This window comes from Cygnus atratus, chromosome 1 (assembly GCF_013377495.2).
Source record: "Cygnus atratus isolate AKBS03 ecotype Queensland, Australia chromosome 1, CAtr_DNAZoo_HiC_assembly, whole genome shotgun sequence".
In the NCBI taxonomy this organism is placed as follows: Eukaryota; Metazoa; Chordata; class Aves; order Anseriformes; family Anatidae; genus Cygnus; species Cygnus atratus.
In genome coordinates, this window is record NC_066362.1 from 39,092,034 (window position 1) to 39,215,112 (window position 123,079).

Genomic DNA, 123,079 nt, shown 5'->3' on the forward strand with positions numbered 1-123,079 from the left:
AGTAAAAGTATAGTAGAAGACCCCACTTCATCTACAGTGAAATAGTGTCCCAGTGACACTTCAACTTTTTCCTTAAGTGAGCATTGCAGGTTAACCTCAGTAGGGAGCTAAGCCCCACACAGCTGCTTGCTCACTTCCCTCCAGTGGGATGGGGCTGAATCTGAAGGGTAAAAGAAAACTCTTAGGTCAAGGTAAAGGCAGTTTATTAGGTAAAGCAACAGCTGTGTGCACAAAGCAAATAAGGAATTCATTCACTACTTTGCATTGGCAGGCTATTTCCAGGAAAGTAGGGCTTCGTTGTGCATAAGTACTTAGGAAGACAAATGCCATAACTCTGTATGTCTCACCTTTCTCCTCTTTTCCCTTGTTTTTATTTCTGAGCATGACTTTGTATTGTACAGGACATTCCTTTGGTCAATTGGGGTCAGCTGTCCTGGCTGTGTCTCCTCCCAGCTTCTTGTGCACTCCAGCCTACTCTCTGTTGGGGTAGCATGAGCAGAAAGGACCTTGATGCTGTGTAAGCATCCTTCAGCAACAGCTAAAACATTGGCGTGTTATCAGCACTGTTTTGGTTACAACTCCAAAACACAGCACCATATGAGTGACTATGAAGAAAATTAACTCTATCTGAGATAAAGCCAGTACTGGAAGGAGAAGGTTGTCTTTCTGCACTGGGTTTCATCCCTTTGGAAGTTGTAATAACTCTGAATTTATGGAAGTTCTTTAAAAAAAAATAATCTGAAATTGTCAATTTCTGCTTTCTTCTCTGACCCTTCTTCTGCTGAAGATCATGAATTCATTTTATGTTCACTGTCACACAGTCCACATTCTGCATAATATTTTCAACCAGTTTCTCTCTGTTAGCTCAAATCAAATCTATGAGAGCCTTCTATTTCATTGTTTTCTTCTAAAACCTGCATCAAAATTTACCACCTGTACTTCCAGACCTTCCTAGTCAGTCTATCACTTGGTAGATATCTTTTCCCAAAAGCTGTTTTTGATTAAAATCTCCTTAGTGCTATTAGAAGCTCTAAACTAAATTTGTAGTTTAGCAGTATTCCCAGAGCCATATACTGTTTGTTGTACTGCGGCTAGGAAAAAAAAGAAATAAACATTTTCTGTCCATAAATATGTGTCCTTCATTCTGGCATTGATATGGAAAAGTCCACCTACAAAACAGAAGTTACAAAAGAATAATTTCCTCTCTGGGGATAGGCAATCTGTTTGTGGGACTCACGGGCAGGCAGCATTGTTAAAAGAGTTGAATCATTCAGTAGTCCCTGCCTGTTATATAGTTCATGCTGACATAAAGTAGCTTTGTTTGGTTTGCATTCATGAGTCATCCTGAAGAGGTTACGAGAGACAGAAAATCTTTGCCAGCCTCTAGTCACCAAACAGAGCTGTGATAGATAGCAAGGCTACTGGGTAGTGGGGTCATCCCTGATTTGTGTGGTGTCCCAGCTGCACAACTAGCATCTAGCAGCAGATAAAATCATGCTCTGTCATGATGATAGGAGAAAAGCCTAGAGTAGAGCTTGTTTTTGTCACTGGAGCATTTGGGGAGTGCTAAGCAATCCTGCTCACGTAAACTGTTCAACTGCGGGAACTGTGTCCAGGTATCTCATGCATAGCGGACAGGAATATCAAAGTCTAAAGACTCTGACTTGCTTTCCCTTTATTAAAAATACTGAATAAACATGACAGAGAATATCTCTTGGTAACTTTGGATATAAGGCTGAACTAACACATGTAGACATGCTTTCCCCAGCTGGGAAAGCAAAGTAAAACTTCGTGGGTTAGCATAATGAAAATGATTGGTTTGCATTACAGAAGCAAGTAGGGGAACCAAATATAATTACAAGCTTATCGTCAAGCAGAAGAAAGGACCATTATTACATTTTACACATGGGAAACTCTGGAAAAGTGAGGCTAAATGTGCTTGCTTCAGACCTTATATGAATACTGAGGCAGCTGCGGACCCATCCCAGCCCCGAACACCAGGCATGACCTTCCCTTTTAAGAAAGGGGTCACCTTTCTGACAAGGGCCAGTTTGGACTTGAAGCTTTTGCTGGTTTCTGTTAATTGTAGTAAATGATAAGATTCCATGGTACTCCACAGTCTCAAATCTTTTGTTGTGCTTCCATGCTGGTATCTTTTTTTACAAGCAAAATGAATTCCTCAATAAGGCAGATACGTAAACATTAGGTATAAGATGCTGAGGCTAAAGCCAGAGATGTAGACTTTGTAAAGTGAGGCAAGCCACAGCTGAGTATTAGATGTGACGTGAAACTTAGCACCATGAGTACTAAAGCTTTCTGCTTCTTTACTTGTGTAACTTCCTGTTCAGCATTTCAGCTTCAGTGGCTCTGATTTTAACTTTTTCCTCTCGATCTATGTGATCTTTATATATAGCAGTTAAGGCCGCATGGTGCTAGCTGTCGCATTCAGCTAGGCTGCCCCTGCTTGGGGATGCTGCAGGGAAAAGCACCGCTGGAGACTTGCGGAGGGACACAGCAGCCATTTCCCCTGACCGGTGCTTTAGAACAGAGAAAACTGTATGTATTTGAACAAACCTTAACGAAATAGTGCTCCTGATCCAGTTGTGGTGTTCAGTTCTACATTGTGTACGATGGCTAATAGAAAAGTTCTGGAAAACAGGAGAAGTGAGGAAGAAAATACTAGGAAGAGAAAGTGACAAGAGTAAGTGACGAGTATTTGACTTCAGTATGTTAGTATAAGAGAAATAAAGAATCCTAACACTATTTCCCATGTAGACTTGAGAGACGAAGACATTACCTTAACAATGCAGTGAAATTATTGTTTGAGCAATTACTTTCTGCTCATTTACAATTTCTGAGCTTAAACGAGTCTGAAATTAAGTGGGAAACAAATTCTTTAGAAAAAATCTTTACCCTTGAGACATGAGTAATTTAGAGACAAGTGAAGTTGTCTAATATATAAGCAGACCTCCAGGAGCCATACAGGATTGTTTTTACCTTCATAGATGATTAATTGCCTTATTGATGTTGTGGTTAGAAGAGAGTCGTATGAAGAGTCTGGCCCTTACGTAGCTCAGGTAGAAACCACAGCCATTGCTGCCTTGATTAAAAAGCTTTCTCCAATTAAGCATTCTCTTTCAGTGGAAATACTCTTTGCAAGTCATCAATCATCCTTTAATGTAGAAGGTTTGTTAAGTCTTTCATTATATCTCCTATCCCTTAATGCTTCCTCTCTGAGCCAGCCTACTTTTTTATAAAACGGGGAGAGATGAGTTCCTACATCAAAGAATTCCTCACATCAAAGTCAATGTGAAAATATTTCCATACAACTTTTTGTTGCAGAAACTCAGCCGCTACTTTTTCTTGGCACGCACTGGGCGAGGCCTGCTGTCCCTGGGTCCCCCCAGGGCCACCCACAGGGACCCTGGTGGCTCTGGCTTGTAGCCAACACCTATTGGCACCCACAGCTGCAGTTTGGGCTCCAGACACACATTTTTAGGTTCTCCAGTTGTGTTTGGAGCAGCATTCCCTTGCCCAAACTGTTAGCCATGGGTTCGTGCCCGGTGCACCCCGCCATTAAGCACACGGAGTCGGAATCCACATGAAGGTGTTTTAATTAAACAATTAATGATCCAGCATGCCCCTCTGGGCCAGGTGACCTCCTGCTGCCTCATTCGGTGCCCCAGCCCCTCGCGCTGAGGAGTGAAGAACCGAACCCGCTGCCTGGGGCCGGCCCTGGGGAGCCTCCCCACAGCGGCGCCCTACGGGGTTTCGGCCGCCTGCGGCTCCTGAGGGGGTCCCGAGGGGGCTCGGGCTGGGCTCTGCCCCGGGGGCTGCTGTCAGCGGAGGCCGTGAGCGCCCCCCTGCCACCGGCGCCGGGTCGCCCCATGTCGGGTTTCCGCCGGTGTCGGCGGGGGCGGATAAAAGGAGGCGCCGCGGGCGAGGCTCAGAGCGCGGCGCTGCCCCCGCCCGGCCGGCCCCATGCAGCCCGCCATGATGATGTTCTCCAGCAAGTACTGGGCGCGGAGGGGCTTCTCGCTCGACTCGGCCCTGCCGGAGGAGCGCCCCGCCGGCCTCACCGTAAGTGCCGGGGCTGGGAGCCGAGGCGCCGAAGGGAAGCCCGGTTCGGCTCGGTCCCGGCTCGGGAGGGAGGGAGGGAGGGGAGCCGTGCTGCCCGGGCACCCGGGTGCTCCCGGGGGTCGGCGCTGTGCGGGCAGGCAGCCACTTTGCGCTTTAACCAGCTGCTGCTTTGGAAGTGGCTTCGAGCCACAGCAAAAGTTTTGCCGGAGCCGCAAGCCTCACCGCTCCGCTGCAGTGACAGCAAAGCGCTGGGGTTTGAAAGCCCGGCGGTGCTCCCGGTGTCTGTGTGCTGTACCGGTAGCATCCACCTTGTCAAAGCACGTGTAAGCCTCCTAGCGTGGTTTTTAAAACACTTTTATAGTAGCAAGTCGTATGAGCGTACGCCTGGTGCTGACACCTCCATTGCTGAGCAGCTTTGATGGAACTGGGAGCTTCCAGGCATCCACCCCCGGCCCACAGGGGTAGTGGGACGTCCTGCAGCCTTGTGTGGGGCAGGTGTGGGCATTTCCCCGCTGAGGTGGTGTCAGGAGGCAGGAGCAGCCCTCTGTGAGGTGACCGTACGGGTGCGACAGGTGCCTGGGTGATCCCGAGCACGGGACACACTTCTGTGTGCTTACAGGTAAAGGGATTTGAGCAGGTTTGCTTTATTAATAATAAAGAATGTTAACGGATGCTATAATGTAATCTGCTATGAATATGTTAAATATTTAAGGTTATCAGTGCCTAACTCCTATAAAACTATATGCCAAATCCACAGTGTGTGGAGGCTCTGGTAGTTTGAATAGATCCAACAGAATACGCCAGTTTGTACCAGTTGTGAACCAGTCTTTATAGTAAAACATGAAATGCCCTTTCTCTTTCCTGTACGTGCTTTATTTCTGTTGGCAATATTGAATGAACTGCGATAAACTCATTTCACAGTTTTCATATTTGAGTTACTTCACTGTGTTCTGCTGTAGGTTGCTCTTTCATTCTTGAGTATTTGCGCTTGCTCTAGAGAATTTGTTTTCATTAGGAAAGTTGATCTGCTAGTCATTATTTAATTATCAAGTGTATTAATATGCGTGGCTGATAAGATTTGAGTTCTTGCAGTATCACAGCCCCCTACTAGACTCATCTCAATTAGTTTTCGTATACTTGAGAGAGGCTTTCAGTCATCACTTCAGGTAAAGCTCACTTGGAAGTGTTGGTGAACCTGGGACAGTCTTGGAAGGTGCCGAGTGCTCTTGTTTTCTGGAGGGATCAATGGTACCGAGATTCTCAGGCACTCAGCTGACCGCATGATCCTCTGTACGTAGCTTCCAGAAAGCAGCACACAGTGGAAAAGCACGGATGCTATCTAAATAGTATCTTTGCCACTTTGTGTGGAGGTTGTGTTCTTGGTACGTGTGAAAATTCCTCAGCCAAATCCCAAGTACTAGTTAAGTTAATCCCAACTATATTGAAGTTAAAGCCAAAGTGATCTTCTCCTAAGCAACCCTCCTACCAAGCAGAATTGTATAAGCTCAATTACTGCAAAGTAAATGTTTAAAACCCTACGTATGCCATTTTACAAGCAGAATTACTTTTCCAGTTTGTGTGATCTAATAAAGGATGAGAAGAGACCACAAACTCTTCAGCATGCCCTGAAAGGAGTGTGGGTTGTTTAACTTGTACTGTTTTAAAGAGTAGCTTTTGGTAAGAAGATGCATTTCAACTACCCCTCCTCTTAATTCAGCACATTCTTGTGCTTTTTTTTTCCTTTTTTTTTTTTTTTTTAAAAAAAGCCTCAATATCGAGTGAGAGCTGACTTGAGAGCTGTGGTCTCATTCAGCAGTGGGAGGATATATTCCAGTTTGACGTGAACCGTGTGGATGCATTGAGGTGGATGTGATGCAAATACCTCCTCTGCCAGCAATATCTATTTCTAAGAAAACTATCTTAAATAATCCAATTTGAAGAGGAATTAGACTAAAGCTTACTGACTTTTTTCCTGCGTCGTGGAGCATTTGATGAAATCTTCTAAAGTCTTTTAGAAGCACAGGGAGACTTGTCTGAAGCCCATCGTCACAGGTCCTCAGACATTATACAGGTGGGATAACCTGCCTTGACAGCCCTACATGAAAGGCAATAAAACAAGAATAGATTTATCTTGGCTTTAATCAGCTGTTGAGACCTGTTTAAAAACTCCATTTATTTGGGTGCTATTTTCCTTTTATTGCTGTTTTACAATTTACCAAACAGTTATGGAATACCTGTATATGAATCTTAATTTCTATGATCACATGTTTTCTTTTAGCGTTCGTATTACAGGTGATGCTGTTATTCAAAAACCAGTTACCTTCTCGCTGGGCATGTCATTTTTCCAGGAGCCACAACCTGGGCATTGGAAAATGCAGACTGTTTTTTTGAAAACTATGGTCAGCGTTATCAAAATTGTCTATAAAGCCTGACTCACTGTACCGTTGGCATCTCGACAAAATATATGTTGATAATTTTTTTTTGGAAGCTACTGGATGAAATATGGCTTAAAGCAGAATCTTTACCCTGTAAATTAAGAGAAGGTTGTAAGAGTGGCCAAGGATGGTGTGATTTCCTTTATTTTTTCAGGAGTTCCTCAGCCAGCCCACTTCTTGTGGGAGGTGCAGTCTCAGCTTGTGTTTCTGTCCTCATATGTATAACCACCAGGGGTTTTATTTCCTTGGGGAAGAATGACCTTACATAGCAACATTAACTGTGCTATGACAGATAACATAAGCGTTATGCTGTGAATGTAATGACTGTGACTGACCACTAAACCCCTACCTACGAGGGAGGAAGGCTCAGTGGAGGTGGGCAGGAGGACGTGCCAGTGAAGCTCAGGGAATCGTGCGGGGTGTGACTGGCCACAGCAGCTGCAAAGAAGCTGATTTCCTCCCAACACAGAGGGGAGTTTAGGTGAACAGCTGTCAGCAGTGAAATGGATCAGCTGGTGGTGTAAATGTTTCTCCCTGAGTTCATTAGAAGGGTGTGAATATCTCCCTGAGTCCCAGAGCTGTAGGAGGGGAGTGAATGCACGGCTCAGCCCAACTTGGGGTATAGAAACTAAGCAACGAACAGGAGGATTTCAGAGATCGGTGGGCTTGAGCTGGCTGCAACCCTCATATCCCTTCCTGGGGATTCTGGTTGTGTGGTAGTGTGACAGTGAGCGTAGCATAGGGACCAGTAATGCAAATCGCATCGGTCCTGTGACTGAACTGTGGGTTGTCTCTGCTGTGTTTTGCTAAGTGTAGCTTACCTTTGTATTGCGTCTTCAGTACGTTGCGTATCACTCTGGGGTAACATCAGATATCTTCAAAGAAGTAAATTTGATATTAAACATTACACTTGCCACGTGTGGAATATCTGAAAGCAGCTGGACAGAGCGTATTGGACTCTGACAACGGATAGTACAAAAATACAGACCAGTGTAAATCAGCATAAATTGACTCCTACAAATTACAGTAGCATCACCGCAATTAGTGGTTTTGCACTAATTCTGAAAATCTCTGTTCACTTTGTTTATTACCAACAATAGCATTGCCCTAATAGTATCGTTATACTTGTATCTTATGCCTTCATATGCTTTTCCTTTCTTTTTTAAAGAACTGAACTTTTACACAATCATCTCTAACAGATGCTTTTGAATTGTGATTCTAGTTTCAAGTGAATGAATTAACCTTTAATTTAAGTCTGGATGGGTTCCATTCAGTTATTTTTCTAACAAGTATTTCTCTTCATGTACACAGACTTAATTTTGGGAAATGCCCTTTTGCATCTGAAATGATGTTCTTTATCCATTTGTAGCTAAACAGGTCGACTTCTGGGAAAAACGAGGAAAAGAAAGGGAATAAGGGAAATGGGAAAGGTGAATCGGCTTCTGAAGGTGGAAAGACAGCTGTGGTGTTTTCCTTGAAGAATGAAGTTGGTGGGTTGGTGAAAGCTCTCCGGCTCTTCCAGGTAAAGTCATTCTGTGGACCAGACTGAGGAAGGTCAGGTTGTTTGTTGGTGTAAATTAATGCACCGGGGAGTGCAGTTACTTTTATTGAATTCTGCAGAGTGTAACTTCAAATTTTATGGATCATTCAACAAAGCATTTTGGACTCACAAAGAGTTTTCTGGAACAAAGTTTAACAGTGATGTTGATGTTCACACTATTCGCTTTAGATTGCCAAAGTGTGATTCTCAATACCGTAAATTAGGTTTGAAGTTCTCTGTACAGACTATGATGAAAGAAAGCACTTTCAGAGAGCAGTTCAGCACCTAAGTTATATGCCTGGAGTCAGATGGTGATGGCAGCCTTGCTGCAGGACAATGTTTGGTCATAAATTTAAATGCACCTTTAAGTGCTTGCAGGGTCAGGGCTTTGTGTCTAACTTGAATGTAAATTGTGAAGTATTGGTTCCTGTATAGAATGGGGGTTTTCAGTCAGGCTGCTGGTACTCGATGTAGTCTGCTTACCTCATTAATAAACTGGAGAAGACTTTGAGGCATGTCTGAGGATAATTAAAGCAGAGCAGTGTGATGCAAGTCTTAGGCTGTAAGTCTTCTCTTCTCAACCCAGGGTATATCAAAACCACTCTTCCTACTTCTGAAGAGAATGTCTAAAACTGTTAGCACTGTGCCAGCTGGAAACATGCAGGGGAGTCCTATGGCCTGTGTTACTCAGGAACAGATCATCAAAATGATCCCACTTGGCTTTATAGCTAGTCTACAAATAGCAGATTCAAACCTCTCAGCAGATGGAGGCTTTTCCTTCTGTGAATGTTAGATAAACGAGTTAGCTAAGGAGATGCATTATATACATTCCTTACAGAGCGTGCCAGTGAAAGGATTATCTACTATGCAAGTCCAGAGGTGGAAAAGCAGAAACTGCTAGTTGGCTGTACCAGAGGGGGACCTTCATCTAAAACTTGAAAAAGCTTTCCTAAAGAACATGTCATCAATATTACCATTCTAACTGATATGGCTATACTTAATCCATTATTTCATCTTTCCACAGGAGAAACATGTCAGCATGGTTCATATTGAATCACGAAAATCAAAGAGAAGGAACTCAGAGGTGGAAATTTTTGTGGACTGTGACTGCAGTAAAAAAGAATTTAATGAACTAATCCAGTTGCTCAAGTTTCAAACTAATATCGTGTCTCTCAATCCACCAGAGAACATCTGGACTGATGAGGAAGGCAAGGCTCCTTTCATGTCACTCGCTTTAGACACTGACAAACTTTTTGGACATGTATCTCAATCTCATACTCAATACATTCAACTTGCATTCTGTCTTCTGCAGATCTTGACTGTGTCCCTTGGTTCCCCAGGAAGATATCTGAATTAGACAAATGCTCACAGAGAGTTTTGATGTATGGATCTGAGCTCGATGCAGATCACCCTGTAAGTGTAACAAAAATTGTGTTGTAGATAATTTCTTCAAGTTGTTTGCCAGTCAAATAAAAAGCCTGCTGACTGCTGATTTTGAGTACTTTTCTGAATTCTCAGAAGGTGGGGATTTAGTTCTCTTCAGCGTTCTCAGTGAATCAATTCTCCTTTTCTGTAGTTGGACATGCAAGAAGGAAGTCACCCAGAAAACTTATTCACTCTTGAACAACTTTGTTCCCTTTTGTCCTGCCTTCACTTATTTATTTTTTAATTAGCTGGTTGATAGAAGCTTTCAGACAAACTGAGGAGTTTAGATCAATGTGACCTTAGGTTCTGTCACAAGTGGCTCTTAGATCAGAACTGATATTAACCTAGGTGTCAGAGAAGAAAGAATTATGGAGAAAGACATCCTGGGCACTCAGAAGGTAATTACAAAATAGAACAGAGCCACATGTTCCTTTCTCTGCATGGATGCAGCAGGTGGTAAGGTGCTTCACATTGTTTCCTGTCTTTAGTGACAGGAGACAAAAGCTTGCGTTTCACATAAGCAATATCTGCAGTAGTACCAAATGTTCAATGCAAGAGGCAAATAAAAAGATTTCTTTTTTCTGCTTATATCCATAAATGCTTAACCTCTGAGTTTTTAAATGCCAGATGATTTCAAGCATTTGTGTTGGAAGTTTTTTCACTTGTTTCAAATCAGTTTCTGCCTTTGGACACCTTGGCTGAGCATTACTGGTGTCAACTAATTGTACTTGTTCCTACTCCAAAGTGTTTTTTTTAACCATTTGAAAAAAAAGAGGGGTTCAACTGATATTGTAGGAAACTTCAACTTCCAGATGAAGGGAAGTAATGAACTAAACTATCTGACCATAAGACTGTCTTGTTCCAGATTCAGATTAAAAACTAGTTGTAGGCTATAGTCTCCTTTGCTTTTTGTCACACATCTTTTCATTGGCGGTGTGCAGGATAGTTTTTAAATGCATTCACATAGATCAGTTCAGTGTAGGGGACTCCAAAGGTGCATTTGTGCCATACCATGGTGTTACAGTGCCTGTCTGGGCTCTTCCCTAGTGGCTGCCTTGGCTAAGGAGAGGAAGGCACTCCTGGTGGCCAAGTGCTTAGGGCTCTGTGCAGCGCACAAGTGGCAGTCAGACCGCTGCCTCCTGCCCTGGCTGCTCCATAGCTCCTACAGCCACGGTGTTGTGGCAGGGTCTTGGGTGCAGATATACATGAGCAAACTGGCATCATCACCATGTCCCCTGGCACTCTCATTTCCCTGTCCCTGGTGTCAGTTGCCTATCAGCCATGATAAGCATCAGCACCTTGCTTGGTTTCCAGCCACCTCTGCAGAGCATGAGCCCTTCCTGCTCTGTGGGCACACAGTTAGAGACGTTCCTGGGTCCTGATTTCTGCCACATACTTCTTGATGACAAGCTAGGATTTACCTACTCTTTTTTCAGAATAGAAAAATCTGTTGATTACCTTCAGCCATTAACAGTAATTTGGTTCAAACAGAGGCCTTAATGGCAACTCATTCTAGGCTTGAGTTGATGATTGTGACGGGCCATTTGATAGTGTTTTATGTTCTGAGCGGGTGCCTTCATTAAATTCTTGAGTGCTTTGCTGAAAATCTGCATTCACTTTTACAGACAATGAAAAAAGACATTTGCATTATATGAATATATATTTTACACTTGGGGGAACTCTTATAAACATAATTTACACACCATTTGTTAGCCTATGCAGCACACTAGGTATTAGAGGTGGAGGAAGAATTCTTAAAATCTGTGACTGGCCTTTCAGATGCTGGTTCTGGTGCCTGCTCTGTTCCTTCGTGCTGGTATGTAGATGCCAGAGGACCAAAGAGAATTACCCCATTATGGAACCAGAATAGCACACTTTAGATACTAACCACCTCCAAACTGGCTAATAGTTTCAGTCTAGATTTCACTGTACATGATGGACCTTTAAGTTACCTGTGCTGTTGTCCATCCCATTTTGTCATAGAATCATAGAATATCCCGAGTTGGAAGGGACCCATAAGGATCATCAAGTCCAACTCCTGGCACTGCACAGGTCTACACAAAATTTTAGACCATGTGACTAAGTGCACAGTCCAATCACTTCTTAAATTCATACAGGCTTGGTGCAGTGACTGCTTCACTGGGGAGCCTTTTCCAGTTTGCGACCACCCTCTCGGTGAAGAACCTCTTCCTGATGTCCAGCCTAAACAGCCTTGTCTGTTGAATGGTCTATAGCTGAGTAACATAATGCTAATGTCAAAAGGTATTAAGCAGACAAGGATATTCCCCAAAATTTCAGCAAATTTTTGTCTATCAAAAAGCTTTTCTGTGTAGGCAGTGTCATTATAATGTGTCATTCTGTACTCTTCAGTTGCATTTTGCAGGGGAAGCGCTATGCTCTGTTGAAAGCAGGCCACACAAACACAGGTTCAGAGAGGACAGATATGTGCTTGAGTTTATGAAGTAACTGATCTCACGATAGGTACGTACAGCAAGTCAATAACCAAATGAATGCCAAGGAAGAAAACAGATTGTATAATGCCTTTGCTACCTTGTGTGAGAGCGGAGGCTTGGAGGTTTTCTGTAGGCCTCTGACATTCTCCAGTACTCTGCCCTAGCAGTACAGCTTTGGTTATAGGGCAGTAAAATACCTTCCAAGTTTTATCGTATAAACTCATACAAACATTTCAAATCAAGACATTGTCTTTTAATTCCTTTTGTTGAGTTGTGTTTGTGTACATGAGCTGTAAGGAAAAAAAATGGCATTTTCTTTTTCAGCTGTGCCTAGGTGATGGGAGCAGCCCGTTTAGGTCATGACACTCGAGGAAATTTAAATGCATTTTCTGGGCTACTAACTGTGGAGCTTAGATAGCTGTTTACTCTCTTTCATCTTCAAGAGGTTACAATTCCTGCTTTGAAAGTAGATAACGTTTGTAGTCTAAAACCTGAAGTGTCCAAATCTTTTATAGGTACAGAAGAAATGATGGTTTAGTTTTGAATAGCTTGAAGGGCTGTAACTGACTGGTGTGCATGTTTTATACAGCTCTTTAGTGCTAAATATGTGAAAGGTAAGAGCCTGCTGTAGTCTACGATGTGAAGTGTTTCCTCTGTAACTCAAATTGAAGCAATGTATGTATTTGTTGTTGGAGGCTGATGGTTCAGTCCCTGATGTGTTGGTTAAGATGGCAACTGCTGAAGCAGCGTCTTCAAAATGAGTTACTTATGAACCCTGAGCACTTCAGTCTTCTAGTGATGACAGATGCATTAAGAAAAGGTCAGTTATTCTGCTTGATGCCTGCCTGTAGATCTCCATTCAGATTAAGGAAAACCTGCATGAGATGAAATGACAAGGAAAAAGTTTCCCTTTTTCGCTGTCTTGGCTGAATGACAACTATGCACAAACCTGTCTTGAAAATACTCCTGTGGGACTTTGGTGGGGGAAAAAGAAAATCCTTGTCTTCTCTTACAGTCCAGTAGATGGTGTTAATCAAAATACAGTATAATTTTTTATTAAATAAACACTTCAGTGATTTATTTTATAATTCTTACAGCTAATTTTCTATCTTTATTATAAATTACTCTCTTCTTCCTCACTAAAGGGATTTAAAGACAATGTCTATCGACAGAGAAGAAAGTACTTCGTGGATGTTGCCATGAGCTATAAATAGTAAGTACTGGTATAATTCTTCCCTGTGCTGCTGACTAGTTAGAATTCATGCTCTACTTAATTCTGTAGGATGAAGTTTTGCAGCAGACAACGTCGTCCTTTAAACTTTTGCTAGTGTAGCCTATAAATCACAAACCTGATGCTTGGAATCCTCTTACATTTTCAATACAGATACAGGCAAGTAAAGCACTCGAAATGTGAGCTCTATCTTTTCCGCATTTTATTCATAGCTGGTTAAACTTAAGGAACTCTTTTATTAATGAAAAAGTGATGTACTACTGAATCACACATAGCCAGTGTCCCTGCATGGTCACTGGATGCCAAATCATTACTCACTATTTTGACCAAAGAAAACGGTGCTTGTTGTGAAGAGAATTGCTACACATACCTGGAGTGGCACCCAGAGGAAAACGTTGTACATAGTAGGAGTGCTGTACACTTCCCCTGCTTCATACAAGTGTTGCGTTTGTCACAACAGTTTGATTCCTACCATTGGTATAGGATGAACTCTCAAAACTAGTCAGTAACAATTATTAAATAACTCGTATCACTACCTGCAGAAGCGCTGCCAGAACATAAGAGTCGGGTCCCGAGGGTGTTCAGAACCCCCCAAAACTACATATTGACTTAAGGGTGAGCTTCTTGAGGTAGGAGCAGGAATATGTTGTTGCATGGGATACTCCATATGTGACAAACATGACACAGAGAGGAGAAAGAAAAGAAAAAGAGAAGGGAGCTGGAAGGAAAACTTGAGTCTGTACAGGCTATCCAATATAGGAAGCAATGTTTGAATCCCTGACAAAGAATTACTGCTCCTTACTCTTACTGCTAGAATGATTTTTGATTACTAAAGAGAGTTGGTGCCCAATACAGTCCTGACCTTGATGCAGACAGGGGCTAAAGCAATTTCTTCAGTATTTGGATGTGATGTGCACTCTGAAAGAGTCTATGAACCCTGGATGCTGTTTATCTGTGTTGTTTTGTGAAAAATCCTTGACATAATATCACAGTACAGTTGTGGTTTAAAGAGTTTTATTTTGAAGAGCCCAGCAGAATTAGGTGTCCCCCTTGATTCCCCCCCCATACATCAGTAGTTTCCATAGAGCCAGGAAGATATCAGGGCCTCAACTTGCTGAAGCCTGAAATTTTTATTTGATTTTTCACTGAAAAAGGAGTTACGATTCTTTTCATGCACTTAATATGTTGGATGCTGCAAAATGCTTTTTATGAATTTTGCCACCACAGCTGTAAACTCAGAATTCATTCAGTGGGTTTCCCTGTAGTTAATGGACCTGGTGCCCGCACACAAGTACACTCCATGTGGTTCCTCCTTTTGATCTTTTTTCCATGTCAAGTCAGTATTTTCAATTTGCTGACATCCCTGGAAGTTAGGAAACTTTCTGTGCTACCTACAAATACCTACTGCGTTGCAGTTTTCTTGTCACATAAGCATTCAACTAATTCTAATCATACTGTTTTGTTTGTCCTCATTATCAACGGGGAGAACATACTAATTTCATGTTCTTTTCCATTTTTCCATTTTACTTTTTCAGATTTTTAATTTTTCTCCACTGAGGTTTCTATGTATCTTGTTTAAAGGATACAAAGTGCAACAGTTTTTGCTGCCTTCACAGAAGGCACATCCTGTCAGGAAGCAATTCAGAAAAGGATTTTTGAAGGGATTTTGGTTCTACTTTTTGTTTTTGATGTAAGGCTAATCCACAGGCTGCAGAAGGCTAGGGGTGGAGACAGGAAGGTTAACTCTGCTTTGTGACCATATAATCCCGATTATGTTTCTTGTTTGCTTTTGTCCCATTCCTGTTGTTATGCCATAACCAATCTAACAAATGTCCAAGTGCCAGTGTTTGGTTCCCCTTTCTTCAGCCCACGGTGGCATTTGTTTAGCTGGGTGCTCGTGGCACTCATCCAGCACACTGGACTTCTGCCTGCTGGGGCAGGGTGCTGCTTGGTGGAGAAGCTTCCTTGCTCCCTTTGACTGGGTAAGTCCTAAGTTAGCCAGTTTTCAAATATAAGTCGAGACAGGGTTTTTGTTTGTTTGCAACTGATCAATTTTTTTTCCCAGTCTAATTCTTGCTGTAGAGTTAGTTATTCTTGCCTAGCATTTGTGTGAAGTGTCAAGCAGGTACCTGTGGATGAGGGCAGACTGTGTGCACTTGTAGAGCTCTCTCAGTAAACTTGGACAGTTCTCCATTTATCCATGGTGGTTGCAGTAGTGCCCTGCATTTCACAGTTGCTAAGCTGCTGGAAATATCTTCCTCCCTTCTTCCCCTCTTAGCTGCCTAAGTGCTGAAAAGGTTCTGCTGGTTCACTGAGCAGTGGTTGGTCTTCTGCTACAAGGATTTTTTTTCCCTCTGAAACTAGTGAGAAACGTCTTCTGGGAACATGAAAGATTTTTCTAAGAAAACAAAAAACAAACAGATAAAGGAAATGAGAATTCTTTTCCTTCCTTAGATTTTGAAGGCTCAATGAGCATTTCTGCAGGCAAATTACAATAAACAAACAACCCCAAAGAGAAGTTATTTGAAGGCCAGATGTTGCACTTCAGCAAAGCTGCTCAGAAATACTCCCTCATCCCGATGGTATTTTCAAACATCTAAAAAGTTTTCAAGCTCTTCCTGGTATTATCAGCAGCAGGAAAACAAGATGCTTTAAGTGTTTTTATCCAGGAACAACACCAAAATAAAAATGTCTGAGATGCCAGTAATTAGAGCAGTTACCTAAGACGTGGTTAAAAACCCATGCATACTCCTCAGGTCTGCTGAAGCAGCTATCTTCACCCCACTGAAGTGCCATTTCCACTGGGCTGTGCGGTCAGTCTCTCTTCCCAGATGTCTGCCCTGCAGAGGCAGCCTGAGATGGGGTAAATCAGCTCTGTGAGGACCCTGTGCTGCTACAGCCAAGCTATTTCTGTTACCCATGCTGGTGCATTCAAAACTAATTTAGGTGTCTTGACACTGCATTGCAATCTCGTAACACCCTCTCCGGCAGTCTGATGACTATTTACTTACTTATACAAAAAGAACAGCTTTGGCAGGAAATGTTGGGAGAACTTCTTGGTAATGTAGATGACAGTTCTGGTATAAGGAGTGCTTCCCTTTGAGACAAATTTAGAGCATTGTCTTGAACCTCTCAGATTTAAGAAAGAAAAAAAAAAAAGATTTGGCTACAAAGAATTGGCTGTAAGTAACTGGCTCTGTCAAAAACTGTTGAGTTGAAAATCCCTGATTGGCATTTCTTTTATGAGTTGCTATTGTTCTGTAGCAGGAGATATTCTGCTTTGGTGGAACATAAAGAGCCCTCAGTAGTGGAAAGGGAGAAAAAAAACACTAAGAATCAAACCTGGAGGAACAGCTACTTGCTGTTGCTAGGTGTTAAAGCCAAAGACATGTTGATAGAGCACATCAATGAAGATCAGCTGTATGAAATAAATGGACCAAAAAGTAAATATTCCTCCCTCCTTCAGTTAGCTTCTATCCTAGAGATAGTGAAAATGTGTTAATCTTGCTAATTAGCCCTTTGAGACTTGGCTTGCAATTAGGGATTGAAAAAGTGTTGAGAAAATTAAATCTGGAGGAAAAATATGAGGTTTATAGAGGGAATTCATAATGGGAGTTGATAGCTCATGACCATGGCAAAATGGAAAGACCCTGTTTTAATAAGAGGAGATAAAAAATCAGGTAAGGTTAGCCTGTAGAGTTGTCTTCCTCAGCCACAAGAAAACTGTTTTTGCAGGCTTGCCACTCATATGATTTATTGGGTGATGAGTTGCAAGGTGGGGCTTGCTTGCTGAAGTAAGAGGGTGAGAAAACTGAGCTTTGCAGGGCTGAGTGAAAATGGCGTAGTCCTCCCTCAAGTCTGGCTACTGTGATCTCTGTAAACCAGCATCACCATCATCTGGAAATAAGACCAGCCCTCCTAGGCATAAATTCTAATAAGGAATTAATGTTCAGTGAACCTTATTTCAGTACTAATGAATTAATTGAAACAGTAACAAAGTTACAAACCTCGTAGTGAACAATGAACAAGGTTCAGGTCCTTGATCTTCTTTATACCTCTCTAGTGACAGGCTAAATAGAAACTTGATTTTTTTTTTCATTGGTGCCCAGATTTCTTCAGCTTTGCTGACCTGTACGGGCAGAATGTTGATGATGTTGTTGTAGATGTTGGGTCTAAGGAAAAGGGAAAATACCTGGTGTGCATAGTACAATTTGGAATAGCTCTGTTATGCTTTCCATCAGCTGGCAAGCAGTGTAAGGTTGGTGGAGTGTACTGGTGAGGACAGATGGTAGATGTGGAGGGCTGACTCCCGCTGTATAATGGACGTGGAGCTAACGCAGCTTCTGCTGGTGAGAAATGCTCCACTAAACGCATTGCAATTCTTGTCAGGTCTGCAAAAGCATGGCTGAAAGGGAGCTAGCAGATTTAACACATTGTATGTTCAGAGAGTCTTTGACAAGTGTGAGTGCCTCACACAAAGTAGCCTTTAACTGACAGGTACTGCTATGGATCAAAATACCTTGATGTAGTGAAAGGCACAGGGATTAAATAGTAAGTTTTCAGTAAAGGACAGCCACAAACAAATGTAGGGCAGATGCTCTTCTCTAGTGCGTATAGGGACTGCATAGCAGCAATTGCATGTGACACGAGGGCTCGTTCTTTGTTACCTGGCATGGTGGAGATGGGATTATGAACCAGGTGAGAGCCAGGAAGGAGACAGCCTGCTGGCAAATGCACAGTGCTGCAGCTCTCCTGCTGCAGTGAGACTTCCCCATGCCTGGTGCACCCCTTTGGTGGGCCAGCCACCCAGGTCTGCTGTCTGGGACACTGAATGACACTGCAGCACTGAGCTGGGGGTGCCTTCTGTGGCACGGGAGTGGGAGATAGGGACTAAGGGGACTGGAAGGGGATTCTGTGAATCCCTTTGCTCATCTGTGCTTGGTAATGGCCTGGGAAAAGAGAAGGATAGCTTGGAACGTAGCAGATTTCATGATTACATACAATAGATTGTGAACATTAAATCCAGAGAAAGATTGTAAAGTTTCCAGAGGGAATTCATAATGTGAGTTGAAGACCGTGCTGTGGGAAGTTCCTTAAAGCTAAATACAAGGCAGTGCAAATTGGAGGGAGCCCTTCACACTCAATGCTGTCAGTCAGCTTTGAATTAGCTGTAACAACTAAGGCAAATCTTGGATGTCAGAAACAGATTAGCAGGCACCCTGGGAGGCTCCTGCTTTGCAATTTCTATGCATCTGAGTAAGGGAGAGGAGGCAGAGGAATTGTGCAGAAGAAAAATATTGAGATGTATTTAGAGGCTTAGTTTCCCTCAGGCTAGGCTGTTGGCTCTGAGTTGAGCTTCCTCGTCATGCAGTCCTGAATTTGGGGTTCCAAACACACCTACACATTTAAACATCAATACAAACAATAAATGTATGTATTTTGATTGGATCCTAGTATTTCTAAACATCTACATAATTGCCTAATCTTCACTTTGTAAAATTTTAGGCAATGATGCTCTGTGAATATAATGCATGTTACAGAATGGATAGAGCGTGAAGTCTACTGATGGTCTTACTGAGTATACACATTAGACTGAATTAAGATCTTCAGCTAATGATTGCAAAGGCATCAGCAGCAGAAAACAGAGCTATTAGTTTGGTATACAAACACATTATGTAAGAAATCCATCTTTCTAATATGATATATACAAAGATTAAGAAATAATCTCATTGCTTAATAAGAAATGCAGTTCTTATGAAATAAATGGGATATAGAGGGAAGAAACTCCAAGAAAGAAGCATCTAGTTGTTATTTCAAAATATTTTTTTAAATAAGCTCTATGTAGTTTTGTTTAATTAATACTTCTAACAGAAATTTTGTTATCCAGAATCTATTTAGAATCTGTTTCCATTCCTTTTTTTTTTAATTTTATTTTCCAGTGGTCAACCCATTCCCAGAGTGGAGTACACAGCTGAAGAAATTAAGACATGGGGGGTGGTATTTAGGGAACTCAGTAAACTGTATCCCACCCATGCTTGTCGTGAATATTTAAAAAACTTTCCTCTGCTGACTAAGTACTGTGGATATAGAGAGGATAATGTGCCTCAGCTAGAAGATGTTTCTATTTTCCTTAAAGGTAAGATTCATATTTGATTTATCAATAGATAGTGTTTCATAAAAACACTTTTTTTCTGTTAGTGTGTAATACAAAGCACATTGAATGAAAAGGCTCCCAGTACTGTCAGCCAACTTTGGTTTAGGCTGGAGTATCATTCTGTGTTTGATGTTCTCCATGGGAGAGAATTTGCTGAGTGAAGACAGTTGTATGTATTTGCAGGTATGAAGCTGAGATGAATTAAACAACTAATCATGTATCACGTTGATGCTATCTTGCACAGGGAGAAAAGCCCTTCAGTATGATGAAAAGAAAGCTGAGTTAGTTCTGCTGTTCTGATTACCACAGGGTAGGTGTCCTGATGACCACAGCATGCATCCCCCAAACATACAGGCAGTTTAAAATAAATAAATAAATAAAATAATTGTCAAGATAACTGAATTCAAAGAGGAGAGCAGGTTTGGCATGTTGATGTACAGCCTGAGGAATATGAGGCTTTTCTGAAAGCCCAAAACCTCATGAAGCTGGTCACTACATTTGGATGTTGAAAAAACTCAGTGGGACTCCATGGGTGATATGCTACTTCTTTCATGTTATTTTTAAGGGATCAGAGCATTACACAGTAGAGTTTGAAAATACTCTGCTATCTTATCTGTAATGGAAATGTATCCTGTGTGGAAGGAGAAGTGGTAGACTGTTACTTTTAACTCTAGAGGAAAAGCCGCCAAAGAATCCAGTTAAGATTTTCTCTTCTCCCCAGGGATTCCTCCAGACACATATACTTATTCCTTAATCCTCTTGCTCAGGAATTAAAATATCACAAAGATATATGTTCAGAAAAAATATTATGTGCTGTTAAGGGCTATGGAGGGGGAAGGAAGAAAAAAAAAACACCACCTATTTTGTCCCAAATGTGCATAGCAAACTTTTAACTAAGAGAAATGTAACATTTATAATAGAAGGCTTACTTTCCCTCATCCCTGTTTCATCCTTAACTCTTGTTTGTGAACACCTGCATTTACTAATAATGTACTTACTGGTCTTTGGATTTTGTTGTGTCCTTCTGGATCTGTCATGGACTGCGCTATGATTTCTAAGGAACGATGCTAAAGTCTAGAGGTTCTTTTTCCATAACTGGAAACTCAAAAACTCGCACTTCTTTCAGAAATGTTTTCAGACTAAATAGAACAACAGTAATGTCTGCTGAAGAAAAACTTGAAACAGTTTTTCTCCTGTAAATGCTTGGAAAGAATAAAGAATGAATTTGGGAGAGAAATGTCCTTTGCAAAGTTACAGAGTCTGAAATAATTCCCTACTGGGACTTACCTGATGAAGGAACACTTTCTTAAATATTCAAATGAGGACCTCAACTTTGAAAGGCAGTATTTTATCTGTAAAAATAAGGACAGGTTTGGTTTAATCCTGTTTTGCATTGTTAGTTTTTAATACATTTACAGAAGTCATCCTCTGTTCTGGATACTTCTCTCCTGTTTTGCTACCAGATGTAAAAATCAGATGCTTTGTGATTTGAGAACGTCCCTTATGGTACCTTACCTTCTTTTCTATACAAAGTTATTTAAACAAGCTTTGAAGTACCTCATGCTGTTTTCGTAAAACATATGCTAGTAATGCAAAATAGTTCTTGTACTTAATAGGTGAAAATTATATACGGTGATCTTCAGCCAATATTCTCCATGTCATGCTTCTGGTAATTAACTGCAGGCCATTACTTGTCTTCAGAAATTGATGTAGTGATATATAATATGGTCTTTTATTATCTCCTTCATTTCAGAAAGGTCTGGCTTCACAGTGAGACCAGTTGCTGGATACCTCTCTCCCCGAGATTTTTTAGCTGGCTTAGCATACAGAGTCTTTCACTGTACTCAGTATATACGACATGGCTCAGATCCTCTCTACACACCAGAACCGTAAGTCGCTACATTTGCTTTAGCGATTGGAAAAAAAATGCTCACAGAATTTTTAAAAGACCCAATTGAAGTTGCCAAGGTTGAAAAGAGGAATCTTGCTGCAAATGTAGAAATGTAATTACACTGTCAATGACAAAACACTTCACTTAGGGGAATCAGAATTTAATTAGGAATTTTTTCTTGGACTTTTTACAAGGGTCTTAAATAGCTGTGTTATTTAGCTGCTGGGTCAAAAATATCTGCCTGAATTATTTTGCAGTGGAAAATATAAGTTTTCAACTAAATATTTTGAAAAAAAAGGTCTTCAATTTTCTGGTGGACAATTAAGGAAGGAAGTTTGAAAGAAAAGCACCAAATCCCTTGAAAACAATCACTTTCAGAATTATAATTTGATCTTCTTGTATCCCCATTGATCTCTTTTGGGCCAGACTCCACAGCCAAACTTCATCTCTTGCCTGTGATACACCACCAGCAAGTCGCGAGGCACAGTTCTCTCACCCAGTAAGGATATTAGATATGAAGCCTTTTACAGAGAACATAATAGAAATAAGAGAGCCTTTAATTATGACTTTCATGGGACAGCATAGTGGCTTTTTGAAAACAGAGTACTGTGAGTTTGGAGGAAGTATTTTGGCATTTGATCTCTTGGTGGAAAATGGAGGGGGGAAAACAGATCAAAGGGATTATAGTTCTTGTCTTGTATTATATATGTTGTGCTCTGTGCAGTAATAACAGAACAATTCATGTCAGGTAATATGGAGGTAGTTTCAACAAAGGCAGCTGCTGATCTTGTAAACCACAGGAATGGCATTTATGCAGTGAATCAGTTATCAGACAGCTACCACGAAACTACATCATTGTTTACTCAGCTTGTACTATTTTGGTGTATTTTATTTTTGCCAAAATTTACACAAAAGGTTCATGTATATGTATTCAGCTTCAGTTCTGTAAACATTTGGACCCATGCCTAACTTTGATTTCATGAATAGACTGCTGAAACCATGGAATAATATTTTTGGATATAAAAGGATTAATGGAACTGCACATTAACCTGGATTTATAAATGCTCTAACATTATTCTGACCGGAGTCAGCAGGTGGTGCTGTTATACTCGCATCTACCTACTCTTTTCCTCAGCATGTGAACAGGGCAAAGCATTTGCTAAAATGCTGTGAGGCTAGTTTTGTGTCTGTTTTCCATTGAGAAGGAGGTGGTAGTCACTGAAGGAATGCACTTGCTACCGTAATCTCTGCAATTAGAACTTTAATCTCTGCAAGTTTTAGGGAAGTTACTACAATGTTAAGTCCTGAAAGAAAGGCTTGGATGTATGGTGCTGGATCTCTTCTGGTCTGAGAATATCTGTAGATATTTTAAAAAATAAAAATATATACTTAGGAAATACCAGGCTTTGCACCAATTATTTTCTCTCCTGTGGGAAGCCAATGTCTCAGTTTGCAACACCTGCTGATACATAGCAGGTGAACGACGACATTATTAACTTAAAACTAGGAGTATGTTTTTGTCTGTTGGTAGGGGATTTAAATACATAACTCCAACAGGAACCAAGGAAGGAACATCTTTCAGAAAGCAATTAAGTGTGCCTGTATTTTTACTGATGTTCTCTGGTTCATTGATTTGTATATTTGTGTCCTCTGTAGTCTCCAGGATGCTGCTTATGTTCAGAATTATGCAGCGTATCATGGCTGATCCTTAGTAGTAACTGCAGCTACTTTCTGTAACCTTTCTGATCATGGTGTCTGGGAAGTCACTGTCTGGTAATACTAGTTCAATTAGAATTAATATTTTTGTTTTCTATTCGGACTAAGCTTAAAAATTCAGATTTTGATCTTAACAACTCTAACTATGACTAACAGAGGAATGCAGTTGTCATGCCCTAATTATGCTGCTTTCTTCCTGCAGGTCTGCTTGTTCAGAAACCACATAAATGAAATAATGTGCACTGACTATGAGGAACTCTACTGTAAAATTTTGAAAATCCCTTTAAAATTGTATGTGATTTTTTCATAAAATAGAGCATAGAGTAGGTGTTACCAGAAATGTAGGAGTTGAATCCTGGCTTTGTTGAAATCAATGGCAAAACTAAACGGACTTGAGCAGGGACAGCTCTTCATCTTCCACAGCAGCTGCAATGGCCTGAGATCTGCTAGCTGATATATGGGGCCATAATGAGGTTTGCTGCAGGTCCATGGCTTGGTGAATGTTGCATTTCAGTGATATAAACCTGGTAAAAAGACTGCTTTTGACTTCAGTGGGCTTTCCATCAGATTTAACACCCAGGCTATAGAGCTAGATACAAATTAGAGAGTTCATTTGGTTTGATCTGTATCACTACTATATGCATTTTAAAACATTTCTTTCTGAGTTTCATTATGTTCCTACTACATTCACAGAGCTATATAGATTTCCTCTGCTCAGCTAACTAATTTAGTCCAAGAAAAATCTTTTGCTGTGAAAAGTGCATTACGAAAATCTTATTTTCTCTGAGCAATGTGTGTGAATAAATTAAAGGAACTTAATTATTTTCTGAATAAAACAAAACAAAAGAATCAAGACTTGGTAGTTAAGCAAAGAGTTATATTGTTTAGACTATCTATAAAGGACCAGACCGGCACAGAAATCGAAGGGACTCCAATGCCAATCCCAAATGCCGGTTCATGGTTCTGCCTGGAAGCTGTGGTGTATTTTATTTTATTTTATTTTATTTTATTTTATTTTTGTGGTTGCTGTTCATACACTTTATGTTTCAAGGTCACTTCTTTATAATTACCTATTCAAAATACTTTGCACAGTTTTAAAGGAAAAATCTACAAGCTAAAGGCATAAGAGAAATATTTTCTGCCTTCTCATCCTCTTTTCCTTTCCAGGAGAGCTGAGTTAGTAGGGCTGGCCTTTGTTCTCATTTTGTGTGCAAGGATGGAAGTGACACAAAGAGCCTGTGCCCCAGTGCTGATCGGGAATAACACATCTTTGCTTACTTGTTTCTGGGAGCTGCAACTTCAGCACAGGAAAACAGGGATGTAGGCACTCACTCAGGAGCCAGTAGTAGTGATGCAGCTGTGGAAGGCTGCCTGGAGCCAAGGGCACTTACCTGAAGCCAGGAGCTTGAAGCCAGTCCCACTCTATCTTCTTTGCTTTTATTTGATCTACTGATATGAAGTCACCTTAAATATGTCTGGACCGGTGAAGTATTTAGCAATCAGTGTAGATTTCACTGAAGATGGGAGGTGGAGGTAGGGCTCTGGACTTGCGGAGAATGGGCTTTGTGGCCCTTTTCAGTATTGAAGGTGATGGTTAGAGGAATCGGGTTCCTCCAGAGAATTGCTTGGTGCTGGGAGTTCTCTGGGTGCATCCATCAGACTGCAAACTCTATTTCCCTGCAGTCCTTTGTGTTGTAGTGAGCTCAGTCTTGCAGGAGATGACAAGAAATTGTTGTGACTAGAACTGAATTAATAAAGAAGGGTCATTAACCTTTGATGATTATCCACTCAAGTGATGCAAACCATCTCCTGAACAGAGAGATGATACCATGCAGAGCAAGCCAATTTTTCATATCTGAGCTCCAATGAGGAAAGCTGGGTTATCTAAGCTACAGCTCCTATGGTAGGAAATGTTGATCTTGTAAGTCTCAGAGCATCGCCAATCGAAGGGGTGAGGAGATGATTAAAACAACAACAAAAAAAAGCCTTCTTGCCAGCTGGTTTTGAATAAATACAAATAAGGAGAAGTTGTGAATTTCCCAGGCTCTTGAAGGACATGCAGTGATGTAGGAACAAGGAAGGAAGATCTTAAAGGAAGGGCAAGCTTTCCCAGGCAGTGGATGGGGTGGGGGAAGCAATTTTCCTTATGCAAGTTTGATGCTGTTCCTGGCCGCCTGTACGTATCAGAACTTCACAGAACACAGCATAACTATATTGGCACACAATAAATTTGAGCACTCAGTCTATATTGCTGCAACTGAATCTCCAGGTAACATCTGTGGAACGTATTTGTTGCATTGTGTGTCATGAGCATCCTCTTACCTCCACCCTTCTTTGGGAAATACGTATGTCTAGGAAAGAAGATAAGTGAGATTTGGAAATTCTTCTAGATGGTTGAGTGAATTACCTGAATGCGAGCTTGGCTCCAACTTGTCATGCGCAACTTCTGAGCTGTGCCTGTCTCACCAAAAAGTAGGAAGGTAGCATAAAGAAATGTTGGCAAGCATCTCTCAGTGAGGCCAGCTGGGCTGAGAAGAGGGACTTTCAAGTAACCTTATGATACTGGAACCATATTTGATCAGCTTTTGGTGAGGCAAACTAGGAGTGCCAAAATGCTAATGTTCATTTGCATGCATTCAGAAACCATTACCTACCTAGGCACAGTTGGCACAGGCTTCATGGTAAAGAGTAGTGAGTAAGAATAGGAGGCTTTAAATTATATAGAGGGTTGTTTTTCTGTTTATGATTTATCTGAAGTGTCAGGTTCTATGTCTTTTAGAACAAAAATAGTTTATAAAAGACAAATTGGATGATTTTGGATAGAAGGCAGAAAGCTTGATGTTTTCTCCCTGCCTTTAAAACATTTGTTTACAGCTTAAAAAAAAAAAAGAGAAGTGTCTTTGAAGAGACAAAAGCAAAGGAAATGTCAGATCCGATTTTTAAAGTGAACTTTATTACCAACTCCATTATTTTCTGTGAACAAATGCACCAAAACTTTCAGAATTGTTTGAGAGCTTTTGTAGATGATGCATGTGCACTTCTGTTTGTTTGGTTAGGTTTTTTTTTAGACTTATATTCGTACTTTGTTGTGACTAATAATGCACTTACAGGTGTGGACAGTAGTTTTTTCTGAAACAAGACAAGTTCTCTGCTTTTTCTGGAATCTGCTTGGTGAGAACTGGACTTCATAATGAAAGCAACTTCTTAATTTCAGGAGGAAGTCACGGCAAAATGAAAACCACAAAGATATTTCTGTAAATAATGCCCTAAATTTCCTGTGGCAAGTAGCAAAATGTTTGGTTATGGAGCTGTACCCAGGTGTGGAAGGGGTAATGGAGAAGAAGAAGAGTGTAGGATTTTGAACTTGATTCATGTGGAGAGAATTGCCGAAAAATGTACATATGAGACAAGTGGCTTTCCTCTGGGCAATTCGCTCTTCATGGAATTGAGACTGGAAGACAACAGTGATCATGCCCTACCAGTCAGTCTGGAAATGATGGGGAAATCATGGAACAGGTGGTGTTAACCCAGTTAATAGAAGTAAACCTGTGTGTTTCTACAGAACCATACAGAGGGAAGAGGTAGCCTGTAAAAACATGCTTTGTGGTAAGACTTTTCAAGTAGAGGTCAGACCCATGTAAAATGGTTTATGTCAAATTGATTATGGAATTTATTTCTGTAATGACTCTCTTCTCATTTCTATTCCCCTAGGGATACGTGCCATGAACTCTTGGGACATGTGCCTCTACTTGCTGATCCCAAATTTGCCCAGTTTTCGCAAGAGATAGGACTCGCTTCACTGGGAGCATCTGATGAAGATGTTCAGAAATTAGCCACCGTGAGTCAGTTCATTATGTGGCATGCTCCCTCTTATCTGTCCTCCTTTTTGGTTGATGAAGTGACATGTATTGTCTTATGAGAGCTGACTGTGTTTTCAGATGACTATGATGTGACAATCACAGAGCTTTAGGTGTTTTTCCATTATTTTTAATAAGAGCACAGCTGAACACTCATCTTTAAGTAGTCAGTTTTATTATTTATATGCAATAACCATCCAATTTCAAGGGCTAGCTGAGATGGATTTTGTCTGCTTTAAGGTGCTGAAAACAAGTAAGCAAGGTAATTTGCAAGAGGGGAGGGGGAGAAAACATTTTGGTGTGTGCTCTCAGCTCTACAGTTAGTTTCCTCCACAGGTGGCCACTTTGGCTCTTAGCACTGCTATTTCTGTACTCACTGATCAGTCTTGCAGATGTTCACTGTATTGTAGTGTGATAGATTTTGAGATGATTTTGGATCCTTGTTACTGCTCCTGTTGGAGAACATGTAGTTCCGAAGCCAAGGCTGTGCAGCAGTAGATTTAGACTGAGGTCAAATGCCTCAGCCAGTAGCTGTGAGCTGGATTTTATGTTTCATCAAATGAGGCATGTTCCAAAAGAAAGTGAGAACAGAAGAGGCTGCATGTTAAAGATGTTAGATGACCACCCAACTGGAACCTTCCTGCCTCTTGTGTGAGGGTTTGCACTGAAGGGCTATGTCAAGCTGCCAGGACTCTCTGCTCCTGCCCGCCTGTCAGCCCTACTGCAGTGCCATTTTCCAAATAGCTCACGTGCTGTCCTTTGCATCATTACATAGATTGGTGACCCCTGGGCTATACTGCTTGCTCAGTTCAGCTGTCCTGTTTTAGCTTGCTGTGTGCAGCTTGCTTTTGTGTATTGTGTTAAAACCAATGCTGCAAATAATTTCATAAACATTATTGCATTAGAAAACAACTCAATATTTAAATATTTCATCTGATGAAAAATTCTGTGAGATCCAGCAGAAAAATTGGTTACCTTAAAACTTGCCCAGTGTACTACTGCTTTCCTACATGAGAAGCACAGTGAGGATTTTAATGGTTGGAAGTAACTTGGATCCATTATTGAAAGCAGATTCAAAAAAGGCTCTGTTAAACTGTCATAGTTTTGATGCACTGGCTTAGCACTGTCTTAGAGTCCCATCTACTGAGTCCCATCTACTGAAAAGGGAGTTTGTTTGTACCCCCTTTTTTTTTCTTTCTTCTGTAGTCCTCCAGATGAGGCCACCAAATTTATTTAATGGAAAAGCCTCACTCCCTAATTATACAGGTTTGATACCCTGCTCCGTCTGTTTCCTCTCACATGCTTCAGGATGCGTTCTTTGCTTTTCTAATGGCTGTCTACTGAGAAGAAACGGTTGTTCATATGGAGGACTCATGAAAGTTGTGTCTATATGCAAATTTGCTAGGAAGGGACTTGGTAGGAAGCAGACTTACCTTGTCATGACTTGCAGCCTCAAGAGAAACTAGCTAACTGGCTATTTCTGCAGGTATTTTGAGAAAAGTGGTGTATCCAAGTCTTTCTCCCCTTAATAACTTTAGATGGCACGGGCCTGTTGCAGAGGACAAGGTTGAGACTAATCTGTTTGGGAGAGATATTAATTCAAAATGACCTCTGAATATTATATAAATGCTTTTACTCTCCCCCCTCCCAGAAATTCCCAGTTATGACTGACTGTGTCATCTGAACAATGAACTGCTCCTGAATCACAAAGCCAAAAATAAAAGAAGACAGCTGAGTCACTTTCCCTTATCACACTGAGAATTTGATATCTGAGTCAAAGTTGATTTCTCCTCCCATGCTGGAAATAGCTCTTTCAGGTGGAAGAGGCATTTATAAAGAGCCTTATGGTAACTCAGGTGTTGTTATTTTTTGTAGAAGCACAATGAAGGGCTATACTCCCTGGGGGCAGGTGCTTGACAAATACAGAGACATTACTTGTCCTAAAATTTGCAATGTAAACAGAGTCAGTTTGAGAGCAAGTAGAAAGAATATCTCTCACCAGAGAGGGTGAGGAGGCCAAGAAACGCATTTAGTTGTGCACCAAATGTCACCTGATGTGCTATTAACTGACTTTTGCAATATTCCATCCCATTTCCATCCTAGAATTATATAAAAAAAAAAGCCAACAAAAACCAGCAAGCTGAAAAATGCCAGCCAAGAGTCTTAACACAAAAAAACAGCGCAGGTTCCAGCTAGGCAACTTCAAAGTAAATAGAGAAACAAATGAATGGAGGGAGAACATGCATATTAATGAGCTCGAAGCAATATGCTCAAGGCAAGCTTGCCATTATCATGACCTGTTTCAAAAGATAGTGACATTAACAGCTGAGCCCTTACCGGGAGGACAATGGCTTAGGAAGAGAGGAAAATGCCTCTTAGGAATTCAGACCAGAAAGGGAAGTATTATTACAGGTGATTTGCTAATCTTCCGCTCCAGTCTGCTCTCAAAATCCACCCTGTATCTGCCTTGATAGATCTGCTCTTTGTGTGCCATCAGTTCTGAGCTGCGAAGGAACGTGCCGATAGTTTTGTCCCTGCAGAGCTGACACGGTGGATGGGGAGCAAGCAGGGGTCTGGTCCCCGGGCAGACCAGAATGGTTTGCCAAATGGCAATTAGTCACCCCTGTGCAACCCCGCTGAGGGCACAGATTAGATGGGAGAGTTTGTGGAGGTGCTGGCCAGCTGCAGGGGAAGAGGGCTGAAAAAGGAGGGATGTGAGTGTACCTCTGCCTCCTGCTTGGGTCTGGTAGTCAGGCTGGGGCAAGGGGGAAGAGATGGCTGCTGCTCCTTTTCAAAGTTAAGCACTGTTACCCTGAGAAATGGCATATTGAAAGAGCAAAAAGACCATCTTAGCAGTGTTTTTAGAGAGATAGTGTTCCCTTTACAATGTTTCAGGGGAGTAAGAAAAAAAACAACACACAAGTGAATGAGAGACAGATTACTGCAACAAGGCAAAATATTTCCACAATGCATTGTTTTGCTTGTCCTGTGGTACAAAACAGTTAGTAGTTGAGGAAATATAATATTGGCCATGTATGTCTGGGTACTAATTACGATCATCATAACTAATGTCTTGAGCTACTGTGTGTGACTTTGTAAAAAATGGTTTTGAGTTGATTTTTCAAGCATGCTTGGTCTTTCTATTTTCACATAGTACTAATAAACAAAGACTGTCTTTTCTGCTTACCTATCAAACTATATGCTGGAGGGAGGACTTGGCATGAGGTGTTTCAACTAATTTATGTAATATATCATTTACAACACATTTAACAGCACATAATATAAGGTTCTGTCAGGAAAATTGTGCAAAAAATACACCTCGGTTTATATTTCAATATTATCTTGTAATTTGTGGACTTGGGAGCCTGAGAGCAGCTGTCTTTGTAAAGCTGCAAGCCAATAAGCAGGATTCTCTCTCTTGCTGATGGCAGGAATGACTCCCAACTCCTGCTGAGCTCTTTCAGCATAGCTCAGGTTGCCCTTTGCAAGGCAGTAAGTAGTGGACATGTATGTAAAATTGAGTGGGGATTCAGAAATTGGGGCAAATTGGTGGTGATTCAGAAAAGAGGAGGTTAGGGCAGTATCTGTGGTTTGTATGCGGTTTATTGTGAAATCTTTCCATCCAAGTATTTGTCCATTATGGACTAATTAGCCCTAGTAAGTTTTTTTTTTTTTTTTCCCCCAATAGTTTCTTACTGTAAGGTACGTTTAAACCTTCGGCTCTCCAAAACTGAAAAATTGTTGCCTTTTCATTTTTCTTAGCAATATTTTTACCCAGTATTTTTGTAGCATGGGGCAGCAAAAATCAAGCAATTTCTCTTGGTTTTGCTAGTCTTTATGCAGAAAATCACAATAGTGAATTGCTTCCTAATTTGAAGGAATTGTGTGTGGTGAGGTCTTGCGAATACATTTCAAGGTTGTTATGAATCTGAATGTTTTACCTTGCCTGGATAATGACTGAGGCCAATGGTGTATTTCTGCTGATGACCTTAATTTATCTGTGTGTGAATCACATACAAAATATTTTAGATACATATGCTGGGATAAAAAAAAAAAAGTTCAGAACCTCCTATCTGGCAGAAGTCAATGGCAATTCATGTGAGCTTACTTGCCTGTCTTCCCTGAGGATCTCTGCTGTCTGGTTTTGTTGGCTTCATTCAAGTTCTTCTCCTACACTGAACAACTGGCACATGATTCAGGACAATTATACATTATGTTTAGAATCATTCAGGTTGGAAAAGACCTCTAAGATCATCTAGTCCAACCTCTAACCTAGTACTAAAGTCTACCACTAAACCATGCTACTAACTTGTACATTTACACACACCTTGAAGATCTCCAGGGATGGTCACTCCACCACTTCCCTGGGCAGCTTGTTTGAATACTGCACAACCCTTTCAGTAAAGAAATTTCTCCTAATATCCAACCTAAACCTCCACTGGCACAAATTGAGGGCATTTCCCCTCGTCTTATCACTTGGTGCTTGGGACAGAAGTCCAATCCCCACCTTGCTGTAGATAAGGTCTCCCCTGAGCCTTCTTTTCTCTAGGCTGAACAACCCCAGTTCTCTCAGCTGCTCCTCGTTAAGACTTCTTTCCTGGACCCTTCACCTGAGGGGGAGATGACCAGAATGGAAGAAATGGGAGCATTGCAGATAAAGGCTGAGTTGCATTCGCTAACTTTGGGTAGATGCAGCATTTGTGGTCATACTAGACAGCACAAACTGTTGTGATCTCTCATCTTCAAAACAACAGATTAGGTTTCCCAGAGGGGCTATCGATAGTGTTAGGCTGTAAGTACAACTTGTGAACTGGGTAACTGCCTTCCTCCATGAATGAACAAATGGAGCAGAGAAGAAAACTATGAAAATACTTGAGATTTTGAACATTCCCACTGTGCATCTGGAAAATCAAGGTTTCTTGAATGTTTCTCATTTATACTTGCAAAATGATAGGCAGCAAACTAACCACTGTGCTAGTCTGTGATCAGATCCCCTGCTGAAGCCGTTCTACCATATAAAAATAATTATGTATTGGCCAACTGAAACCTGCTATTATAGCCCAAGAGCTGTGGCATTCACTGAGCATATTGAAGTTTAACATTCAAATCTCTACTCAGTCTTTTTTCCGTATCCCAAATGTATGCCATAATTGTGTGACAAATGCCAGGAGTGAGCAGAGTGAGTACCCTAAGTCCAATGGAGGCATAATGGAGTTTCTTGCGAAGGAGTTGCTTCCAGCTGCACCTGTAGTTAATTAAAGAGCTGCAGCATGAATAGCTGGGTGTGATGAATATGATTTAAAAACTGCTTGAGTAAATTTTGACAGACTTATGGGAGACATGAAACAACTCTGATTGGGGATGCATGTCACTTAGAGAAGATGAACCAATTCCCAATGTAAAACCTGGGATTGTAAAGCTGAAATATATGTGAAGGAAAACTACACCTAGACGTTGTCCTGCCGCACAGCATGAGACTGAAAATGTTGTCATCCATATTGTTCATCAGTTGAGAAGTATGAGAATATGGCGTGGGCTATGTCTGTTCCTGACTTTGACCAGGCGAAAACACCTACATGTGGATATGTTTGGAAATTGCTCAAATGTAAAATCTGAAGCTGAAACAAAAACAGAAGACAATGCTGACGAGACCTTGTGGTCTTAATCGTTGCAAAGTCATACAAGTCTGTCTGAATCAGGAGAGAAGGCTGACGTACTGGTGGATTACTCTCCTTTGATTGGTGAGGTGTTGCTGAGCCCACAGACTGCAGCTCTAAAAGCATGCCCTAATCTCAGGTTTTGCTCTCCATAATATTTTGAAGGAATTAATAACAGATAATAGTTTGACCCCAGATTTTAAGGGCTTATTTTAAGGGCTATTTGATAAACTAATTGAAGCAACGATGTCAAGTCTGCATTTGTAATCAAATAGGTGATCAGAAAAGATAGTATAGGACATTTATCACAGAGCCAGATTAAAGGGGGAAAACTGTAGATTCCAGAGATCAATATTTAATATTTTAGAATACTGCAATGTTCCCTTGCAGTGCATTTTCATTGTCATCACATCAGAGATTCATGGCACAAGAACAAAATCTCAGCAGCAATATCTAACTAGCTTTGTATCTCCAAAACAAATGGCTCTGTACTACATAAAAATAAGCTGGCACTCCAGAGAAGTTGCTACAGGGAGAATTTGAAGAGTTGATGAAACAGGAGTAACCCGTGTGTGTTTTCTGCAGGAATTGTGACAGTCTGTTGAAGTCTTTGTCCTGGGTTTGGACAGCATTGCCAGGTTTGGGTCTGTAAGGACTGCTGTACTGGTCAGCCCATGTGGCCAGTGCCTTGTTCCCAAGGGCAGTCCTGAGCAGCTGCTTAGAAAGGGTAAGGAGGGGACAAGCATGCCTGATTCTTTTTGAATGTTTTCCAGCTTTCTGACAGTCAGAGACTCTTAAGCCAAATGTGGCTTCTGTGCATTTAATTTTCTTGAATGGATATCTGTTCAGTGACAGCTGTCTGTATTTGAAGACATGTAGATTTTCAGTTCCCACAATACCTTCTGCAGAGAGCTCTGTGACTCAGCTCTTCACTGTCTGGTAAACTATCTCCATCAGTTGTTTCTAACCTGCTTCTTACTAGCTCTTTTGATGCCATATAGTTTTATATTTGAAGAGAAAGTCATCAAGTCATCCCTATACACTTTCTCAGTGCCATCATGACTCCACAGAACTGCATCATACTTTCCCTTAGTTGTCTCCTTATGTGCATTGAAAAGCAATAGTTTTAGTTATTTGTCATGTGGAAGATGCTCTGTAACTATGTGCATGCTATTTCTTCCCTGAACCTCTTCCACTCTTCTGGCTAGAACCGGAAAAGAAAAGGAAGAGAGAGGGTATCTCAATCATCATGCTGGGCAACGGGGTAAATGAACAGTTCCAGCCCTAATGCCAGTTTTGGTTAAGAGCAGCACTACAGAGTAAAGCCAGTTTTGAATGTTCTTGCTATAGAAATGAGAGCCCATATATTTTAAAGACCTTTTGTATGGCAGGAAAATGGACCTGGTAGCTGACATGGTTTGCTGCTTGGGGATGAGAGAAATGGGCTGCATCCAGGTGCAGGAGGGGAGTAGGAATCAGTGGATCCATCTCTATCAACCAGCATCACTATTCAAGCATGTGAGTTCCTACAGTTTCTGATCAGCAGAAGGCACAAAGGGGTGCTTCTGCTACTGCAAGTTCTGTGAGGGGATGGGAGAAATAATTTAGATGATGGAGAAATCATGTTGTCAGCCACAGCAACAGAGGTGGGGAGTTGGACCACTGCTGTTGGAATTTATTTTTATTTTTTGCTTTTGATTTGTAGAGGGTGGCACAAAATCTTGGTTTGCAAAATATTTTATAAACAAACTTCCTGTTTTGTGTAGTTTCTAGGCTAGGTCACAGGATGGGCTACATCTGGAAATGGAACGTTTCATGCTTTGTATGGTGTTACTCAAAATTAAGAACAAGAAGGATAGTTCATCTGTTGTTATGAGGGTACACAGGATGAATCTGTCCTGCATTCTAGCAGTTGTTTGGGTGATTGACCTGCCTTTTGAGAGGATCTCAAGTTGCCCTACCAAGCAAAATTTTGTACCCGCAAGTAACTTGACATAATGTTGTTTAATAACATGTTTGTGTACTTGGGTCCTATCCTGTAAAGAGGAAGCTAGATGCAAGAGAGGACTAATTTGACTTAACTGGGAGCAGGGAAAGAATTAGAAATTGTTGTGGAAATAATATAACTCCTTTTAGACAGAATGCTGTTTATGAAGATCAAGCACTAAGCAGTTAGAAATGCTGAAGAGAAAGCCTCTAATAAAATAACAAACTATAGCCAGACACTGGATTTGTTTTTATTTCTTGTAGGATTATATTTCCAAAAGTGGTTAGACCATGATCTGTGAGGTTACTGAACTGCAAATGCAAATTTACATGCACACAAGTAATACATTTTGACACATAGGTTAACAAGAGAATGGTGCACATTTCACACAGCACTGGCTTGCTAATTACATTTGTTTATTTTCAGAAGCAACTTCATTTTCATTAAGAAATTGCAGATTCTGCAATAGTAATCTCTGCTGGTACTTCAATAGCTCATACTGAATGTGTGCTCTGCTACTACAGTGATGAAAGTGATCCTCAAAAAACAGCTTGGGAAGAATCTGTAGAGTTCAGGAATGCACACAAATAGCAAAGGTCTTCAGTGCTGCATCCAAGTGAGATGGGTTGTGGAATAGATGGAAACAATCTACGACTATTGATGGTGTTTTTTTTTTTCATATTTTTTTCTCTTTTGACCTAGAGTAGGAAATATATTAACAAAAGGGCATAAAGAGTGTTTTATACACAATATGAAACGAGGACAAATTGTTGCTTCCAATGAGCAGCAATTGCACAAGTGTTTTGGGTAATAACCACTAGCAAAGCACATAACTTATGGAATGAATATTTAAAGAAAATGGGGGAAAAAAAAAGCATTAGAGGAAAGAGGATTGCGGGGAAGTGAAGGAGTCCATCACGTGGTAACTAATTTCAGATGTGTTTAGGTGTCACTTAGGACCGAGGGATTGTCTGTGCTGTGAGTGTCCAGATGGGTGAGTTAGTGTTACCCATGCTTTCTGTGGAGCCAGAGCAGCTGAGGAGTGCTGTGGAAAAAAGTTTGGGTGACTGCATGTGGGGCCGGCCCTACTGAGTCCTGTTAGGATCAGCCCCATGAATGCAGCTGCCTGGTTACCTGGCTAGGATCTGAATGCTGTTGGGGTGGGCCAGCTCCAGCTTCCCCTTGCTCAAGCATCTCAGCACCCTGCTGCACTGCGGAGTGCAACTGTGGCTGCAGCCCTGCACACCCAGCCCTCCTCTCGAGGATTGGTGGGACCATCTGGAGAAGAAATCCAGGAGATTCTGCTTTCAGGCAGAAATCAAACTAATTATGTGTAATGAGCAAAGTCCTCAAACCATACACTTGTCTTTTAGCTTGTCTGGAGTACTTCAGTAAACGATTTTGCTTCCGGAAAGACACTGATACTTGTAGCTACTATCTATAACCCAAATACTATCATTTTATGGAAACAGTCTAAAAATTCATGTTTGTGCAGAGCTGAAAAGATCCCAATTTAATATTCACAACTGTGCTAATCTGAATTGTTTTAGATACAGGCTCGAGGACTAAGCATATCACATGTATTCAGTCTAGTTCTCTCAACAAGCATTTTCCTGAGTAGTTTCTTTGTGTGCTCAGAGAAAAGTAGGGAAGTAAGACAAAATATGTCTGTTACCCATAAAGAGCTAACTATGCTGAGGGCTCAATTACTTGGTGCTACAGCTTTTGAAGTAGTTCTTGTGCCCGTTGTCATCTTTCTATCAAATGGCATCAGAGTGCTGCATAGAATATGATCTCATACATTTTTAATTCAGATATTTTTGGGTGATCTGACAATATTTTTGTAAGTATATCTTAATTACAGGGCCAGTCCTGACACCTCAGAAAGCCAAGGATAGGCTTGCCATTGCTTTCAAAGAGTTAAGGCAGGGTTTAGCCCACAGACCTACATTTCCATGTAGGTCTGCCTGAAAGTCAATATGGTTGTACACATGGAAATGGAGGTAGGATTTGCCATTGTAAAATTAACAGTTTTTGGCAAGCAAAAGATTAACGTTATTCAGAATATGGGCTTCTGCAGGAAAAAAGCCAACTCCAGAGAGCACGTGGTTTTATAGTCATGCACGTCTCTGTCAAAGGCAAGTGCAAGTGGTAGAGCATGCCTCAGACTCGCTTAGGTGCTTCTTAGGGCTGGTAGGCCTTTGAGTGTTATTGTATAAAGGGTTTTTGTTGATGATTTTGGGAAGTTAAAGCAAATATTCTAAACCTCAGGGTGCTGTTGAAGCCAAAGAGAAGTCTGCAGAGAAGGGCCTTGTATCTGTAATTTTGGTTGTTTTGGTTTGATTCTAGCTGTGCCTGACGGTGTCGTAGGCAACGTGACCAGAGCAGCACCATGACAGTGCTGCTTCAGGCAGTTTCCTGCCCCAATCGGGCCATTTCTTTGGTTCAAGCCTGGTGTCATTTTTTTTTTCCTCAGACAAAGCATTAGTTTTGACAAGATAATTTTACTTCAGTTTGTATCTGTAAGCTTTATATTTTCTGTATTTTGTGGAGAACTTTCTGCAGATCGTCATCGTGGCATTGATAAAATATGGTATCCACTAATAGCCCTAGATAAAACAGTTTGGATTTCTTTTAAAAGAAATGCTGGAAAGAGTGTGTGCTCCCAGGTTATCCTTTTTTCCCATAAAACATGTTGCTCTTTTTCTAAAGGTTTTTCTTCCCTTTCTTGAATCAGTAGGCCACAATTGTTACAAATGTATAATTTGACCGTATAAATAGTTAACATTATAGCTTACACCACATTCTACGTTTCTAGCATGTAAACACCTTTATAGGATTAATTTTTCAACTCTCAAGAAACATATTAGCTTATGTCATTTGTCAGCAATGAATTCAGTACCTATATGAGAGCAGAAACCTTGCACATGAGTGGAAGCCTGGTCATTAATGATTGTTTCAGTGACCTTTACGTTTGGTAAGTCACTTCTAGGCCAGAGCTGCTGTAAACAGCCTGTGCTTTTGTCTGTACAGGGAAGATCTGCAATTTGTGCTCACAAATACTTGCTTAGTATACTTTTTTTTCCACCTTGCTGAATGCATATTCATATAATTTGTTGTGTATTTACAGATTTCTGGCAGGTAACCCAGTGGTGACTCACTTGACTAATCTGTAGTTATGACAGATTCGTTTTACATGCCCTCACAGCCTAAAATCAGTGAGAGACAAGGAGATACTCAACTGTACTTGAAAAAGATTTTGTTTGAGGCTGTGAAAGCCGTCTCCAGTTTGGATATATTTTTAGTGGCAAAATTAATAGATATTTAAAATTCCCTGAGCTACTTTTCTTCTTTGATCCATCTGTCAGCTTGACATGAATAGAACTTGCACTTGTGCTGATGCCTACTATTTTTTTTATTTTTATTTTTTTTTTGTGCAAGGTAGGTTAAGCAAATACATTAAGAGCCAGAAAAGCTTTTGGGAGTCCCCTTGCATTTATGTGTTTAAAAGAATATTGGGTTTAAATGCAGTGTTGCTGTTGGAAACTGTGATGTTTGAAAACAGATTTTAGCTATCTGGTTATTAAATCAGTTTTCAGTAAACAGACACAAGTGTTTATTTATTTTTAAGTTTAGAAAATTAGTGTGTGTGCTGTTATTTTTGGAATGAAGTCCTCTTTTTTTTCCCCTCTCCTTACAAATAAATGTTTAAGTGGATATGACTGCCAAGAAATAGTAAATTTTTTTCCTTGAAATAAACATTTGAAAAATGCATTGGCCAGTTGTCACCATCTCTTCAGTGTGTTTCTGCACCCCCAATTCTAGAGTTTGCCCAATTTCTGAGATCTTTCCAGCTCTGGGAGACCGCTCTCTTTCTGGAGATATTATTTCTCCTCGTTAGCAGATACATTAGGACTTCTGCTGTTGATCATGTACTTAAGAACCTCATATCCCTCCTGAGCTAAAATGTCATGGGAGGCACTCAGCAGGTTCGGAGAGTCTGCATCACTCCCTGCAGTGCAATTGCCATACACAGTAATTGCTCTGGCAGTTAGGTGGGATTCAGCCTGCTCCAGGGAATGGCATCCTGAGAAACACATGTGCCTGGTGCCTTCCCCAGGGGAATGCCGAGGGCCTGTCTCTGGGCTGGCCAAGGATTGCTGTTAAAGAGGCCTTGCAGCCTGCACTAACTCATTCTGACAGGGGACTGACATAGGGCAGTGATTCAATAAGCTCTCTGTTTATAAAATGAGGACTGCCCGGACTGTGATTTGTTGCTCGAGCTTTGCTTCTCATGAATCCATGGATTTATCTTGCCAGTCTATCGAAAGCTTTTCATAGGAAGAGTGGAAGAGGCTCTGGTGCCAGTCTTCTCCTTATACAGTTTGCTTATAGCACTCTAGTATGCAAAAAAGGACAGATTATGCCTCCCCAGTCCAAAGAGGCTTTCTTGATGTTTCAGGGAGCATTACAACTTTACACCTTCTGTTCTGAGTCTCCTTCTGAGATTGCTTGCTGGGGGTGGAAGATGGTTCTTTTAGAGAGGAGGAAATGATGCTGGACCAGTGCTGAGGTCCACAGGTAAATGCAGGAAACTGTTCTTGAGGCCTGGGCTAGGCTTTTGCAGAGATGTTTGCCCTGAATGTCAGATGAAGAAGTGTATCTGAGATTGTTCGTGCCTCATCTCTGGAGGTTCTAAGCAATGCACTTCAGAACTGGGGCACCAGTCCTTAGGTTGATGACTTCCCATAAGATGGGGATGTTGGCAGGTGAAGGACGTCTCAGTGACCTCTCGTACATGTATTTGTTCCAAATTCTGCACTTGCTTGGGTCATGCCAACGTGTCACTCAGTCCCTGGCACCTTTGCTAGAGGAGTCGTACAGGCCAGGCTGCAGTATGAGCCAAGATGCTGAGGGGGCGCTTCCAGGGTGCCAGTCCTTGCCTGTAACAAGGCATAAAACTAGCAGTGTTCTTACTTTGCTTTTGTTAATGCAAAGTCCTCATTTGAAAGAACAGCACCACAAGATCTGGAAAACAGGGATGCCAGAGCCCTAAAGACAGTCTCTGCTTGCAGCCCGTGAATCCGTGAAGATCCTGGTGGATCAGGTGTGTCTCATGAAGCAGTGCAGGCTGAAGACTATGGGTGGGCAGCAGTGACATATGTTGACCCAGCCTTTTTTTTAATTTTTTGGAAATTCAGAGAACCGTATTTCTTGGAGACCAGCAAACATGTTGAAAGACCTGATTGTGCCTCTTGAGCTAACTGCGTGAAAGGTCTCGACAGCTGAAATTTGAAGCAACAGCTTGAAAAAGAAAGGGGAAAATATTCACGTCAGCTACTGTAGGGAGCGCTGAACATGAATTCGCATTGCATATTGTAAAATAAATTGGAAAGGGAATGGTTCATTATTGCACATCATTTGTTCTTAATAACTCCATATGAAATTAATAAAGCTTTGAAACTCTGGGTTTTAGAAGTTCTTCAGAATAAGAGTCAAATGAAAGGGAGGGAGAAATAGGAAGGGTAAAGCATTAGGGCTTCAATGCCTTATGTTTAACAAATGATCTAAGCAGCAGTTCATAGTTTCAATGGTTTCATCTCCTTAGCTAAATACTAAGCTTTAGCACTATTAGTTAATTACATTGGAGAAATTAGGAATTATTCTTCTGACAGTGTTAAGCAAGTTGAGGTGAGTGTGCTTTTGGCTGCCTTGACAGGAAACGTCAGACCGTGAATATAGAAACTCTTTTTGCTCAAGCGTTGAGGTGCTTGGTTCTGCAGCTCTGAGTCTCCAAGGTTTTCGACTGAGATAAAATGAGAGAGGTGGACAAATACCTCAGCACAGAGAAAGCCTCAGTTCGGATTATTTAGGAGTACACACATGGAGTCGATATCCAATGGCTCCAGTTCTGTGGGAACTAGCTTCTTTTGGAGCAGCAGCAGTGGAAAGATCCCAGAAGCGTTTCACCCTCCATTCTCTTGGCCCTCTCTTCAGAGTAGCAGGAAGGTCTCCTATATCTGAGAATGGACAGTGGGACACATTCTCTCAAGAGACACAAAGGTGCTAGTAGGCCCTCCAGGTCTACAGATTTGCATCTGCAGGTAGGCATCCACCATACCCATTTTCTTACCTTGGGTGAGCTCTCTCGTGTTGGGTGGTATAGAGTTACCTCCTCACTGATGCCACCGGAGTGCTGTGTTGGTTGTGCTGCAGTTTCTGCTTTGCAAGCTCAGGATTATGATTTTATTTTGGTCACCATTATGAGATTTTCTCCAGAAACTCCTGAAAAAAGAAACATATTTCAAAGTATTCGCAAGGGGTTAAGACCCGCAATGCTAACTTTAGTGCATGCTTTCTCAAAAGGCGTCAAGCCACTGCATTAGAGGAATTTGCATGTAGTGATGCTGTGTGCTATGGCTGTCAACAGAAATGTGAAGGCTGGTGTGCTTCTAATCCAGAGTGCTCTAATGAGCATCACCACATCTACTCAAACTTCTGTTTATAAAAAGATTGTTCCAAACACCCACCCTTAGTGAAAGGTCTGAATGCAAAGCAGTCAGATGAGGGGAAAAAGGAGAATGTTGTTAAATATACACACTTTGAAATCCCCGAAGGAAACCTCATTTCAGTGAGCCTAAGTACATTTCAAAGTGGCAGACTAAACAAAATACTTCGAGAAGGTAACTCTGAAAAATTAAACTTTGTTTTCTTATTTAGAAATGCTGTTGGTTGTGAATAGGGTCACTCCCTTTCCTGGAGGTAGACGAATCATCTATAATGAAAGACTTATCCATTGAATTTTTCTTCTTTTCTTCTTTTGATCTATTCACAAGCTCATCATGAGATTTATTTGTTGTTCAAAAATCTCCCTGCATTTTTATGCAATGCTGTTCCCACATGAATAGCTGTCAAATAGCTGGTATTGCTTGATGTTTGGATGCCAATGTTGGGCTGTACTGGCTAGTTGCCTGGGTTACCTGTGTTGTATCTGTCTGTTTCTTGTAGTGGAGCATTACTGACACTACTCAACAGGCTGCAAATTTTGAATAATTCGGTCAAATGTGGAATGCTAGCTTTTTAAAATTATTATTATTGGTGGCTATTGATACCTTGGAGATTGCAAAAATAAGAATTCACAAATTTGTTTGTGCTAGCTCTGAATAAAGAAAGCAAGCAGAAACAAGTCACAGATGGCTTTGAATCAACATTTGCATTCAATCTGAGCAACTTTTACAAGGGGAAGAAAACAGCTGTATTTCATTAATTCTTAGGATTAATTTCTAACAGGGATTTTTGATAGTCTTTCAGTTGTATATAACTATCCTCTTACAAGATAATTACACCTATGTGAGAGATTTAATCTCTAGGTGAGTAATTTTAAAGCTAAAGCTAAAGGTCTTCTCTTCTAAAGAAAAATGAATTAATCTTTGCAAATTATTGAATATATTACACATGTTTAAATTAAGAGTAGTCCATTCAAATATCCTTTGAAATCATAAATCTAGTAGAAAGAACGTAAAGATTTTTCCTTAAGGATATTTATTTGGCACTGGTCTTGTAAGTATTTACATACACTAGTATTTGTACTATCTTCATTGCAACTAATTAAATCTGTACTTACATACAAGTGATTATTTCAGGTGCTGCATGTCAGCTTGGGGCTCTATCCTCATCCCATTAACGGTTCTTGAAGTGGTGAATATTCTTGTCCATATGACGTGCTTGCAGTCATGCAATTACTCAGTCCTTCCTTCTTGCCCCTTGTGACAAGGAGTGCAAGTGAATCAGCTCTTGACCACGGCTGGTGTTCCCAGTGCTCATCCTGAGAACATCTTTTTAGGGAACAGATGAAATCTCATTATTCATCATACTGAAACTTACCAAGTGAACACAAATATCACTCTCTCAGCTATACCATAAGAAACCTATGTGAAAAGGAATGGCTTGAAGGGTCTTTTTATGGACAAGGCAGATTTTGAAGTACTGAGTCTGTGACATTAGCACCCAACAGCCTGCACAAGCTTTGCACAGGTCCCAGGAGGGAGATTCCCAAATGCAAAATGATGTTGAGGAGTGATTTGAAAAAAATCTTCAAAACCAGTCAGATGTGGAGAGTTGCAATTACCAGACCTCTTTTCTACCTTTGCAAATTTCTATATAAACTTGAATATATATATATATATTTTTATTAGCTGTCATGTCTGTAACTGAACCTTTTCTTGTTTTGGTAGCCTGGATTATAATGCAAGACTGTGCGTGAGCGTGAAGAATAGACATTGTGTTTTCCATGGAGAGGAAACTTGGAGTTTGCCAGGGCATGATTTGTTCTCTCTCTTTCTTGTCAATTGTAGATGTCTGGAGAACAGGTAGGCCTAAAGACTACAGTGGTGATATTTCCTGGTACAGTGCTGTAGTTGGCAGTGGCCAATTGGTTCATGGATTCTGAAGGAAGAGACCTGCTGTATTAGTATGTAATAGCACTTAATAGGTTTTTCTTCCATGGATCTATTTATGCCTTTTTGAACCCACGTGTAGGCAGCATTTCATGAGCATGACTGTAAATTATCATTCATATACTTCAGTTAGATTAGAGAAATAAATTAAAATAACATCTCGTACTGCATCACCTCCTGGTACAGTCTTCATCGTGACATCGGTGTCTCTTAACTTAAAAAAAATATTTTTAATCCTTCATTTGACACTTTAATTTTTCATCTTTGGTCATTTGGGTAACAGAAAGGCATTTTAGTGGAGGGCTTTTCAAGAATTACAGAATTTATACAAGATAGGAAGACATCTTTTCTACTCCTTTGCATCATCCTGCTGTTGTTGTGGCTCACTGTTTGCGATGGTTATTTTGGCAGGAAGCTGCTATCTTCCTGCTTTAAATATTAGACTTTCTTCTTCCTTGACCTGCATTTTCCAGTTTGATTTGCTGTCCATGGATGTGAATGTTATTGTTTGTGTTGATCTCAGCATGAACTGGATCATATCACTGCTTAAGAAGACCGGTTCCTGTGCTAGCCGAGAACTTCAATGGAGTGTTAAGCAATGCCATTCTCATTGCTGCTGTAAATGTATGCAGAAAGACTTGTGAATGGAAGCACCAAAAGTTTATCTGTACTCCTATAAAATAATAATCTTTTTCTAAGTATGAGAAGGGAGGTGAATAGAAGGAGGAAGAGAGAAGAGTACTTGAAAGAGACTAGTGTGGAAAAAGCCGACATAATCTGTTGTATTTAGCGTAATTCTGGAGCTTCTTAGTGGCCACCAAATATGTTTGATTCTTTACGTTGTCTGTTATGGGGTGGTAAACTGGAGCAGAGGGCTTAAGGTAGTGTTGGTGTACGAGGAGAAGGAAAACTCTGGGCAGTGAACTGTAGGCATGGGACTTTTGGGGGTCTTGTAGTTTGGGGGTGGGGGTGGAGAAGATGATGTGTAGAGAAGGGGGTGAATGAAGGGATCAAGAGGACAGTCGAGGAGAAGGGAGAGCATCTGGTACTGAACCCAACAGAACTCCAGGAGCCCACCTGTAGGATGTAGCAAGCTGTATTTCACTCCAAAAATGAAGTAGAACTGGAAGTCATGGGAGAAGACAGGATGCTGATGTAGCTTGTAGAGGAGCCATGTGTTTGGGGCTGCAGGGTGGGGAGAAAGCTGTAATTTCGGTGTTTTGAGTATGCCAGAGAGAGGTCAAAGATTTAAATCAGAACACAAAGGCCTGAATATCCCCATTTGTGCTTACGTTCACCAGTCTACACATAATGATGATGTAACTATCAGCTGTTTGCCTTCAGGGAAGGCTTTTACAATTCTGTTCATCTAAACAGCCGTTACTTCATTCAGTCACTCCAACTGCAGTAGCAGTTATCCTCTGTATAATATACGTGTATAGCAGTAACTACAGTTACTGTCGTTGCTCCATACAAAGAGAGGCCTAGAGTGGGTATTTGTATATAGTGGGTATGCATCCAGTCTATTAAAAGAAGAAAAAGAAAAAAGGTCTTTACATAGTTAATATTTAACCTCCTCATCAACACGTTCCAGTGTTTGTAGACTTGACCGCATGGCTTTCCAAAGCTTGCTGAGTCTCACAAGGCACCGAGCCTCCTCTGGGTGGCTGTGTGTGAGTGGGAGGGTGGGGGGAGTCATGTATTTCTGAGTAATGAGCTGAAGATGGCAGCATTGGGTGTGCTATTCTCATTTCCTTAGCTAAATAGAGCTCTCGCAAAATGTAGAAATTGTAGTTGTTGCATATGGCAAATATATCAAAAAAATCAGCTTTTCATTTGAAGGGCTCTTAATATTGTAGTTAATACCACAGGTTAGTAGTAGGCAGTCGTGTTTTATCATCAGGTCATTTTGTATGCATGCTATTTAGGTTAGATATGTTGAGAGTGCATGTCTTATCAACATTGAAGCAAGTATTGACTCATAAATATGGCTCCCTTTTATAATAATATTAATAGTTTTGCAACGTAAGTTAAAAAAAGTTATCTCATTATGCTCTGTTTAGCCATCAAGGGAGAAATGAAATTGATGTCTGCCTCTGTCATGTGAACACCCTACCCCTGGGCAGCAGAGATTGCTCTCTCCTGTACTCATTTTATATCTCCTCGCTTTCTGCCTCTTCCTTCCCCATTAATGCCCATCTTCAGAAAAGTGGAGAGCATTTCTCTACCTCCCTTCACTGGCCTTGCAGATTGCTGAGAGGGCGTTCTCAGCAGGATATTCATTTGGTCCTCTTCAGGACCACTTACGGGGACAAAGTTATGGCCACCATGGTGGATCTATAATAGAAAAACAGCAGACTCCCCCCTTCTAGCTGTTGTCTGTTTTCAGAATGAAAATGACTGTGATCATGGTGTTTTATGAGGAGCCCAATACAGCTGCATGTCTATCAGGATGTTCTTGTTCATAGTGTAAAAATTACTAACACCTTGGTTCTTTTAAGAGAGTTGAAGGGGATAATTCAAAGATGCTAGTGGGGTTTAAGCATATAGCTGAGCATTTCATTGCTGACAATGTCGTCATGTACGGAACCAGAGCTGTAGCCCCCCCAAAGGTTTTTCTAGTGAAATATTTAGGCAAAGAAGCTAAATTTGCTCTCTCCGTGGTGGCAGGTGTCTTAGCTTCACTCAAGTCCTACAGTGATGCCTGTGTCATTCTGTGCATCTGGTTGTTTGTTCCTGAGATGTCTTTTTTGGAAAGCAGTTGCCTTGGCCTTCCTCTAAGTGAAGACATCATCTAATTGCTAATGAACAATTATGTTCCATCTTGGCTTACCCAAGTCAATAGCAAAGTCAGAGGTGGAACTTTGATTTCTTGTTTGACAATGTTGTGCTTTCACCTCTTCTCGTGGATATCTGATTTGACTGCTGTGGTGGAACCTCACTAAAGACATCTTAAGTCACTATAACCTTTCCTTCTTCCCGGTCTAGCAGGTTTAGATCAGAAACAGGGTTCGTGGTGTTTATTCTTTTTTTATCATGCATTTCTATGTAGTACTGGGTGAATCAGTGGCACTACAGGAACTTTTATGAGAGGCAGAGAAATGAATCATTTCTCAATTTCTAAACATTTGTTGTTGAACTTAAAAGAGCTGTTAATTACTGCTCTTCTGCATTAGGGATGGAGATTCAGCCTAAAAGAGTGGGGTTTATAAGAAAAGTGGGAAATGGCAAATAAATAAATAAAATCATCTGCTTAGGGTCTATTTTTAAGATATTCAGAAAAGTTCAAGGTTTAGTACCAAATGCTGTGTTGAAGTTTATCCTAAAAAAACCCTGCAAATATATATAAGCTTCACCCACAGTACCTGCTACATAGTTAAATGAAACTGTAGTCTAAATTGAAATTTCATACAAAAGCATGTAAGGCTCTTAGTTTCAGCAGAGTTGTATTTCTGTGCACAAATACTGAAATTATCGAATAAATGCACACATAAACACAAAAATAAATGTGTGTGTATATGTGTATGCTATATTTTTGTAGAAGTTGATTTCTAACTTCCCCAACCTTCATATGTAGAAATAGTTACTAACTCAATCTCATTTTTTTGATCTAACATCAAAAAGCCATCTTGATGTGTCATAATAAAACCAACTAAAACTCAGTACCAAAGGAGCAGATGTGATTGTCCTTTGTATTTAGCAGATACTGGACTATCTGTACTCTTTACTGTCTCTCTAACATTTCACTTTGTTAGGTGAACACAGCAAAGTTAGATGCATTACTGTTATGCTGATCTAGCCAACCTCCTTCACAATTTCTCATCAGCTCAGATATGTTACCTGCCTTCTAGTTATGTTGGTTGAATATAGACCTAGAAAATAATTGTAATGGATGAGCCAAGTGAACTCACTAGCCTGAATATAATTTTCTTTGTCATTCAAGATGCCAAATGGCATATTGGTTCTTCATTTTATGACAGAGTAAAATCTAGTGAAGACTAAGACATTGGCTCAATAAAGCTCTTATGCACTTTTGTATGTTTATTCTAACTCAAGACAGCACTTAAATATGTGCCAAACTTGAGTGCTCTGAACTAGATCTCAGAAATCTTCAGAAGTTTGTAGGCAGGGAGACCAAGTGCCTTGTAGGATTTTCTTCTAAAGCACCTTATCTATTTCACAAATCTCTGTAGATTTCTGTTTGCGTCTTTGATACCTAAATGCTCTTGCTTGTCTGTTCCTAACTGGCTCTCCCTGTCAAGTGCCTTGTTGCTCAGAAGAAAACAGAATCTCACATTTTTGGGCAAAGCTCCCTTACTGCAGAACAGGATGTTTAAAATACTTGGTGGTAATAACATACTTTACCAGAATCTATGTTAAGGCATGAAATTCTAAAGAAGTGGGGCAATCAAGTGACTGTAGTGCCAATTGTCTTGGCTGAAATGCTTTTTTTGCATCTACACTGCATATATCTGTATTTCTGTGTATTTTACAGTGCTATTTTTTTACGATTGAATTTGGCCTTTGCAAACAAGAAGGACAGCTACGTGCTTATGGGGCGGGACTTCTATCTTCTATCGGAGAACTAAAGGTATGTTGGTTGGTATGTCCTTTAAGGACAATCAAGTTTCTTTTAATAATAATAAAATAATAGTTGGATGTAAATATTTTGACTTGCAAATAACAGTTAAAGTTCTCAAGATAAAAAGCTTTCTTTTAAAATGTGCTATTGACCTGAATCCTTTTTTCAAGTACCAGCTGCCATTTGAAGCATGAAATGGATTTGTAAGGACTGAATTACCAAAGTAACAACAAACTACAACATTTATTTCTGTTTGAAATTAAAAAAAAAAAAAAAGCCCACAAGACACTTGCATTTCCTGTAAATGGAGGTTCAGAGTTAAGGGTGTTCTCTGCTCTGAAAGCTTTGCTTAGAAGAGGCGCGTACATTTTTAGTAGGTGAAAAAAAATTATTTTGCAATCAGACACAATTCTGTTGTAAGTAATCCAAAATACTTCAATGGATTTGTTATTGATATTAAAGCAACAGCATTTATTAAGGTACTGATTCAGTAGATTAGTTGTATTTAGAATTAAGGAATGCATAAAAGATCATGCTAGACTTGAGGTACGTGCCTATGTCGCAATACATAGGAACTATTCTTACAAAGGCAAAAGTGTTTAACTTTGCATGGTGTGAGTAGTTGTAGTGGATCATTTATTGCCTCTTTTCATGCATAGTAAACATAGTGAACAAGCAACAGGTATTTTATCACAATTGTAATGTTTTGAGATGTAATACATGTCTCTCAGCAAGATGAGAGGGAAGGAGAAGGAGAGGGGAAGGAGAGGGAGGAATACCATGTTTGCTCTGGGACCCAGATGAACTCTTGGCTTTTCCTCTAAAAGGTTGGTTTCAGAAACCATATATAGAATAGTGCTTACAAACTGTTTTGCAATATATCTGTTGTTTATTTGCGTTTAAGCATCTTCCCACCTCCGCTGGCCAGCTTTCAGTGAAGTACCTGGCAATGTAATAGAAGTGCCTCAGTCTCTTTTTGCTGTTTTACCTGTAACTGAGAATATTAATGGTGAAGCTCAGTAGTCAAATTACTATTCTTTTATTAGCAAGCTTGCAGAAAGGGATTAAAAGAAATGTATAGAAAAAAGGTCAAAGAAAATAACTTTCTCCAGTGTTTTTTTTTTTTTTTAAATTTGATTTCATTACAGTTTTTCTCAGTTCAGTGCATACTTCAGCCACAGAAGCATTCAGCATCAGCATGGAAATGTTGTATCTCCACAGTGCAAAGACGGTTAAGCAGATGAATACGTCCCACTTGTTTTCCCCTGGCCCAACAACATCCAGAGCTGAGCCCCAAACTCAGTGCAGGATTCTGCAGAGAATCAGGCCCTTTATTTAAACTAACAGTTACAGCCATTAAGTGATGACCCTGAAAATACCTATCACATCACTTACAAAATCTAAAGCATAAAAACAAGGAAATGGATAGTCAAGAACGTAATAAATCTTACACCATCAGTGTTATAAACAAACACATTATTCTTGTCAAGTGTGCACATTCTGTTACCATACAGCAATCTTAACTGTGATCCCAATTCTGTGTTCATCACTCAGCAATAATCTCAGAGTATAAATGCAAAGAATAATTCTTTTGAAAAGCAACAGTAAAAATTAAATCATGTGTACCTTAATGGACTGTACTGATTGGCTTCAAAGGTAAGGCCGTATATCATAATAATTTTGCCATAAATCAATGATACTATACACTTTTCTATTACACTGTGTATATATTTCATAGATCTTAAGCCAGAAGTGACTATATCGAATCATCTGATTTGACCTCTTGTGTATCATAAGCTATTAAATTTCACCCGTATCTTGAATACACTGATCACAGGGAGTTAGGTTAGACTAAAACATTTCAGTTATTGAGAGACTAAGCACTTGTGCACTGCAGGTACAGTGCACCATACCAAGAGTACCCATAGTACCCATAAAGAAACTGATAAGGTAAAAAATGTCCAGACAGTCTTTGTGGGACTGTGCTCTAGGGTAGAAAGGAATGTAAGGGGGAAAACAAAATGAAAAAAAAACCACTATATTTACTTCTAATCTGACCAAGGGAGAAGCTCTTTCTAGACCAGAAACCTGGCATTGAGAGTGCTTCTTGTCAACAAGATATGTCAGCCAGGTGCTCAGGAAAGAGAATCCCTGGGTACCCCAGGGCACTGTTGCACAGCCTTGCATCAAGCCATTGCTGGTCTCTGACCTTTCGTGGGAAAGCAACCTCCCTTACCTCTGGCTTTATCTCCAAGCATCCACTAGGAGGGAAAGTTTCTTTCTTGATCTGAAGGTACCTGAAAGATAATGCTAATGTAATAGACTGTAGTTGAGGTTCTGATGATACCAATATCCTGATTGTAACTGAAATGCTAATGGATGGCAGCAATTGCTCTGAAAATTATGTGAACAATGCTAGCTATTCCTGGGGTGGATGGGGATGAATCTGCACCAGATTGCATGGCCGTGAAGCCTGACTATGTGTACAGCCCCCATGCTTCCCACAGAAGTCAGAGGGAAGAAGTCTTTTTAGAAATAACTGCTGCCATTCTTGAGACAACAGCAACTGTTGTCCCCACAGTCCCCTCCATGAAGGTAAAATATTTATTTATCCTTGTCACTGGGAAGGTAGATCTTATTTCACTGTTGAATTTTGCTATCTAGATTTTATGGATATTTGATATAAATATTAATTTGATATTAATATTGATATTTTAGAAATAATATCTAGAAATTTATAGAAATAACTGAGTCACAGTATTTGCAGGGTAGAAGGGGCCAGCAGGATTTGGGCGTTTCAGATGAGTGAAGGGCTTGTTCAGTCATCCCTGCTTCTATATTACACTGTTCCACTCTGCAAATCTGGTCAACAGCTTTAGCAAAGAAGAACTAAAAGCTAGAGAAATGTGGGCACCATCCTATCAATATAGGATTTCCTTCATTTTTTTCCCCACTCAGTATTTAGACTTCAACTTTCAGATACTGAAAAATACAACTCCTCATGTGCGTGCTGTGGAAACATCAAGCAGAAAATTTGAAAAGCACAACAAAATAAGGAGAAAGAGAAGATTAAAAATGAAGCCTGGGGGGGGGAAAGAATAATACAGTAAGTAGTTATAAATGTTCTGCCTGATACAGTCAGGTTAACTCTAGCTAACGCTATTATACAGTATATATTTAGGGCTTAGAGATAAGGCAGAAATAATGTACATTTCAATTATTAAAACTGTTTCTAAAAGGCAGTCCAAATGTCTTTGGAAATTTTAATCCATTTAGTTTGTATGATGCTCTCTTGAACTCTTTGATTAAAGAAGTCTTCCTATTAACTTCAGTTGGCTGTAGATCATCATATATCCCTGTTATATGCTTCTATATTTAACAGAGAAGTGGACTTCAAGTCTTTCTGTATAGATTTTTTTGGAGTCAAATACAATATCCAGTCATGTTTTGTTTTAATGATAGTTTTATGTTAAGAGGAGGCAATATCAGCCGTTATAACCAAAAGGTCTCAAATACAAGGTTCGGTTCTGTTTTCTGAAGAATATGAAGATGATGGAGAAAATAATTTCTGGATCCCAGATGCTCATTATAGGGCTCTTTTTAAATTGAGACTCTCTTCCTGTTTGTCTAAACAATACATAAAACTTACACTGACAACATAAAAAAAAAAATCCTGTTAAAGTCAGGTCACAAATCTGGGAGTGTCCTATGTTGAAAAGCATAAGCAGAATAACATTTAAGACCAGGTTTTCTGAGACTGTATTCTCTCACAGAACAGCAAGGTGATAAAACCAGTGCTGGCACACAGGCAACTTCTCACCAGTGTTCTTATTCTGCCCTGCTGTCATCCTCAGACAGTGCAGTATTTATAACTCGTCTCAACTTTACCCCTTGCTAGTTGAAGTTATTTTTTTCCTTCTGTTCTGGTGAAACCAAAAATCTTGAATTTATATTATTACATTCATTTTTTTATATGCAAAGGAGAAATGACAGACAAAACTGATCTTTCATGTGTCAGTGATATTTGTCATTTAGGAAATGATTGATGGTTGCTCCATGTAAATGCCTGGTGCTGTCTGAGATGCCCTAGTACATCTGACCAGCTCTCCAGCTGGCATTTCAGAAACTTATAGGTCTTTAGGTCCTGTGCTATAGCTTCCATCCCTGTACAGATACCTGAGACATCCTAGGTCCTAGAGACCTGTGGTTAGGTACCTGATTTGCTTTCTTAGTCTTTGATCTAGTGGGACTGGAGGCATTTCTGTAGTGTTATGCTTATTCCCAATAGGAAGAAATAGTTGCCTAATTCTTGAGATATCCCATACTCTTAACATTGCTGCTTTTCCTGGGAATCAGTGACAATCCACTTGGAAGTTTCACTCCAAACTCTTGTTGCTTAAACTGAAGGAGAATCACCAACAACTTTATTAACATAAGCATTATAACTTGTGTGAGTGGGCCGTTAAGAGACAGTTGTTATCATAAACCCACAAGGCGGTGAGATGTTCTTTTTGACTGAAGGCTGTTTTCCATATTATCAATATCCTTGACTTCTCATGAAGGTGGATAAATTAAGAGATTTCTAATGGAGAAATCTGTATTAGATACTTAGGCATTTGATTTCACTGAAGAACTGTATGTCCAACCAAAACATAAAGGAATGGCATTCATTAGAAAAATACAGGTCTCAGGTCTTAAAAGCTTTTGGACTCACCAGGTGAAATTTCTTTGTTGTTTAGATTCTGGACTTCACAATGTTGAGAGTGCCAAGGAGCAACATTTTAAAGCACTGTAATGTTTCTGAAAAAAAGCCTCTAGTTCAGCTTTGAGTCAGTGTCCCAACCATCCTTGTTCACGCTAAGCAGTTTATGGTCTGTATGAAGGCTTTTCTGCAGCCTGTGTTCTGTTGCTGAATGGCATTGATGGTGTCAGCACACCAAGTCAGTAGTAGACTTTACAGACACCGGGCTGCAGAGTTTCAAAACACTGTCAAGAACTGCAGGATATTTCCCATTTCTCTGATCATCATGACAATGCCTGATTGATCCAGGAGCCAAAAGGCCATATCCTAGAAGGGAAATATGTATCTCAGGTGGGAATTCAGCAGAATTTAGGTACTTAATTCCAAAGCTGCAATCCTAACAATAATAATTGATCAGGTCTCAGCTAACTTGGAAGGCATGTCAGAATTTTTTACTGTCTGTTTCCAGACTGCGTGTTTCCTGGTGTCTGCGCATCCGAGTTGCGTTGGAAGCAGCAGCTCTGTTCATGCACAAACTACACTAGGATCCACAAAGTAGGAGACATTTCATGTAGATAATCTGAGAAGAAGAACCAGAAATGCCCTCTCAGAGGATATCTACTGTGATAAAGAATTAGCTTTTGCTTCTCTTTAAACTCTATACTTTCATGTAACGAGGGCTCAGTGATTCGAGCAGTTGTTTGTGATTTTGCAGAATCCCTTCTCACCTTCTCACCATATTTCTGTCCAAGGAGTGGACCTGTACCAGCAGAGGCCATTTGTGAGGGGAAGAGGAGAAAGAACTGGGACACTCTTTCTGTTCAAGCTGTCACAGTACAGGAAAGAATCCATGTGCCAGAAGTGGTCACCTACTAATTCAGTTCCTACGAAAGCATAGCCAGTAGCACTCTCTTGATTTCCTACACAGGGCTTCACTCACTCCATTCAGAGTTTTCAAACTTTGTCCTTTAGACATTTGAAGCATCAGGTCCCATCTGAAAGTACAGAGACACTTAAGAGGAGATACTATTATCCGTGGTTAACCCAGGGAGCTTATTATAATTCCAGTCAAGACAAACAAATTCAATTCAGTGGAAGGAGGTAAATGCCTACATTTACAGGTACTAGATCACAACGTGGCTCTACAAGGAAATAGCGTCAGGGTGAGGCTGTTCCTGCAATCGATTTAGAAGAAGGTGCTGGTTGACGTAGACCATTTTTGATTTTTGTTTTCAAACCTGTTTAACTGATGGCTGGCTAGAAACAGCAAACTTTGTGAGAAGGAGATGATACATGTACTAAAGAAAGTTAGTTCCCTGACATTTTAAGATACCATGCATTAATTTTTCATGTATTTATTTTTGGAGAGAGAGAGGGTGGGAGGAAGAGGTTCTTGTTTCAGTTTTATGTCCTGTTATTTGGCAACAGCAGGTTGAGAACTGACTAGTGTGATATTTTCAGAGCCTTTCACATGGATTTAGAAATGAGCATAAGCAAGAAGAATTCACGTAAACAGTGGTGAATACCTCAAGGCTAATACTTTACTCTGCTGTAAAGTATGTCCATGCAGAAATAAAAATAAAGAAATAAGAGACACCTTCATATCTCAGGGATTTTCTCTCTCCATGTCATTTCTCAGTGCTTTTCATGCACATCTTCCCTGTGGATAGATATTAGTGGCCTAGCAAAAGTTGACCTATATATGCTTTCCTTCCTCACCTTGTACTTTAGTACAGAGAGCACTGAGAATGAAAATCTATGTGTTCTAAGAGTTAAAGTAGATCCAAAAGCTAACACGAGTATCCAAAGGGAAGGAGGAGGTAGAAATAAATTTTGTTGTTAAAATGTCTCAGTACCAGATTTTCAGTTTTTGAAACCTCTATGTCATTTCTAGTGGTTTTTGCCAGTCATGTAAAGATGAAGGCTAATCTGAAATCTCTTCTCTGGGCAGCAATATTTCATGCCTCATCTGCCTAGTGTCTGCTTTGTACCTCTCTATGTTTTTTTTTTTTAGTTCCTTTTTTCTTGCAGTATTAAAACCAATGATCATTACTCAGGTGTATGTAGTGGGAGGGCAATGCATTTCATCAGCACACAATACATGGGCATTAAATAATGGGTTTTCAGATATATAGTTTCACTCAAACTCACTGTCAGGAAAATAGTACGTGAATTTGGCCTGAAAATGTAATGCAGATTATGTGAATGGTTTGGTCAGGCTCAACTCACCTACCAAGATGATCAGTTCTACCAGTTAAGTAACATTTGGGGACATACATATTTGTAGTTGTAGATAATTTGTCAGGAATGGTTGCTTTATGACTTTCTCATTTACATCTGAAGGTGTGTATGCCTATATGGCAGGTAGATTTCTAATCTGTTCTTTATTATTTTATTAATTATTTCTGGGGGAACATGACTGTTAAAAACAATTTTTCTGAGTAACAAATGTTTTGTTCTATTCACACTGAAAGACCACCGTACATAACACAAGAGAGGCTACCAACTAACGGAAAACATACAGCACAGTGAAACCATATATATGAACTGTTGTACAGATACAAAACAGTATATAGATATGGTTTAACAGATCCTGTGTTTTATTTTGCAGCATGCTCTCTCTGACAAGGCCAAGGTGAAAACATTCGATCCAAAGACAACCTGTTTGCAAGAATGCCTTATCACCACTTTTCAGGAAGCTTACTTTGTTTCGGAAAGTTTTGAAGAAGCCAAAGAAAAGATGAGGTAAATTATTTCCCTTGACTCTAAAATCTAATTTTCTCTTCTTTAGTGGTAGAAAAAAAAAGGTGTTAATTTTCTTTTTTTCTTTCAGGGACTTCGCTAAATCAATCAACCGTCCCTTCTCTGTGTATTTCAATCCATACACCCAAAGCATTGAGATTCTGAAGGATACCAGGAGTATAGAAAATGTTGTCCAGGACCTCCGCAGCGATCTAAACACTGTATGTGATGCTTTAAGCAAAATGAACAGATACTTAGGGATTTGATATGTGTGGCACTGTGATTTGCTGTCAGCTGCTTTTTCTGTAGCCGGTCTAGTAACATCATATGATATGGCTAACTTTTCAAACCCATTAATTTTCCCTTTTCAGCTTGGCCTGTGGCTTGCAACATTGTGTAGCTCTGTCTAATTGTAAAGTGCAGACTAACCAAGGCAATGCTAATTTGTAAGCTCAACATGGAGTGTGGCAGAATATAACCAGCAATTCCTCAACACAATGTTGTGTACAAGTACAACAGTAAAAGCTTGCCTGGCAATGGTTTTGTTTCCTTAAGATGATTCCCTTTGATGTATAAGAAATGGTGTTGCTGATTTCATTAAGCCTGAGTTTATTTCTTTGCAATCCCTTTCTTCCCCTAAGAATCCAGAAAAAAAGTATTTGCAACATTTTCCATTTTCTTTGTAAGAGAATCTGTATTTCTTTCTATAGTGGTGAAGACGGTGTTTTGCCCATATATTTGTAACAGAACTGAGTGTCTCTTGTGACTGAACAGTACAATTTATATACCAATGCAGAGATCAGGAAGGCTATGTAATAGTACTAAAAGGTCTGTAGAGGTTACAGATTATGAGAATTTACAACTGACAAATGTTCAATGTGGCTGAGTAATTGCAAAACAATAAAAACAAACAAACAAACCAACCTCTGACGATTCATGCAGAAAGGTAGTGGTAGTTCATACATGTATTACCTGTGACAATCCTGAGCATACTTCCACTGCAGGGGTTATCTGGAAACAAGAGTGGAAGTGCCTGTGTTAATTCCAGGTTGTTAGATGTGAGTATAAAGCCCTTCTACATCATTGTGTGCCTTCTGCATTCCCTTTGAGCATAGTCCTCTATTGCATTTCATGCATAATTTGCCTTTCCTCATTATCCCACATTCAACCTTGGCATGGGCATGCATGACTGAGTCTACATCATATCAGTACATATAAAAAGGTGAATATGGAAGTTGTTATTTAATTATAGTCAAGATGATTATCAGGTAGTAGATTACTTGTGGGGTGATTAAATCACAGAGACACCCAAGCTGCCTAGCTTGTACCAGATGGATGCAGGTAATGCCTGAGTTAATAAACCCTAAGTTAGCAAGCTCTGACAGAAGTACAAGCTCTGTCTGGGGAGCACAGCATAGAAATATTTGAGCTAGCTCTTATCTGGAAGCAATAATTATGCATGTCTTTCCTTTATCTGAGTTATTCTATTCTCCTATTAGCCAAGATAATGGAGAGTTGACTATGCTGTATGGACCCTTCCTAATGGAAACCACATGGCTTATGCAGATCATGTCAGCGTGGGTGAAAATGTCATGGCTTGTCTACATATATGGAAAATAGATATCCATTGAAGCTGCTCTCCCAGCTGAAAGAGTCAGGCAGATACTCTTAAGAGTTGCTAGCAATTTCAGCATAAAGAGGGCACCACTTGATAGTATCAACACATCCTTAAATAAGAGGCAATCTATAAGGATAATTTTCATAGGGAAATCTGCTACCTCCTCAAAGATAACTATGAGATAACAGAAAATGCTTTTTTCTCTGGATGGTCCCTGCTGCATTCTAATTCTGCTGTTAATAGGGTGTGGAAAAATCTAGTTTTAGATTTAACTGTGACTGCCACTGTTACAAATGAAGAGCTGTTGAATTATCCCATGGGGATCAGCATGCTGGAGGAGTTTTTTAACTTCCTGACATTAGTGCTGACTCCATTATCTAGTACTTATCACAGAGGAGTCGTCGGCAACCTTGGCCTGGAAGTTTCTCCCTCTTTCTTTCCATGGAATCCCCTGAACCCCTTGTAGCCCTTTCTGGAGGAGATGGACTGAACTGATATTTGCTTTAGCTGGTCTGAAAAATCATTGTACAAGGAATAGTAGAACTTAATTAATTCAAGATCTGGCAAAGTATTGTTGCTTGCTTAAGTAAAATAAAACCACAAGGAATAACAAAGGTACAAAGCTTGCAAAGTTATTGAGATTTTCCTTTGAATCAGAATTACACAGGAAAGCTTAAAATACTTATAATATCTGGATTTTTTCTTTACTTGCCTGAATAGCTTAGAATAAGGATTCCACAGACATAAAACAATAGAAGCATATCTTTGTTTTGTTTTGTACTGTTAACAAATAAATCTTATTATGGATTAGGGAGAAACCCTTGAAATCCAATAGTCATTTTAGGACTAACGATGGCAAGGAAACTGTCTACAATGAAGATATAATGTCAATGAAACAGAACATTGTCAAAGGATAATGGGCTCCTGCTGCTAGATATATGCTTAATCCAATGATTTTATTTCTATTATACAAGATGATTAAAAATAAATTAAATATAATGAGCTAAGGAATAATAGTGATTTAGAGAGACAATTGCTCATTGTTCTTACATAGTAAAGCTGTGTTCTTGCAGGCTACAGGGCAAACTTGCTTTGGGCTTCAGCCAGTCAGGAACGGGGACTTGGAAAGAAGGCTTTAAAAAGTGCACTATTGCACTTTTATGAATCAAATAGTTCCAGCTTAGCTGAAATTCTTCTCTGCAGTTTTTATTAGCAAATTAAGATCAGCCATGCAGCAATCTCCTTGGATGACAAGCTCATTTAGGCATAATGAGGGAATTATTGACAGTTATCAAATTACACTAACGTTTCATTTAAAATAGGCCATATTTATCTAAGGTGCTTGTTTAGCTTTAGTGAGCTGGACTCTGGAAATTGGACTTCTTGCTTAGGCTCATTTATTTCCTGTGTAATTCTGAACTGATGCTTTATGGGTCTGAGATATATGTTCTTGCTTTGCCTGCACAGAGTAAATGGGCCCGAGCTTAATGAATGTAAAGCATTGCAGTGTTTACTACCATGCAAAGTCTAAAATGAAAAACAGCACTCTGAGACATTGCAGCAAATACAAATACCAAGTTTCATTTGCAAGCCAAGACATGGTTCATGTGTTTCATTTCATTTATTCGGTGGAGGGGATGGAGTGGGGAAGGTGTTAACACAATATATTGTGTTTTCTCTCTCTACTCCTTGGGACCTGTTTAGAAGGCTGTTTTAAGTTTAGGCCTTCGATATGCTTTCATGACATAGGGTGTCTTTTTCTTCTTGTTATGATATCCCAATGTGATGGAGAAAACTCCAGAAACTTACTGTACTGTAATGTATATTTACTGATGTTCTGTAATGGATTAGAGAGGAAAGTTTCGTGTCTTTGGAAGGGCAGCCTGGCTCCAGGAGCTGAAGCTGGTGAAGGCGTTCACCTAAAGGCTGCTGGTACAAATCCAGCCCAGTCAGCAGCTGCTGAAAGCTCTCACCGGCCAGCAGCAGCCTGATCTCCGTGTGATCAGCTGGGAAGCTGGGATTGCTTATTTTCTAGTAGAGGAGACTGAGGGGAGACATGATAACCTTTTTCAAACACAGAGAAATAGCTGCGAAATGGAAGGGACAAACTGTTCTCCGGCCTTGAGAACTAATGGACTTAAATTGCGAGACGGGAGCACCAAGTTCTGTAACAGTGAGGACAGGGAAACTTGGGGGACAGATTGCCTAGGGAGACAGGAAGGCCTCTGTCAGTTTTTAAGAGACCAGTTTAGACAAATCTCTCTCAGGAATGGTATTCGCACAGTCGGTCCTGCCTTGAGCCCAGGGGATGAGCTGTATGGTATCCTGAAGTCCCTTACAACAGCTGCCCGGAGAAGGGTTCAGGCTGCTCATAAAAAGGCTCCGGGCGGCCCACAAAAGCAGTAATGGTCCTCGGCCACTGCTGTGGAGCAGCTGCACATCACAGGCACCCCTGCGTGCTCCTGTGGTCTCAGACCAGCCCTGAAGAGTGGTTCTTCATCTTTCCGTCTCCTCTTAGGGGATGAATAGGATCAACAATCTGAGTGCAGTCTCCAGTGGTGACTCGCGGCTCTATTTTAAGCTCATAGGCCGTCTGAGAGAGCTCTGTGTGTGAGTTGCCTGCTTCTTGCAGCTACCTAGAGGCAGAAGGCTGATAGTGAGCAACCAGCACTTGTCCTTTTTTCTGAACGAGGTTTAAAGCTGCTCAACTTTGTAAACAAAGCAGAAATGCATATTTCATCCTATCCGTGCCTGTGTTTGGGTTGTCAGTTACACTGTGCTCCCTTTGAACAATCTGGAGAGCCTGGAGTTCTTTCAAGCTCCTGAGCCTGAGTGCTCCAGCCACGCACCAACCTGGTATGGTGGTTAAATTTGGGCCTGGAGCCATCTGTTCTCCCTAACCCCCTGGTTTCCAAGGAAAAGAAACCCACTGGGGTGCTCCAGAAGGGAGCTTTGGTTCGGTCCCCTGATGTAGCTGGCCGGGGAACTTGGGGCCCACATTTGTTGCTCGGCCCAGTGTCGTGTTAAGGGTCGGGTAAGGATCAATGCAGCACTCTTTAATCTAGGAAATCAGCTTTCTGACCCAAGCTGGTAACTTCTTTTATTGTTTCAGCAGGACAGTCTGTGCCTTTTTAGAAATATGGCAGGTTCCCTTTTATCTCACTAGAAGCTATTATCATATTTCCAAATCGTTTGCAAAGGCAGTAATTCTGGTATCGCTATGTAATGCCTACGCTTTGTGGGATCAGTTGCTTAATCTCTGGAGATGTATCACCAGGCAAATTCCCACATTCTCTGTGAAAAATAGGTCAATAGTGACAGATTTCTCTGCCGGACTTTGAAGTACATTTAAGACATGGAGCTGGGAGGTGGTTGTACTAGCAAATATTTGTTAGTGACAAGTTCCTCTAGTTGGCATAGTGAAGGCTGCAGAGATGTCCTCGGCATCCCTGTTGGCATTTTCCTGTAAATGAATTGAGCTTGGAGATTAAATAATATTCTGCTAGGTTGAAATATTCCACGAAATGTCTATTGTTTCATTTCGTATCTGGTTGTAGAGAAAGGGTAAGTAAATACAACATAATCGGAATTCAGTGATGTCTGTTTGGAACATTTTGCAACAACTAAGTTTAGTTTAAAAAGGCACTCTAACACCTAAGAATAGGAATTCATATTTTTATGCCAACAGCTGAGATGTTAAGATGAAACAAAAAAATAAGTGCTGACATCTTCTTGGGATTTGGCCCAGAGTGGACTGTTCAGGTGAAATAAATGTCAAATGGGTTACATAGTCACATGCTTTAAAATGCAAGTGGGTGATGGATATTCAGATGGACATTTTTTTAATGTAGTCGTAAATTTCAAATGTCCAGAAAAAATAATGGAGAAGAAGTTGCTGTTGTCACTCTCCACCTTCAGAGGAAAAGAGTTCGCAAAGCAGCAGGGGGTAGATTTCAGTCCTTGTTAAACCGGCACATGGCCTGAAATACAAACCAAATAACGCCTACATCACTGGCTTCTGCATGAGATCCAGTGTGAATACAATTCTGATAACAGAGCAACAATAAAGCACTTCAGAGCCAAACAGCCCTGCTTCCCCACAGGAGACAAAGTGGGTGATTTGAGACCACCATGGCACAAATCAAAGCACTTTTATTTCCTATTAAATCAATTCTGTTTTCTATTTCTTTTGCAAAACAGCTCTGGAATTGTGTTACTACTTCTGTATCTGTATCTTTATAATCTGTAAGGATTATAAAGAGATATATTAATTATGGAATGGTTGATGTTCCCAGCATCAAGCTTTTCTTGTTGCCCCCAAACTCTCTACTGACTCTTGTTAGTATACAAGGAAGTAGAGTAATGCTGAAGGTGTGATGCTGTCATTTCCCAGGGGCTGACAACTTATGGGTGCACCTAAAATACTGCCCTCCCTCACCATCCCTCCTTACAGTGAATTGCTAACTTCAGAGAGGTTAATAAGACCAGTTAACAGTGGATTTGCTACTCTAGCAGAATTTGTTGGGAGGCTCAGTTTGGTTGAATTCCCTTTTGCTGATTACTCTTGATAGATCATCACAGGTAAGGGTATGAAAAAGCAGGCATCTCACATCAGATGGGGACCAGGCAGTCAAAAATCACTGCTCCAAAAGCAACACAAGAGGCGTCATACTGCCAGCACCCACCAGTTTAATTAGGCCTAGCTCAAAATAGGTTTTATAGTTAGTGGACTGAAACCCTACTTTTTACTTCCAGGTCTCAGCCCAGGCTCTGTTTTCAGAGAGGGATCTGCATCTTGAAGAGCAGGAGCTGGAGCTGCAAGACAGGCACGTCAGGCCTGTTTCTTATTTCATTTGCAGGCATTTTTTAAAAGCCTCTTTTGCAGTGTTATTTCCAGAATAGAAATGCAGTGTGCAGAAGATGTGGAGGAAACAAGGTCTGATTTTTTTCGGAGGTCTCATTGCTTCCTTACAGTGCTGAGCAGCATGGTGAATGCAGCCAAGGGAAGAGTATTTGGGCCCGTGCTAATTGATGAGGGCAGGAGTTAAGAAGCCACCTGAGCCCCAGAGAAGGGGTTCACTCCTAGCTGCTCTGTGGCCTCAAAACCCACATTGTTTTTCTGTCTTCTGCAACTTGTTTTTAGAGAGCACCTCCTCAGGATTTGTCTGGAGGTGTTTTTGTAGAGGGATGAGTTAACGTATGTTGACATATGTGCAGGAAAGGTAGCAAAAACTGGTTGAAAAGCACCAAAAATTTAATTTCATCTCTCTCCTTCCATATTTTTCCTTTTGATACACAGCTTCAGCTTGAAAAAAAATAGCACACAAGAGGCCCACCAGCACCATCCCTGTAAGCACCAGGCAGAGGTGACAAAGTCATCCTTTCTAGACCTCCCTCCCACTGCAGTCACCCTGCAGAAACAGTGCCCTTGGCCATTCTCAGCCATCCGGGGTAGCCCCCTCTTCTCTGAGACCAGTGGCAGCCCACAGAGCAGCTGAACTGATGTGTGAATGCTCGCTTGTCTACATGCCTGGGGCTATTTCACTGCAGGACACCGACATGCAGAGTTGGGTAGCCTGGAGAAGGTCTCAGGATGAGTACAGTGTGGTAGAACACAATTCTCCCTGGGATGGTGAGACCTGCCTCACTGCTGGAGCAAAGCCCTGCAGGATAGATAGGGCTCTCAGCTGCAGCAATGCTGTCCTCCTTGCCCTGGTTCAGAACCAGAATCACTTTAAACAGCTTGCTTAGCAAGCCTAATACTTGGGGACTATTAAAAGCGTCAACAGATCCCACAGACTTAAAAACACGAGGAAAGAGCAACTGTGTGGTAACTGCTGGCGAGTATTGATTTTCTCATCGCAATCTGAGCACACAATCAGGCATACTAAGGACGTGGGGTTCCTGTGAATTCAGTTTTGATATGCAGTCTCTCAAAAAGCTCAGGAGAATCAAAACGGGAGCTGTTTGCAGCTGAATAGGCACAGGGTTCTCTGTAATTCTCTGTGTTTTCCTGCCATTACCTTATTTCCAAGGAGAGGAAGAGCACTGTATTCATGAATGCTATATAAGAGCTGTTGCTTTTTCACAGAGCAATAGCTTGGTTTGCCTGAGTTGGGAATGAAAACCTGGTTAGAGGTAGTGAATTAAATCTCAAATGTAATGCCTCTGATTTGCAGAAGGGAAAGGGGAAGTGCTAAGTGAATGTAGGAAATTGCAGCATTATGCGTTGTGAGAGCAATTCTTTCCATCCTTGTAGCTAATGGACTGAACAGAAAGTGAACAATTTGTTTCATACAATGATTCACCAACACTCTGACAGGGTTTCCAATTCTGAGCTCAGTTTCATATTCAGTTCCCTGTTTACTAGTGAAATAGTACAATTATCTGTCTATCTCTTACATTTTATAAACAGGCAAGGCTGCAGTATCTGAAGAGAATAAAAATAACTGTATAAATCCTGGCTGTTTAAGGCTGGAGGGAGGGGAAATAGAGCAAGTGTTATCTTGCCAGTAGCTTATTGGAACACTTGTCTAAAAATGAAGTTAAATTTCCTGAGAAAATAGGTGCAAAGAAAAAAATGCCAACAGACCTCAGTTTTCAATTTCTATTTAATGTTTTCCCCACTCAGGTTTGTGAAAGGAAATCACAAAACATTTCCTGTTTGAGTTCCCCTGTCAAGTTGTCAATAGTAAAATAGCCAGAACTGTTACAGCTGAATTGGCCACATAAAGCTCTGGTGAAAACGGGATGTTTCTCCCAGAGGCATTTGGTAAATGTGCTAAACTGCTTTACAAGATAGGATGACATTTTTCTGCCTTTAACCCCAGTTTTATTTCAGACAGGAATCACTTGCACTATAAGGAGTTTCAGCTTTTAATCTGGAAACGTTTGTGAGCCTGCCCTGGCTGCATATTTCTTGCTGGTACAATCAGAGTGCTTGAATAAGGCAAAATCTAAAAACGTCCTTCCAGAATAGTGTAATTAGTCGCTTGTTAATATTGACTATTTATGATGCATTTGAGCTTATTAGGGCTATTTCACAAGCGATTCTGGAAAAATATATTGTGAAAGGGCTGTCCCAAAGCGTATACTGTATAAACTCAGTAGACTTTTAAAATCCAGTGAGAGTCAGTGGGTTGGATGGAAGAAGGAGATAGCTATAAAGACAGCTGTGAAGCCTATTAATAAGGGCAACAGCCTGCATAGTTGAGGATTTAGGAGTTTTATTTCAAATTGCATAGATAAAATACAAAAAGCTAGAAGTCAGGAGCAGCAATTACCTGTAGTAGACCCTTCTTATAGGTAGTGATGAGACTGACAGTTCATGGGAGCATCTAAGTCCATCCCTAATGCTCACTATAAACGATGAGTATAAGGCTCATGCTAAAAATGCTTTTAGTCTGAGAGCCATTTAAATTGACGGCAACAGCAGCAGTCAGTGTGGGTGCTGAAATACAGGATCCTGCTGAGGAGGTGTGGGCAGCAGAGGTGGCCTGCCTTGCTGGGATGGCACCCATCGGTGGCTTCACAACCACACATGACCATGAATTTCATAGCAGCTGTCTTGCACATTGTTCCTGGTGACCCCAGAAGGTAAAACCTGTGAGAGCTTTTCTCAGTAAAGGTAGCTTTGGGTAATTAGCACGAATGTAGCTGCCTGAATTATTAGGTGAATCTCACCCCATATCTTTCTGACTGCAACAAATCCCATGCAAACCTTGCCAGTGGTCTGAAACTAAGTGGATCCTGCCCTTTTGTTTAGCTCTGGAATAAATCATGTATCTGGAGGAGAAGGAGGAATCTGCCCAAACAGATACCATGCTGTGATGGCCCTTTGCAGTTAGCTAACTCTTTGAGCTAAGAAGTAGAGATCACATTGGTCCCAGGGCTGTCTTAAAGTATGTCTACGTCTGGGCAGAATTTGCACATAGCCATTCTTATGATGAGGTAGCTACAACAGATTTCTCTGCTTTCCCTTAAATTCCTGAGTTTCTGTTTTCTACTGGACATGGCATAAGGAAAAGAATCCAAAAACTCAAAAATAAAGTGTTTTGCCTCTGTTGGTAACGTGGGGCAAACAGAACCCCCCCTTTCAAGCACCACTGAATTCAAGAGAATGACTGCTCCTCATCCAGCCTCCCTGGCACTCTTACCTCCAGAAGTTGTCTCAGACAGCATTTATTCCTTGTGATTCCTTCTTGTACCTTTGTTTTCAGTTGCCTGGGGCACTACCATGTGGTGAAAGGTGACTTGTGTTTCCCTTTTAGAAGATGACTTCATCTTTGCTGTTGCAGAAAGGACCTTTATTTCTTGCTGATTTCTGAGGAATGTTTTGTGATGAGATGACAGACCGTACACCTACTTTCACACATTTGCGTAAGTGCAAGCAGCTTGCACACAGCCTTCACTGTTGGACATTTCCCAGCACAGGGATCTGTAATGCCCAAAACAAGCCCTAACATCATTTTTTTTAATATTATTATTATTTATTTTCAATTTTTATTTTTAAGAGATGAAAGCTAAAAAGCAAACTGATATTTTATTGATCTCTTTCCCTTCTGTGTTTAAATTATAATTTCCCCTAATTAATCTTGTGTCTGGCTGGCTCCTCAGTTAGGCAATACAGCTGAACTTTTATTTTTCAGTGTTTGTGTGTATGTACGTGTAAATTATAAAGAGGCCATATTAGTTTCTGGGCAGATTTCTCCATGGTCTCTTACATCAGAACGGCTGCACAGGGCTCTGCAAAGCTGCACATGTGGTTCTCATGCAGCAAGCCGAGCAAACATTACATAAGTAGACCATACTGACTACCAGATGCCTCAAAGTGTCCAAGACTTGTAGTAAATTACTGTTTTCTTAGGTCTGCATCCACTCTGCCTTCTGATGTTTTCCCTCTGATGTGGTGTGACCTTGTTGTGAATGTGATGCCTTCTGCTTGGTGCGCGTGTGGACAGATGGCCAGTGGTGCCAGCAAGGGACCGCAGTGTTCAGCCCGTTAGACTCTCGCTTGTCATTCCTCCGATTGGTGACAACTGATTAGCTAAAGCTAATGGCTTCAGACAAGTGCTTAACTAGATTTAAAGAAATACTGTCTCTGTGAAACAACAGTCTTTTGATGGATATTTGAAACTTCACTTCTCTGCCAGATGGATATGTTAGTAACCGTACTTCACCAGCTGATCGCATCTCATAATTACAATTACTTGTCCTAGCCCAGGGAAAAGCTCAGTTCATTTATCCAAGTATTGATTAACTGGTGTAATCAAGATCATTTTACTTCACAGAGGATGGATAACCATTAATAATGTTTATAATTACAGAACAGAAAGTATGGTGATGCGGGGCTAGACCGAGACTTCAATAGATAAGGAGACAGACATATATATTGTTTATATAATCCTGAAAAAAAATATAGCTATTATGTAAAAGGGGGGTTGCTGACCCAGGGAAACCGCTGGTGGCAACCCCACCTGGTCTGGTGAGGCAGGAGGGGAAGGAGAGGCAGGGCCTTACACCCACAGTAGATGCTGTAACGCAGGGTGGCACCAGGGCTTCCTTCTCCTCTCCTGCCTCGTGCAGACACCCTCGTGCTCCAGCACAGCCCTGTATCTCCCAGTGCTCACTGACCCCATCGATGTGACAGCTCTGATTTGGTGGCTGGCTGCCATGCAGTCCCGGAGGGAGGAGGAGGGAAGGGATTTATCAATGTGTATGCATCTCTCATGGGAGGAGTGTGTGTGTGTAGGGGGTGGGGGGAACAAAAAGGAGACAGGCTCTCAGGGATGCCCAGTGACAGCAATAGGCACAAGCTCAAATACTGGAAATTGAACAGAAGATTTTTTTTTTTTTTACACTGATGATGCTCAAATTCCTATACAGGCCATCCTGAGAGGCTGTGTCCTTAAAGGCACTCAAAGCCCGACTGATCCTGCTCTGGGCAGGAGGTTGGATTGGACAACCACCAGGCATCCCCTCCAGCCTCAGCCGTTCTGTGACACTGAGACCAGGACATTTCACAAATGCTGCTGACACATTCTAATAAAGCTGCCACCCAAAGCTTTGCCATCTCTTTCTAAGCCAAACGTGGGCAGTGTTGTAGATTGCATCTAATTCTTGTAGTAGGATCTACAGCACTACTTTCTGCCTACTGTTTTCTTCTGTGAACCATCTTCCATGCTTTTGCCTGAGACATTAATTACTGATCATTAATCAGTAAGCTCTGTTCCTGACAGAGTAAGATCTCTTCTGATCTCCCATGAAGGGGCTAAAGCAAGCTTAATCACATAAAATGAAACAACCTTATGCATGGAGGAGTGCAGTTTTGCAAAAGAAGGCAGCAACTTGTGTCTAGTTTAGTTTGTCAGCCTGCTGCTGACTTATTCCTGTAACAGTTCAGAGCGAGCGGCACACTCCGTCTGTGCAGCCTGGAGGTCAGAGTCTAACAGCCCCTACAGCTCAAGAAAGAAGTCCTGTGAAGATCCTCCCCAGGTGGTCAAAGATCAGAAGAATTTTCTTAGTGCTATGGGTGTCAGAGCCCAAAGTCTGAAGACCAGGTCACTTTGCCCTGGTCTGAGGGTGTTGGAAATCTCTTGGGTTGGAGGGGTTTGCAGAGAGTTGCAGATGGGACCTCTTTCTTTTGAACTTCTGGAGGAGGTAAAGTAGGACATGCGCCAAAGGTAAGGCTTTACTGATGTGGTAAAAACTGAGAAAATTATTATCTGGACTTAGTAACTCATATGTATCAAAAGAAGCGTGGCCAGCAGGGTGAAGGAGGTTCTCCCCCTCTGCTCTGCTCTCATGAGACCCCACCTGGAGCCCTGCGTTCAGCTCTGGAGCCCCCAGCACAAGAACATGGACCTCTTAGAATGAGTCCAGAGGAGAACCGTGAGGATGATCAGAGGGCTGGAGCATTTGTCCTAAGAAGACAGGCTGAGAGAGCTGGTGTTGTTCAGCCTGGAGAAGAGAAGGCTCCAGGGAGACCTTGTTGCGGCCTTCCAGTACCTAAAGGGGGCCTGCAGGAAAGCTGGGGAGGGACTCTTTGTCAGGCAATGTAGTGATAGGACAAGGGGGAATGTTTTAAACAAAAAGAGGGTAGGTTTGTAATAGATATAAGGAGGAAATTCTTTACTCGGAGGGTGGTGAGGCAGTGGAACAGGTTACCCAGAGAAGCTGTGGATGCCCCATCCCTGGAGGTGTTCAAGGCCAGGCTGGATGGAGCCTAGGCCAACCTGATCTATTGGGTAGCATCCCTGCCCATGGCAGGGGCATTGGAACTAGGTGGTCTTTAAGGTCCCTTCCAGCCCAAAACTTTCTATGATTCTATGGTATCTTCACTTTCTTTGACCCCATTACCATAGACTTTACTTAATTTCAAGGATCTGTTCCAAAATTATTGTTGAAACATAGTCAGTAATCTGTTGTTCATCCATCACACAGAAAAAAACATGACAATTTCTACTGAGCAAGTAATTGCTCATGGATGGTGTGTATGCTTGTATTCCCTTATACAGCCCGTTCTTCCACACAGGTCTATATTTTCACAAATTTTTATGTAAATTCATGTTTATCCGAATCTCTTTACACATGAGCATACTTCACCCAGCTGATAAGGATCAAGGGAAGCATCCCTTGCTATATAATTTATATCCAAACAAGCTAGGGGTTAATTTGATGCCAAGAGAACAGCTTTTAATTCTCCCTCTCAAGACATTAAACTACCAACATTAATTTGCTATGCTCAGCTCTTGGGGTCTACAAGGAGACGGTGTGAGCAAATTTGGTAGCAGGTATATTGTCATGTGAATGTAAATTAGGTGGAGAGCTGTAGACAAAAGGAATCTCAAGTAAAGATGGTGTGTCATGCTTTCCAAAGAAAAAATGACCAAACTAAGTTCAAGCTATCTTGTTGTTGTTGTTGTCACAGTGTTTATAGTTTGGGTGTTTGATATGAACTCTGTAGAAAATTGTTCGGAAATAATATGTCAGGAGTTCTTTTATTAGTGAAACATGCAGTGCTCTGATGTCCCACTCTGAAATGTAAAATTTCCTTGCCAGTGCAAGTCTTACTTGCCATTCATTTGATTAATTTCTATCAAGGACTGATATTCCCTTCATCTTCCACTCTCCTTAAAGTTCTCCAGAAAGATACATTCTCTCATTTTTCCTGTTTTGGATGCATAATCCTTTGGTGTACTTTTTATTTGTAGCGTAAGTGCTGGGAGGTAAAACACAGACAATCAATGATCTGACACACAAATACTGATTGCACACCCCCTCTTTACCACTGCCATCATCACTACAAAAGCTTTTTTAGATTTTATGGGATACTTGCAAAAATCAAAAAGTTCAAGGAAATGTTACCTTCCTATTAAAGATAAGGGAAAATATCCTGAAGCTCGGAGACCTCTTTAGCAAAATCATTGCAAGCAGTTCCTTCTCTTTCTTAAATTGGCAAGGTGACAGCTTGAGAGTATCCACTGAGTGCCACCGTGACAGTCTGATCACCTGGGGAGAGAAGCGTCTCTCAGACAGGCAGATCCCAAGCCATTTTGGTAATTATAGGTGAAAAATAACAGCTTGCTGGTGCAGATCCTTGAGTGCCCAGGGCACATGCTTTCAGTAGGAGCCTCCATGGTACAACTGCTGCATTTAGTGATTCTGAACTAGCTCTCTGGGGGGAGCTCCTGGGGACTCCCTGGGGAGAGCGTGTTATAAACAGAATAATCAGGAAGGAAGTAATAAATGTAATGGACAGCAGTTTTGCAAGCTCCTGACCAGCTGGAGTTGAGAGACCCCATGCCAGCTAATGCAGCTACATGATTGCCAGGTGCGGGCTGGGCATATAACCAGACCTTCTGGCTGCAAACTTAAGTGATGCTCCTTCTATCCAAAGGTTCTTTATAATGTTTCTTGATTGCTTCTCCCAATAACATTTTCATTTTCCACCCTCCTAATCTTGCTTTTTCTCTAGCCTTCGCTAGGCACTGAATAAAGTATTGGTCTCACTATGGGATGGAGAAGTACTGTCAACCTTATCATCACTTGTATCGTCACTTGCATCAACATTAGACATGATGTCAGGCTGTCAGTTTTCTGTCTTGGCAAGAGTTAATTAAAGTGGTAGCCAACTGATAGGATAATATCCATGTCTTCAACAGGTGTTTCCTTGTATTTAGATGTCAGTACCAAGATGCAGGATCTGAACGTGTAGTTTAGGCTAAGTGTACATATCTAAGTTCAAAAGCATGGAAATTGCCGGCTCCTTTCCTGCTTACACTCTAGAGGTATTTGAATTCCTTAAGGACAACCAGGTTTTACTCTGGTATTTCCTGGTGCCTACATCTCTGGAAAGACCTAGTAGTGCCATTGTCAGGACTAGGTGCCTGCCTAAGTCTGTCTGTGGTTTCCATTCAGCTATTTCCCTGAGCAAGTCTCCTGAAAGTCATGATCAAGTTGGTGGGCTCCATTGGAACCAGGAGGACTAACTTCACAAAATTAGGAGCACGTGATCTTTCCCTTTTAAACCTCAGGCACGGAAAGTCACCTCCTTCTTCCCCCAAAATACCAGCTGGGAGCAGAACTGACCAAAGCTGTAAGAGAATTTTGGTTTTCTACCTGAAAGAAGAGAGCCCAGCACCTCTCACCTGGGTGGGACATCCCAGGCACCACTGCATGGTTAGGAAAGGGCACTCTCCATCTCTCCCAAGGGATGAGGCTCTGTGCACCAAGAACTGGAGTGGGCAAAATGAAGCTGGACTGTTCGAACATGGTTATTTGGGTTTTGCTTCTTCTCCCTTAGCTTAGCTACTGCTGCTTTGAGGGAGTATTCTCGCCAGAGGTACAGGTGAAACCTGAATTAACGTCACTACTGTCTTACCCTCGTAAGATAATATTCAGATTAGAACTGCTCTTAAATGAGTACTATATTACTAAACTATAAAGAAGAGCATGGATCAGAGCTATCTGGAAAGGTTCCTTTGCTTAGAGAGAAATTGTAGTTCTCCTCTGTAATTGTAAAATAACTTCTTTGTGCCCAAGACTCAGGCTGTTTGATGAGTTAGCAAGACTGGTGTGATGGTGTCATAGAGCACCAAATCTAAGCTTCTGTTAAAACAAGTGAATTTCTAACCTTTTTGTTTGCCAAGAAAATCTTCCCACAGCCTAATTACTGTAATGCTGTCTGTCTGAGTCTGCAGACAGCCTTAACAGAAAAGTGTGAACCTTTCCACGCCATTCATCTCAGGGAAGTGCCAGCTTCACACTCCTTGACTTCACTCAATGTCAGTGCTCCTTGTTTTATTGCTGAGTCTTTTATCAGAAGGTTTGGAAGGGGCAGGTGTGCTGGGACATGCAGGGAAGGAAAAGCACAGAAAAGAAGAGCAATGATAAAGAAAGAAAAGAAAGAGAGAGAGAGAGAGAGAGAGAAAGAGAGAGAGAAAGAGAGAAAGGAAAGAGAGAAAGAGAAAGAGAGAAAGACAGAAAGAGAGACAGAAAGAAAGAAAAAGAAAAAAGAAAGAAAGAAAGAAAGAATAAGAAAGAAAGAAAGAAGGAAAGAGAAAAAGAAAGAGAAAGAAGACAATGGAAAATAAACTACAACTGAAGATGGGAGAAGTTTTCTCTCAGGAATGCTTGTGATGATAAAGTGCTCAACCAATGAAACCTAAAAGTTGAGTTGCTACATAAAGGACAACCCTGAGCCCTGATGAGTGCACATTCTCCATTGGTAAGACGGGGGCTGCACAGACTGGGAGACCAGGTCCTCAATTCTCTTGCTGCTCAGTGGGTTGGAATTACATGTAGATTTTGGCCTTTTCTTTTGAGTTATATTCTCTCCTTTGGATTCCTGCACTAGACAATACTGTGCCATGTGTGGCTTCTGATAGGGTGTAGGTTTTGTAAAACACCCTCAAATTATTTGAAATTTATGGTTGAGGCATTGTGTGTGTTCTGATGAGAAGAGCTAATTCCTGGAAACATACAAATGATGGCTACCAAATGGTAAGTGCAATGAAGGCTGTAGAAAGTTTAATGATGCTGCAATCCACGAGGAACGAATACACTCTTTAGTGCTTGGCTGTGAATACACATTAGATACATTGCCTTAGACTGGGCCTCTGACAGTCAAGGCTGGGACAGAGGGAGGTAGCCCAGCTGCACATTGGCCAGAGGAGGTACACTGGCTGCAAATGCCTTTCTTAAGATGTTCGTATGGCTTCCCTCTCTATAATTTGCCCTCTGTCCCCCTGCAGTGCCTGTGCCTGAGGTCTGACTGCTGCTGTCCTTGACGCACCATGGGTGGGCACTGGGACTATTGCAGCGCACCAGCTGTCCTCTGCACCTGGGTGGTGGATTGGGCCCCTCTGAGTGACTGCAGAGCAAATGAGAGCTAGAGATCTGGCTGGCTCCTCCATAGCAAATTCCTCTGAGAACAGCCCCTTCATATTTTACACTGCTGCTGAAGCTGGAAATCTCTCCCATAGCCAGCTGAAACTGTCTGTCTTGCAAAGCAGGCTGGCTGCCTCTTGTCCTGCCTTGTCCCACTCTTCCCGCTGCAGAAATGAGCTGTTGAGGAGATCAGTGTGAGCAGGTCTGTGCAAGTATCCCAAGAGCTGCCAACTGGAGATGTCGGCATTGGCACTGTCTTCTTCTGTCTGCCCTGTACCCAAAATGAAGCAGTCTGTCTTTGGCTTCATCTCCATTGCAGTGGCACTTTGCTGCATGGGTGCTCCTGCAGAAGACCTCCCCGACTTTCTCTCCATGCTCTTCTCCTTGCCTTTCCCCAGTGGGTTTTCCAGACACTGCAGTCAGCCACTCTTCTCCACACCGCAGGGATGGGACCTTCCATTTTAGTTTCCATTTTTCCCTAAGCCCCACTCATGGTCTGTTGCCAGAGTGAAAGAGATGTGGCCATTCCAGGGGGCCGTGACCTCTGAAACTTTTCTCTAAGGCCTCTGGAGCAGATACCGTAGCTTCTTGTGTTTGGGCTTTGGCACCTTTGTAATGAATGCCCACAGTGTTCCTCCTCATGGAGAGGAAAATTCAAGGCTGTGCTGCAGAATGGCTTTCTTCTTTTAAACGTCAAACCCCATGATTTTTTCACATCTCTCTCTGTGCTGTAGGTTTTTCACACCTCTCCACTTCAGGGCCCCTTTAGATTTACTAAGAGGGGTCCCACTTCTTTGGAGAAGAGGTGGTTAAAAAGACACAGGACTGTGAAGAGGAGATGGGCTGGGGGGGAAGCTCCTGCTTCTCCGAGCAAGGCTGAGCCAAGCCAAAGGAAAAGGCAGCATCGGCTAGAGTCAAGGAGAGGTAGGGCCTGGAGGGAGAGGGGAGAAGAGGCTGCCGGAGCCTGTCCTTCATTGACCGAATAAACAACCCACATAGCAATAACAATAAATAATTTTGTGAGGAGCTAGATAAGCTTTTAAGGGGAAAAATGTTAGGGGGTGTAACTGCAAATTGAAGAGGAAGGCAGCCGAGATGGGTTTCCCTGTTGCCGTCTGTCCTCTATTTGGCAGCAGCTCGTTTGCGAAAAAAGCAATCAAGAGTAGTTTATGATGCTAAGACATTTCAATGACTTGCACTTGGTGAAAATCATTGATGTTCCTTCTTTAGCTACATTTTGCTACTTGCAGTTGAAAGCATTTCACAGCCTGAAATCCTATTTTGCTAAACCTGGCAATGAGTAAGATCACAAGTTCCTGAAGAGAACCCTCTGGGGTTGCGAGAGGACGTGTTCATTACCTCTGCAATTAGCAGGAAAGCTCCACCTCGAAGGGGCGCCCAGTCCCTTCTGCTCCCCTCCGCACAGCTCCCTAATCGCCAGGTGCCAGTCAGGTTGGAGATTGCCACCATTTAATGCGTTTGGTAGAAAACACTGATTACATGTCACTGTGAAACACTCTGAGAGCCAGGCCATAAATATTTCCATCAACTTGTCTCTCTACTGTCCCCAGGACTCCACTTCATGCAATGCAGCTAATCCCTCAAAATACAGTTTGGGTTTTGATTTCTGTGGAGCTGACCCATATGCAAAGGAAATGTTACCTTGGGAACAAGGTTAAATGATAGGTTTATGGACTTACTCTCCTTTTTTCCCCTTTATTTTATGGTGGAAATGTAAGATGTTGAGATTGGTTCATCATAACATATGCCAACAGAAGCATGCCAAAAATAACAATCTGAAGCAGCACATGGTATGTAACGCTTGCATACTTCTCCCAGAGTTAGAGAGATCATTGAAACAACACATGTCAGATGCTATTACTGTCATATTGTTGGGGCCATCTGTTAGAGCCCAAGATCAAGACCTGCTGCTTTCCCTGGAACAGCAGCTCCACAGAGGACTGTGACAAATTAAACTAAATCCGTTCAGGCTTGGAGAGTTCATCTGAGGGGTTTGCTTGTTTTATTTCAAGATTTCATCAGGGATGAAACCAACAGTATATTTTGGATATTGCTCCAGGGAAGTCTGGGAAAAAGCTTTTTGATTTTTTTTTTTATTTCATTTATTTATTTATTTATTTATTTAGAGTAAATAAAAGGTACACGATAAGAACTGAATTGTCAGGATGTAATGTGTACATCTGCACCCAGAGGTGTGCTTCTTGGGAAAAATATGTTTGTAAATAAGGCTCATACAAATGTGCACATGCAATTATTTTCAGCTAATAAATGATAATTTGACAGAAAGCTGCAATTGTAAATGACTGATTAATGCAGGTGACTACACACACAGGCATTTTTAAAGCAAAACAAATGTTTTTGAAGTTGCATATGGAATTTAGATGTCAAATCCTCCTGGCGGTTTTCAAATTTTCAGGTAGAAAATCTATAAATCTGTATATAATATGCAAGATGAAGTTCTATGTAATTTTGGATCCCCAAGCATTTTTGCTACTGACAGCAGTGGGCTGGGTTTCACATGCATGCTCACTGTATTGATATAGCTACACACACACACACACACTGTCTCCAACATGTGCACAGATACGTATGTGTTTTCAATATATGTGTTTTCAATAGCATCGATATAATGGGACAGCTTTTAGTTCCACTGTATTCACATATGCTTATGTAAGGGACATATGTTTTAGTGATGTGTTTCATAACAGTTTTAAACAATGTCCTTACTGGCACTGGAACACCGAAGAATTAAATTTATTGATGTGGAAGAGAGAAAGTCTCTGTTATCAAGACAGACATGATTCAAATGCCATGAAGTGGGAGTAGTTTTCAAATATGGGTAAGTGACATCATAGATCTGGAATATTTTTGCGGAGGTTTCATTTTGCCTCATGTTGGTGAAAGACTTGGGCTTGTCTCCTACCCATTCTGCACTTTGCAGTTAGTGGGGGACCTTGCACCACAAAAAGCCTGCTGAGCTTTTTGCCTTGGTGCAGAACAAGCTTCAGCTCTGACATCTCAGTCTGTGCTGCAGCATATGGATACTTTTCCTACAGACTCAGGATGCACATGTTCACTGTGAGAACCTCCTTCTGCTCCCTGAGGAGTCCAGCACAAAGGGATAGGATAGAGCCCTGGAGAGGAGGAGGTTTGAAGCTGGTATTGAAACGAGGAGGAGGCAGCAGGGTGATGCCCTGTTTGTCTGTGGTGGAGGAGGAAGATGTGTGAGGAAGAAAGGACTGCCTAATGGTTGTTGCATGTGGACAGTTGCTAGAGCTGGGCTAGGATCCAGGGCCCCATTTCCAGGAGAGCACTCCTAGCAGTGGGACAGAGACTTTGAGATTACCAACTGCACTGTCAGGTCCTGGGGAGGGAGCTTGTACTTGTGGAGGTCAGGTTGTGGGAAGAGGAAAGGGAACTTTGTACTCCTGGTGATTCTGTAATCTCCTGCTGTTCTGTCCTTTGGGTCTCTTACAGGAGCCTGGTGTCAGCAAGATGCTGCTGCAGCTGCTGCAGGTGAAGAGGAAAGATCCCAACTGCAGCACCTGCTCAACACATGCCACTGTCTGGGGACATTAACAGCGTGAGCTCATTATGCAGTGCAAAAGTATCTAACAGCCTCCTATTTATTTCCTTTGCAGGAGAAATTCCCCGAGTAGATCTTTGTCACTCCTGCCAGACTTTCTTGCTCCTTGCAGTCTTCAATGAGAAGTGTTTGAAATAATTATTTGCAGCCTTGTTTAATTGAAATGCATTGTATCCAAAGTAATTCAGAAGAGCCAAGACTGTTTTTGTGACAGGCTGTACAACTCTTGAGTCCTTGGAGGAGGGAGGCGAGGTGGAACCAGAAGATGATGAAGCAGTTCTGGGGGCAGGCAGAGGGCGCGCTGTGGGACCACAGGCACTCTGGAGTCATTTGTCACCCTCAGGAAGAGCTGGCCTAAAAGAAAAGCTTCCATAATATGAAATAGCTCCTACTTCTTTCCTCCCTCTCCAGGTTAGATCTCACTGTTATTTGGGGTGGAAGTGTTTTTCTGGTTTTGAAATTTCTGCCAAATGACAAACTCCCAGGACGGGGCGCTTCAGCTCAGTGAGACTGATGCTCTTGTCAGTTTTACTGCCACCTCCAGCACAAACGGACAGCAATGCCAACTTCCCCGAGCAGCTGCTGGCGCCCGCCACCAAATGCTGTCTCTGGAGGGGACCCACCAGCAGACGGGCCCACAGTTTCCAGCATCTCCAGCCCGGGGCAAGTGTGCCAGCAGTCGGGATGGCCGATCTCAGAGGACTATCTTGGATTACACAAAAGCTGGAGCTGCTTTCAGTGGTCCTATGCAGGCTGCACAGTTTGGTATTTGTTGACTAATATTTATTTTGACAGCACTTTTGAGCAATTGTGCAGCCTCTCTCAAGAATTCCCACGAGCTAAGTGCTCACGTTCCCTCTTTTCTTGCACATCAGAAAGGCTCTCTGATTGCATTTAATATCCAGCCTGCATGTGACCAGAAAAGCTTTTGAAAATAGGTCCACTTTTAAGGTCATGGAGAAAGAATGGGCAATTCTTTAACAATCTGACCACTGAGCACTGAGGCAATTCCTATATATTTCATAGTAAGTGGTAATAAAATACCTTCATAAAGAAAACCCTAAACCATCCCAAACGGCTCTTTCCATGAATGAATTCAAACACAGCAACAGCCTGCCTGCAGTCTGCAGGGGTTCAAACCTAAGATGTGTCAACATGAGCGCTGTGGCCAATCTCAGCTATTGCTCGTCCCACTGCCAGGCACTAAGTAATTCCTTGCTGGAAGAGGTTTGTGCTCTCCCAGCAGGGAAAGAGGCAGCCACGCTGTAGAGGCTATCCAATTATGAGGATTTTTTTCAGGAAACGCTGTAAAAATATCTTCCTTCATGAGCTTCTTTTCTTGAGCTATGTATCTCTGACAATACAGTATTTTTGTTCTGCATGATTTTTTGCGGTGTTTAGTGAAGTGGCAGGTTAAAAAATGCTGATGATTAGAATATGAAAGGTGCACTGCAGACGGATGTTTTATTTGTTTGCTGTTTTCTTGCTTGATTTTCCTTAGGTTAGAAGTGGGCTTCTGACAAAGAATTCAACTAAACTCTTCCATAGAGCAAAGCCAAAATATATTTTTCAGTGTTGAAGAAATAAAGGCTTCTTTGTTTACACTGGGAATGTTCTTTAATGAAGACAATCCGCGAGGTAATAATATATATGGGAGAGGCCAGGGCTGGAGTTATTTCCCCTAAGGGAATTGTGAATTGATATGTGTTCCTCTATCTCCTTCTGTTAATGGTAAAAAGTGTATCCATATTTTAGCTTTAGTCTGTATGGTTTAACATCCTAGAATGGTTCCTCCTTGGGACCTAGCAGAAGTAGGGAGAAGGAGTGTATTTAGAAAAGGAGACGGTCTGTCAAGAATTAAAGAGCATTTTGATCAAAACAAGATCCTTGAAAGAAACTTGACAGTGATGATTTCAAATCTGTTGGCTAGAGTTGCAGTTCTGTGCTGCTTTTGCTGCACCCTTTGGCTTCTGGAGTCAGAGGCAGTTGGCTTCTGGAGTCAGAGGCAGAAGAAGTAACGTCAGCCTTACCAAGTGCCAAACAAGCTGCCTGTGCGGGTCCCTGGGGAGAGAGCACAAGAATCTGGGCAAGCCCTGAGGGATCCTCGCCATTGCCCAGCACTGGTAGCTCTGCTTCGGTGATGGAAAGCTCCTCTCCTGACCAGGAAGACCTCTGCCTTGTGGGGCTACTGTCCCACACTGACCACACTTGGGGGGAAGCCATTTATCCATTCTATCTGCTTCTTCCCTTGAGAAACCAGTCCAAAGCTGGACATGGCATCAGGAAAGGCTGGAGGAATACTGACAGTTCTCACTTTGCAGCTTTTCAAATGAACCCATTTCCCACTGCTGCTGGTAATGTCTTCATTATGCCTCTACTGAAATTCTTTTGACATATTTATGGTCCAAGAAAAAAAAAAAAAAAAGATACTCAGGAAAAGGCAGTTTTCAGGAGCTGAAATATTTTAATAATGGTTTTTACTGGCTTGGATTTTTTTTTTCTTTTAGTCTTTGGCAGAAGAAACTGGAAAATTCAAAACCACTAATGCAATAGTCTCTAACCTATGCATTTCAAATACTTTAGGGTGTATTTTCTTATTTTCTGTTGCCTCTCCTTTAAATTTGATGTCCTTCTTTTTTAACATCTATGGGCAGCTGGCTGCGATGTGTTGTATCTTCTTTCCACACAACCCATTTCTCTGCTATTTTCCTATTCTCTTATCACCAGGAAAAAAAAAAGGCACTGACATAGAATCTTATGATTCATGTTTTAAAATATCCACCTGATTCAGTTTTATTATCTCCTCAGTTGTTGAATCCAGAGTGAATTAAAATAGGGACTTTAGCATCTGTTTTGAAATTGCAGGGATTAGCCAGAAAATTTTGTAATGATTCTGATGAGCAGCTGTCAGTTATTTTACTTTACTTTTTTTTTTTCATGGGGCAGTGGTGAGAGCTTCCAGAAAGACCATCATGTCTGGTGTCTCTGGGTCTGGACATTTCCAAAACCTGGGATCTGCTCTGTTAATTGTGCTCTGTTGCTTTGGTACAGTTCTGGTTTTAGTAATAGATGATGTGTAGCTTTTTCTTTTCTTTTTTTTCTTTTTTCTTTTTCTTTTTTTTTTTTTTTGGAAACTCATAAAATAAGTCCGATTGAGAGCAATGTCTTTTCGCTTACTTACCTTACGAGAGTTGGCCAATTGCTGCATCCAGCTCAATTAACGTCCAAATTTGCTTTCATGAAAAGAAGGTTATTGGTTCTATCCCAGAGGTCACACTGGACTTAGAAAATAAAGGTCATGTTGTATCTTGAATTCAGAACATACAGATGTTACATGGAGATAAAAACTGAAACCCAGAAGGAAGAGGAAGACATATTTGCAGCTATCCTATGTATATGTAAATGGAAAGCAGATAATTTAGTGCTGGAAGAGTGTGGTTTCCTTTTTTTCTTTTAACAAAACAATGTCATAAAAATAGGCAAACAAGAAAAAAACAAAATGGACAAATAAATTACAACACATACTCAATCACTCTTAAATACGAGACTGGGGGAATAGATGCTAGTTTCTTAGGATATGGGCAGTAAATATATAGACCCTTAGTGGCAAATCTGGCTTCTCAGAACATTAGTTCCTATATCACAAATGAAAATAAGGATATAAACATCAAAAATGAAGAAGAAAAACAATGCATATACCCATGAGATCTCTGTATAATCCAAATCAGTTGTCTGTAGGAGAGTTAAAAATACTTTATGCATTGAGGGAATAGAGCTTTCCACTGGAGAAATAAAATAGATATATATACTATATATCAGGGCCAGTCTCACATTTCCTTTCTTCTGGAAATCATATTTCCTTATATCTCTTCTTTTTTCTCTGATTTGATTTCATAGGCGCAGTGCTTTTCCCTTTGAAATTCCCCGTCCTTAGCTCAGCTCTACCTAAGAGGCAAGTTTCAGACACAGAACTCTTGGCACAGTTTTTGCCAATGCTGTAATTTCATCCAGTTTTACATTCCCAGTCTTCTCTGGTGAGACACATCTGATGCCTTTCAAAGAATTGTGCTCTATGAAGAAATTGCCTTTTCAAGCTGTTTGTCTGGAAATTGGTGTGGCTATCACACACATTTATCTACCTGCCTGTTTGTATTTATTCTCAGCTATCTTCAGGAATGTGGCTGTAATGGCTTATGCATTTAGATAAGTGCCATGCTTAGATATGGGCAGCTTTACTCTTTGTTTCATTTGTCTTCTCAGAAACAAACCCCCTGCACACTAATGCCTTCAGCACGACTCTGGACGGAGAGCTGGGCCACCCGTGACCTCCTCAGCTGTGCTACAGGCAGACACACTCAGAGCATGTGGATTTACCTGAGAACTAAGGCTGCCCAAGTACATTTCTTGGCAGAATTACAAATCCTGTAGAGTGAAAAAAGAAAAGAAAAGGAGGCAGCATCCAGTGAGCTTCTCGCTGGAGGCATGTCCAAGCATCAGCTGGCTGCTGCTGCAGCTCATGTGTACCATCCCACTAGTGACCCCTGAGCACATTCACCTCCAGCACAGCAATACCAGCACTGTGCATGGTCAAGAAAGAAAAAGCATGTTATAACACACAGGTTTAAAGCTTTTAGTACTTGATTAAACACAGATGCTTTCAGTCTTAAAATCACAAAGTTTACCATACAAGAAAAAGGAAGCAAACTGATTGTTTTCTCATATCCTCCTATGCCTAAAATATGTTCTTCAAGTATTAGTATGTTTAAACATGTTTTTTAAAGCAATGGGCAATTCACTGTTAACTGAACCCCCTTACAAACTCTTATTGAAATCTACTTGTTCCTTGTTTCTTGTTCGTATTCATAATATACACGGCAGTTAAGTGAGTGTTGTCTCCAGGTGTCAGTGCAGGATGCTGTGTTCACTCTCAGAAATACAGAACCGAAGCACAGACAGAATAAATGAGTTCCCTGAGGTTGCATGTGATGCTTGCAATAGGAACAGGAGCTGCACTGATCTTCCCTGATAGATCATTAAATGCAAGACTATCCTACCCATGTCTTTCACTGAACATCCTAGCAAGCAACCAGAGCCAAACACAGGGATGTTTGTGGTTTAGTGTGTGCATGTGTTTGACGACTAGTTCATGACATGATAATCCAATCTGCTTTTGGAAACTGTTAATGATTTTCATAGATTTGTACGAGCATCAGAGCAGACTTACAGTCCTGTGTCCTGCTTCCTATGCTTCAAAAGATGGTGTAGAGGTTCTGCAGCAAACAGGGGTGGGACTTGGCTCCACATGGTGCCTCATCTGAGTCCCAAAAAGAGATCAGCATAACCTTAAAGCAAGATATTTGGCATCTCTTCCATAAGTATGTTCAGCAAAACATCCTAATATAGAAAAACACCTTTTGAGCTGTGATATATGCTCAGCCTCAATCACAGGCTGATTACACTTCCTGTGGAAAAAAAAAATCAGCACTGAGCAGTACTGAATTCGCTGTCCTTTATTTTATAAAATATATTCTGGTTCTTGGCACACAGAAATAGATAAAGCAGAACAAAACACAAATATAATTTACCAGCATAGATTAGAAGTCCACACACACTAGAAGGAAGTCAGCTGTCACCTCTAAAAGCTCTGGAATTGATTTGTTTATCTTAATAGTATAAATATTCTTAGAGCTATTCCAAGGGTGATTTTAAATGACGGATTCATATACTAACAGACTTTGCAACGTACATGCACAAAAATTTACTCAGTATATGGTGCCTTTCTTACATGGCTGAAATCACAGTGGTTTAAACTTAGCTGTTAAAATTTCAATACAAACTTTGGAATTGATCTATTCTGATGTCTGCTAAATTCTAGATTGTTTATTGCTTTGTCTAAATAATTAGTGACCTGATAGTACTCCCAGTCCTTTTTAGCAGTGTGACTAATGATGTCTTCCATTATTGATGTTTCAAATGTCTCTCAGACTGTATCACAGGGCAGTGCACCTTTCATTTAATGTGACACTTCCATGATAACCCGCTCTGGGTTTTCACAGGTCTGATCATTGTGTCGGAGAAAAAAAGTTTATTTTTCATGCATGTTATTTAGCTTTTTAAGGTCGATAATACACAAGAAAATGAAGATTTCTTTTCTTGTGTAGGACTAAGTAGCAACCAGTGTAGGGGTTACTGGAGAGTTAGCAATGGTGAGCTGTTTGCTCTCGATCCATGAGGAGGAATTGTACTGCAGCAGTACAGCAAAGAAGGGTAAGTGCAAGGCAGCTCAGTTTGAATCCATTCCTGGCTGTTTAAACTTCAATTTTATTCTCCATTATCCGCTATTAAAAGTGAAGTGTCTTTGCGTTTGTTAAATCCTTGGTCTCTGGGTCTGCTGATCTGACATTGCAGCTGCCTGTGAAGTTGACTTCAAGCCACCCTCTCCTTGGCTCAGGAGGGAAACAAAGGCCTTGGGTCAGCTGATGGTGGTCTTTGGAACAAGAACTTCCCTGGTGGCCTGAGGGTAAAGGAGTTTGAATCTGCTTATTGGTCCTGTGGGGAAATTCAGGCTGGGCCACTTGATTTAAAAAAAACAACATCCATGTCTCATAGTAAATACTAAACTTTGCTTTGGATCTGAATTGATCTAGCTAAGGGAGCCAAACGACCACCTCTGACCCTGGTCCTCCTTGTCAAGCTGGATTTGGTGTTTCCCTCCAACCTGCACCCAGGGTTCCCATTGCTGCAACCCACGAGTCAATGCTTATTGCATCTCTCTCTTCAAGCACTCCTGCAACACAGCCTCGTCATCACAGTCCCCTGACAGTACAAGAGTGAATTTTAAATAACAAACAGAAGTTGTCTTTGCCTTTAGTACCCTGTGGCATCTGTAAATATTTCCAGCTCTCCCTTGCGATTCCAGATAATACTGTGGTGCATACAGGGAGACTCAGTGCAGGAATCACCAGAAGTCCCTACTGCCCTCGCCTCACAACTCCTCTCAAAAATCTCCCTGAAATTTTCTGTATGATAAGTTGTCTCTAAAATATCTTCATGAGTATCGTTAGTACAGCATTTCAGGTATATTCCTGCAGAGATGGCAGGACCATTGCAGGAAGCATGTCCCCTGGATCTGCTGCCTAACAACTCCTTATCTATGCTAGAACTTAGCACAGGTACTACAGGATGAATAAATTGTTCTGTCACCTACCTGTGGAAATTTCTCTTCACAGCATCACTTTAAAAAGAAAGCAGTTCCCCTAAAATGTTAAATTGATGTTCCAGCTGAGAAAAATAACAGTAACTTTTGAAAGAGAATTTGATTTTTATATTCTTTTGGTTTAATAGCCAGCAGCCTTAGGTATCTGCAAATACGTCCTGAATGCATAATCAGCCTGTGCTGAAAGTAGCGCAGGTTTTACATATCTCTTATAAACGTAACTCCTAAAAAGGGCATTTGCACTACAGCAACACAGAAATCATTGCATCAGCTTTCAGAGTGCTCTGAAAGCATACCTATAGTAGGTCGTGCTTTTAGGTAAATGACATTCTCCAGTATTGTGATCTGTTACATGGATAAATGTGTGATTTACCAACTGGGAGGCGTCCACAAATTTTTGTTGTTGCAAAAGTTTGATTTTCCAGTTCTTGGGATTGTAAAATAAATTACAGATTGGTCCTAGCATTTTGGCAGAATTGACAAATCATTAATTCCGTTGATTCTCATGACAGAGAAATGTACCAAACTGAAATCCATTTGTATTAGCAAAGAAGTTCATATGCAATAGTATATATATATATATATATATTTTTTTTTCCTTTTACAAGGTACACAACAGTGCTTAAAAATAACCTAGAGTCATAGATTATGAAGTCTTCTACTTGCTCCCTCCCAGTGAACTTAATGCACTTTCTGTCAAACCACAAATATACCAAATGTCATGGAATGAAAATATTTGCCAGTCCTCAGACAGCTTTGGGAGAGGCAAAGGACCACATGCAGCAGGTGAATACACTGCAGCTCTACCACCCCAGCCTGCAAGCTTCGCTGACACACAAGCCTTTAGCAGGGTGTCAGACTAGGAACAAGTTTCCTCTTCTCTTCTCCATTTCAGGACGAAAACACTCTGATTCCTGCTTGGGTGTTTTTTTACCTCCCCAACAAGTTTTTTACCCTGGCTGGTGTAAATCACATAGCCCCAGTTTCAGCAGCTCTGACAGCACTGGTGGGGACAGCTCTGCTGCTGCACGGATGCGCTGGGTTTCCATGGGAGCTCAACCACTGAAAGCCTTTGAGGTGCATGAAAAGAGGAAGGTTAAGGGAGACCCTGATTAAAGTTCCATTTACTGATGCTCTTCACCAATTTATATCCAAGTGTTACATCGCTAATTAATGACTGCTCATGAAACACCATGTGTCAGCAATGAATCACTTACTTTTGTTGCACTTCAGTAGTGTATTGTTAATGAGCAAGGACAACTCTTATAATTAAAGCCTAAAATAGCCCTGTCTGTAGGACACCATCAAGTGTTTATATCTTGCTGTAGTGGGTGGACCAGTTTATATCACTTTCCTGTCTTTGTCTCTGGTAGTTTTGTAAAAAAAAAAAAAAAAAAAAGAGGATCGAAAAAACATGGGGCAGTATTTATTTTTTCAACTATAGCAGGAAGAGGAATTGTATTGCATTTTGAAAGAAATAAAAACCTGCCAGTTACCTGGAGGAACCTTAAACTAAGACTCTCTTAATTATCACCTCTAATGGATGACATCAAAGCTCAAAACTAATTAAAAAAATAAGAGGAAGAATTGGCCTGTTTAGCGCAGAGGGCAGTTTAGTGCAAAGTTACTGTTAAATCAGTAATTTTGTGCTCCTCAGCTGCAGGTAGCTGTGAAAACTAAGAAACAGAGTCAAGCCCTTTGTGAATGTACCTAGGCAGCTGTTCATTCTTTGAGCAACATTTTGAAAAAAATGCAACTGAACCAGTAAGGCAGTAAATAGCATTTCTCCTGCTTGACCTGGTCAGTGCTAGCACAGCTGGGATTTTGCATTTTCATTCATGAGAGGTGAGACCAAGCCTTTGGAGAACATTTGGTCCGTCCACGCACCCTGCTTTCCTTTCTCCACAATGTTATTTTACATCGCAGTCTGAACCGCTGATGCATACCACTGATTTCTTCACAGATGGAAAAAAAAAAATCATATTTCTAGGAAAGTCAATATCTACTGTTACCCAAATTACCCCATACTGGCAGTGACATGCAAAAATTACTGTTTTCCAGATTCAGCAGGTGGAAAACTGGGTCCCACCCCTTTGCCATGGGGTAAATCTGTCTCTTGTGGACCTATTTATTTTGAAGAGCATCAGGAGGGAAGAAGGGGAGGGATCTATGTAGTCTATATTGAAAAAATGAGACAGAAAAAGAAAGATGTGGAAAGGCAGGCAGAAGAATGGACTTTTTATTTTAGTGGTTAAGATACAAACTATTACAATGTTTAAGGGTTTAATTTTGTAATGAAAAAACAGTTTCACAGAAACATTGGCATATGTCACACTATGTCACACCACAACGGCCCTAACATCTCCCTCCTACACCCTCTTACACAAAATTATGTGGAAACTCAAGCTTCTGTGAAGGAACAAAAAAGCTTGACCGAAAGTTATGACCATTCCTGCTGGAGAAAGCAAGAAGTTACTTTTCCAGGAAAAGAGCAATAAAGGTGAACATCCACTTTCCCTGGAACAGTTTCTGAACGCTTTCCCACTGTGACCAGACCCAGTCCTGCAGCTTTGCAGTAAGAACAGCAAAAAGTCTCCCATTCTTGCTAGCACGACGGATCAGCATTTGTCCTCATCATTGTCTGTAGCAAGCAAGAGGTAGACCCTTTGTATTGGCCTCATACAGAGATTAAAAAAACAACAACACACAAAATGAGGGTGTTTTCTGAAATGACTTCTACAAATTCTCGGAAAAGCTTTGTGAGCGCCTGACAAAGCCCTCCCTCGACTGCATAAAGCACAGTGGGATTGCCAGCTGTGTGTGTTCACAGGCTGGTTTAGGAAAAGCACTCAGCTCAGGTTGAGCAGGGAAGATCCGAATCTCCTTATCCTTGAAAACGCTGCAGCCCTCCCTGCCTGACATCTCTTGAATATTAAACTACGAAGACAGACCTGCTGCCTGCAGCTTATCCCCTTCACAGCCCCTCTGTGATCTCCAAAGACATCATGACACTGGATGGTTCCCTAATGATAAATTGGGGAATAATTCCTCTTGTCGACATCTGCTCCTTCACATTTGTTTAGCCCTTTGGACGCCGTTTGCTTGCGTCAACAGGAGTGTGGATAACCACCCTCCCTCTGAGCTACGAGACGGTGAGAGAAGACCTTGTATGGAATTTATTGAGATATTTTTGGTCTCCTGACATCCCTGTTGGATAAGTCAAGGTTCTGTACAACTACAGAGTGGAGGCAGGGATAAAAGTGTGAGACTGACGGAGCATCTGCAAAATGGGCACTTTATGTTTTTAAAAAACATGCACTGTTGTGGAACAGAAGCATAATATATGCCATTAACATCAGCGTCATTGAGCAGCCTCTAAATTGCAGATTGGTGGGAAAAAATTGATATGAAAATGTAAACAAGAGAAAATGAAAACTGTAATAAGCTCTCTGCATAAGAAGGGCAATCTACAATTAAATATAAAGGCTAAACTGAAACAATGTGAAGGATGAGACATATTTCCTACTTTAATGCTAAGACTGATGCTGTCTCTAACCCCCAAAGCTGTGACAAAAACTTAATGGTGTGAAGCAGAGACGCCATGTCAGACTTCACTCTGCATTCCTGGCTTTGGATGATTTATCACTTGCAGCCATTCTGTTTGTCATTAATTAAGTAGAAAAGTTATTTTAGTAAGTTAGGTTGGCAGTGCTGCGTCCCGTTCTGAGCTTAGTTGAAAGTGAAAACAAAAGGCCTGTGTTGCAGCCACTGTAAATTCAAGTTCCAAACGCATCCCTTTGCATTTGCACACTCATAAAATGGGGAAAAAAGAAAAAGAAAAAGGAAAAGAAAAAGCAAAAGGAAAAGAAAAAGAAAAAGAAAAAGAAAAAGAAAAAGAAAAAGAAAAAGAAAAAGAAAAAGAAAAAAAGAAAAAAAAAAGAAAAAGAAAAAGAAAAAAAAAGAAAAAGAAAAAGAAAAAGAAAAAGAAAAAGAAAAAGAAAAAGAAAAAGAAAAAGAAAAAAGAAAAAGAAAAAGAAAGCAGACTTGATTCTATGCTGTAGATGCTCCAATACTTGGTATAAATATGGTTATAAAAACTGATTATCTCTTAACAAATAATCTACACGTATTGTGACACATCCACGAGGATAGATATGGTCTAGATGGGATTACAAGCGAGTTCTGTCATTGTTTCCTCTGACAGTGACCATAAGAGCCTAGAGTTGTGTTTTGGAGGACAACGAACTATTGACAACCAAAGGATGGGTGAGTGACACCAGATGCTGAGGGCTGGCTGGACATGCCCCCTGGGAGGCAGTGCTCAGCAAAGCAGGTTATTTCTTGGAACTGGAGCTGTCTGCCAGCCAGGCTATGTCTATAGCTCTGACTGCTTTGGAAATGTCAATAATGTCAACCAGAATTGGAGGCTCATGAGCAAGGAATACAGAGCATCTTGCTGAGCTATGGCAATAATGAATTTGCTGCCGAATGTGAGTTACCACTGCCTACCTGCACAGCTTTCAGAGCTGAGTGGAAAATACATCTTTTTACACAACTTTCCTGATGACACGTCTATTTGTTCATCTTCATTCCCACTCTGTGGGAAACTGGAAACCTGGATAGGCATGTATTTATGGCAAGATGTTTTTTCTCAGCTCTGCTGGGAATGCTTTCCTGCTTCTCCTGTTGTGTCAGAGGAGTGCTTGTCCTTTTCTGTTTCTTCTTCTTCTTCTTTTTTTTTTTTTTAATCTTTTCTTCTGCTCACGTAATATTAGATTATTCATCCATATTATTTTTCTTAATGTGAGATAGGAAGAATGAAGAATTTACTCCAATAAAGACAGCTACAGAGGTGTCGGGGGAATTGGATTTCTTGCGATTCAAACCATGCTGGGGTAAAAAATACAAAACTGATGAATGATGTGGCTTTTTGTTTTTCAGTCAGCCACTTACAAGGTAAATGCTTCCCTTTTTCTTGTACAGTGATGGCAAATTGAAGACAAGATGTGTTTGGGAGATCCAGAGGACTAGGCAGTACTCAAGCCCAGGATGTGGAAGAAGATCTTGTCCCTCTGAGCATCGGAAGGTCCCACCGAGCCCTCCTACCAGAGCATCCCCATGCTGGTGGGAGATGTGTGGTGTGATTGAGCTGAGAAAGAATGCCACAGGCACAACAGACAGTGGGTGTTAGATACTATGAACAGCTTTCAATCCTTTCCCACAATGTGTATCTGCTCTTTCCTATGAGGATCTCTGAGATTCACTCTTTGTATGGGCAGTGATCATTCAAACCCAGCTGGAGGCTTCGAATCACCCTCCAGCTATAATGGTGGGGGTTTTGGGCAGAGCTGAGCCTGGACCCTGCCCTTTACCATGCTGCTGAATGGTGGTCACAAGGCATTTCCCAGTATAACTCATTTCTCTTTCTACCTGGAGCAGTGTATGTGCAGTCCATGCACAAACCTCAGCCAGCCAGGCCCTTCGGATGCGGGTGGGCAGTGCATGGCTCAGCCCTGCAGCTTCTGACGTGTGTGAGGACAGTCCTTCTGCTGAGGCCACCTCTACCTGCTCCAGTGTAGCAATGCTATTCAAAAGAGAAATCTAATTTTTATTCAGGCTCTGTTCAGGATTTACATGCTCCTGCGTAACTGCACGCTGAAGAGCTGCTTGGCAGCTCCTCGTGCTGAACTTTGGAGAAGGCAGTCCACAGCAGGAGCTCAGGGTGCATTAACTAAACCCTCTGCTCCTGCAGTCATCACTAAAATTTAAGTAATTCAGACAATTTCTCAACTCCCAGCACAGCTCATTAAGAAGTATGTGTCCCCAAGAGCACCAAACACAATGCGGGATACCTTGTATGTAGTACTTTCATATGCTGATTTTAACAGCTCTCTGAAAAAGAGTTTCAATTATAGTTTGCCTGCTTGGGAGAGGCTTTCTCTCCAGCTTCCTGAGCCCTCTCAACCCCCTGCTTACAGGCCAGGGTTTGGTTTCTGCTCAAGGAGGTTCAGTCTCCACGCAAGAGCCACCAACTCCAGCTCCTGCCAGAGCGCATGCGATGAGCGTGGGGAAGCACCTGGGGGCCTCGGAAGATAACACCCTCACAGAGAGGTAATTGTAACGCCCAACAGACTTTCCCAATGCCAGAACTGCTTGCTTTTCTAAAAGTTAGAATTTTAGCTGGTTGAAATGAGGATATGTGATGGGAAAAAATTAGTCTTGATGGAATATTCTTTAAACATTTTATTATTGCTTTTTGCATTGAAGAATATTATTCTATCTCATGAGAACCATCGTTAGACACTTTGACATACTGTCTGTTCAATTCAGAAATTAACACAGTGGTTTTAATAAATTTAAGATAAACCCAGTATGAATACAGGGATACAAAACAATTATCTTGTTCTCCAGTCAAGAAGAGAAACATGGAAAAGCCTGTCTGAAGATTACAAAGTTAACATCAAAAAAAAAAAAGGTGAAAGTATGAGCACTGATATCATTGCCTTGAATATTATGAAATTTGTTTTATGACATTTGGCTGTAATCACAATTAGCAGTACTCAGGGCTGTTTGCTTGGCTGTGTGTGCAAATCTGAATGTGTGTATTTAAGAGAGTACTAGTGGCTGTATGAATTAATTTTCTTGTGAAGATCTGATTGCTCCGCCTGTTATAGTCTGTCTACATCCAATGTTCCCATCAAGTGTTGCCGATTAGTTCACAGAATGTAATTGAAGAATGAAAATAGAAGAGCAAAATGTCTGATTTATAGACTGAATTGGTTATGCCCTGTGATTTTTTTTTTATGCTGGTTTAAATATTCTGTTATTAAATTGATTAAATAATTAAATGCTGCTATAAACATGTCAGATGGTGTTTCACATCAATTTTCTACTGCTGAGTGGAACTCTCATTTGCTTCCCAATGTTGTAAGTAGCACTGAAGTAAAGCGAGTGCTAGTCTTGAGCATGACTGTTAAAGAACACTAAGGAAAGAGGGAAGGGTTGGAAATGCTTTGAAAGAAAATGTAAAGGCTGAGAAAACCCAGGTAGAATGGCAGAAAATGAGTATAGCAAACTCTTACAAACATTGTCAGCTGTAGCCAGAGAAAAGGACACCAGCTGCTGTGTTGCTCTTCAAGCAGAGCTAAGGGTAATGATTGCCCAGGGAATGGGTAAATTAAGAAGTGTGGGAGCCCACAGAACCCAAGAGTTTCCTCCTACAATGGCTTCATTGCACAGCTTCATTGTCACACTCCATCTTGCACCATCTTTCTGGCTCAGTGGTCCTTACAGAACCCAGAGTGTCTCTGCTCTTTAGAGATACTTGGAGATTTTTCTGGGTTTTAGATAACATCCCATATAGATTTTGTTTAATGAATACATAGCAGTTACACACTTTGCATAGGCAGCTGCTTTATGTCCAGGTCCCTCCAGTGAAATCAGTGTATTTGGGGCTGTGGAGCAAAAGGCGGTACTGCTTCTAGTAGTATAACTGCCCACACTTCAAGCCCTTCAGAGATATCAGCCCCTGCTTCCTCCCAGTTTTTGAAACCTTCAGCACAAGATCTGATGAGGAGAAGGATCCATAATCCTGAAAGCACAGGTTGATCAGGAGTCAGTGGCAAGCTGAGTCAGGAAGATGTGTGTATGGATGTGAAGATGAGCCTAATTTGTTGTGCTTTTACAGCCTGTGGTGGGCACGAGTGAATGCACTGTGATCCCCACAGACACCCTGTGGATGACTTGATCCTCCCTGTCTGGGCATATATGGGCATATGGAATCCTGTGTACCCTACAGAGAGACTTCACTGCACCTGGAGCGGTGTTATCACTAGTGTTGGAGACCTGGTATTTGGTCTTGGAGCTGGCTGGACATCTCATAGGGTGATGGCAAGGATGAAAGGCATGTGGCGTCAGCCAATGCATTTTTCCCACTAAGGATGCCTGACCTGGGGTGAGCTAACATGGCACTAGGTTAAGGAGACCTCCAGCCACGTGTAACAGGCCTTGACAGAAGATGGTCTGTCAGATCATAGAATCATAGAATGGCTCGGGTTGGAAGGGACCTTAAAGGTTATCTAAATCCAACCCCCCTGCCATAAGCCAGGAAAGCAACCCACTAGATGAGGTTGGCCAAGGCCCCATCCAGCCTGGCCCCATCCAACCAAGATTTGTGAACACTGCCTGCAACATGCTTTTCCAGTCCTGCAAGATGGTGTACTTGAGTCACACAGCACCTCCCTGCAGAGGAAGCTTTCATTTGCAGTGTCTATGCAATGCCTAAATATAAAATTAGGTATAAAAATGTTTAAAGTAGGTTGAAGAAATTATGTTCATTGATAAACTGTTATGAAGAATATAGCTGGTTTGTCAAAGAGGATGGCTCCTTCTCTGGTACTGCTCTACAAGCTGGTCCAGTCCTATGACCCATAACCAAGCTCTCAGAAGGAGTAGATGCATATGCATGGAAGGAGGTGCCATGGCTGATTTTTTTTTCTAAAATGAGTTGAGAGTTTTTGCTGCTGTGCTTTGCTATGATTTTGTTTTTCATATATCTTTAAATTTTAAGAGCATTCTGTTTGTAGTATATGTATTTTGCCCCTAAGACTTTACTTCTTTTTCTTTTTTACTTAATATATTCCATTAATTTAATAGAAAAACAAGGCGGAGGTTGAAGATATATGGATATTCTCTATATTTGGCAAACAGCAATTTCCAAGCACAGGTTTGCCTTACAGCAAATGTGAGCCTCTCATTTTTAAACATCCACAAGAAATCCACATTCCAGGAGTCCCAGTCTACATTAATCCTCTGCCACAGCATCCACTTGCATTTCCTCATGCATTTTCTTGCTGATCGAGTGTTTTGGGAACTTAACTGTTTAGCCATTTAGAATTCACATGTGAAGGCAGGCTATCCTGCTACTGCAGCAGCAGTTGTGTGCTTGGACACCTCCCTGCTCACTGTCATTTTGCAAGTGCAAAGCAGAGGCCTGTCTGCAACCAGTCATTAATCATGAACTGTTGGACTCAGATACAAAGAATGGAAACTGCTGAATGTGTTTCAGATTCTGTTTCCAGACCAGTTCTGAGGTGGCACACATGGTTGCTATCCTCTGAATACATATCAGCACGGATTACATTAAAGTCTTTTCTTCACTTGCTGGCAAAGAGATTCATTAAGAACTCATGGTTCAGTGTGTCGCAAAAAAAAATTGGGAATTTGGTTCACTGGGTCTGAAAGCATATATTCCATCTGAAAGGATGATAAAGGAGATAAAATCGTCATTGTGATTTTGAGGCTAAGATTCCTCCAGATTTATTTAGGAGAACAAGTTAAATAATATTGCAAACAAAAGCAGAAAGCTTATAAAAGGCTCAGGATAAATACTGAAAAATAAAATTATTTTTCAGCAGTAAAGAAACTGGAGAAGGCCCATAGATCTTGACAACAAGTCAGTAATGCTCACTATAAAAGACATACCTGGAACGGACATCTCCACAATTCAAGTGACTGGCTTTACTCCAGGTCTATATTTCTAAGTCTTAAAATGGTAAGTGTCTAAATAGCTTCAAAAAGTATTTATTTATTTATTTATTGGTAGAAATTGCTGTAATTAAGATCAAATGATTGGAAGTTGGAAGGCAGCATTTGTCATTACTGAACCTGTTTGCTTATATTTATAGTTCTTCAGCAAGTATCAAGAGTGGAAGGTCTCAACTTGAAACAAATCTGCAGTGTGGTTAGGAAACATGACAGAATAGCTCCTCTGAGATGCTCTCTTTCTGTCTTGTAAACACACTTTGGTAATTTTATGTAGTGCATGGAGAGCCAGACATAAGTGTCTGTACATCTCAGTTCATTCAGCATTATTCAATCTGAGGATTGTACTTTGGTGTTCATTTTATTAAATGTAAAACTGAGAGACAGAGAAAGCTTCCAAGCACTGTGTCAGAGAACCACATAGTAAAATCACAATTATAAAACTATAATAAACATTTATGCACTTTGTACATATTGTAAACTATGCACATGCACGGAATAACAGGAGACAATACTGATGCATTTTCTGCTGTGCAGATTACTTTAGGCTACCACGGCCCACCAGCTTTGAAAGCAAGGTTATTGTCTTTTGCAAGAAGGAACATTTTAAGACTTTCACATGCATGAAGAAGCAGGCACATCGTTGTATCTCACAAGGAGGATGTACATGACATAATTCATGTGGTGTATAATGCCACTTTTTAGCGAGTAGAACCTCCTCCTCTTCTGTACAAAAGAACCCAGGCTCTTTTGTACTACCTACTAGACTCTCTTTCATTTTTATTTTGTCAAAATAAACTCTGAGATATAAACTTTATTCCTGTGCAGAAAATAAAAGCTCTGCAACCTTTATTTGTGAATGGGAATAAAGAAGGTTGAGAGAAAAGTCTGGGGGCTATAATTATAGAAATGTACAAATGAAACTGTCAAATAATTCCTTTGAAGACACTTCTTAACATGTATTTCAGAAAAGGAACAATTTGTAGGATGCCTAGCATCTTTAATTGGAATTTCTGTGCCTTTGCTTTAATAAATTCACTTTAGTTACTTGATCCTTTAAAGTCCTTCTTTAAGTGGTCTGAACTTATTAAGGAAATGTCATGAAGGATGTGATCTATTTGGAAGTCTACTCATTTACTATGTTCATTGATGAAAAGAGAAGAGATCACCTTCACTTACGGTGCAAATATGCAACTGTCTTTCTGTGGAGAAGCAGGTGGACAAGGAAGGCTGGTAAGGCTGATGTGGACATCTCTTTCTGTAGGGCTTGTTCATGCCATTCTCTGAATAACTTGATCTCATTCAGCCAAGGACCTGAACATGTGACTGAGTCATAGAATCACAGAGTCATTAGGGTTGGAAAAGACCTCCAAGATCATCTGGTCCAACCATCCCCCTACCACCAATGTCACCCACTAAACCACGTCCCTAAGCACCACATCCAACATTTCCTTGAACACCCCCAGGAACGGTGATGCCACCACCTCCCTGGGCAACCCATCCCAATGCCTGACTGCTCCTTCTGAGAAGAAATGTCTCCTCATTTCCAACCTGAACCTCCCCTAGCACAACTTGAGGCCATTCCCTCTAGTCCTATTGTTAGTTATCTGTGAGAAGAGGCTGACCCCAGCTCCCCACACCTTCCTTTCAGGTAGTTATAGAGAGAAAAAGAGCCTCCCGAAGGAGGTGCACCATTCCTGGAAGTACTACAATACCAGGACAATGCGTGGAGTGGAGGGAGCAAGCTCCACCTCCAACTCCCAAGACCAAAAATCTGTTTAATATAAAGTCTTCTCATTAAGGACGTATCAGATATTAAACTGATAAGAACAGATACTACACTTGATCTTAGCCAACAGGCCGAGAGTCCCATATAGCAGGTCAAGGATTTTAAGCTTGATTAGATTTCTGAAGAATCATCAGACTTATTGTGAGGCTTCAGGGAAAGAGGGCTGGACAAACAATTCCAAGTCCCAGGAGAGGGAACAGGAGTAGGTCTCGGGCCAGACTCAGCTGTTGTGGTAGAACAGACCATTCATATGGACTGGAGGTGGCTTTGCACAGAGATGTACCTGTCAGTGACTGTTTGCCTTTTCAGGGATATCATTCTTATACTTCAATGCACAAAGAGAGATTGAGCAGGTGTACTAAGATTCTTCCTTATTTTTCTTAACATTGTTTCAGCTACTGTGCTGATATTGTGATAAACATAGTATGAAAACATCATATGTAGAGAATATTAGTTTGCATGTCTTCCAGATTTGCAACAAGGTAGTAGTACAACAAGATAGCAGTGCTTGATAAGTGGGTACAAGAGGACACAAGAAAATCTAATCATTAATGACATCAAGAATATGCTACAGATCACACACTCTTAGGCAGGCACAAGCAACAGCCAAAAAAAGAAAAAAAAAATTTGTGTAGAAACAGGTACCCAAATCTAGTGATAAGCAAGGGCTTATCACTCCTGGAAAAAAAATAAAAAAATCTCTTCTTAATTGCAGCTTTGCTCATCACATTTTGTCCCAGACTGAGCATCCAGCAAAGCCTGTTTGACACCCAGGGCAGATGGGAAGACAACAGCATTGTTTGCCTTTCAGGTGTCAGCCCCAGGCATGCGGTACCTGCAGAAACCACAGCCAAGCTGTTGGTATGCCGTGCCTGTGCCCATTATTTCTGCTCTTTTTCTGTGGGTATTAGCACAGTGAGGTCTTGGTGCATAATCACCACAAGAAATAAATGAATAATAAATAAATAAATAAAAGAAAAAATGGTAGCAAAGCAGTAGTCTAAGGAATCTACCAAGGCAGTGGGGCATTAAGAGTCACTTCAGCTATAAATTGAAGCTGTCTACATGGATAACTTGAGGGAGTCAATCACACTCAGAAGCAGGTATTTTGATAGGTCTCATAATAAAATAGCTAAAGATCTGATCTCTTCTGCAGACATGAAATGTACATAGAATTTCATACTAGGTATTAATCATATAATTTTATGTAACATTGTTTAGAGCATAGCAACGGGTAAAACTATTCCTGAGCATCATTTTTAATGCTATTTCTTTGAAAATCACAACTACTGTTGCAATTCTGTGCCCAGTTCTGAAAGAGCATACCTATCGTCCACAGTAATACAAGTCAGAAGGAAGCAAGAGAAGGCTTAGTGTTTTGTGCCAGCCAGATTAAATAAGTGAACTCAAGTTACCTAAATCACATGAAATCCTAGGGTAGCTCATCTGTTTTATGCTATGTTGTCCAAATATCTTGCTGGACTGATAGGCTTAGATTTAAGGAATTCCTAAAGAAATCTGAAATAATTTATATTCTATATAGTGACTGCTGATGTGAATTAGTAATATCTTCACCTTAAACTGAAAAATAAAGAATACTCAGCTTCAGGCAAACCAAATCATGCCTTAGATTTGTCCTCTGCATGGTAGACAGGAAGATAACTTAAATAGCAACAGGGGATCTCCCTAAGATAGGGAGATATCTTAAGGAAAACCGCTGTTTGATGGAGGCTTCTAGTGAGTAAAAGAAATGGCAAATGGGGTCCCTGAAGAAAAATGCTACAACGCTTGTCAACACCTTGTCAAAATTAGGTAGATTAAGAGTTCCTTTCCCTCAGCTGGATTTTCACATTTAAACCCCTTTCTGTTTGATTATCTATTCATGCATAAGCAGGTATGTTTTCACCATAAGTCCTTTTTGCTTTACATAATCTTCCTTTCTGGCTCCTTAGGGGAAAATAAATGAATAAAATAAATAAATAAAACAAACAAATAAATAAGTAACTCACAGCATTTGTACTCCCCTGGGCCAAATTAGTATCCCTGTGTTTTCAGTACAGATTCAGTGTAAATTACTTGTGAGTAATGGACATGAGTAGTTAAGGGTGAGGTGCCATGTTTCTGTTTGAATATTTCGTTCCCCAATTCTGAAGTGAAATGCTTAACTCTTCCATGTAATATGCCCCAAAGTGCTGATAAAAGTGTACCCACACTGAAGGGGAAAACCAAGCAGAGTTACTCACAGGAAGCAGTTCAAGCAGTTACTCATCAGGAACATTCAAGGATGCATTTTCAACACCAGCCTGGAGCTCAGGGGCTGAACTCAAGGTAATAGAAAGGCACCACCATTCTCAGACTGAATTTGTCTCTCTTTGATAGTCCCTGACACCCATTTGATCAGAGAATGGGACTGACAGTTTTCTCTTTCCTTGAAAGGTGGAATTGGTGGGAGATATATATATAAAACACCTTCCTGGGACGAGGAGTCAAACTAATGGCTTTGTCTCTGTGCAGAAGGTCCTGAGCATAGGGCTACAGACCTGGTGGAGCTGCACTGGCTTGAAGACCTCTGCAACTGCCACTGATGTTCTTCCCAGCATCCCTGAGATACACATGTGTGGGAAGAGCAGCAGAACGTCTGCTGGTGGCAGCAGTTATCCTTCTCCTCTTCAGGTGAGGGTGGCCCATTCCTTTGCCAACCTTCCTACAAAACCCTTGTTTTGGACTCTGGCAGCAGATGTGGGCTCAAGTGCCCGCAGGATTTGGATGACAAGCAGCTTTTTATGTTTATGCTGGAAGTGAATGGCAAGGGAAGCACTGTTTGGCTTTTTATTAAGCAGGCACTGGAGGGTGCCCTCTGTACTTCACTCCTCTGTGCACAAATAATTTCAGTGGGGATTCTGTGGTCACAGGTGACAGGGACAGAGTCTTACCTTCCCTTCTTTACCTCTGCATTACAACACTTTTTATTCTCTTAAACAAATAGAAAACAGTATTTAAAAGATTACTTTTTGGCTGTATCTACTATACCTTTTGCATCATTTGAGGCTGTTCATAGAAAACCTATATGCAGCACTTTTGCGAATTGAAGTGTGGAAGGAAAGAAAATTGCATGTTTATCTTTATTTGATTTCTTAATTTTGAGAAGAAGGGATAAGTTAATTAATTGACAACGAGGTTTTAGATTTATCCCATTAGCAATAAGGGCTGAGATAGCTGAGCACTTAACTATTTTTGACATGTCCAGAAGATTGGGTTTTGTTGCATATTGTGTTTTCTCACTTCAGGCTAGGCTACTTTTATATTTGTTTTAATATTTGTTGCTAAGTAATGAGAATGTTAATATTAGCTAACGCAAAAGGATCTCTGCTTCCAATAGCTTATACCGAATGATTATTTTGTTAGGAGAATAATGAGATGAACTTGCACTATAATTACATAGCTCTGATTTCACCCCTTCTCAATAGCTGGTGATGCTGAGATTCAGGGTTCTTGCTAGATTCTGGTAAGATAAAGCTAAAGATCAGCTGATGATAATTCGTAGTAATATTGGAGAATGCTAATAAAAATAAAAATAAAAAATTAACTTTATCTGGTAACAATTCTTCAGAAATCTAATCACAAGCATGGATCCCACTGTGCTAAGTTCTGTACCAGAAATTTGCAGTCAAAATACCCAAGGCAACCAGGTAAGATATTTATGCTTAACTCAATGTCGGCTGTGTTCTGTGTGTTTGGAAGAGACGTTTAGCTGTAAACGTATCACTAAGTGAAAGCATCCATTAAATTTTATTTGGTTGCTCCACAGCCAAACTTGCTGTGGCAAAATTCTTCATAAGTCCTTCAATTTCTAATTCCTTTTCCAGGCCAGCAGTGCATCAGGTATGTGGTAGGATAGCTCAAAAGTATTTTGGTATTCCATTCATTTCTCAAATGATTTAATCAAAACCATGGAGAAGTACACCCAGATTTGGTTTGGCTCCCTGTACTTAGCAAAACTTAATACCAGGGCTTTATTTCGTCCTAAACTATCTGATTAAATGCTGCTATAAATTATTCTGGTTTTAGCAAAGCATTATGTCCTCTTGGGCTCATGTTTCATAACTTTAAGAATTAGAAAAATGAAGAATTTTTTCCTCTTGTTTTCAACATTTGCTTAGGTAGGCTTTGTGACATGCCTGCAAGATTCGTAAAAAACAAGTCTTAAGGGATGGAAGGACATCAGTGACGTTTCGTACTGCCCTGATAACAATGGGATTCTATTGTATAACTTAATTCCTCTCTGACACATGCAAGACTATGGAGTAGTTTGGGCAGGGCCGGCCTCAGGAGGCCCCTAGCCCAAACCCATGCTCACAGCAGGGTCAGCTATAAGGCCAGACTAGGTGGCTCAGGGCTGTATCTGCAACATGGGCTTGAAAACCTCCAGGGGTGGAGACTGCACAGCCTGCTCCATTGCTGCTTTGTTCTTATGGGGAAAACATTTCTTCTGTCAGGTCTGAACCTATCTTGCTTCAGCTTATGCCCACTGCCTCTCAGCCTCTGGACACGCACTGCTGTGAACAGCCTGGCTCCATCTCCTTGGTGAGTTTCCTGTAGGTGCTGAGGGGCTGTTGCTGGGTGCTCCCACAGCCACCCCCCCTGCGGGTGAACCAGCCCTGGTCCCTCAGCCTGTCCTCACAGGGCATGTGCTCTGCAGTGACCCCTGGACTTGCTCCAGTTTATTGGTGCCTTTCCTGCACAGGGCAGCCCCAAACTGGATGGAGGGCTCTAGACGTGGTATAAAAGCTGCTGAGTACAGGGAATAACCACTTTGTCCTTCTGACACAGCTCAGGGCTCTGCTTCCCTTTGTTGCTGCCAGGGCTCACTGCCAGCCCATGCTCAGCTCACAGCCCACCAGTGCTCCTAGGGCTGCTCCCCAGAGCGGCCTCCCCAGCTGCAAGGGCTTCTTCCTCCCCACAGGCACAGCTTTGCATTTGTCCTTATTGAGTTTCATGAGGCTCCTGTTGGCCCATTACTGAAACGTGACCTCAGACAGGGCTGGAAATCAAGTGGGAAACGATTGAAAGGATGAAATTGAATTGAGGGGTTATTCTTGAATCATTCAGGACAGGAATTTAAATACATTAAAGGAAGGCAGACTGTGCAAAGGTATTCCAATGAATCCTTGAAATACCTTGAAAAGTTATAACAGAGTCTTTTGTCAAACTGTGTCTGGTGTTGAGTATAGCGAAAGACCTTGCATTGTGGAAATAGAGCCGCAAACCACCTCACCCAGAGAAAAATCTTCATTGGTTGTCATAGCAAGGAGCCCCATATCTAGCAGTGGTCAGCTACATAAAGTGACCCGTAGGTATCTGATGCTATAGGAGGTGTTGTGCATGCCTCACACATCTATACATACATACACACAGCATGTCAAAAAAGGACTGACAGTGATTGTTAACAGTGCTGGAAAATGCTAGTGGGACAGGCCTGCAGATGGCTGGAAGCATATGCCTAGAAAATCCCCTACTTCAAAATCAAGCCATTAAAATAAAGCAAAACAAATGGAGGCACTTAGAAGGTCCTAAGTATAAACAAATTTACCTAGGCAAAATGCCACTGTTCCACCCACTCACTAAATTAGGCCTTTTTGAGTGTTATTTAGGATTAAGGAAGGACATGAATTTAAAGTAAAATAGCTATTCTATTTTTTCCATATAAACAAGCTCTTATTTCATTTTTCTCTGTAATTATTCAGAAGCAAGAAAATTAAAAGACTATATTCCCTATCAAAAACCTTTATTAAGTATTTGGCCCAAATGACTTGATTGTATCATTTTAATGAATACAGAAAAAATTAATCAGCACAAAAATTCATTAATTATAACATGGCAGAAAGCCACTGAAACAGACAACAGTGGTTCTTTAACAGACACATAATTACTCAGGCAGACCATTTCAAAGCCATCTTGCAAATTTGTCCAATGTGTGGGCAACAGATTCACCAGGGGTTCATGACATCCCCTCAGTGCTTAGAGCAGTAAAGGGGCCTGCACTTTCCTTTTACAAACATATTTCAAGAGGAGTCACCCTACTAAGGCTGGTTTATTCTACAATAGCCTACATACATAAAAGGCAGAGGAGTTTACTGCAAAAAAATGATTTTAGAAGCCATCTCTCTTTTCACAAATACAACCTGATCAAAATTGAAGACTGTGAAAGAAAGTATTGTGCTTGTAACAAAGCCAAAAATATTCATAGAATCATAGAATGGTTGAGGTTGGAAGGGACCTTAAAGATCATCTAGTTTCAACTCCGTCCTTTTCTGAAAAATGGATACAATTTAAAGCTACATCAGTGCAACCAGCTACAACAGTCTTCATAAAATGAGCATTAATTTAAATGTCTGTATGGATGATGTATTTTAGATCTGCAGAACTAAGGACATGATGTTGTTTTCCTGAATGCAGTTCCTTTTGTGGTCCATTTTTTCCCCATAAATGCACAGCAATCAACTTCTGAACAAGTATCCCAAACAACAGATAATACTAAGTCCCTGAAATCTGAAATTCCACTCCCAGCTGCTTAGACAAGAGAAAATTTGAAGAAGAAAAGTGGGACAAAGTATCAGGAAAAACATCCTAAGGACTGAAGTGGTTTAAAATACATGTTGGCTTCTTGCAGAAAATGGGAAAGCTGAGCTCATTTTTTGTCTTTAAGTCTTAACAGATCAAAACAGAGTAGCAAGATTGTGTTGTGGCTGGAAACACTAGAAAATCAGGAGATACAGTTTAGAAATTCGGAGATAATATTTTTAATTTAAAAAAAAAAAAAGCAATATTCACCTTCAGCTTTCAGGTTCTTTCACGATATATATATTTTTTTCTTTTTGAGATTTCTAGTACTATGCTTTTCTCTTCAAGCATTTAGGCTAGAAACTGAGTATGTTTTTCCAGATGAGATTCCCTTTCAGTGCTGGCACCGCATGGGAAACAGGTGGAGGGGGACCTGGGCTGAGCCTCAGGGAGGCTGCAATGCCAAAACTGCAGCTCACATCCCTGCACTGGTGTATGAGTGGGAGACCTGCTGGTCATTTCCATGGGCCCATCTTCAGATGGTCTGACGCGGGTTAATTCTGCAGAAGTCAATGGAATTGTGTTGATTCCCACCATCTGGGTATTTGGCTAAATCACTCCCTGGCAGAGTAACATAGTTATAAGGGTGCCAGCGCTGTTCCACTGTCACTCTTTGTGGGTTGATTCTATATTTGCTGAAAGAAAACAATAATTGAAGCACTGATATTTGCTTGACAGATAATACTCATGGCAACAATCTCTCAAGCGTTTATTGTGTACACAGTTATTGAGAACACTGACAGTTTTCCTTTACTTGATGACATAATAAAATACTATAATTAGTACAAAATGTACTGAGCATTCAAAATTTAGTTGTCCAGTGATATTCATTGTTGTTGTGATGGACAGATTTTAGAGGAGAAGGATGGATTTACTTTAGTGGTATTTGCATATGTTTTACAATTGGCACTGACTGATTTGCAGTAGCCAAAGGTAATGTGATTTCCAGACTTTGTTTCCCAGTCGGGACCAGTTACATTTGTTCTGAGGTTTCCCATTAATCTGTGTAATCTATTGTGTAAATTACTGTTTGTTTCATCACAGACAGGTACGTTTCCAACAACAAATAACAAATCCTTGGTCTCTCGTTCCTGTTGTATGTCACTGAAGAGAAACAGTGACTTGTCTCTGCATGCTTTGATGACTTTATGATCACAAAATAGGAAGTAAGGTCAGTTTTCTCCGCAGAAGGAGGCTGTGCTAACACCGTGTCATTCATGGGAACAAGGTTGCTTTTCTAATTTTGTTACAGACAAGCGCTGTGACAGTGCAATGGAATCTGAAGGAGTGAACAGTAGGAAGAGGACAATGTTCATGCTATGAAGACAGAAATGGTTCAAAGAACCCCCAAAGAATCAGTGAAGGGGATAATGACATACAAGACTCTGGTAACTCTTCCCTGCTACTGCTTAGCAGAATATTCACTGGGTTTTGATTGCTTCATCAGCCATTTACCATAAAGCATCAAATTGCCACATAACTCTTTTGATAGATAGACAGCTATAGAACAAATTCATGCACACCTTAAACAGCATGCACTCAGGGTGCTTGCTGAGGTGCATCCTCATCAGATATTAAACCCAGGTGAGCACTGGGCTCTGAGGCTTGAAAACTGTGTGGATCATTAAAGATCCCCTCTATATGTAATCTTTAACTCTGACCCTGGAAGGTCAGAGTGCAACAGTGTGGTTAGGTTCACTTTGGGCTTGAAATGAGAGAAAACCATTAGGAAATTGCTGGTTGTGGCACCTAGATCACTGCTAATTCTGGAACTGCAGAATGGCAGAGTGAGGAAGGGACTTCTGGAGGTAGTCTAGTCCAAGTCCTGGCTTGTAGCAGATCCACTGAAATCAGGTTGTTCAATATCTTATCCAGACAAATTTTGAGTATCTCAGATGATGAAGATGATATATTCTATATTCTGTATGGTCACTCTGGCCCAATGTTTGAGTGCCCTCCCAGTGAATATTTGTTTCTCCTAATTTCTAATTGGAATTTCTGGCTTTGCAACTTGTGTGTCTTGCCTCTCATCCTATCTTCAGGAAGTGTCTGTTTCTGCCTTCTCTGTACAATTTTATTAGGTAGCTGAAGACAGCAAGAAGACTTCCTTAGCAGTGTCTTTTTAAGATTGTGTAAATCCCGCTCACAGTCACACCTTGTAGGCCGTGTGCTCCTGAGGTCACTGAGGTCCAGGAAGAGCGAGATGAGGCACAACGACTCTTCCCTGCTCTTCCTTCCCTCTTTTTCTAGTGCTCAAATAAGGTTTTGGTGCTGATGCTGGAGGTCAAGAGTAATGAGGAAGGGAAAAACTACTAAGGCAGCTGTGAACGTTGGCAGGCTGCTGGGACCCATGTCTATGAATGCAATAAACTAACTTGCAAGCCCAGGCTTAATGCAAAGTGACTAGTTAGAGAAGACACATGCAAAGGTCATCCAGGTTTGGGCCAGAGCCTCAACTCAGAGTCACACAAGCTCTTTGAGAAACGAGATGATGCCTCCCATGTAACGCTTCTTTGCCACAAAGAACTCATCATGTGCAGATGCTGTTTATGCTCACCACGGATATTTTTAGAATAATTTAAGGAAGGTTTTAAAATATTTTATTGTAACTCTTGCTGGTATTCTTCCACCTGCAAGTCCATACTGTGACATATAAAGCATGTACCAAGAAAAGAGAGGAGATATGTGCTGATAGTACAAGGGCTCACTGAGTGCACCTCTGACAAGACTGGGTTACGTGAGGCAGGCTGTCTTCACAGATCAATTCACCATGCATGCCTATCCAGTGCAGCAAACCTTTCTTCCAGTGACTGCATGACTGTGCTGTTAAATATAGAACAACTGATGGTATAAAACAAGAGTTTAGCTTCAGAGGTGAGGTTTTGATTCTGCCAAACTCATTTCCATTCTTTAAAAAACCGTAAGCCTGAATGGGGTAAAGGGGATCGAGAAGAACAGAAGTACCTCTGTTTTTAACTGCCTCTTCCACTGCACCATGCAGCCAGATTTTCATGACTGTCCCTTAAGACATGCTGGAGTGGCTGCACTCCCGTGGAGCTCCCAGAACCTTGCTCTCAGCACATGCAGATTGCTTGTTTAACACCCTTTCCCAATACCCACAGTAACTGCTCCAATACAGCATCACCCATCAGCCTTCTGGGACACTGCTTGCTTGTAAAAATCCCATGAACATCTGAGGGGACATGGCAATTCCTTGCGCCTGTCAATCTGTTATTTAGTCCCCAATGCACACAGCATGGTGCAGAAGCATTTTCAATAGTACGGAGTAAAGTCTTGTTAATCTCTGTAAAGGCCAGAAATAGTTCTTCAATCATCCCAGTTTAATGGGTTATTCTTGTGCAAGCATAGCAATGTCTACAAATTCAAGGTAGTTGTGGATTCCACAGAATACTAACTGAGATACAGGGGCTTTCATGGCACAATCTAGTGAATCATAAAGATATGCATGTACAAGCAGTTTTAAAATTTCAGTTTAAACATCAAATTGCTGTGCAACATCAACATAACTTTGTCACGATGTTTAGTTGGAAACACTTAGAGCAAAATATTACCCTCTCAGCCAAATGCGTGTCAGAGAGAAATATTCACATCTTTCTGGGTGGCTGTAGATTCAAACAGGAGCTAAGAAAAAATACAACATTTTTAACGTGTTTATTTTTGGTTGATTTTTAATGAAATATTTGACAGTCCTGAAGCACAAATATCATTATTTACTGCAGGATTTAATTAAAAATTGCCTATTTTAGACAAAAATAATGCATCTGTCCTGAAATACCACTGCTATAGCACACAGGCAAAAGAAATATGGGAACACAATTTTGAAGTGCATTTTCTGTATGTATGGCTCTGGAGTCCTATTTATGGGACAAATTCAAGAAGCTGTAGAGGTGATCTCTGTGGGTGAGGAGTTTATACAGTTGGGTAGAAGAACCAAGCAGGATTCCTACAAGATCCATGTATGTCTTGTTGTCACCTTCTTTGCCCCCATGGGGAATGGCTTGTCTGGCTGTTCCATATAGTTGTAGAGTCTTGTTTACAAATTTATTTAGAGTCTTATTTTTTGGGGTATGGCCCAAAACATTCGTTGCACTGAGCTGTCAGTGTGTGGCTAGGTAACTGTAACTTGCACTTAGCTGTTAACAGAGGCCTTATGGTGGTTCACGGAGCTGTGGGTCAGCACTGAGGTGAGCATGGGCCCACAGGGGATTCCCTTTGTGGGAGCTGGACGAAGTTCCCTGTAGGTCCTAATGGACCCCTGTGTTATGAAGGCAGTCAGAGAGCTGTACACATGCTCCCAACACTGGATGTCCTAAATGGAGAAAATGCATATTTCACTGTTAAGATGGTGGAATCAGCTGCCTTTAGGAACAGATCTGGCCCTCTCCGTGAGCTAACCTTTTAAATTAATAATTTGGATGAGTTTTCTGCTGATGTCCTTAAAGTGAACTGCTGGCCAGAAATGTTTGTTATAAGAAAAACAGAGAATAACAGGTGTGATACACACACTTCTCCCTTGAAAACAATGTCACACTACAGGTACATGAAAAGCCCATGTTTTTAATCTTTCCCAGTTAAAGTGCATAATTTCAAGGTTAGGCTGTATGCATGCATATGGAAAATGTGCAACATTCCCAGCAGCTCCAGGAGACTCAGGACTTCCCAGAACTCTTCTTGAACTGATCTTAATGGATAATACCATGCATTTCTTCCAGTTGCTTTTTCAGTAGCACTACTGTGAAGAATAGCTTTCCTTCACATGGGCAGCCTCAGTTTCCAGTCAATGTGTTTCTCACACTGAACCTCAGAAGAGGAGACTGAAAGAAGTAGGGTCCTGATCATGTTTGTACTCAAGTCCAAGGCAATCTGCCCATCCTTGGCCTTCACGTGTATCCCTGTTTGCGTTAGGTTAAGAAGTTATAAAAATGCTGCTGGCATCTCCCCTTAGGAATTCCCTTGATGATGGGGGTTAATTGGCAGGGCTCTGGGGAAAGCAGAAGGCAGCTCCCTTTCCTCTACAGGGACTCAGCTGAATAACTCAAGCTCCCTCAGCATTCACTCAGCCTCACTGGATGATGGACCAGGATTTAAAGCAAACAAGCAGGTAGCTTAAAATGGACAAAACCAAACAAAAACAACCTTGTTGGTATCTGAAGTCAGGATCCTCCAGCCAAAACTAGACAAGCAAATAAGTGATGTTGTGAGGGGCGCATGCTCCCCGAGCAGACCCTGGCGTGTTCAGTGGGAATTGCTCCTTTGTGTGATGAAAACCAGGTCATTTGCTGAGCATCTAAATGTGGACTTTGGAGCCTGACAGAGGGCTGATGTGGTTTTTCTCTGAGGAATTCTTGGCCTTATGTTACGTGCTTGCAAGAACACACGCTTCTTCCCCCCCCATCCCCTAAGAAGAAAAATAAAAAACCACAACTGCTGTAAATCAAGGAAAATTCATAACTTGCTTGAGGTATAACAGCTGTTGATTTAAGGCTCAACATCTTTGGTAGCACATTGCTGCTAGGAAGATAAAAATCTTTTTGACAAAGTTGTGACCATAAAAATTGCAAGGCTTTAGTCAACATTTAGAGAGGATTTGCATCTCCCTTATAATAAATAACAATAATAATAGCTCACATTTATATGGTGCTTCCCAGATTCAAAATGTTTTACAAACACCCACTAATTAATCTTATTGAAATACTTCCCCTTGCAATACAGTGATACACAGTCCAAAATGTATCTCATAAAGAGGGCTGATGACTCATAAAATGCAGCATTTTCCTCGGTGTGTGACTATCACTGGCTTTTAAAATGGCATATATAAAAATCACACACCTTTATATTTTTGCAGCCCATTCTTCAATTACTACAACTGTGCAGTGGCCGCTGTGCTTAATTTGGGCTGGGAGCATGACTGGAATCAGATATCCAGTCTGGTTCTCTGCTCTGAGGTTCGTTCATGTGATGGGGGATTTGTGGAAGTCAATGTCAGCCTGACAAGGCTAATCACCCCCAGCTCCTGCTTAAGGTCTGCTGACAAAATGGGCTGCTCCGGAGGGCAGGTCAGAGCAGGTGCCAGTCCTTGGGAACAGGGGGCTGCCTCCCTCTCTGTAAGGTCTGCAGAGGCCAGGGAGGGAGAATAGCATTGGCAGCTCTTGTAAATATGCCCCGAAGCCCTTGCTATTCAGTTTTGGGAGTGTAAAAGAGACCTGGAAATGATATGTACCAAATTTGCCTTCCTTTTTTATCCCCTTCCTTGTGCATCCCATCTCATACCTATTTTACATGTGTTCCCAAAGAAACATGAATCAGGCCTATGGTGGTGAAAAAGGGTTTTTGCTAGCACAGTTTCTAGCACATATTTCTTGACTGACACCTAATATTTTGGTGAGAATCCCACCAGTCAAACCACACCATTGACTTACTGTTGATGGTGGCTGATTGAGTTTTTACTGCTGCTGCCCAGCAAAAAAAATCTCTGTGTCCCCAGTGCAGAGGACGCATCCTCTAAAGCTGGAAGCACAAAACAGGGTTGTAACTAAGGATGAGCTTCTCCCAGTGTATGAAGTACTTTTATGCAACAAGATCAGGTAACTTCACAGCTTTCAACATTGTTTACTGTTTCTTACTTAAAAATTAATGTAGGCAAAAATCCCATAACATTTAAATTGACTAAAGATAAAGTAAAACTCAAGCCAGCCTTTGCACCAGACACACATACTAATGACTCTTCACTCTAACATACTTTACTTATTCTTTGACTTACTAATTACAGTTACAACTGCGGTATCAGTTTTTACAGTAGGTGGTAAGGTAATTGCAAAGCTGTGAAATTATCTTGTAGGATGGGATCATTGTTAATAATTCTGTTTTCACTCTGTAGAAATTTTAAAAGACTGTGATTTAGGTCTTGACTCTTATTTATATGAATGCTGTTTTACTCCATATAAGTAATACCGGAAGCATTTACAGTGAATGCAAAAATAGTTTACCAAGTCTACAAGGCCTTTTAATGAGAAACATTTATGAGAATCAGGCTGTTGCAGCTCTTGTTTAGCTCAGATCCACTCTTGGTTTAAATCAGTTCTTTGGTGAAGAAACTGAAACCTGTGGAGCTTGCTCTCCTCCCACAGCCAGGTCTTGCTTTTGACACTGCAACAAAAGAGACGATGGCATCCTAAAAAAATTTCAGCAACTGCCAGTATGTGTCCTTCTGGGTAGCAGCTGTGCCATTCAGTCCTGCCAGTCCCAGCACATTGCAGATCCTGTGGCAGGTCTGGATCCAAAGCCTCAGCTGCCCTCAGCGACTTGCTGAGGCTCCAGGAGAGGATATCCACCTGCTGCGAGGAAAGCCTCTGTGACAGCACTGGGGAGGAAGGACCTGGATGCATCCAACCATAGCTGCCAGCCGCAGTTGTGTAGCCTGCTCCTTTCCTCCTGCCCTGATATTGGCAGTCCTTCTTCCCGCAGAGTAGCTGTGGGTTTCCAGCAGAAGCCCTTCCCTGAATAAGCAGGCTTAGGGGTGCCTGAAGGCTCTAGGCAGTCTTGAAATGCTTTTTCTCAGCTGTGAAAGGTCACTTTGAACAAAGGGGGTGATGTAATGAACTGAACTTCTCCTGTGTATTCGGTCATAAATGATGACTCCTGACTAAAATACATTTGCTATGTTTTCATTCTGTTACCGCTGAAGAACCACCATTACTGTGGAAGTGTGAGCGTGACGATCTCCAATTTGTTCTTCGTCAGCAGAGAAACTGCCCGAGTTCAGGCTGCAGAGCTCTTATCCCTGGTGTTGCATGAAGCTGGATACGAGAAGCCAGCTTTCTACTCCCAGACCAACTTTGCAGGATTGCCCATTAGCAGAAGATAAGTTTTCTTTGTGGCTTAAGCAGATCTGATCTGACAGCTGTCAACATGCGGGATGTGCATGTGGAACCTTTAAGACAGAAGTTCTGAAAAGTTTTTTAGGCTAGAAACTGTACTTGAAGCAGTAACGCAGGCTGCTTCAGTGTCAGGTATGTTTTTTAGATTCTACTGATCTACTTTTTGTATGTTATCATATTACACAAATGATGTTTACATCATTACTCAGGGCGTATTGACATGACCTCATACTTACAGAGTAATCCCTGTGCTTTATTTACACATTTGGGAACGATTGTGAGTATTTAGCTAAGATTTCCATTTAAGCCTGAAAATAAATATTTGAGAAATCCAAGCATGAGTTTGTTGTTCAGACTATTCTTTACATTCAGGGCTGAGCACAGAGCCCTTTTCACATTTTTATGCTGGACCACTGTCAGCTGACTGAGGGGAAGAATAATGAAAACTTTGCTGGTAAGCAGGGATCAGCACTGCTCACCAGGTTTAATTCATGGAAGTGCTAAGGAACTGAGATAAATTTAAATGTAACCACTTGGTGATAAGTCATAAACAGGTAAAGAAAAAAAAAGTACTATCATATGACTGGAAATTGGCATGAATCTAATACATAACAGTTAATACCTCCCTATTTCTAAGTATCAATCTACAAAAATGCTCAGAATGGATACTTAGGCTACTCTACTGTAAAAAGGGTAAAACCTCAGAATGTACAGAAAACCTCCTGAGAAACAGGTCAGAATGTGGGGTTAGCTATTAATCATAAAATCATAGAATCACAGAATGCTTTGGGTTGGAAGAGACCTTAAAGACCACCCAGTTCCAGCCCCCTGCTATGGGCAGGGACACCTCCCACCAGACCAGGTTGCCCAAAGCCCCATCCAGCCTGGCCTTGAGCATCTCCAGGGATGGGGCATCCACAGCTGCTCTGGGCAGCCAGTGCCTCACCACTCTCAGTGTAAATAATTCTTCCTAATATCTAATCTAAACCCACCCTCTTTCAGTTTAAAGATGTAACTCCTTGTCCTATGACTCCACTCCCTGACAAAGAGTCCCTCCCCAGCTTTCCTGTAGGTCCCCCTGAGGTACTGGAAGGCTGCAATGAGGTCTCCCCAGAGCCCTCTCTTCTCCGGACTGAACAACCCCAAGAAAGTGGAAAATTTAGGAAATTTAGGAAATTAAGGAGATGTAGAGACTGGGATCCCAAACAGAGGAGTCTTACATCACATCGCTCTTCCAATCATTATTTTCCTTCAAACCAGAAGGACAGCTCTGCATTTTACAGTCCAGCGGGTAAAGCCTCAGCCAAGAAATGGGAAACACAGGGTCAGCCCTCCTTTCTCCCTGAGGGATTCAGAGCCACATCTCCATAAGCCAGGAGAGAGTGCTATGTTATAATTTATTTTGAGAGATACAGATCTGAATTTTCTTCAGGAAGATAACTGTGACACTGAGGCTTTTATCGTCACAGTTTTGAGTTTAAGCATGTAGGTTACACCTAAATTCCCTTCTGGGTACCCAGACCAGAGTTCCACTGGCACAGAAATGACATTATGACAGTATCTGTATCAGTACGGTTTTGACCTTAGTATTACCTCCTTTGGTATCAACAGGTCTTCTGAAAAAGCTGCTGGAGAGAAGTAGCTTTTGGTCTTGTCATATGAGAAGCAGAAATAAAACTGCTTATGGAGGAAGAGTTTTTAACAAGCAGTTGTAATGCCCCTCCTTGGTCTCATCACATGCTCTTCTCTCACCTCATAAGTTATTATTAGAATTGTTTTATATATTTTATATATATTTTTTTCTTTAACGAATAAAGCCTTTTATATTGTTTTGATTGAAATTAAAGCAGTAACAGAGAACTATTCTAAAACATTTATTAAATGAAAAAGAAACATGTTTAACTACTTTTAACCATGTCTACTTATCTGAAGAAAGATGAGCATCTCTTTAGTCCTGGAAGCCCTGTAGAGCATCCCATTTTCTACATCCTTACTCTTAGAGATCTGAATAGTTAGGATAACCCTGTGTAAGTTTAAGCCTCCTGTAAAAGTTTCTTCTTCCTATGCCATTATTTATTTATTTTAAAATTTCAAAGGCAAAAGACTTGCTATAGTCAAATATAGTTCACCCAAGCTAAAACAGACCAATATTTTACAACTAAAATAGCATTGGATGGAAAGAACAGAAAGAAATAAATCAGCTTGTGAATGATTATCATTCACTTTACATAGTGAAAAACAAATATAGCTGTCATTTTCTAACATCCATTGAAAAAAAATATATTGAAAATGTGTATCATTCTTGAACCTAGCAAAGAAATAAAGAGCTGCCTAATACTGTTATGCACATTACTTGTATAATATATATTACCAAGGGGAAAAAAAAGGAATGAACTAATGAGATCGTTTAAAGTTGTAAAAGTGGCTTATCATATACCACAATCATAAAAGACTCATTTGAAAGAGAGAAAGAAAGAAGAAAAAATCAATTAAAAGTAACCAAAGTAAATAGCGCTTGTTTCTATCTTCCTACACTGCCTTGCAGCCACTGTATCAAGCAGAGGAAGGAGTAGGTGGGTGTGGGTGTTGTAAAAGTCCAATATTGGAATTGGCTCAGATCCTCAGATTTCTGAAATGGTTTATAACACTGAAGTGTTATTTTTAACGGATGCCAACATAATTACGTGGATTTTTCTTCTGAAAATTCTCCAAGAGAGTAAAAAAATTACTATTTTTTTTTTTGCTAACTCAGTGGATTGGAGTACAAAAACAAAGCAAAGAATAAGTCCACATCCAGTGGACTTGCCCGTGTGTCGCATGTGGAGCTTTGGTGGCCCAGATAAATGAACAGGGTTGCTTTCCATAGAACGTCATTGCTTTTCAAAACACCCTGGCTGGGAGTCAGTCATGCTGAATTTTGTTCCTTGCTCCTTATTGACCAGTCTGAATATTGAGCCAGGTGAACTCCCTGTGCAGTTTGGTGGATTCAACTGCATGATTCATGCTTGCCTTCCTATAATTAGACATTTCCCAGGGGAATGTTACAATGATCAGTTCACAATAAGTCTCCAGCCCACAAAGTTTTGGACCAGGTGCCTAATGTAGAAAGACTTCTCAATTAGTGTCGGTCATCCCTTCTACTACTCAAGGGTAGTTCAGCCTGGTTTCTGGCACTTTGTGGCTTGTCACTACTGAAATATGTAAGAATTGCATAATCACTGTTTTGGATTCCAAAATTAGCTCAGTTGAAGTTGCCTGTCTTAAATGCTTCAAATGGCCCTTTCCAGAATGTGATCAATGGCCAGCTGACATGTCCGGGGTGCTGACAGCTAATGAAACACACTGATGAGAAGTCTGCTCACAAAGATAAAGGGAAATTTATGTAATTTGGTTAGACATTAAAAATGAAGTCCAGTTTCCTTGGAGCAGTTGCTGATCACACATTAATTATCCTTTAGAAAAGACCTTTACCAAAGACTAATAAGGTTTAATCCTGTTGAGGTGAAAATAGTTGTCTTATATTTTTCAGTAGTCAACATATAATAGCTTGCTTCAGAAAAAAATGGCAGATGCCATATTTAAGAGGAAGTAATAAGTTGTACAGAGTTCTGCTCCTTCAGAGGACCTCAAGAAGCACAGGACATGAATTATATTCTAATTTGTAGTATCCTAACTGTGTCAGTTTACACCAAGAAGTAAAACCTTTTTCATATAATATACGTGACAAGCATCTATTATAGCATCCTGCAGAAGCAATTTCCAGAGAGATGTATTTTCTTGCACAGTGTTATTAAAAAGTTAAGGAAATTGGAGAGTATATTTGACAGATAAAATTAGAAAATTAATGGAAATGGATAATTCACTCGGATATTCAGAAAAAAATGTATGAAGGAGCAAATACAAAGGCACAGGAGAGGAAATACTTCAATTCATGAAGAGAAAAGTGAATGTTACTACTGGTTTGCTTTCTTTTTCCTTAGTATTATAACTTCTATATATGCATACAGTAGCTCCAAGAAGACCTAATCAAGAATGGAATAATTTTTTAATACATCCTTTATATATGCTAAAACTGACACACCCTGGTTCTCTCTTCTTCCCTCTCCTTGCCCACAAAATACATTTATAGTTTCTACTCAGAGTAAGAAGCACACAGATTGTAACTGAATGCTAAATGCAATTATCATTGCAACAATTACACCAGTTTTGCTTTGCTCAGAGAGAGCTTCATAGTGTCATGTAATGTGAATTGTTTCCTAGTTTGTGAAGAAAGGCATATAATAATTTTGTTTTCAGTATAAATTGTTCTCTATTTCCTGAAGCAGTCTTGGAAAAATATGTGAAATAGTTTCTAGTTTTGCTTAATTCCTTTTAAATAAAAGATATGAAGTGTATGTGAGATGGGTGCATCTGTGCACATTTCAAATGCCATTATATGAAGTTCTGTGCATGCCTGTTCACTTTGAAGCCACTGGTAAGGCTCAAATTGTTTTTGAACTTTTAGTCTGCCATAGGAATACATACTGACACATGATAGTGTGGTGCTTTCACCCTATTGGCCAAGTGAAGTTCACCACATTGCTCTCTCACTCCCTTCCTCAAAGGAAAAGGGGGAGGAAATATGATGAAAAAGGCCTTCAGGGTTGAGATAAGAACAGGGAGAACACTCACCAATTGCCATCATGGGCAAAACAGACTCAGCATAAGGGAGATTATTATAAGTTATTGCATATTACTAACAGACTAGAGAAGTGAGAAACTAAAAGCAAACAACAAACACCTTCCCCCGTTCACCCTCTTTTACCTCCTCCCTCTGAACAGTGCAGGGAAATGGAGAGTAGGGATTGTGGTCTGTCCACAGCACTTCATCATCTGCTGCTCCTTCATGGTCACTCTCTGCCCCTGCTCCACGTGGGGTCCCTCCCACGGGATGCCGTCCTTCCTGAACTGCAGCTCTTCAAGAACTGCTCCCACACAGCTCTGTACCACGGGGTCCATCCCCCAGGAGCAAACTGCTCCAGCACGGGTCCCCCACGGGCGGCAGCTCCCCCCCAGACCCCCTGCTCCTGCGTGGGCTCCTCTCCACGGGCTGCAGCTCCGGCCCGGGGCCTGCTCCTGCGGGGGCTCTCCATGGGCCGCAGCCTCCTCGAGGCCACATCCACCTGCTCCACCGGGGGCTCCTCCATGGGCTGCAGCGTGGAGATCTGCTCCGTGTGGGACCCATGAGCTGCAGGGGGACAGCCTGCTCCACCAGGGGCCTCTCCACAGGCCGCAGGGGAACTGCTGCAATGTAATATAGCGGCTACTGTGTAAGTGAAAAGTCTTACATCAGCTGCAAGCTGAAGTGTTCAGGGTTTTTGTCAACAGAATATCTCTCCAGGAGGATGCTTGGTTTACATGGTATTGGTCATATTCTGCATGAGAAGATGTTTTTTACATCATTTTCTTAATTAAATTTTATTGAGCAAAAAACCATTCACAAGAAATTATTTTCAATACTTGGCACTTCATAAAGTACTCTTTTAGATTATGGTTATTATGTTTATCTCCAGTTTTGGGAGGCACTACAAGAAGACAACAATAAAATAAACTACCATCCATGGTGCACATCAGATGTGGCTGTGACTTTCCCATTGTGCCCCTTTTCCTGGCACCCAGTCAAGTTCCTGACAACACTAATTCAGGTTCTCGTTCTTACTGAGCATCCCGTCTATTTCTGCAAAAAGCCTTTTGGCTCAGCTGGCCTCCAAACAGGTGTATCCCCTTTTTCTGCACCTCATTAGGCACCTCGCCAAGGACAAAAAGGCTGATTCACCTCTCCTGTCAAACTGTATCTTTTAAATTGGCACTTTTTAAAGTGGTACCTGGTATTTTGCTGGTGCATCTGGGCTCAAGTTTGGGACACGACAGAGCAATCCTGGTTATCCCAGAAATAGAATTCATAAGCTTTTATGATGACACTAAAACACAGTTCTTTCTTCCTGTACACCTCACCAAAAATACAAAAATACATATTGTATTTCAGGTATTTCCAGCAAGAGTTGACTACATACTACCACATTGACTACATACTACCACTATATACTACCATGCCCCACTGCCAGCAAAGCTCATGTTCTTGAAGGACCAAGCCTTGCCCATCCTCTGTTCAGATTCCCTCAAAGTGGTTTCTCAAGATATTTAAGATTCCTTCTGCTTCAGTGGCTTACCAGTCGGCAGGAGGCCATCTCACTCTCTCTTCATCCCTTTCAGGGTATTTTTATAGGAAGAGAGCTAGGGACAAATGCTCTGCATTGAAAGTAATCTCTGTAGTGATGAGGTACATGAGGTACAGGCTGGGGTGTGGGGATTTTTTCACCTGGACAGACCACAGATATATCTGATAAGTACTAAGACCGAGGCTTGCAGAGCCAGCTACAAGGTTAGCTAGACATCTGCTTGTGAAATGAATAGTGGTTGCATGGTTAATGCTCCAACTGGTTTTAAATAGACAAGGTGGGTGCAAGTGTGGACTTAAATCTCTAATGCAGCTGTCGTGAACCAGATATGCACATTCAGTACATCATACAGGATTTTGATAATCACTTCCTAAACTAAGCTGAGCCTACACTGCATGCTTGGTTGGAGTCTCAGCCTATGTTTGTGTTCTCACTTGCCTGTTTTCCACCCTGCCAGCAACCTGCTTTTGGCTCCCCTTACCCTGGACCCAAACCAGCTCCAGAAACGGGCTCTCCAGTGCTTTGTCGTGTGATGTATGTGCCACATGGAAGGGAACCAGCTGCCTCGAGCAGTGGGAGCCCACTTTACGCTGCTGCCACCCCATGCTGCAACCATGTGGAGATCTACTCCATGGCCCTAGGATGGGTACTGCAGTCCCAGGTGTGGTGCCTGCCTGTGTTTGAGTTAGGGCCCAGCACCACAGACCAGGAGGCTTCCTCGGCTGCTGGACTCAGCCTGGACCCTACATGCTGTGCGGTTATAGCCTGCTGGTCTGAACGCGCACACAGTCACACCACTGTAACACCTGTGCTGCTACAGCCTGCCCGAGCCTTCTACTACACGGGCATAAAAATTAATAATTTAAATAAAACAAAGGAAAAAATTAATTTAAGGTGCTTCTCCCATGTTCCCAGCTAATGTGGCCATCTATCCAGAAAGAGAAGATTATATACACAAGTTACATAGAATGTTTGCAAACATTATTGTTAATGTGCACACCTTATCAACATACATTGATTTTATATGCATCCTTTAATTTAAATAGCTTTGATTTTCTGCCTGGAAGACAAAAGAGAACATTAATAGCCATCGCTTACTGAGTTTACAGAACTGTACATTAGCTCCTCTAAAATGATCTTGTGTTTGTTATGCTTTAACTATTAATATTTAAAAGAATATTAAAAATGCTGGAAACCTGAGTCAGGTAGACACTGAATAAATAAATTGCATATTTGATATTAAGTCACCCTGTTACTTCCTATCATCCTCTATGAAATTGTAAACTTCTTGCAAAGCTATGAACAACAATCTTTGTGTGCCAGTTTATTACCTGTATAGATATCATTATTCCCTTGTGACAGCAAAGTCAAATTCAAGGCATTTTTCATAAACTAGGAAAAATTACCTTTCCAGTGACATATGACACAACCTTCAACTACTAAATGAATCCAAGAAAAATTCTCCTTTGGGAAAAGACCTTGCACATGATTTGTCAGCATTAAAAATGTTTTTTGAGAAAGTTAATTCTGAGAAGCTTTACAACTGAGCAGTGTTTTCTTCCTGTATTTAAACTGTCCTCTGCTGTGGTGCATTTCAGAATCAAAACTACAGAAAAAAAATGCTTTGGTATATTTTAGCTGTACAAAGACTCTTAGGCCCTCATGGTGAGATCCGAGACCTTATTGGAAATCTCATATAAAAATCTTATTTGTAAACGTCACGTCATGATTTTCAGCACCAAGGCATTTCAGGAGATTGATGCTGCAATGAGGAATCTGAGGAGTGGAGACTACGACTGAGGTGAGATGTCTGCGGATTGACAAGGGAGTTAAAGCAGGATGAAGTGGTTGGACCAAAAGCTGTCAGTTCTAGGAAGGAGTGGGGGACAAAATGGTATTCATAAAAAAAGCACATTCCTTCCAAAACCTCAACCAGGTTTAACCTTCCATCTGCTCTTGATAAAGATATGCATGTAAAGCCCATTGGCACTGGGGCTTCTTAGCCCTGGTTGGTGGTCCTGTGTGGAGCCAGGAGCCAGGAGCCAGGATCCAGGACTTGGTGATCCTTGTGGGTCCCTTCCAACTGGGGATATTCTATGATTCTATGATTCTGTGATAACCTACAAATGCTACTGCATCCCTCAGTTCCAGAGATGGAGTGAATACACTGTGCCTGCCCACAGCTCAAGGATGGTTAATGAATGACTTAATTACCTCCCCTAGCTGAGATCAAGCTGCAGCTCTGAACCAGCTGCTGTAAGGGGGGGGCTGCCTGGGCATCGTGGGGCAGCAGGTGGTGAGGCTGCAGGCTGCCCTGGAGATGCTTCAGAGATACAAGCTGACAGGAGTGGCGAAAAAAAGCCAAGTAGGAAGGAAAACTGCCAAGTAGGGAGCTAGGAAGCTACAAAGGAAGAGGAGGATAGGGAGGGATGCTAAGCTACTGCTTCTTCTACAGCTGTCAGGAAAGAGCATCTCTGGTCATCCCTGCCCTCAGATGACTGGGCTAGACTGGAGTGTCTGAGGTTAGGGTAGGGGCTTGTGGCTGAGATTGCAAGCCCTTACATCTGCAGCATGTGACTTTGAGCTGTTATTTGTAGGGACTGCCTCCCTGAAGGCATGTGGTTGGAGATGGCTGCATGGGATGGCAATGCTTGACTTCATTGCAAGCATGTGCAGCAAGCTTCTGCTGCTTAGCACAGGCTTCTGCTGCCTTGGTGGAATTCATCTCAGTGCTGCACAGAGACCTTGAGTTTACCTCTGAAGGCTCTGTGTGGCACTTTGTCTCACACAGATAATCTTGCTGAAAAACATGTTGGAGGAGCCTGAAAAGCATGGTGTTTAAAGCAGCTAAACTTCCCCTACGCACCTGAATCACAGCTCTTCCAGGTGATGATACACTATATGGATATATAGATATTTACTACTCAGTGTATCTAAAAACACTGCAAAGGAAAGGCTGTTTTTTACTGAAGTAGGGGACATTGCAAAGTCTTCCCTATCCTGCAGTCTAGCAAACCTGTTTGCCACTTGCATATGCATACAGTATTAAAATTGGAATTTCCTGGGCTTTGGAGAACTTGCATTTTGAATAGGAACAAAATCCTGGATCAGTAAGATTATTTATGTGTGTAACTTTTCTAAAAAAAAAATTGTACTGTTTCTTCAGCGAGGGAGGTACTTGAATAAAAAAATCTGTCTGACCACTGGGACAGGCAAGATTGTCAGACTCCTACAAAACTGGGAAACCAAGAGAGCCAGTGGGTATGGGCTCTGTCACTGGCTGATGGTGGGATCTGGCTAGTTGTGACTGTAGCTGCAGGTTAGATGCAGCACGTATGCTGTTTCTAATGCAACAGAGTCTAAAAACCCCTCATAGAAAACAGGCACTGTTGTGATAAATATTTCACAATAAAACAGCTCAAGGACTTTCTGTACGAACTGTGATTATAGCCCTGGATATCCCATTACTTTTTTCTTTAGAGTATTTGTATTATGCCATTATACTCACTCTCCCCACTTAAACTTCATCTGATGTTTTTGCAGCATTTCAGGATTTCAAGAGTGTGAAAAAACACCAAACCCACAAAACCTCAAAGTCCATTTTTAAGCACGTGGCCATTCCTCAGTGCAACTTTCAGAGATGCAGACAGCTAGTGCATGCCTTCTGGTGCCAGTAAATATGTAGAATTACCTGGTAACTGAAGCTAATATGGCATATGTGAAGGTGTGGGTGGGGAAGACATGATAAGAGTAGCTGATGGATGGTGGAGCCATGCAGTGACAGCAATCTCCATCACTGTGTCCTGAGCAACTGCTGTGATGTGAGCACAGGGTTCAAGCTCTCCCACTTGTGTGTCATTCTTCACCCGAACTTTTTGTAACTGCTTTTTCCCCCTCCTGTCTGCTCAGTAAAGAAGCATTTCACAGAATCATAGAATCATGGAACCATTTGGAAAAGACCTCTAACATCATCAAGTCTAACTATAAACCTAGCACTGCCAAGTCTATCACTAAACCATGGTCCTATCCACATCTACACATCTTTTGAATATGTCCAGGGATGGTGACTCAACCATTTCTCTGTGCAGCTTGTTCCAGTGCCTCACAACCCCTTCAGTGAAGATTTTTTTCCTAATATCCAATGTAAACCTCCCCGGTACAACTTAAGGCCTTTTCCTCTTGTCCTGTCACTTGTTTTTTGGGACAAGAGACTGATCCCCATGCCCTACAACCTCCTTTGAGATAGCTGTAGACAGCGATAAGGTCTCCCCCGAGCCTCCTTTTCTCTAGGCAAAATAACTCCAGTTCTCTCAGTCGCTCCTCATAAGACTTGTTCTCTAGACTCTTCACCAGCTTTGCTGCCCTTCTCTAGATGTGCTCCAGCACCTCGATGTCCTTCTTGCATCCTGAGGGGCCCAAAACTGAACACAGTTTCTGGAGTGGCCTCATCAGAGCCGAGTACAGAGGGACAATCACTTCCCTAGTCCTGCTGGCCACAATATTTCTGATACAAGCCAGGATGCTGTTGGCCTTCTTGGCCACCTGGTTACAATTCTGGCTCATATTCATCTGACTATCAACCAATATCCTCAGGTTCCTTTCCGCCAAGCAGCTTTCCAGCCACTCTTCCCCCAGCCTGTAGCGTTGCATGGGGTTGTTGTGCCCCAAGTGCAGGACCCAGCACTTGACCTTATTGAACATCATACAGTTGGCCTCAGCTCATTGATTCAGCCTACCTTCAAGCAGATCAACAGTCCCGCCTAACTTGGTATCATCTGTAAACTTACTGAAGGTGCACTTGATACCCTTGTCCAGATCATTGGTAAACATATTGAAGAGAACTGGCCCCAGTGCTGAGCCCTGGGGGACACCACTTGTGACCAGCCTCCAACTGGACCGTGATTCTTTGGTCCTGGTCACCCAGCCAGTTTTTTACCCATTGAAGCATATGCCTGCCCAAACCATGAGGAGCCAGTTTCTCCATTTGCCCATCAGTGTTTTGCAGAGGGTGACTGGTCAGCTTACAGCAAAACTTGGATTATGACCAGCTATGCCAGGCGTCGCTGTCTCAGTATTTCCACGGAGTATATCATCCAGACACCTTGCAATCATGAACAGCTCTGTTCGTCAAAGGTGTCACTGTTTGGGATAAAGGTAGCAAATGAGGAACAGGCACACAGAGACTATGGAAGAAGGCTGTGGCTGTACTGGGAAACCAGTTGCTGAGTTGTTTGCAGTTCAGGCCAGTGAGCTGCCCATTGGACCCTCCTTTATATTGTATCCTGTTTGCTTGAACTAAATTCATTGTCTTTGAACTTAACTAAGACTCAAAGAAAATGCAGGCATGGACTTGTTGTTAGGGTGCAGGTGCAGAGGCTGAGCACTGGGCTGTTGATCCTTGGGAAATTTCACTGAACCTTGGTGTCTGTTGTGGCATGCACTCCTGTGCAGCTCCCCACTCTCTTTCCATCTAAATAACAGCTATATCTGATCATTGGAAACTGCATTTCTACTGTCATATTCTTTCACTCATCCAGATCATATGTCTTAAGGATTAAATCTAGTTTCGGTGAAAGCCAAGAGCTACCATTAAAAATGACCCCTCTCCTTACTGGCAAGAATACCTGATGTAAGACCAGTTGATTTAGTTCAAGAGACTTTCAAGGATGAATTATTTTCCTGTATGAGTCTGTATTTAGTAAGAGAGAACACAGAGGAACTGGCTAGCTGAAAATACAGCATCTGTAACCTTAAAGTGGTTTGCTGCTTTTAATGCCTATCTAGAACAAAACAAAGAATGTTTTGTTTGGGGATAATAACCTACAAAAGTTGCTTTCTTGCAGCTTCCTAAGAAGGCATTGAGAAAAGCAACAAAAAGGGTTAATAAAAGGAAAAAAAGAAAATGTCTCTTTAAGAATTAGAAACATCAGAAACTCTCTGTGCTGCTTTCAAGAAGCCTACCTGAACATAATTCCACTGTCCACAGCTCCTCTCAGTAATGTATGAGGATGTGTTTGCTCAGTTCTGTAAGGCTAGGGGACAGCTGAGCTGTTAGTGCTGGATAACTGAGCAAGTCTCGTGAACACAATCCAACTGCATCTCAATTGGCATGTCCTGTGCAGTATATGTGTCCCCAGACACTTTGAATTTTTTATGAATTCTTGAGTGTCTGTGCTTCATCATCAGCAGAATCTGAAGCTTCTGTGTGGAAATCCTCCCTGAATTTCACAGGCAAGTGTCCTGTGATGTTGAATCTGATCATTTGTCTTTTCTGAGAGTGGGATTAGTGGGAGTTTACAATTATCTAGCTTTGCTTCTCATGGAAAGCTGTAGCAAAACTAATGGCAGTAAAATACAGTAGCATTTTTCTTGTGGCAAAAAACACACAAGCGAGAGCTTGCCACTTACATTTTCCAAGATAAGTTTGATGATTATCCTGTAAATGAGCATTGATTTTTTTTCTGCAGATCCCATTACTTTCAACCCCAGAGAGATTGTTCTGTCTTCTTGCATACCTGTTATAAATGTATTGCAAATATTTTCTCCGTACATTATTGTTGTTTTTTTTTTTTCTTTTCTTTTCCTTTCCTTTCCTTTTTTTTTTTTTTCTTTAAAAAGACCCCACACCCACAGCCTCCACCCTTCCATGTGACGCTCTGAATGCGAGATCCCGACTGGTTTTAGTGCTGCCAGAGGGATCCGCGTGCTTTTATAGCTGACTGACCCACAAGGTGGCACTAAAGAGAAAAGTGACAACTTGGCTAATAAAAAGTGAAAACCAAAGGCAAAATACCATATGCTGAATCAATATTATTCTAATTAGGAGCACACTTCTTTATTGTCAGTTAAATTTTATTTTGTGAAAAGCCTTAAAGCTATAAAACGGCAAAAATGGTTCATTGCCCCCATCCCACATCAAAAGTTAAGTTTTAAAGAGAATGAATGAGACATAGGTCATCTACTTATCACAGTTCCAGAATCTGAAGGAGGATAATTGTGATCAAAATGTAGTTAATTAATTTTCTTCTCTAAGGAAGGAAAAAATTCAAATGAACTAAAAGCTGAAATCTTCTCTTCAGTTATTAGTCACGTTGGGAAGAGATATGACACCAGGAGTTATTTATCGTCTGCTGTGTGAACGAATTTTCTACTGGAATATTTTGATTGTTGAAGTTTTATGCCTCTGTTGTTGAGTGCTCTGGGCTTACTTTATAAACAAATTATCTGAAATAACATGTTTCTGTGATCGAGAATTTTCTACCAACAGGGGTTAAACCTTGCTGGTTTGATAACAAGTAAGAATTTTCACTAAAAACTTCTTAATCGTGAAAATCCTTTTGAGCTCAGAGTTGCAAGTGAGTGGTCAGATTAACACTTTTCTAACATGAAATCAACAGTCATCTCCAGATAGGACTGTTCTGTAGGTAGGTGACATGAAACTTGCGACATAATTAAATAGATGATATCAGGCTAATTCTGAGCCTTTCCAAACTGGACTCGCTATAATATTTTTATTCCTTCTGAGGTGTGTGCCAGTAGGATTAGTGCTATTAAGGGCAATAGGGGGCAGGAGTTTACTTTCAGAGAAATACTTAAAGTGGTACCAATATGTTAAGAAAAAAATCCTTAAAGGGATTCTAAGGTATTTTTCTGTGAAGTTGGCAGTATTACTGAATACCTGACAGTGTGCTCTGGGAGCCACCAAATAATTGGATGTGTTGTCAATGTATTTTGATGCTTCATGAAATTTAAGAGACTTTGAAATCACCCTGGAAATCAAAGCGACTAATGTTTAGCTTGAAAGAGTGAAATATAGAATTAGAAGAGATTTTACACATTGGTTAAAGTTTAAGCGCTGCTGATGCATTAAGAATAGTCCTATCACTGGAAACAGTTAAGATTTTTTTTTTTTAAGTCAATAATTGGTATTCTACATTCAAAGACCTTGTTCGATTCGTTCACATTATTCACTGTATGAGGAAATAAAAGCTTCTATTACTCAGAATCCCAGTAAAAGCAAACCCAGGCAAATTCTGGACAAGAGGAGCAGAAGCAAGCACTCCTGTCCAATTGGCCAAAGCCCTCCACCCTGCTGTAGTTCAGCCCCCTCTTTCTACAACACCCCTTGTCCAGAGAATGTTTAGGGTCAATAAGAATTTTGACTGAGGAAGTTCCCAACGATCTTGTCTGCAGAAGTGTGTTTGTTTTACAGGTCATCCCTTCCGAAGGACT

At 41.2% G+C, this 123,079-nt stretch overlaps 1 protein-coding gene, 1 long non-coding RNA gene and 1 other non-coding gene across 3 annotated transcripts; 1 reads left to right on the forward strand and 2 right to left on the reverse strand.

Moving 5' to 3' along the window:
• The first annotated feature begins 3,862 nt into the window (after positions 1–3,862).
• On the forward strand, positions 3,863–55,484 carry TPH2 (tryptophan hydroxylase 2). Its single transcript, XM_035544244.2, has 11 exons — positions 3,863–4,080; positions 7,885–8,037; positions 9,080–9,263; positions 9,368–9,468; positions 13,079–13,146; positions 19,104–19,300; positions 21,072–21,207; positions 26,637–26,763; positions 47,378–47,473; positions 54,817–54,950; positions 55,039–55,484. The coding sequence occupies exons 1-11, from the start codon at positions 3,982–3,984 to the stop codon at positions 55,211–55,213; spliced, it is 1,470 nt and encodes a 489-aa protein (XP_035400137.1). The 5' UTR covers positions 3,863–3,981; the 3' UTR covers positions 55,214–55,484.
• On the reverse strand, positions 37,861–42,169 carry LOC126913128 (uncharacterized). Its single transcript, XR_007707695.1, has 3 exons — positions 42,051–42,169; positions 40,560–40,711; positions 37,861–40,446 (listed from the first exon to the last, which is right to left on the reverse strand). It is a non-coding gene; the product is annotated as an uncharacterized LOC126913128 (long non-coding RNA).
• A 38,518-nt stretch (positions 55,485–94,002) lies between the features above and the next one.
• Positions 94,003–94,194, reverse strand: LOC118246895 (U2 spliceosomal RNA). Its single transcript, XR_004778245.1, has one exon. It is a non-coding gene; the product is annotated as a U2 spliceosomal RNA (small nuclear RNA).
• Positions 94,195–123,079: the final 28,885 nt, after the last annotated feature.

Coding starts and splice junctions, on each gene's coding strand:
- TPH2 (XM_035544244.2), top strand. CDS start 3,982: ATGCAGCCCGCCATGATGATGTTCTCCAGCAAGTACTGGGCGCGGAGG. Junction 9,264..9,367: donor CATCTGGACTGATGAGGAAG/GCAAGGCTCCTT, acceptor TGTCTTCTGCAG/ATCTTGACTGTGTCCCTTGG. Junction 26,764..47,377: donor ATGTTCAGAAATTAGCCACC/GTGAGTCAGTTC, acceptor TGTATTTTACAG/TGCTATTTTTTTACGATTGA.